The 144,179-nt window shown below is 38.4% G+C and overlaps 1 protein-coding gene across 3 annotated transcripts; it reads right to left on the reverse strand.

The window, feature by feature from the left end:
- Window positions 1–16,942: 16,942 nt before the first annotated feature.
- LOC145999702 (uncharacterized) lies at window positions 16,943–86,233 on the reverse strand. 3 transcript variants are annotated; one of them, XM_083136958.1, is made up of 4 exons: window positions 86,200–86,233; window positions 74,742–74,905; window positions 47,036–47,676; window positions 16,943–19,436 (listed from the first exon to the last, which is right to left on the reverse strand). In XM_083136958.1, exons 2-4 carry the CDS (start codon window positions 74,820–74,822, stop codon window positions 17,663–17,665), a joined length of 2,496 nt encoding a protein of 831 aa, XP_082993084.1. In that variant the 5' UTR covers window positions 74,823–74,905; window positions 86,200–86,233; the 3' UTR covers window positions 16,943–17,662. The 3 variants fall into 3 exon arrangements, with proteins under 3 accessions (XP_082993084.1, XP_082993085.1, XP_082993083.1); XM_083136959.1 differs by having other exon boundaries at window positions 47,036–47,673; window positions 86,175–86,230; XM_083136957.1 differs by having other exon boundaries at window positions 86,175–86,230.
- Window positions 86,234–144,179: the final 57,946 nt, after the last annotated feature.

Raw genomic sequence — 144,179 nt, forward strand, 5'->3', positions numbered from 1 at the left:
ACTATGGTTCTGGCATTGCTTGTGAAATCAGTTCTGCAAGAATGCTGATATTGTTGATATTTAGAGGCACATCTGGGAAAAAGTCAAATAACGAAAATTAAATTAATCAATTTTAAGTTCACGTTAAATGTTACAAGATTCATTTTTCTAAGTGAGAGCAACATCTTTTATGAGTTACATCAGTGGATTTTAAATATCATTTTAACATGGTGTATTATGTAATCTGCTGAAATATGATTATGTGTACATAGGTGACAATGTGCACAGCTCAGGCCAATAAAATCCCTATCCACAATGGTCACAATTTACAGGTGAAAGTGCCTGCAATGACTGCTTCTTTCTCTGTTTTGTATCTTGGATAAGGTATAGGCATAAGAAATGGTTCGTCTGTTAAAATTCAAACATCAGTATTATCTTTCACCTACTGGTGGCATGTTCGAAAGCATGATTGAGATCCCTGCGGGATATAGACACATTCCTCCTGATGTGCAGACAATTGATTCTGATAATGCAGATGTCAAGATCCTAAAGCATGTGAGATGTCCACAGAGTCAAGAGATTTCTATTTAGAAATACATTTAGAAACACTGACAGTATGATTTCTAAACATTCAAAACAAATCAATACTTTCAAGACGCAATACTTCCTTAATAACTTCTGTGTGGTGTGTATTCTCCTCATATGCATAATAACTTTATGTTTCCAGACAAAATATTTGATTCAAATTAAATGGTTAATAGATTACTGTTTGATGTGTGTGTCCCCATATGTACTCTGAAGTTATCTTTACAGGAAAATCTTGTCACTAATTCAGTTTCTCTTTGAGAATAAACATCCTCATATGTTTATTAAACTTATCTTTCCAGCTAAAACAACTGTGACAAATTGAATAATTGAAAGGTTTCTCTTTAGCATGAATGCACATATCCGAATTAAAATGTCTTTCACTCCGAAAACCTTTGTTATATATTTAAATATTACTCTGGACTGTCAAGCTTCAAAACATCTTAGCAAATTCAACAATGGAAAAGCTTCTATGTACTGTGAGTTCTCACATGCACATTAAGTCGATCCTCAGGAGCAAAACCTTTGTTGTAAATTGAACAATTAAAATGATAATCTTTTCGTGAACATTCATATGTATACAGTAAGATCTACTCCACATGCAAAATATTTATTGCAAATTGAAAAATTGGAAAAGATTCTCTTTAGTGTGAACCCCAACATGCTAATTATGATCAAACTTGCGGGCAAAATCTTTGTTCTAAATTGAATAATTGAAAGGATTCTCTTTTGGGTGAACATTCATATGAACATTAAGATCTCCTTTTTGGGAAAAATATTTACATTAAGATCTCCTTTTTGGGAAAAATATTTATTGCAAGTTTAACAATTGAAAGGCTTCTCTTCAGTGTGAACACTCACATGCACATTAAGACGAACTTTACGGGCAAAATCTTTGTTGCAAATTGTACAATTAAAAGGTTTCCCTTTAGTGTGAACAGTCATATGTATAATAAGATGATCTTTACAGGCAAAATCTTTGTTGCAAATTGAACAATTGAAAGACTTCTCATTTCAGTGAACATTCACATGTATACTAAAATCTCCTTTATGGGCAAAATATTTATTTCAAGTTTAACAACTGAAAGGTTTCTCTACACTATGACCCCTCACATGTGCCCTAAGATTAACTTTACGGGCAAAACCTTTGTTGCAAATTGAACAATTGAAAGGCTTCTCTCCAGTGTGATACCTCAAATGTTCATTAAGAGTAACTTTACGGGTAAAACCTTTGTTGCAAATTGAACAATTGAAAGGCTTCTCTCCAGTGTGACCTATTACATGCAGATTAAGATTAACCTTACGGGCAAAAACTTTGTTGCAAATTGAACAACTGAAAGGCTTCTCTCCAGTGTGATCTCTCACATGTTCATTAAGAATAACTTTACGGGTAAAACCTTTGTTGCAAATTGAACAATTGAAAGGCTTCTCTCCAGTGTGACCTATTACATGCAGATTAAGATTAACCTTACGGGCAAAAACTTTGTTGCAAATTGAACAACTGAAAGGCTTCTCTCCAGTGTGATCTCTCACATGTTCATTAAGAGTAACTTTACGGGTAAAACCTTTGTTGCAAATTGAACAATTGAAAGGCTTCTCTCCAGTGTGACCCCTCAAATGCTCATTAAGATGACACTTATATGCAAAATCTTTGTTGCAAATTGAACACTTGAATGGCTTCTCTCCAGTGTGAACCCTTACATGCTGATTAAGAGTATCTCTACGGGCAAAATCTTTCTTACAAATTGAACAATTGAAGGACTTCTCGTTTAAGTGAACATTCATATGTATACTAAGATCTCCCTTACGGGCAAAATATTTATTGCAAATTGAACAATTGAAAGGCTTCTCTCTAGTGTGAACCCTCACATGCGCATTAAGATTAAATTTACGGGAAAAATCTTTGTTGCAAATTGAACAATTAAAAAACTTCTCTTCAGTGTGACCCCTCACATGTGCATTAAGATGCTCTTTATGGGCAAAACCTTTTTTGCAAATTGAACAATTGAAAGGCTTCTTTTTTGAGTGAACATTCATATGTACATTAAGATCTCCTTTGCAGGCAAAATCCTTGTTGCACAATGAACAACTCAGAGGTTTCTGTGTTGTGGAAACACTCATTAGGGTATTATGCTCAGCTTCATGGACAAGAGTTTTCATTGGATCTGAATAATTAAAAAGCATATGTGGTTCATGGGTTATCAAGTCTAATTTGTCAGAGAAAGTTTTTTTGGAAATGGGGGCTATACATTGCTTTCTGCTGTTATTAGCCTTGAAACCATCAACATGCGTCTTCCTTGCAAGTGTTTGTGGTGCAGGTTCAACCTTTAATTTTTCCTCTCTACTAATACATTCTGTAATTTCTTTGGGCTTCTCTTGTTCTCTTAAGTTTCCTGCAGACACTGGCAAATGTGGAACTGATCTTGGGACATCTCGTACCTGTTCTTTCACATAGTTCTTGATCAAATAGCTGAAAAAAATATGATAGAAATGTAGTTTCACTTTCAGAGTAAATAATGAGAATGACTGACATTTGCAAATCATAGAAAAGAAAGGAGACTAGAATAAACTGTTGATGGTGACGTACTCATGAAAAGGTAAATACATGTATATTATTATGTAGAATGTTCAGCAAAAAATGCAGGCTCGACCAGGACTCGAACCCAGGTCTCTGGCATTCTATGCCATTGCTATACCATGGAGCTTTTGAGGCAGCCTGATTTTTCGCTTCCGCTGTTCACCTGTGTGGAATCCAGTCGAGCCTGTATTTTTCACTTAAAGTTCTGCATAGTACATCTTCTCTGTGTGCCTAATTTCATGTATATTATTCCTTCAAGAATGAATACATAATATCTTTCACCATTTAGTCAAGAAATATTCATATTTTTGCTGTAATTTTTATCAGGGTGGCCATAAGCTTGGTGCATATCAATAGTGTGACAATATGTTGCCATTCCCTCCCACATTTACATTCACTCATTCTTCTTTTTTTTTCTTCTTTCTGTTGCAGGGTAAACAAGACTTACTTCAACCATATCTACATGTGACCTGAGATGCCCATTTGACTAAAGGCTGCCACTGCACAGTGTCAAAGCTCAAGGTCAACCTCCAGCCTTCATGGCCTCAGCCTCTGAACTCCATTTAGGCCTCGTCTTCACTCTCAATGCTCAAGGTCGACTCCTGGTCTTACATGACGTCACACTCATAAGTCTCTTGCAGGTTGGGAACCAGTCTGGGGGTTGAACATTTGGAAGAGTAATTCATTCACAGTAGTCAGAAATGCCTCAAATAATTCAGAAAATAATTAAGGTGCTATATTTGCCTGACATTTTCAGCTTAAGGTGCTATATTTGCCTGACATTTTTAGCTACACTATCTCAACTCAAAAAAACTTATTAGGCAGAAATACATGTTTACGTTCACACTTCTCTTTAATTACAATGCTCTCAAGATTGTAATTCCTTGTAAAGACGAATGCCATATAAATTACAAATTGCTTCTATAAATAAACCTAAAGCATATCCTCATCCATCTAACCCATACCCAAGTAACAGTAGCAAACATTCCCTTATGTCATGACCTCGAAATAACTTCATGTGTAAATGATGCAATCAGAGCTGTAAATAAGGACAGGAAAAATGTGCAAACGTTTCAGAAACTCATCATTACTAAAGCTCGACACACTGCAGGGAAAAATGCACACAAGACATGGATTGCACTTCAACTCATGAACATGAGCTATGCAAACAGTAACCAAGTGCAAGAAATAATACCCCTAAAATGGACAGGAAAAGTCTCAAATGAGAAGTGTGTATATGGTGAAGATATTAAAAATATTGAAAATCATAATGAACTGATACATGATGAAAAAGGAAAAGAGGCGAACGAAGGAAGAGGTAGTGAAGTGGTGAGCGATGGAAAAAATAGTGATGTGGTGAAAGATGGAAAAGTTAGTGAAGTGGTGAATGATGAAAAAAGTAGTGAAGTGGTGAATGAAGGGAAATGTAGTGAAATAGAAAATAACGAAAAGGATAGTGATGGGAGAATTGAAAAAGGTAAGGAAGTGAAAAGTGGCCAAATTAAAGATAAACAAAACAAAATTTTTATACGAACATCAGATAGAATTAGGAATTTTCCAGACAAACTGAAAAATGATATTGTATGCTAAATGATAAAGATGCAAGTAAAATTAAAGCTGTAAGGGATAGTAATACACAATCTAAAACAATGGTAAACAATCAATCTAAACCAGTAAAAAACAGGGAACACAAAGATGTAAAAATAGTGTATGGGCAGGGAGAGATGGAATGGGAATGTCTCTGAATATTTTCCACCAAAACATCCAAGGTATAAACAATGACAAAAAACTGCAGATAGAATCACTGTTAACAAATAAACTAGAAGACATAGACATAGTCTGCTTCATAGAACATTGGCTAAAATCAGGAGAAATTTCCTTCATAAACTTTCCAGACTTTTACTTAGCTTCAAACTACTCAAGATGCAACATGGGGAGGGGGAAGCATGTATATTTATAAAGAAGAACATAGTGGCAAATGAATGCAAAATATTTGATCATCTCAATATTGAAAAACATTTCGAATCTTGCATAATTGAACTACCTCTCTTTAAAATAACAATAATATGCATTTACAGAATGCCAGATAGCGATTTAAATATATTTATCAATAATGTAGAAAACATTTTGAACCACTTCCAACAAACCAATAAAAAGTTAGCATTAATAGATGACTTAAATATTAATTTCCTGAAAAACAATGTACACCATAAACTCAGCATGATTTTAAACATCTCCAACTTGAAGGCTATGGTAAAAGAACTGACCAGAGTGACAAAAAACTCCAAAACTGCTCTGGATCAAATACTTTTAAACACACTACATTTTCAATGTTCAGAAGAGGTTTATGACACAGGTTTTTCTGATCACTTCGCACAATCTTTTAAAATTTCCATTTTTTTCTCTCACACAAGAAATGGAACTGAAGCCATAACTGAATACATAAAGAAAATAATTTTTAATGAGAATAATTATGTCTACTTCAACCACTTACTTAGTAAAGAAAACTGGAAAGATATATATGAGTGCAGCACAGTAAACCAGGCATTTGATAAATTCCATAATACTTTTTCCTACTATTATGATATACGTAGCTTTTCCAAAACAACGAGTTAAGAAACAAAAACAGAAAGACAAATCATGGATCACAACGGCAATAAAAACAGCAAGCCAAAAAATGAGGTTCCTTAACAAAGATAGAAAACCTATAAACATAACTAAAACCTTTGAAGAATATTTCAGTAAATATAAATCAGTATATAGAAAAGTGCTTCAAGCAGCAAAAAAAATGCACAATGACAAATTAATATCAATCAACTCTAACAAATCCAAAGCTATGAGGGATGTAGTAAACAAAGAATTAGGCAGAAAGAACAGAGTACAAAAGAACATCACACTGCAGCACAATGAGTTGACCATAAAAGACCCCCAGGCAGTGGCAAACATGTTCAACAAGTACCTCACTGAATTAGATATAAACAAACTGAAACCACATCAAACCTATTCACAAATAAAGGTAAAATCCTGTAGCACATCAATGTACCTAGAACCAGTCACTGAAAAGGAAATGGGAAACATCATTTCAAATATGAAAAGTAAATGGTCCACCAGGCTGGATGATATACCTTCAACAGTCATAAAGAAAAGTCTTACCATATCCTCCATCCATTGTGCTATCTAGTCAACCTATCCTTCTCCAAAAATTAAACCAATAACACTGTGTAACAAAGGTTTTCTTTCCTGGATGGTATGTAGTGACCATAATACCCCTTGGTACCCTGATGTAGGAGCACTAGTACATTTTTTTGTATCAGCCTCCATTTTCCAGCAAATGGCAAAAAAGGAATTTTTAAAATACGAAATTTCCCTCTTTCAAGGTGGCAACACTTCCCACTCATTACAGCGTGGAACAGGCCTAATAGCAGAAGGTACACATGGATAGTTGATTGACTTGTTTGTTTTTGCCGTTATTCCACGAATGTTTGTTAAACAAAAACAACAGTCTGTGGTGTGGTATTGTGGCTCTCGCCACACAATTTGCACGGCAAATGTCATTGCCTTCCCCTTATAGATTTGCAGAAGCCGGTGGTACGTTATTGAGAGAGTGTTTGTGTTGTTATTCATTGTTGTTCTGGATGTTTGTCTGTTCCGAGAACTCTTGTATGAGTTCACACAGTGTTAATGTACTGCTCAGAAGGTACTGGAAGCTGGACTTGCAGCACAAAGATTTCAGTTTGTTGCTACGTTTGACTGTTAGATATTCCTGTTTGGAAGTGACAAGTATCTCCGGTTCTGACATTATATGTGTTTGATGTATCTTTACTGTAAATCATGCCAACAAGTTGTGTAAATAACCCAAACAAGTTCTGTTACATATGTGGAAGAGTGACTGTTAAGTCCAATGTTACTCACCTGACACCTACTGAGAAAAAGGCTTATGAATTGTACTTTTCCTGCATAGTCGGGGAGCAGGATAAAAAATGGGCTCCGCACGTGTGTTGTAAATCCTGTGCTGTGAACCTTCGGGGATGGTTGAACGGAACACACAAGGCAATGACATTTGCCGTGCCAATGGTGTGGTGTGAGCCACAAGACCACACCACAGACTGTTATTTTTGTTTAACAAACATCATGGAATAACCGCAAAAACAAACAAGTCAATCAACTATCCATGTGTACCTTCTGCTATTACGCCTGTTCCACACTGTAATGAGTTACCTGTTCGTGTGCCACCAAATGCTTGGACATTGAGTGACTGTGATACTGAACGTGAATCCGAAAGTGAAGGAAGTGAAGATCCTGTGTATGTGGGGAATGCAAGGGAACTGCATATAAATGCCAAGCAGAACTAAATGATCTCGTGAGAGATATGCAATTGTCCAAATCACAGGCTGAACTATTAGCTTCCAGACTACAAGGTTGGAACCTTTTGGGAAAGGACACGAAGGTAACAATGTATCACTGTCGTGGAAGTAATTTAATGATTTTTTTTCAGCTGTCAGGAAGGTTTGGTGTACTGTACAGATGTGTGTGGACTTATGTCTGCATTAAACATTGAGTATGACATGAATCAATGGCGTTTATTTATTGATTCTTCGAAATTCAGTCTTAAAGCTGTGTTATTACACAATGGCAATATTCATCCACTATTCCAGTCGTGTATGCTGTAGGTATGAAGCTCTTGCTTGACAGAATGACGTATGCGGATCATCCTTGGCACATTTGTGTTGATTTTAAGGTTTGTGGTCTGCTTTTGGGAATGCAATCAGGATATACAAAACACTGTTGTTTTCTGTGTGAATGGGATAGCAGGGCGAAAGAGAAACACTATCGTGTGAAACACTGGCCCACAAGAAAGTCGATGGTTCCTGGACAGAAAGTGTTAGTTACACGCCTCTTGTTCATCCAAAAAAATTGTACTTACCACCATTACACATAAAATTAGGATTAATGAAGGTGTTTGTGAAGGCACTAGATAAAGAGGGTGGTGGTTTCGAGTACCTAAAGACAATATTTCCACATATCACAGATGCAAAGTTAAAGGAAGGAATCTTCGTCAGACAACAGATTAGAGAACTCATTAAACATTCGAAGAAATCCTACATGAAAACGAAAAAAGAGCGTGGGTTGCACTGAAGAATGTGATAATAAATTTCCTTGGAAACCGAAAATCTGAACATTATGCCGAACTTGTAGAAGAACTGCTACTGAGCTTTCATGCAATGTCCCTAAAGCTTCATTATCTACACAGTCACTTAGACTTCTTCCCAGAAAACTTAGCTGCAGTATCAGAAGAACATGGTGAACGATTTCATCAGACCATTCGTGTCTTGAAAGAAAGGTACAAGGAAAAGTGTGGGATTACTATGTTAGCTGACTATTGTTGGAGCTTGAAATGAGAAAACGAGGCACCGATAAGACTACCTTGAACATCTTTATACATGTTACTTTATGTATCATCCTTTCCATCCTTGGATGTATGTACATTACTTAAATTGATCTGCATTGTTACCTCTGATACCTATTGGTGTAATACATAACATATTTTGTTCATAATACGTAACATATTTTGTTCATAATACATAACATATTTTGTTCATAATATATATTTGTAGTTCTTGAATTGATGTTAATTTCATTTAGGCGTTTACGTAGGTACCTTTGGCTCAGGGTGGGATAAGGGAGCAGCTAGGGATGTGGGACAGTGGTCGGGCAGGGTATATATTTCGGTACCGGTACAGGTATTTATGCAGATCGGTAACATTATTGTCATGTAATCCTTGCTTCTTGTACTGTGTAATTTCAAAACTGAATTCCTTTTAGTTTCATTCTTTGTTACATCCCATGTCCTGCAGTGCTTCAAATAGCATAGCATTTACATTACATAATAAAATTTTCAACTATTATTTCTCGAAATCGGAGGCTGATACAGGAATTTCAGTTACACCACTGTAATAAGCGTGACAAGTTCTATCGGAAACAGTTGCATTCATTTCGGAAAGAGAAAAAAAGTTGTAAATTTGTTACACAGTGTAATTAAACAGGGGGATAAGTACAACATAAGTAACTACAGACCCATAGCATTACTCTCCCCCTTCTCTAAAATCATAGAAAATGCAATGAACAAACAATTGACAACCTTTTAAAAAAAATAACAACATAATCTCAAATTCACAACATGGCTTTTGGAAAGGTAAATCCATAAATACAACAATATTTGAATACATAGAACATGTCAGAACACTCTTAGACAATAGAGAACAATTCGTTGGACTATTTCTAGACTTAACAAAAGCTTTTGTTACAGTATTGCATGACCAACTCACAAATAAACTAAACCACTATGGTATAAGAGGGCTGGTAAACTCATGGTTCAAGTCCTACTTACAAAACCACAGTCAAATTGTGGAAATCTTACACACAAAAAACACTTCTGTATCTGCCTGCCTTTATAAACCTTGTAAAATATCATGTGGAGTCCCCCAAGGCTCGATCCTGGAACAATTCTGTTTATCATATACATAAATGACTTGTCATCAAACTTATAGAGCAACCAAAACAACTTTATATGCTGATGAATAGTGCTGACTGGCAAAAATGAGCAAACACTTAATTCTAACATCAAACACACAACAGACAGACTTTCAGAGTGGTTCAGCAGCAACAAACTAACAATAAATAAAAACAAAACAGTAGCAATAAAATTCCACCACCCAAGAAATAAAAGCCACAACATATCAACTGTAAACATAGAAAATGAAGACATTAAATTTGAAAATTCCACAAAAGTTCTGGGCATATGGATACAAAAAACTCTCAATTGGGACACCCATATTAACTATCTAGCAGGAAAATTAAGCAAAATCATATATGGCATAAGAATCATGAAAGATATTACAGAAAGGAGCACAAAAAAACAACATATATTTCAGTCTGTTCTAATCACAACTAATATATGGCATTATATTCTGGGGAAATGCAGCAAACAGCACAAAAGTATCTAATCTTCAGAAAAAAATATTGAGAATTATATGAGAAAGAAATGGAATGAACCATGTAGGGAAATCTTCAGAGAACTTGGCATTCTACCACTACCCTACTACCCTGCCTCTATATACTTAATTTATTATGGCATGTAAAAATGGATCTGTCAAAGTTCTCCAAATACAACAAGGAAGTACATCATTGCAACACGAGGAATAACTCCAATCTTGCAGTTCCAATGCATAACACATCACTATTTGAAAAAGGTCCAAAATCCACAGGCATCCACCTATAAAACAAGTTATCAGATAATATAAAAACTACTGAACCAGTAGCCAAATTAAAAAAAAAATTAACAAATCATCTGTTGTACCATTGTTTTTACTCAGTTAGTGAATTTTTGGACATCTAATCCATCAATTCAGTTTGGGTTGATGGAGTGGAGGTTCATAGATTCATCCAAAGAGTGTGCTGGATGCAATCTAAAATGCTGTACGTACCTGTTATACTTATCGCATGAGTGCAAATTTAGTATCATATTATAATGTTATTAGTCTTATATATGATCTCTCAATATTTAATGTTTTAATCCATTACAGAATATTATTTTTATATTGTAACTTTAACATGTCTTTCTGGTGTTACTTTTATGTGTATAGACAGTAAAACTAATACAAGTACACACCTCCAAGTATAAATCTGTAATAGGATAAGGTATCATTTCATTGCATGTATATTACATTATTATATTTCATTGTATTAGTATATTGTAATGTTTGACTGACATATCCAATATCACAGCATGAAAATGCAAATGTGATTCATGGACGAAATAAATCTAAATCTATCTGAGTAAAAAAAAAGCCAAAAGGTACAGTGCAACTCGGTATTGGAGAATAAAACAAATCCTGGTGGATATCTTGGTTCAAAAGTGTTAAAGAGGAACTCTACTAGATCAATATACAGGGTGGTTACTCTAGGAACATGATAAAATTCAATGTAATTCCCAGTTTTCAAGGCAAACTGTCAAAAAATTCAAGGGTACAAGCAGATGCTTCCTCTATTTCAACATTATGTGTTACAGACTTTCACCAGCCACACACAAACACACACACACAAATATTAACAAAATAATGGGTCTGTGTGATTTCTATGAATACAAAAATTCTAATTTATTTCAATGAAACTGTATGGTGTATATATAAAATTCAATGTATTCAATTTAACGTGTAGTTTACATTTGCCATTTCACATACTCAGGCTTCAAATAGATGCACAAACAAAAGCCATAAATGTTATGGAATATATCATTCTATGAAAAATTGTCAATTGTATAAGAATTTCAAACTCAATTTACACAATCAACTTCATGATATCTTGCAATAATCTGTCTGTCAGATAAATTGTTCTGCAAAGGCCACTAACAAAGTAAACGTATTGAGAGAGAATGCTGTTATATTTTTGATGCATCTTTTCTTTCCTTCCTAGATTCAAAAAAGCTAAACTGTGAAAAACTTACCTCGGGGCATTCATAAATGTATGAATTAATTTGGATTTACAAAAGTTGCATTTTTTTACATAAAATTCATCAGGTTGTAGCAAGCAAGCACCAACTGCTTCGATCAGTGACCTTCAATGCCGGAGTGACTCACAGAAGGCCTGTGCTCGTTCCAGTGTGCGTATTTTATTTCGTCCGTTCCAATCCACAGTTATAACATTCTAATATTTTCGTAAAATATGTAGTAAACAAGTTGTATACATTATGGTCTTCCAGAGTGTTGTTGCCTGCTATTTAAACGTGGGAGATGGGGGTGTTTTAAAACATTTCTGAACCAAAAGGTTAAGCACGAAGGAAAAGTTGTGTAAACATTGGAGGTAATAACAAGGTAATAGAAGTTGAAGGAAATGCTGGAATAAATTATATCAGAAATTGAGTAAAAACAGTTTTCATCACAAATAGGGCTATCAGATCACTCTTCAGCGGAAAGTAGGGCAAATTGTCTCAAAATGTTGGACACGAACGTATTTGCAGTAAATATAATAGGTTACTAGGACATCTTAGCATATAACGAGAATATGACACATCTTCAGTTCAAAAATTAATGTTGAAGTGAACGTTTGAGTTCAAGATTCCTCAACTGCTAAGGAATAGCATGGCCATATGTGATTTCAACTTGTGTATGCAAGACAGAACGTTTTTCGTCCAGACGGTGCCAGGAAGGGAAAACAATCCATGAATTCGGGAAGGAAAAAGTTCACAATTTCGTAAACAAAGTCCGGAAGGTCTTGTTTAATGAAATGTAAAAAACTAATATATACTGGGAAAAAACATAATTGTGTGCCTTATTTCTCCAATAAGGACTGCTTATGTAATTTCTGGAATGAAACTTGTTACTTCGAACAAATTACCAACACTTACAGTAGGATCGATAAAACTTCACAAAGTAAACATTTTTATACATATATCTGAACTTTTCCGGATCTAGAAAATCGGGAAGTAATTTCTGAGCTGGGATTGTAATTGTTTTTCCGAACATTCACTAGCAACCATGCACACTCTTTGATTTAATCATACTTCTCCAATGAACCATGTTATCTCAGACTCCCATCAGATTTTCTGTTTCTCAATCGAATTTAAAGTTACGTGATGCCAAAAATACGTATAAGACATTTCTGATTTGTTTAAAATACCTTCTGGAGGCCAGACACAACTCTAAAATCTAGGACACATCTGGAAATAAGAATGCTTCTTATAACCTCTTTCTATTTTATGTAGCGTCGTTCTTCTTTCACCTTTTGCAAATCGCGACAACGAGGATGAGTGACATGATGAAATTAATGAAGGAGCACTCACAAAGAACACCCATACGCACGATGGGATTCAAACCCAGGACATCAGACATCATAGCACACTGTGCTAACCACTCCATCATGGATGGAATTCTTACAGCCCTAATCGTTCCACAATCATTTTTCCTATCTTTAACTACACATGAAACATAAAGAACAATCTAAATAAACAGATGCCAGTTCACACTCTAACCGTAAAAAAACATACGCATTTGAAAATGCAAAATAATATTTATTTTTAGGTAGTTGTGATGTACAAGGTAACCAAAAAAGTTCTTGGCGTTTTTGACGTCCCATTAATCATGCGCTCACAGAGAGAAAACGAAATTACGCACGTGCCTGCCAAGCGATCGTGAGTTAATCTGACCTTTGACTGTCACCAATACAGGCACGTTTCACACACACAGCAGTAATAGCTCGCGCAGTGTCGAAGAGAAATGGAGGTATTGAAGCAGCTTGTTCGCGTGTGTTTGTTGTATGACTTTAAAGTGGTCCTGTCAGCTGCCGCATCAAGTCGCCGCATTTGCCAGGCATTTGGGGAGAATGCTGTGAATGAACACACTGCCAGGCAGGTATTGGTTCCAGAAATTTCTTTCGGGATATGTGAGCCTTTTGGATGAACCTTGCAGTGGACGACCACATGTGTTGGATGACGAGTTCCTGAAAGCAGCCATCCAGGAGGACAGTGATCTAACATGTGATGAACTTGCAGAAAGGTTCCATGTTTCCACTGAAACAGCCAGACTGCACCTGCATGGGATATGGAAGTCATACAAGTTAAGCAAGTGGGTACCCCACACATTGTTGGCAGCCAACAAGGAGCAACGAGTGACAGCCTGTTTGTCTTTGCTCACTCGGCACCTGAACACATATGACACTCCCAAGCGTACCAGACATTCGTTGCCGCCACGTGACCCTGTTACTCACACCTCAAGACCACCTCTGCACCCACGATAAGTTATGCTTTCTGTATGGTGGAATTGTTGGCAAGTGGTGCATTACGAGCTCCTTCCACCTGGTGGCCTCTACCCTCAGCAGTTGCAAAGGGTGCACCGTGCATTCCAGCAAAAGGAGCCGGCATTGGTGAATCGTAAGGGTGTGCTGTTCCTGCACGACAATGCCAAGCCACATGTGGCAAAGAGGACCCGGGAGACCCTTCAGCAACTTGGCTGGGAAACACTGTGCCATCCTCCATATTCACCGGACTTTCCACCAACAGATCACCACCTGTTTCATTCTCTCGACAACCACCTCCGTGGGAGATCCTTCGCAAATGAGGGAGACCTGCGGAACGCACTCACGGACTTCTTTGCGCCCAAGCCCGCCGAGTTTTATCACCAGGGTATTGTGCAGCTGCAGGAACGTTGGCAAAAGGTGTTGGACGCTGATGGAGATTACTTCGAAACCTAAAGGTACGTACCGTCCACTGTATTGCTCTTTGTTTATCACTGCTCTAGAAAGGCAAGAACTTTTTTGGTTACCTTGTATTATTGTATAATAAAGAAAAATATTAGTGATAAAATGACGGAAGTAGAGGAACAAGGTTCCGAGTTCGAGTTCCGACCAAAATGGGTTCATTATGTATGTTCATTCACGTCTTTAATGTAATCATAAATCGTCGTCATGAATAATTTAACTTCAGAGGAAGAAAACTGAGGTAATTACTAATGAAAACAATAACAAAACAAATTTGATATTAAAGCCCTGGCTTTGGGCTACAAATTCCATCACGGGGACTAGCAATTTACATAGGTGTAGAAACGCTTCATACAATTTGATGATATTGCAATTACATAATTGTTGTACAGCCACTTAACTGAACCCCCCAAAATTACTATTTTATTACTAAATTAGCATAATATCACATAGTTTACCTATTCATAATATGAGCCTCTTTGGTGCACTTTGTAGATTGTTTCATTGGTTGGTTGTCTTAATTAATGTTGCATTAATCAACATCAGGTTAATCGCAGCAGGCAAAGTGGAGGGAAAATGACAATGAAGCAGAATGAGGGGGGGCCCTTGGTTCCCGATTAATGAAACTTTGTCGACATGCAACTGAGTTGCTGCGTGAAATCGCTGAAAATGTAATTTATTAATTTATTAATTTTGCTTATTTTATATTGCTTTTCTAGCACTTGCGTCAACAAAGGCAATGAGGATGATTAATGAAGGTATGAAATGGATGATAGGACATGATGATCCATGCTTTACACAAAATTCTAAGTTGGGACTAATGAATATCGATTTGTCTTATCATTTGTCAAGTAGTTGTTTTTAACTCCAATCTTTTTCAAGGACTTCTGGGTGGACAGCATGTGTGTTGCACAATGATGATTTGATGAAAACCACCATTTCAGTGAACTTTCTTGACAATGACTCTAATATAAGTAAAGATAACATTTCCTTACGAGTAGCTGTTGTTAAGAATCCAATTCGTGAAACTTTTTCTGGTGGTCTCACAGCACCCAGCTGTTATTTGTTATGACTAGCGCTGGGCGTATGACTCACGCTGCTGTCAATACTCAATCGTTCCCGAGATGCCAGGTTCACCAGGCAAACCTAGGCGACAATTTTGTTATTTGGGTTGCACAGACAACAGGCTTTAAGATGTTACGATAGTGTAGGTCTCGTGGCCAAAAACTACTTTCTCTGACTGTACCAAGATGCCATTGATCAAAGAGCACATTGACTCTAGCTAACATTGTGGTGGACAGTGCAAGAAAAGTTGCAGATCTCTTCAACTACAGACTGAGAGGTGGTTGGCCAATTGTTCATAGCGCAGTGGTGAAACTCGTACTGGAATTGATGCAAAGGGAAAGTGTGTGTGGTCACTATGAAGCAGCAACCATTGGTGTAGGTAATGCTTGTGAAAAAAGTTCTGTATGAATGCTGATATTGTTGATATTTAGAAGCACATCTAAAAAAGTCAAATAACGAAAATTAAATTCATCAATTTTAAGCTCAATAAATGTTACAATATTTTTTTTTCCTCAGTGCATCAGAAGCTGGTGAGAGAAAGATATTTTTATGAAATACATCAGTGGTTTCTAAATATCATTTTAACATGTTGTATTGTGTAATCTGCTGAAATATAATCATGTGTACATAGCTGACAATGTGCACAGCTCAGGCCAATAAAATCCCTATCCACAATGGTCACAATTTACAGGTGAAAGTGCCTGCTATGACTGCTTCCTTCTCTGTTTTGTATCTTGGATAAGGTATAGGCATAAGAAATGAATCGTCTGTTAAAATTCAAACACCAATATTATCTTTCAACTACTGGTGGCATGTTTGAACGCATGGTTGAGATCCCTGTAGGATATAGAGATATTCCTCCTGAGGTGCAGACAATTAATTCACATTTCATATGGGTTCTGCGATGGTTTCTTCATACAATTAATTTGCATTCCAAACAATGTACCTTCGTTTTATTCTTCTTATATCCGCAAAATTCATGGCTGGAGTGCTATGATTTAAGATATGAAACATTCCCGCGCGAGGTACTGAGTGCTGCCTAAGGACGACCGGTCAATTCAGAGGCATGTAAACAATTGAAAGAACACTAGAAAAAAGGTGTGAGTATCTCTGTTTATATGGAAATAGTGTAGATAAGTTACCTAGTGCTTTCCACACCATTGTTTCATTGGTAAGGAAAATAATTCAAAATTTCAGAGTGGGTTAAGAAGGGTTAAGTTGGCCCATAGAAGCAAATCTCTTGTTGTAAAATGAACAATTAAAAGGCTTCTCTTTTGAGTGAATATTCATATATACACTAAGATGTATTTTACAGGCAAAATATTTATTGCAAACTGAACATTGAAAGGCTTCTCTCCTGTGTGACCACCCATATGCTCATTCAGATGATATTTACCTGGAAAATCTTCGTTGCGAATTGAGCAATTGAAAGGCTTCTCTCCAGTGTGAACCCTAACATACCTACTAAGATGAAATTTACAGGCAAAATCTTTGTTGCAAATTGAACAATTGAAAAGCTTCTGTTTTGAGTGAACATTCATATGTAAACTAAGATTTCCTTTACGGGCAAAATACTTATTGCAAGTTGAACAATTGAAAGGCTTCTCTTAGTGTGAACTCTCACATGCTCATTAAGATCTACTTTACGGACAAAATGTGTATTACAAATTGAACAATTGAAAGGCTTCTCTCCAGTGCGAACCCTCACATGCCTATTAAGATGAACTTCACAGGCAAAATCTTTGTTGCAAATTGAACAATTGAAAGGCTTCTCTCCAGTGTGACGTCTAACATGCTCATTAAGATGAAATTTACAGGCAAAACCTTTGTTTTAAATTGAACCATAAAAAGGTTTCTCTCCAGTGTGACACCTCACATGCTTATTAAGATCTCCTTTACAGGCAAAATATTTATTGCACATTGAACATTGAAAGGCTTCTCTCCTGTGTGACCACTCATATGCTCATTAAGATGATATTTACCTGGAAAATCTTTGTTGCAAATTGAACAATTGAAAGGCTTCTCTCCAGTGTGAACCCTCACATGCTTATTAAGATGAACTTTACAGGCAAAATCTTCGTTGCAAATTGAACAATTGAAAGACTTCTCTCCAGTGTGACGTCTAACATGCTCATTAAGATGAACTTTACGGGCAAAACCTTTGTTTCAAATTGAACCAAAAAAAGGTCACACCAGTGTGACACCTCACATGCTTATTAAGATCTCCTTTACAGGCAAAATATTTATTGCACATTGAACATTGAAAGGCTTCTCTCCTGTGTGACCACTCATATGCTCATTAAGATGACATTTACCTGGAAAATCTTTGTTGCAAATTGAACAATTGAAAGTCTTCTCTCCAGTGTGAACCCTCACATGCCTATTAAGATGAACTTTACAGGCAAAATCTTTGTTGCAAAATGAACAATTGAAAGGCTTCTCTCCAGTGTGAACCCTCACATGCCTATTAAGATGAACTTTACAGGAAAAATCTTTGTTGCAAATTGAACAATTGAAAGGCTTCTCTCCAGTGTGAATCCTCACATGCCTATTAAGATGAACTTTACAGGTAAAATCTTTGTTGCAAATTGAACAATTGAAAGGCTTCTGTTTTGAGTGAACATTCATATGAAAACTAAGATTTCCTTTACGGGCAAAATACTTATTGCAAGTTGAACAATTGAAAGGCTTTTCTTTAGTGTGAACTCTCACATGCTCATTAAGATCTCCTTTACGGACAAAATATTTATTGCAAATTGAACAATTGAAAGGCTTCTCTCCAGTGTGAACCCACAAATGCTCATTGAGTTGAACTTTACGAGCAAAATTTTTGTTGCAGATTGAACAACTGAAAGGCTTCTCTCCAGTGTGACCCATCAGATGCCTATTAAGATCTCCTTTACGGGCAAAATATTGATTGCAAATTGAACAATTGAAAGGCTTCTCTCCAGTGTGAACCCTCGCATGCTCATTAAGATCTCCTTTACGGGCAAAATATTTATTGCAAATCGAACAATTGAAAGGCTTCTCTCCTGTGTGACCCCTCACATGCTCATGAAGATTAACTTTACAGGCAAAATATCTATTGCAAATTGAACAATTGAAAGGCTTCTCCTTTGAGTGAACATTCATATGTACATTAAGATGTCCTTTACGGAGAAAATATTTATTGCAAATTGAACAATTGAAAGGCTTCATTTTAGTGTGTATCCTCATATGCTCATTAAGACAATCTTTACGGGCAAAATCTTTGTTGCAAATTGAACAATTGAAAGGCTTCTCTCCAGTGTGAACCCTCGCATGCTTATTAAGATCTCCTTTACGGACAAAATATTTATTGCAAATCGAACAATTGAAAGGCTTCTCTCCTGTGTGACTCCTCACATGCTCATTAAGATGAAATTTACGGGCAAAATATCTATTGCAAATTGAACAATTAAAAGGATTCTCTTTTGAGTGAAATTTCATATGTTTGCTAAGATCTCCCTTACGTGCATAATATTTATTGCAAATTGAACAAATGAAAGGCTTCTCTCCTGTGTGAACTCTCACATGCTCATTAAGACGAACTTTAAGGGCAAAATCCTTGTTGCAAATTGAACAACTAAAATGTCTCTCTTGTGCAGGAACACTCATAAATGTATTACGCTCAGCTTGATGGACAAACGTTTTCTTGGAAACTGAACAATTAAAAAGCATCTCTGGTTGATGGGTTATCAATACTCCTTTGTCAGAGAAGGTGTTGTTGGAGATGGGGGCTATACATTGATTTCTCCTGTTAATAGGCTTGGAACCAACATGTGCCTTGCTTGCAAGGGTTTTTGGTGCAGGTTCAGCCTCAAATTTTTCTTTACTGATACATTCAGTAATTTCTTTTGGCAGCTCTTGTTCTCTTAAGTTTCCTGCAGACACTGGCAAATGTGGAAATGGCCTTGGAACATCTTGTACCTGTTCATGCACATACTTCTTGATCAGGTAGCTGAAAAAAAAATGACACAAATATAGTTTCACTTTTTGAGTAAATAATGAGAATCACTGACATGTGCAAATCAATGAAAAGAAAGGAGGGTAGAATAGACTGTTGATGGGGACATACTCATGAAAAGGTAAATACATGTAGAGTGTGGCCAGAAAGTCCCTTTACACCCAAACTAAATGCATGTAACAATGTAAGATGGTAAGATATTTAAGGTTTTTACCTCCCATCCTGATCATTGATATGGCAACAGTGCTCCTCACATGAATTGCCACGTGCCTGCCACATAACTGCCCGTGGAAGGAGAATTAAAGTCTGTCTTTGGTCTGTGTGTTGACCAGTTCATTATCGCGCCTTTCCGTGTTTGGTGAACAACAATGGCAGATACCAGTGACTTCAATTTGGAGGAGCGCTTAGTGACAAGTGTGTGGGTCCATGAACGAAAGAACAACAACGAAAATATGCCGCAGGTGATGGATAGGTTTCGTGAACGGTTTGGTAAGGAGCCACCAAGTTGTCAGACTTTGATCACGTGAGAGAAGAAAGCTTTTCGCCTGGGAAGTGTTTTGGATGCCCCTCGTTCTGGTCGTCCATCAACTCAGTGTCAGTGATGCGTTCATCCTGCAAGTCGACCAGAAAGCGTTCTGCAGAACTTGGAAATGCAAGGAGCACAATGCAGATCCACACGAAAATGGACTTAGGCCTGCATGCATTCTGGCCAATGGCCATCAATGGGTATATCAAGCTCTCCAGGGATCATGGAGGTGCACATACAGATGTTTTGGACAACTAACTGTAAATATTATTCATGTAAGGATGAAATTAGTGGAGGTGTAAAGGGACTTTCTGGCCACCCTGTATATTATTATGTAGAATGTTCAGCGAAAAATGCAGGCTCGACCAGGACTAGAACCCAGGTCTCTGGCGTTCCATGCCTTTGCTTTACCACTGAGCTACCAAGCTGGCTTGACTTTGCCTGATTTTTCACTTTTGCTGTTCTATCTTTGTGGAATCCTGTGGAGGCTGCATTTTTCACTTAAAGTTCTACGTACTACATCTTCTATGTGTGTCTAATTTAATGTATATTATTCCTTCAATAATTAATACATAATATTATTTTACCACTTAGTCAAAAAATATTCATATTTTTGCTGTAATTTTCATTAGGTTGGCCATAAAGGTAGGTTCATATCAATAGTATGACAATATGTTGTCATTGATTCGCACAGTTACATTCATTCAATCTTCCTTTTCTTCTTCTTTCTGTTGCAGGGTAAACAAGAGTTACTACAACCATATCTACTTCTGACCAGATATGTCCATTTGACTTGTAGCGATTTATTGCAAGTGAATTCGCAAAATCCTACAACTTCCAACTTTACGTTGAAAAAAATGCTCTGCTCAAAAATACGCGATACATAATCGCTCATTATTTAATTCCCAAGATTTACGACAGATGGCTCCACTAATTATTTGCGAGTTATCAAGTCGTAAATCATGCCACCTGGATCACCCGAAGGAACAACGGAAGTGAAAGTGAGCAGACTTGTGTGTGTAGAGCAGTCAGTCGTGTATTGCGTTCGGTACCAGCAACAACTTTTTCTCTCGCGCTCCACGTTGCAAAATGCTTCGGTAAAATGAAGTTTGAACTTTGACGCCTTGACTTACAATTTGTAACGCGCGATGAATTGGCGAGTTTGTTCGCGGAATATAGACCAAGAGCCTTTGTTGTAAAATAGGCTACTACTATTTCTTAAATTTGGTATCAGTTGATAAGTGGACGCGTGGATTGGAAAAATGCCATTTGACAGTCAGCATTGGGGAGTAATATTGGGAATCGACAAAATGGACTACATGTGATTCCAACCAAGACGTGCACGCATTCACGGGGATTTGTTGCCAATCAGTGAAGGAAGTCGTATCCTTTCCCAGAACTAAGAAAGCGACCACGCACAAAAAAGGTAGGCAGAAGTGAATTTTTTTGTAGTATTTTTGTGGTGAATTAACAGTGAGACAAAAAAAAATACGAACCAGATATTTTTTTCTTACGCGACGACGGACTATGCAAGTTTCGTACTGAGTGTGTCAAGTTGCAGAAATAAGCCTTGTTAATCAATTTGTAAATGTTCGCGAAATTGCAAATCTTAAAAAAACATCGTCGTAAAACATTGGTTCACCACGAGGTTGTGATATTCGTCGCTCAATTTAAATGTGTGGACACAAAAAGAGTTTAAAAATTACAAATTTAAAAAATGTGCCTGCGTAAAAAAACTGCTTCTTGTTTAATGTGCTGCAACGTGTTTGCCTTTTTTGAAGAAAGTATTCGTTGACATTTTTGCTAAATACGTCGCAAAGTCATACTTGGAGTAATCGCGACGAAGACTTCGCCAACGTCATTTTTCCCCCCACCTCCTTTTTCATCATTCTGGGATTGGGTTAATTTGCTGGCAGAATTGTACGAGGCATAACAAATTATTTAATTTGAGAATGAGCATCTAGGGAGAGCCTCTCTTCTACGTTCGAAAAAGGTTCTTGGTAAATTCTTTGCACATTTCTTTAATATGAATCTATTGTCACAATAATCGAAGGTTTATTGTAAAGGTGTAAGAACCATTTTTTGATTAAGACAATATAATTAAAAGGTGATTAAAACTTGTGCAGAAACGTGAATTAAATATAAATTGTGGATTATTGGCATAAACTTAACGCAGTGTCCTTTTGATATCATTGTTGTTGAATAATTGAATAAGACTGTTATTTCTAAATTGCAAGCATTTTTTGATACACGTGATGAAAAATTATTGTTCAAATGTATTGTAATTAACATGAGTTAACAATCGCACAAGTCGTTGTTTTACGTAAAATTGCGAATATTGCCCTAATCAAATTAGGAGCTTGTTAATGACGCTATATACACAATCTTGTTGCTGTAACCGTAAAAAGGGGGTTACGTTCTAAATTGTTGTTGTTGATCTTTTGGAATGCATGAATAAATTATGTTATTAATTGTTAAACTTTGACTTTTGCCTATTTGACATAACTTGCGTTCATTACCTTCCTAATTCACCCATGATCTTCGACGACATGCATGCAATATAAATGGAAGTGTTGGTAGTTAGTGTTTTTTGTAATTTATGGTAAAGGAATAATTGACACTAAGTAGTAAGTTATTTGCTCTGATGCGTTACGCATTTTTTTGGAAAAATTCGTAGCGTTACAACTTACTTGTTTTTCAGGACTGAGTTTTTTGCAAACATCATCGTGTTTGCCTTGTCTCTCCCAACCTTTATTTGAATTGCTGACAAGGATTGTGAAGTTCTGAGTAACTTTGAGGTGTTACGAACAACGTAACATTAACCTCCACCCACGTGATTTTGTGACTTGTCCCAAGGTGCTTAAAATTTTAGATCCCGGCCTTTGAGGTAACGTTATAAGAATAACGCCCCAGTTTCACTAAAAAAAATAAAAACACCTTGCAAAATTGGACGTTACAGACTTAGGGCTGCCACTGCTTAGCGTCAAAGCTCAAGGTCAACCTCCATCCTCACATGCCCTCAGCCTCTGAACTCCCATCTTGGTCTCATACCTCTCTCAATGATCAAGGTAGACCCCTGGTCTTACATGAACTCACACTTGTAAGTCTCTTGCAGGCTGCGGACCAATCTCTGGAAGCTGAACATTTGCAAGAGTAATTCATTCACAGTAGTCAGAATTGGGGGATGCCTCAAGTAATTCAGAAAGTGATTTACATGTTGTATTCACCTGACATTTTCAGCCACACTATGTCCACTCCAATAAAATTTATTAGGCACAAGTACATGTTACCGTTCACCCTTCTCTTTCCTTTCATTTGGTGTTTTAAGTCCACTTTATGCACAGTAAGGCTAACTGGCACTGGACCTACAGTTTAAAGTGGGATCTGAACCACTATGTGCCTCCACGGACCCCTTGATTACAAGGAAACGACGCTACCACTATCAAGGAGGCCTACAATGCTTTCAAGATTGTAATTCCTTGTAAAGATGAATGACATAGAAATTACCAATCGCTTCCATAAATATTCTCTACATATTTATAGGTACAAGTTACCTGAGTAACTGTAAAAACTTTTCTCATGAGATTTCGGCCAGTGCATGGGACCATGGCGACCTTCCATCATGAGAAAATTGGGGAGCTATGAATGAGTACTATAACACAGCCATGGATTGATTGATTGATTTAAAATTTATGGGTTAGTCGGCACTTAAGACCATTTTGCACCCTTCTATGTATACGGGGAAATATCCCCTTATCTAAAATTCTGACTGAAAACTAAAAAAGGGGTGTAAATAGCCCCTTGGGCAAAACAAAGTGCAGGTTGTAAAAAGACCTGCACGAGATAAACACAACACATTAAAAAGTCAGAACAAACAAACTAAAAACCTCCTTACAGACAGTGGAAGAGTCCAGCTCTTTGCAAAAAACTAAAAACATTTGATAAAATACTGCTGTCATCACCCAAGAGGGATGACAAACAGCCAGAAAGATTAAAAGCCTGCCGGAGGTAAGCAAGATCGACACATTCAACGAGAATGTGTCGAATGCTTAAAATAACATTACAAACACGACACAACAGAGGGACCAGCCCTTGAAGCAAGTAACTATGCGTAAGACGGCTGTGTCCTAGATGCATGCGGGTAAGAATAACTTCTTCTCGCCGAGAGGGGCAGGACGAGGAACACCAAGCACCTATGGTGGGCTTAACAGCGTGAAGCTTGTTCCCCGTTTCCGTATCCCACTCGGCCTGCCAAGTGTCAAGAAGGCAACAACGGAACACATTCTGCAGGTCGCTAGCTGGTAAAAGGTGGACGAGAACGTCGCCATCTGCATCAGCAGACTTGGCAGCAGCATCAGCTGCTTCATTCCTCTGGATGCCCACATGGCTAGGAAACCAACAGAAGTGTACATCTGCACTGGCAGATAAGGACACAAGCTGTGTGAATATGCGTTGTGCTACCGGATGCCGGGAATACGGCGAATACAGAGTCTGCAACACGCTGGTCGAATCACTGCACACAAGGACTTTCTTCAGACCACTGACGTCTGCAAAGTCCAGTGCCTTTAGAATGGTGTACAACTCTGCCGTATAGATGGAACAGGCAGGATGTAGCGAGTAACTGGAACTTTAAGAGTCTAGGATGAAGGCGCAACCAACTGATTCGACTGTCTTGAACCCATCCGTGTAAAACACATTAAAATTGGGGTGCTTCGCACGAAGTTCTAAACACCGTTGCTGGTATACAAGCATTGGTGTTTCTGCTTTTGGAAGGGCAGTCAGAGAAAAATCGATAGAAGGTACAGGAAACTCCCAGGTAGGGAGAGGCGGAATGAGTGGAGAGACGCCAAGAAGATCACAGTCAACACCAAGTGCTGACAGGATCTCGTCTGCACGAACTCCAAATGGTCTAGTGACACTAGGGTGGAGCCGATACCTAGCCAGCCTACTCTCGTCTGAGACGGTGTGAAATGAAGGATGTGAAGGCATCGAGCGAAGATGGAGGAAGTAGTTCACTACCAGCCGCTGTCTTCACAGAGACAGTGACGGCTCAGATGCCTCTACGTACAAACTGGCGACTGGACTGGTCCGAAAGGCACCAGACCACACACGTATACCAGCATGGTGGACAGTGTCTAGGATGCGAAGTCTAGATGGGCGGGCAGAAGAATACACAACACATCCATAATCAAGCTTCGACCTGATGAGTGCACGGTACAGGCGAAGCAGTACCGTCCTATCAGCACCCCAGGAAGTATGAGATAAAAGACGTAGAAGGTTGAGAACTCGAAGACAAGAGAACTTTAACTGGCGAATGTGAGGTAGCCATGTTAATTTCTTATCGAAAATGAGGCCCAGGAAGTGGACCTCATTCACGAAGCACAGGGGACATTTCCCCATGTACAGGTCAGGATCGAAATGGCATGTACGCTGATGACAAAAGTGAACACACACAGATTTCTCGGATGAGAAGGTGAAACCTGTTTGGGAGGACCACTCAACCAATCGGTTTATAATCAGTTGGAGTTGACGAGAAGCTGACGCGAGATTCCGTGAGCGACAAAAGATCGTGAGGTCGTCTACATAGAGGAGACCATGTACAGAGGAAAGAATGTTTGCCATAACACTGTTCACTGCTATGGCAAACAGAGTCACACTTAATACGCTGCCCTGCGGGACACCGTTCTCTTGTTCGTGAAGATCCGAAAAGGAGTTCCCAACACGTACGCGGAAAAAGCGATGATAAAAAGTTTTGAATAAAGTATGCCATATGGCCACGGACGCCCCAAGAATGGAGCTGCTTTATGATGCCAAAGCGCCACGTTGTGTCATATGCTTTTTGGAGGTCAAAGAAAACTGCAACTAAATGTTCCTTGTTGAGGAATGCATCCTGAATATGTGTTTCCAGTTGTCCAGTGTGGAACAGTTGGAGCGAAAACCACATTGAAAATTACTTATCAATGAGTTTTCCTCCAAAAACCAGGTGAGACGCTTGTTGATCATGCGTTCCATCAACCTGCACACACAGTTAGTTAAGGCAATAGGCCTATAACTCTAGGCTGCTGTGCATTGTTTACCTGGTTTCAGGATGGGAACAATAATAGCTTCTTTCCAGGAAGTGGGGAAAGAGTCCTCCAACCAAATCCTGTTGAATACCGCCAAGAGGAAATTTCTTGCTCCAATGGGCAGATGATGAAGCATCTCATAGTGGATCTTGTCCACTCCAGGAGCTGTATTCTTAGAATCTCGAAGCACCTGATCAAACTCCCGTTCAATGAATGGAGAGTTGTATGGCTCGATGTTATGACTTCAAAAAACTAGACGGCGTCGTTCCTGACGGTCCTTCTCACAGCGGAAACGTGGTTCATAATTTTCAGAGCTAGATGCATCAGAAAACTGCATGGCCAAGATATTAGCTATGTCTCCGGAATCGGTGTACAACGTCCCATTGTGCTCCAGAGCGCTCAGAGGAGTAGATGCACCCCCTGGATGTGACGTACTTTGGTCCAAACGGCTTTCGACGAAGTCTGCTTCGTCAGAGAAGACACGTATTGGACCCAGCATGCCTTCTTACTGGCTCTAATGAGCCGACGGGCATGGGCACGCTTAATGCAGAACTGCTCGAGGTTTGTGGCAGTGTGGTTCCTATTGAATCGATCTAGGGCATGATTGCGGTCCTTGATGGCTGCACTGATATCCGCAGTCCACCAGGGGACTGGGCATCACCTCGCAGGTCCATTGGGATGTGGAATGGAGGTGCGTGCAGCATCATGCACTCGTGACACAAATATATCTAAGGCGTCGATGGCTGGCAAAGTCGACGCTAGATCGACTTCAAGGTCCACTGAACGCTCAAAGGCACCCCAGTGAGATGTCAGAGAGGGTGTTGTTCACGTGAGTGCTGAAGATGTTCAAAAGTTAGAAAGAGTGGGAAGTGATCACTCCCACAGAGATCAGGGTGAAGGCTCCAAGATGTGGTAGGAGCAAGGCTGGGGCTGCAGAAGGACAAGTCCAACGCAGAGTGTGTGCCTGAGGAAGGACTGAAATATGTGGGAGTCCCAACATTCAGCAACGTTAAACATGCCTCACGGAATTGATCTACAGTTTGACCCCGGGGCTATGTACGAACGGAGCCCCACAAACGATGGTAGGAATTAAAATCGCCCAAAAGAACTACAGGAGACGGAAGTTGTTCGAATATACAAAGGAGGTCCTCAAGAGAGAATCGCTCCTCCCTTGTGATGTAGACACAGCACACAGATATTGGCTGTGGTAGATGGACCTCCACGGCGACAGCTTGGAGGGGGGTGGTGAGAAAGATTGGTGTTGAGAACATGGTATCTCGAACAGCGATTGCAACATCACCGTGTACACCGACGACCCTCAGGAAGCTTGTCGGTGTGGTAAAGCGTGTATCCGTTCAGAAACACTGATTCATTTGGACGAAAATGTCTCTTGGAGACATATGATGGCAGGGTCAAATTCAGATATTAAGATTTGCAGTTCCTCGAGATGAGTACGGAAACCGTTAAGGTTCCATTGGAGACAATAAGCCATAGCTGGAGGTATTATAGTTACCTTTTGAGGCATACTCTATTTCTAGGCCCTGTCACCTTGATAAATTCTTCATCCGCGGCTTCGTCCTGTATCATGTCCTCGGATAAGGACACAGAGGGCGAAGGGGATGAAGAAGGGGGAGTGGTGGCAGGTGCTTTGAGCACCCGCCGGGCAGCTTTCAGCTGCACCTTAAGTTTCAGGGTGGTTGCTGCCACCCTGACTGGAGAGCTAGTAGACTTCAGAAAATATTCCTTCGTATGCACCTGCTTGATCTTCTTCTCTGTGGAGTGAGGAGTGGTTGCTGGTTTCCTCTGGTTACTATGGGAAGCGTTGTTGTTTGAGTGGACACGTCGCTGGTTTGTACACCTATACTGCGACGGGTAAGAGCAGCTGCAGAAACTGTAGCAAATGGCACAGGTAAAGTGGTGCGTATACTTTCACGGAGACGTTGTTTTGCTTCACCAGCGGAGATTTTCTCTGTGACGACCAACTCTGATTTTCTTCTCTTGTTGGAAAGAGGGTCAGTCACGATGCCAGACTGGGTGCTTGCCTTGGCAATTAATACATTTGGGACCAGAAGAACAAGGTTCAGTCCCATGATCAGGCTGACTACACTTACCACAAAGGGCGGTAGTGGCCTTGCAGGAAGGCTGAGTGTGGCCAAAGTGCTGGCATTTGAAACACCGCATCGGGTTAGGGATGAACGGCCGGACTTTCAGTCTCAAATATCCAGCCCATACCCTATCTGGGAGAGTGGTCATTTGAAACGTCAGTATAAGTGAAGCAGTTGGCACAAGTTCTCCGGACTTTCGCATCTTTATTCGCTGCACTGCGGTGACATGTTGGTCTGAGAGTGCTTCAAGAATCTCTTCCTCCTCAGTATTTAGCAGATCCCAATGGCGAATCACACCTTTACTACTGTTAAGTTGACGATGGGGTTCAACATTAACAGGTAAGTCGGCCAAAGATCTTAGCTTTAAAAGGTTGTTGGTCTAGCGATCTGTGCTGGTCTGGATAAGAAGACTCCCGTTTCTCAGCTTTTTATTTCTGGTACATCTGAACAAGCGGCGTAGTCTAGCTGTTTCTTGATAACAAACGGTGATAAGTCCTTCAATGTAGCAGCTCCATGTTTCTTGGTTGTTGCAGATTCATCGTCGGTCTTCTGAATAATACTAATTACAAGATAACGTGGAACGTTATTACTTGTCTTTTCCACCAATTGAAGCGGGCTCAAAGGCCGTGCTCATTTTGGGGGTTTTCACCCATTTGAGTTGTTTTTTGTACCCATATACAAATTATTTATTTATAGGAAGGTCCATAAATTGTCGCCTCGATATGCCCTCTATGCCGAGGAAGGCCTACCCCCAAAAATGGAGGCTACTCGAGGACCAAACCGAAATCCCCGAGGCCACATTCGCGACTGCACCTACCCCTGCAGCCAACACTGTCCCATCGGCACGTGCAACTCACACCTTGGGATAGGTTTTTTTTATCGAGGTTGTCTCCTCTAGCAGGACCCTTAGTTATAGGGAGATCAAAGATATGGAGATGAATGACATGATGGAATGGTGAAAACATGAGATATGGATGTGAAGAATGAGTGAAATGATGAGATGAAAATGGCCTCCCTACTAAGCCCCCTTGCCCCGTCAAAGCAGTCCTACATGGAGGTGGAACACAGCCATGGAGACCTACAACAACAACTGGGGGTTTGTTGTGCTGACCACACAACATATCATAGCTGGTTGGATGATCGGCCACCTCTGCTGAGGCATGTCGGAGTGAGGCAGGCAGTCATTAGGTAGGCCCTGAACTTTATGGGCTGTTGCACCACAAGTTGGGGAAAAAAAAAAACTGCATTCAATGCAATTTTTTTTGTATAAAATGTCCAAAATTCAATCATTTTTGAAGATATTATCAATGTACATTAATATATTTCGATTTGATGTCTGTTGCCATTGAGAGTCGCATGTTAATAATAACGGAACCTATTATCCAGTAAGCACAAGTGCTAAGCGATTATTTTGAATATCCATATGCTTGGTTTATTTCTTACGCAGAGGTAGTAAAGCGGCAATTATCACATACAACAAAGTGTATTTTTGGTAAACGTAGATGTAGCTGTAGCAAAGCTACATTTTTGGAAGATTAGCTGTAGCTGTAGAAGAGCTACTTTTAAAGTGTAGCCTTCTGATTACTGCTAATATATTTGCTCAATAGTGGTGCAGTATCAATGCAAAAATAGTGACAGGATAAAATTAAATGCTGTCTACTTTAACTTTTATATTAATGAGATACAAATAAATTAAGTATACAAAACTTCATAAAAATGAAAAGTGTGCTGTATTTGATGAAAGCATGAACCTAGATTTATAGCCCAATGTAGGTGCGAAACCATGGAGCTTTGGGTCCGACAGTCAAAATTCGACAGACTTATTACTGGATGTGTATGCTAAAACTAAAAAGCCTCGGAATCTTGGTACCTCTTGGTGCGGGGAAACTCATCTTTGGGCTAGGAAAAAGTAATGGAGTCGCTTGGTGGGGTTTATTGCCTCAGTATATTGTTCTTAATATGCTGAACAGTAACATATAGTAAATTGCTCAGGAAAAGCAGAGAAAGAAATGATTACAAATATAAACTTCGAAATGTTTATCAAACAGCAATTTGATGTGAATAAGTCTTTATTGCTTAAGTCAAGAAACAAAAGATACAGAAAACAAAATTATCTTTAGTATGCTTCAAACAGGCAAGTACGGATCACCATCAGAATATGCATCTGTAATCAAGTGTTCAACACCTCTCAGAGGAAACTCCACTGCAACAAGTGTTCACATTTGGTTCATGCCCTCAATCAAATAACTAGTGTATCTATGAAATCACACTCCTTGGTTGGCAGGCTGTCAGTCAGTGATTGAAAACATGCTGAATCTTTGAACACTCTGCTTTGGAATGTCAAAAACACAACTCCTTCCCCCTCCCCCATTCCAATAGCTCTTTCCTTCTTTGAAAGGGAAACTCACGGCATTTGTCTGCATACAAGAACATATTGCTTTACCTTTGCAAAATTCATGTTTAGGCTACAGAATTGAAGAACACAAGAAAATGCATTAAAGAAAATAGTATGCATCTAATCCTCCCTTCACAATATAGGTAGAATGAAATTACTATTCATTAATATTAATGATTTGCTTCATAGCTCATGTAGCGATAAGAACATTTATCTATGAACAATATCTGAGTAAAAGTAAATTCCAAAAGGTACAGTGCAGCTGGGTACTGGCCAGAAAAATCTGCCAGTATTAAAAGAGAAAGTGGAATTCTACTAGATTGATATAGTACAGTTACAAAAGAAAACAAGTATTTCAATATTTATAAATATTCTGAATGAGTATAATTATTACTGTGCTGTACTCTTAAGATAAATGGAAGCAGGGCAGTAAGGTTGTTGGAAGCAGTTTCAACTTTGTCCTAATTATGATATTCAATAAATCAGAGGTTCAAAGCAATGAATACTACAGGAAGATAAATTTCATCATTTTGGTATGATGCTGTCCTTTTTTTCTTGTAATAGGTCACACTTTTTTTCTCTTGAAGTGTCCTTTGTTATAAATTCTCAAATCCATATTAAATTTCATCATAAGTAAAATCTATGTTTCAAGTTAAACAATTAAGAGGCTTCTCATTGATGTGAAATCTCCTCACAAAAAAATTGCAATATTGTTTTATTAGCCTCAAGTTTGGAATATTGTTATATTTGGAAGTGGCATATGTTGGTGAAAAAACAAGAACGTCCAGCAAACACAGATACCATGTGTTGTTGCAGTTGAAGCCTGTACCAATCACCTAATGTAAATACCGTATAACAATATTCCACACTTTTTGTTAGGTGTGTATATGGAACTTTTAATGTGGGCATTTGAAAGGGTTTTCATTGTGATGAATACTTAGGTGTGCATTTCAACACCAATCTTCCAAAGTATTCATAATAAAATAAATAATACAGATATATATGGTGTTTTATTATAAAAAGGCAGTTATTACATACGGAGTGCAAAAAAGAAGAAAAAAAAGCATACTTTGAAGGTTCTGCCAGTTCACATTAACCAGCAAATTTAAATGCTGATTTCTCAAGAATTGAAATGTTCGAAATGTATTGTATTTTGTTACTTACATAATTCTACATAATTCTTCAACATGTATAAACCAATATATTCTGATACACAAGGCGTACCTCTACAACAAACCCAAATTTAAATACAAAATACATGGTGAGTCAAAAGTGTGGAACCACCCATATAATTTCTGCAGACATCAATGAACATATGCAATATGTAAGAGACCAATTGCTTCATCCCTGATGCATGTTACACACCCAATGCAACATCTTGCACATGGAAATAGGAGCAAGTGACACTTTAACCTGCCTTTACTCACGGGTGAGTGCTGCGCTTACTTTTGGTTTGAAATGCTTGTAATTCAAGCTCCATGGAAGTGTGAGAGCCAAACTCTCATCAACCTTCCTTTCCGAGTATCCCCATGCAATAAAATACCACAACATAAAATATGAGTCATCGCTAATGCTTTCTGAGCCATCTCTGTTTTTCATATGTGTCAGAGGCGAGAAAAGAAAGGAGCACAAAGCTCACTTGCGACTAACTGTATTTACATGTGGCAAATGAGTTACAATTGATTTTATTTAATTCTGAAATAAAGTAAGTGAATCATTAAAAAATGTATTATTCATAAACAAAATATACATATATAACATAAACTTCCTCATCTGACTCTAATTTAGCAACCAAAATCATTACAAATACGAAACTACTTGGGTTGAGTGCCATTATCAGCCGCGAATAATAGCATGGCAGATCTGATCACAAGTAGTGCCAGGTTAAAATCAAGTGAAATCTTCTGCCAAATAGAATAGTGAAATTCATTTTACAATCAGTTTCAAGTTATTCAATGTTAATAATAAAGACTGCCATTATTACTTGCATGCCATTCACAATTGTTAGTTCCTTGTTATGTAGTGAAACTAGTTGTCATTGATCAATGTAGAGAACATTAACATTAGCTTACATTGTGGTGGTCAAAGTGAAAGGATAGTTACAGTAAGGATGTCGAATCGACCCTTGAAATAGAAATATGTATCATACATCGTTGGAAAAGGTAGGAATCAAGGATTCCAGAAATGTATGATTTAAGGTGAGGAAACAATTGGAAATGTAAAAATTTCATAAAAATTGCCCTCCAATTCCGGGCTCTGCCCCTGGGGTAATTGACCTACCACCCCCTAACACTACCGTGGTCCCGCCTCCGCTATGCTCCGGCTGCCTGCCTTTTTCTAAAAAGAGACCCTTTAAAGGCATGTTAGAACCTGCGCAAAACACTATTATTCAACAAATATAAATAAAAAATACGAATGAAGACAAGATTTAAAAAAAGTTCAATCCTAGTGGAAATTCGTATATATATATTGAATTGAATTGATTTTATTGCTGGGCAAGGTTCAGCTGTTGCTGGTCTACCACCTAACCCCAAAAAGTACAGATTAAAATAAAAATAAAATAAAATTCAAGATTACAAAGAAAATGAACAAGAAAGTACAATAAAATACAAATGGAATAAAATCTCATACAATAGAACAGATAAAAACTAAAAATTAAAATGAAATTCAGATTACAAAGAAATTGATCAAGAAAGTACAATAAAATACAATAGGAATAAAATCATATACATTGGAACAATATTAGCAGTGAATTAGATAATAAAGTAACTGAAGTCGAGAAAGTTGATAGTAAGAAAAAAAAATTCTGGCAACTCACAGTATTTATCATTATTCATAAGTTCATTTACCCTGCTTCTGATCGTTGATCAGTGATTCACGGAGCATATCGCGAAAACGTCTGAAGTTTTGATTTTTGGGTTAGATTTGGTAGTGCATTCCAGGCTTTGGGTGCTGCGTAACTGAAAGAGGCCTGATAAGCTGAAGTTCTGCAACGAGGTAAGCTGAAACTGGCAGCGTTTCTGGTTGAATGCGAGTGAATTTTGCTTCTGAAGTTTAATTTCGAAAAGAGGTAGTTTGGGCTCCTGCTATTAATTATGTTGTGCAGTGTACAAAACAAGTGCAGTTTTCTCTGTCATGCCATGGAAAGGATTCCGTGCTCATTAAGCACAGGGAGAATATGTTCACACTTTTTTGTTCTATATACATATTTAATGCATGCATTTTGAACTTTTTGTATTTTTATTGCAATCTTTTGTTATTCTTAGCCTGAAAACAACATCACAATAGTCAAACAGGGGGAAGATAAGAGACTGCACTAGGTTTAATTTTATCTTAGGAGAGAGAAAGTCTACCAGAAGATAGAGGCTTTTGAATATTGAATACGCCTTGTCACATTGTTGTACCACGTGCTCAGACCAATCAAGCTGCTGGTTCATGATCAGTCCTAGGTTTTTTACTGTTTCAGAAAATTTAATACGCTGTGTGTGAAGAATTATTTCGCATTCATTGATGTCAATATGTTTCAAGAGACTGCCTGTTCCGATAATTGTAAATATTGATTTGTTTGAATTTATTACTAACCCATTTGAAGTGCACCAATCGCTTATGTTCTTCAAATCTTGGTTTAAAAGTGCGACCGCATCCTGCGAGTGGATATATACAATTGAGTGACGTCAGCATAACAGTGAACATTGCATATTTTCACAGACTTGACTAAATCAGCGGCCGAGAGCGTGAATAGGAGCGTGAATAGCAGCGGACCAAGGATCGAGCCCTGAGGCACCCCAGCTCGTACGTGAAGTGGAAAAGATAGCTCCCCTGTCTTAACCCACTTTTTTCTCCCACTAAGATAAGTTTCGAACCATTTAAGTGCAGTCGGCGAGAATTTATAATAATGAAGCTTGGCCAGAAGGAGCTTATGCGGTATAGTGTCAAAGGCCTTGCTAATGTCGAGCAACACCAGTAGCGTTACGTTAGATTGATCCATCGATTTAAAAATGTCGTCGGTTACTTTTAAGAGCGTCGTCTGTGTGCTATGGTGAGGGCGAAAACCGGATTGATGCCAGGGAAGGATATGAAGTTTGTCAATATGCTTTCGAATTTGATCATTTGCAATTTTTTCAATGATTTTTGAAAGCACCGGCAGAATGCTGATGGGCCGCAAGTCATTCACAGAAACCGGGTTCTGTTTTTTAGGGATGGGAATTACCGTTGCCTCCTTCCAAGAATCAGGGAAACTGCCAGTGGAGAGTGAGTAGTTGATTATGTGAGTGAGCGCTGGGAGAATATGATGAAGTGAGAGCTTTAACATTTTTATTGATATGTCATCGGATCCAGATGCATTTGATTGGATTTCGTATATCGCTTTCCTTACACGAGAACCATCCACCTCGCAGAAACTGAACGCCTCTGCACTGTGGTCGAAACTGCTGGCGTAACATTTATCACATTGCTGCGAGACTAGCTCTTCACTAATTTCCATTTTGGAGGATACGTTGACGAAATGGTTGTTCAATGCGTTTGCTTCATTTAGTGCGGGTGGAAGGCTCTCCATTTTGTTTTTCCTGCCATATCCCAAGCTTCGCAGGTGTTGCCAAATGTGTTTCGAATCGTTGGATGAATTAATGATGTATTCAAAATATGCCTTTTTTTCTTGTCTTACGACTGAAGTAGCAAAGCTACGCAATCTCTTATATTCATTCCAATGGTCAGGATTATTTGTTCGTTTACATTTTAACAGCACGTTGTCGCGTAACCTCATAATTAATTTAACATTATCTGTAATCCAGGGTACTTTTCATTTTGTTGCACGAACTGTTTTCAGAGGGGCATGTTTACCAAACACTTTAATCAATTTCTCCGTAAAGAAATGCACCTTGTCGTCAATGTTTTCGTAGTGCATCAAAGGATTCCAGTCGATGCTCTCTAGATCTTCCTTCAGAGCATGCATATTATATATATATACCCACCTTGAAAACCAAAGTTCTACCTGGAAAATACTGTGTGTTTAAAACAGGGATTAGGTAAACAGCTATGGTGAGTAATGTAGTAGTAATTTTTTTTTATTTCGTAGAAGTGTAACTTAAAATTGAGAAATGAACAGTGGCAATTCGAAGTGTGAAATATATACTATTAGCGAACATTTTTTTTAAACTTCAAACGGTAAAACACAAGGGTCGATTGTGCAGTCTAGCCATAGTTACAGACCTCAACTGCAGACAACCTGAAAAATGGCCGGCCAATTGTTCATAGTGCAGTCAGGCCCCTTGCACCGGCGGCAAAAAGCTGAACAAGGTAAATTTCAGAATTCATTTGTCTGTGCATGAATGAAGTCGCCATCGATGCTAAACCTTAAATTTCTCATTAAAAATTTAGTTTAAGTCTATATTAATCAATAATGATCAATTGGATGTGATTTTATATTTTATTCCTCGCCTTTCGCTTCTTAAACATGTATACGAAAAATCGTATTTTGTAGTCACTGTTTATTTATACATGACGTCACGTAACATCGTTCCATCACGGACGTCACATATGAATGTGATGTCGATTGATAAATAGACAAACTTGAAATAAAAAGCTTCAAGAATTACTTGAAATAAAATGTACAACTAAAATATGCTATATTGTGCACCGTTCTAATCCAAGAAGGGGAAATCTTGAAAGGTTAGTTAGTTATGAATTGTGCTCACTCTTATGTTGGACCTGTGTATTTAGTGTAAAAATGATTTTATTTCTAGGAAAAAGTTGGCAAAGAAAATAATTCGGTTTTAGTATTGTTCCATTTAAGTAGAATGACATATGGGATGAATGACATATGGGATCATAACATATGTTGATTAATATATGTGAACGTGGGTAATTGTGCAGATTGTGTAATGTAATGATATTTACAAGTTTCACAGGAGATGGAAGGCATCGTGAATACTGGAAATCACCATTGAAATAATTTTAAAGTTCAGAAAAACCAATTTGTCCGTGTTAAAGATGCAGAAAATTGTAATGTGTGAGTACTAATGGTGTATTGAAACGTATGTTGTGCGATTACTCGTGCTCCTAATAGCTGCTTCGATTTTTTGTTTTCACATTGAAAACATTATAAACTTTAACAGATCATGGAAAGTTTGTAAATATTTAGGTGATGAAACCTACCAATATTTAGACGATGAAACCTATCACACTTAAAACGTATGGATTGTTACTACATAATCACATAGGAGCATAATTATAATGCTAAAATCCCTCAAACCTACACCTAACATAAACATATGCATTAGAGTGATGGAAATACAATTATCTACATAAAAGTTCATCAATATGTACTTATATACCTACATGAATAGAATTCGATTCAGCTTTAGTCCAAATGTACAGGTCCCTTATTTCCTTCAGATTCATGTTGCATCTTACTATATTTAACTCTTTGGTGTAGAACCCAAGTTACGTTCATTTGATTAGTTAGCATGCACCACGTGATCATACACCACATGCTACACTGCTCCAGAACATAATGCAAATGCTACAGACACCAAATGTACTACTTGACACCAAATCGACGAAGTACACGAGTTGGAGTTGCACCATATAACCAACTAGACAGTTTAGTGGAAAGAGAGCGAAAAGTGCAGCGAACTAGACGGAGCTATTGTAAGCCAAACTTGTTTCTTTTTTGGCACAAGTTAGGTTAGGTAGTAAGGTTCAGTGGGACATAACTGCTGAGTAGGTTCGGAAATTTAGTTCAATGGACCTCTTCTACAATAACAGTAATTTTGTATTTTCATTGTCCCACACTTTATGGTTCCAAGCTAAGAATGTAACTTACAATGAGAAATAATGTAAAAATTGAGAAAATATGAAGAAATTGAACATATTACATTAAAAAAGATTTACAAGCAGGTAACATTCTCCCCCCATATAATGGACCTTCTTTCATTTTATACATGGCTATTCTTGTAAGGTCTCAATTCAACAGAAACTAACAATGATCCAGTCAATGGATGTTCCTTTAAGTATATTTTCTTTGTGATGGCAAACTTTTTCCTTAGATCACAAATGACTATGCACCATGGAAAATATCTTATTTGAATGACAAAAAAAAATGGAAAATATGTAAATCTTGTTCCATTATGTTGTATAATTACATGTTTCTAAAATAATTTATTTTCTCTTACAGCTCTGATATGGATGGAAAGAAATATGGAAACAACATGTTATTCACAAAACTTAAAGAATAAAGAGTATGTGGAGTGCAAGAAACAAGTTCGTGCATGATGCATTCCCAGATATAGAACCAATTAAGTACATTGCATTGTGGATTGTGGAGCGTCAATGCTGCCTTCACTTTGCTCCCCAGTGGGAGCTAGCATATACTGTTTTCTTCTAAATTCTCAAAAGAGGTAGTGATATGATCTAAATCATTCAATCTTACAATTTTAAAGGTTATTTTCATGCTTTTCATGTATGGAAAAATTTGTAGAAAAATTTAAATGGTAAGCTGCAAGTTACTTTAAGATTATTTAAAATATGATTTTAAACTTTTACTGTTCTGTTTAAAGTCTTATATTTTTATAAAGAAGTCTGAAGGACTTCAATGCATTGTCATAAGTTATGTTAAGAAAAGTATATTAATTGCCAATGTTTCAATAAATACATGTACCTGTATAACAATGTGTTTCTTTATTATCTCTTTCATTTGTTATTAGCAATAGTATATAATGTTTTACTTTTCTACAGAATCATTAATAACTCGTAAAGTGTAGTGCATTTACTGTGAAATTATTATTTTCTTCGGGAATGTTTCTGAGAATTCCACGAGAAATAGAACATGTCACCATAGTGATTTGTAAATGGTTCATTTGATGGACTTTCATAATTTACATTTGGAATAGCAAGTAAGACGTTTGAAACAAATGGATGAATGAACGAGATAAAATTTTAGGGTGCATCGGAATGTATGACCAATTTGAACCCTTCAAAGTATACGAGGAAGAATCCTCTTTGTCTCAAACCCTTGCCTTAAAGTTAATATAGGGATGTAAAGAGTCCCTTGAGAAAGTTTACAAATGCAAGCTTCTAAAGGGACCATCAGGGAATTTGCGCAGTATGTTAGAAAGTTAAGAAGACATTAAAACTTCTACATACAGAGTGGCATATGTCACCTCTTCGTTTATTTGTCATCAGCTTGAAATTTGGGCATTTCTTCCTTGTCAGTTAACTCTTTCAACTCTAAAATTCATTCATGCAATATTTATGCTGAATATATGAATTGCATCATTATCAATACTGTTTTAAATATATGTGGCTTCCCCCATGGCACAGTGGTTGCGTCATTGCCTTGTAATCAAGGGTCCCGGGTTTGATAGCCAGTGGAGGCACAAGTGGTTCGGATCCCACTTTAAAATGTAGGTCCAGTCCCGATTAGCCTTACTGTGCATAAAGTGGACTTAAAACAGCAACTCAAGTCTGTATTAAATATATGCATGTGCAGGATAAGTAATAGGATCTTTCAGTGGTGTATATATAATTAATTTCATTCAGTATGATTCTTGATCCTGTATACTCCATGACTGCATTGGTTTTATATTCTAAGACATTTGTATTTCGAGTCCAGATTTTTGTGTAACTATGAAATATGTAATGCCATATGATGAAATCGTAGTCATTATGAAGAGTGGTTCCAATAAGTAACTTCGAACAAAACTCCCTTGTATGACATATTCCTACTCCCATTCTAGATTACAAATTAGGGATGTTTGACAAATACTACATGAATAAGCATGCAGTGATTAGTTAATAATACATCTGACAAACACCCATACGTTTTTAGAAATGGGTTGAAATTACTCCCATGGAAACCAGAAAATTGAAATTTTATACAACTTTGTTTTGGTTGGTTGGTTAGGTGTTTTAAGTCCACTTTATGCACAGTAAGGCTAATCGAGACTGGACCTACAGTTTAAAGTGGGATCCAAACTACTATGTGCCTCCATCAGGTATTGAACCCGGGACCTCTTGATTACAAGGCGACGACGCTACCACTGCACCATCGGGGAGGACCTACAACTTCGAGATGAGGTAGTTGCTACATAGGCATTCTAGGTTAGCTTGTGTAAGACGTGGCCTTTTCTTACTCTATTTTCCCATAACTATTCATTATCATCATCATAGTAGATTTTACAGAGAAATAGACTGATGGAATTAAAAACAATTACAACTTAATTCCAGAAATTAAATTCTGTTTGATAACTTCCTCAATGACCTGTATCACTCATAGCTATTATTTTATTCATTTCTCTCAGTGCAGATGGCACTGAACTACTTTCGATGTCGTATTTTCCAAAATATTATTTCATCTACAGAACACTGAATGTAAGTTATGATAGAATTAACTGTAGTGTAAAATATTCCAAAATATTTACTTTTATGTACAGCATAACATAACCCATGGTTCTACAGCATCGTTTCTCAACCTGTAGGGAGCGATCCACTCCTGGGTTCTGAGGGGACATTTGGTGGGTTGGGAAGTTGGGCTCGAAACTTTGTTAACTGGGTCTTAAAAACCTATTACATTCAATTACTTAGATATATTGTTTTAACAATTTAAATTCAGGCCGTGTTGTTGTAAAAGAGGACTTCGATATTAGCAAATATATGATTATAAACTGGGTGCACACCCCTACAAAGTAATTCCGCTGGTGCCCATCTTATGGATCCCATGAAGTGTAATATCCCTCAAGGTGGGTCCCCGACTGAAGAAGGTTGAGATTCACTGCTCTACAGCACTCGAAGGGCCTTGGCCTATCTTCTGACTGCCTGTCAGCCTCCTACAACCCTACCTAGAGGTGTGGAGATCTTCAACCAGTAATGGGATGACGTGGGGTTAGCACATCGAACCCTCAGCTGTTATAGGAGATTTCCCAGACTTGGTTACACTACTCACTCGTAGGCCCCAGCCGATTTGTAATGGTTTCATTAGATGAATAGCTCTAATGTTCCGTCAGTAGTTTTAAATAATACGTTTTATGTTTTATTCTTATTTCCTGAGACAAAACCTTCCAATTCTGTCTTTTGTTTCCCTGGCATTTTCAGCATCAAATGGGTACTTCACTGATATCAATTGCAGAGAAAGTGAAAGTTTTATGAGTCCATAGACAGATAAATGGACTTTTCTACATTGGTAAATCTCAAGTGGCTACATCTTGCGATTGAATATGGTACACAAGGGAGAAAATTACAGCCGACCCCCCTCATTCAGTGACAGCACCAGAAAGAGTTGCTGATATTAAGTTTGCTGTAACCTGCAGATTGCCACCCACGTGGCAGCAATTGTTATGAAGAGAAAGAGACAATTTGGGAAATGTTGCAAGATGGCTCGAACGCCCTTTAGAACACTTTGAGTAGTGCAATGATCCGCTTACCCCACCCTTCCATTCCTGCTTTTATTTTCTGCTAATAATTCGGACATATCTCGTAAGGTCATATTATTTATTTTATTTAAGTACATAAAAATTCTCTACAAGGATAAATACCATTGTTCAGTTAATGCAGGCATCCTGGGTTCGAACCCCGGTTAGAGCTTTCATTGTGTCATCAATTTTTCATGCCATCGTCGCAATTAGCCTAAAAGTGAAAAAGTGAGGGAGGGGGTAAAACGCATTGATCTACATCGCTGTAGAGTTTACACAAAATACAATCGCAATTTGCCCAAAATGTCAGAAAAGCAATGCATAATAGGGAGAATACAAAATAAAAATACTTATTACCACAGATAATACACGGACCATTTTTCATGCACAACGGAATGATTTACGTGCAGGAATTTCAGGAATTTGTAATTATTTTCCTATGTTGTGCTTCTGGGCTATTAATTCTGTATATCTTGTAACTTAGATGCAGAAATCATTCAAACGTAAAATAAAAGCAGGAATGGAAGGTTGGGGTGAGCGGATCATTGCACTGAGACGCATTCAACTGTCACTGCCAAGAGTAAGACGTGATTGATGGAGAGGTTGCTATGACAACGCTTTAAGTTTCGAAGGCGCCGTAGGGTGGCTCCACATGCCCTTTTTGCTATACGCACAGATTACAAAGAAGAGATAGGGAGTAAACAATCTTGTTAATCTGTGGCGCAGTAGTGAAACTCGTTTAGAAATTGAAGCAAAGGGAAAGTGTGTGTGGTTACTACACTGCAGCAACCACGTTAGAGTAATGCATTGGACCACTTTTGCTCGCTCTAACTCGATCGAATCTCCCACGCTCAAGAATGATTCGCTTGAATATATAGAACATGAAATATCATTTCAATGTGACAATAATCCTACAAATATATGTGTAAAATTCGTGTTGGTAGTTTCAGCCCATGATCATCTATTCATTTTCATATATTGCTATGTATTGGTAAGATAGACTAAATTACACTTTAACTTGACTACGTTCATTTTTAGTTTCAATTTCACTGCATCTTTCACTTCACAAAGCCTATTTGAATGCCCACCACTACAGACAAATTATGGTTGTCCGTGAACTACTGGGCTTCAAGCTTATCGCTTGACCGAAGAAACAGTCGATTCCGTAAGCCATCTAGCGTCATCTGTCCGAACTATGAGACAATCAAATAAAAAAGCCTTAATGCAGCACACTACACCATGGTTTTGGAAGTGCCTGTGAAAAAAACTAATAATGATCACTTGACACTTGGCACAATAAGGTGACCCCAGATAAATCTCCATGTCTATCACAACGCAAATGGCATCATCATAAACTGCCAATGATACATGCGTATGAATAAGGATGATCCAGAACACAGCCAACTTCTTTTGGATGGGGAGGACAATCCCTACAACACAAGCAACTGGATCAACATCAATCAACATTGGACTAAATTAGAAATGATTCAAGACGTACCAAAAGTCACAGTGTGGTGCGGAATATGGCATACACAGTGGTCAAGAACTTGACAATGGTATACACAGCGGTCAAGAACTTGACAATGGTAACTTGCTGATTCCAGATATCTCCTCATACTGAACATGCCAACAAATTTAAAGCTTGTGCGAGATTTGGCACCATTGTGCTGGGGTTGGCATTGCTGGTAAACAGAGTTCACGTGACAGTGACACAAATTGCCCACAAGCAGGGGAAGCTCCTTGTTCCATTGATGTCAGAAAAGAAGAGGAAAATGCTAGAGTACATTCTTTAGCAAGGCGATCTTGGCATTGGTGGCATTCTAACAAATAATGTAGTTCAAGACCAGACATGACAAACACCAATAAGGAAATTATCAGATCAGGGAAAGCAACCCCTTCCCCTTCTCATTTCAAGAACTGTACATATATAGTCAAAATTCTTACCCAAATAATAGCAGATGACTTTCTGTCTGTTGGAACTGCAGCATCTGTGTGGGGACGGAGGTTTGAGCCAAAAAAGACTTGAAAGTCAAGTCAGTCCATTCCTTTTGGTTTGAGCCAGTGTTGTTTCTTGAAGGATCTTTTCCAGAAACAGGGAATATTGAAGCCGAAAAATTACAAAAAGGGGAAAAAGATGAAACATATAAAAGTGAGCAAGTAACGGGAAAATCAGAAATACTAATTATTGTTAGATATAACAATACTATTAGTTATAATAATATTAATGTGCTAAACTTTTGTGTAAGTGGTGTAAGGGTAAATTTAGTGAAAACAAAAAAAAAGTGAACAATTGTAAAAAAAAAATCTAGGAAGCTGTTTTGAAAAAAAAAAATAGGAGATATGGGATTGAAAGTATGGGGATAAATCACTGACCATGCCTGTCCAAAAATCCAGAAATCAACAACAGGCAAAATGCTACAGTTTCGTGTGAATGAATTGGAACAAGATACTTTTATACATAATAGAGTCTCAAACTTGACTATAGTTTCATGATGATCAAGCTATGACAAATCGTGTAATACAAATTATATAACAGAAAGAAGAACATATTAGCTATTAAGAAATATTAGGAATATGTAATATATTGTTTCTGATTAGTGTAATTGATGAATTAGGGTATAAGTACAAAAAAAATACATAAAGTGTGTAGTTATTGTCGTATTTCAATTAATTCGCATGGGACTGTACGTGTGTGTGAATTCGCCCACTAATAAATGTATGAACGTTGAGAAAATATTTCAAATAAAGTAGGCCAATCGGAAATGAGGTCTCCAGTCCCGTGCGAATTAATTGAAATACGACAATAACTACACATGTTATGTATTTCTTTGTACTTATACCTTAATTCATCAATTACACTATTCAGAAACAATAAATTACATATTTGTAATATTTCTTAATAGCTAATATGTTCTTCTTTCTATTATATAAATTGTATTACACGATTTGTCATAGATTCATCATCATAAAACCATAGTCATGTTTGAGACTCTATCATGTATAAAAATATCATGTTCCAATTATTTCGCACAGGACTGTAGGCAGAGGCTTATCCAAAATTTTCCATCTGATGGAGTAAAAGTTAGAATTTAGGGGGGGGGGTGTAATGGTAAATTTAGAGCCAAAATGACCGTAAATTAGCCTCAGTAAAAAATGTTAAGGAAGGTGTGGATAAATCACTGATGCTAGGCTTACAATGTTGGAAAGGTGGCACTCCACCATTGGACTTAGTGTTTTGTTAAAAAATCTAATTTTACTGCACTACGTTAGAGCAAACTATGAATATGGACACTATTTGAAAACAAGGAACAAGTATCTACATCAGCTTATTAAATTTTATCAACATTAAAAATTGTAAAAACAACCTATTGGAATATTTCTGTGCATGAACATTTATAATGTCACAAGAAAATTTCCCAAGCATCAGTGTGTGAAACCAAGAATACAAACTAAAAATTATGATTTGTATCTCTCGCAACATAAATTATCTACAAAGTTCTATAGCAATGCTGATTTTCTTGATATTTATAGGCACACTTGAGGAAAAAGTCAAAAGACGAAATTTAAGATTATCAATTCTAAATTCAAATTAAATTATATAATATTAATTTATCTCGGTGCATCAGTAGAGGAAGGAGTACAGCTTGAGTTCTTTGTGGTGAGAGAAATATCAGTGGTTTTCAAAACACCATTTTAACATGCTGTATTATGTAATCAGCTCTACGAATCATGTGTCACATAAGAACTACGAACATGTGTACATAAAGAGACATTACATGCAGCTCAGGGCCATAACATCCTTGACCACAACAGCCAATATGTACAGGTGAGAGTGCCTGCTGTGGCAGCGTCATTGTTTGTTTGGTATCTTGGTTAAAGAATAGGCACTCAAAATGGCTTGCAACTACTGGTCACCTCTGTGAAAGTACAAGTGAGATCACTGCTGGATAATAAAGTACTTATGTACTACGCACATAATGCCACAATGTCGTATCTCATCTCAAGTGTGCACAGTTTATGTTGTTTGGCATGGCGATATGCATGCTGCGTCAAACTTAATTTTTTAACTATTTTAAAGGTAACGGTTTCGACTGTTTTATGATTTTTTTAAAAAATTCTCCTAGCAGAAAGACTAATTATCGTAAAATTTTGGAAATCATTATCACATGAAATTTGAAACTTTCTTAAGAAGCACTGCTTGGATTCTAAAAAAAGTTATTTATGTTGACCGATTGATTGAATTGTTGTTTTAAGTCCACTTTATGCACAGTAAGCTAATCGGGACTGGACCTAAAATTTAAAGTGGGATCCGAACCATTATGTGCCTCCACCGGGTATCAAACCCAGGAAACCTTGATCACAAGGCGACGACGTTACCACTACACCATCGGGGAGGCGGGGTGTAAGGGGTGATTTTGCACGTAGTACACCCAACTGTCAACCTCACTTCCACATTAGTACACCCTGGACTGCGTTTTGCAGACGAACGAGGCTCTGGCGACTGGCACTCTGGCCAGTATAATTTTGTGTGTGTTGTCCTGTTTTTTTGTCCTTGTGTGCTGAGGGCCCTTTACAGCCTCAGCTTTTAATGGAAGTCAGAACATTTTAAGTTTTTAAGATTTTACTTATGCAACGTTCGAGTTGTTCTTTGTAAAGATAAGGGGCTGGACCCCGTATAATGTGACAGGTGCAAAATAGCCTAAGTGCTGACGCACCCAAAATTTTAACATCAAATCAAATCAAACCTTTATTTATGTTGAAAAATAAAACTTAAAAATTACCTTACACAAGCACGCGTGCTTCCCATGGACAAGGTATTCTTCGTTGACAAGCGACAGTTAGTATGGTAGACTAGTGGGAATGAATGTAGAAGCAAATCAGAACCTTAGTAGAATGAATTTGGGGACTTAATTTTAATGACAAGAAAACCAAACCTAACCTGCCTAACCTAAATACGAAAGCATATGTTTAACAAAATCTTAAGTAATCGCTAAAACTCCCCAGCATGTGTTAACAAACATAAATCGAAAACGAGCCATGTAAATATTGCATTCGTAGCATGATGAAATTGCAATAAAACCTGGGCCCAAAATATTTACATGCTGTGTAACCACAAGGGGATGGGGAAAGGCACGGGACATAAAGGGGATGGACAAAAATATAGAAACCCCTGCGAAGAAAAGTCGGAATGCTGTAGATAATAAGGTGCAGGACCGTCTCTATCTTCCAAAATGGCCTGCAGTCTCCGAGGAATGGACAAATACAAGTCCTGGATGGTGATAATGGGATCTTGCACCATTCTTCACGCAAAACATGTTCAATCCTTCTCAGTGTCCGTCTGTCTCTGTCACGCAGTGTACATTTTCGTCCACGCAGGTCTGTTTATCTGATGATGTCTTTCCAGACACACTATAATGTCATCATGATCTTGGATAGTCCCTCTCGATACGCCAAATAACATGGCTACTTCGGTAACAGAGGCGGGCACGAACAATTGGCCCTCTTCGAAACAGTCAGCTCCTACCAGGTCAAGAGTGTCCTATCTCACGGCGCAAAACACAAAATGTCGCACCGTGTCTGATTTCAAGTGGAAAAATTGTGTCGATATCACCTGTTCCGATGTCGTGGTGTTTCCATATTTTTGTCCATCCCCTGTAACTCCTCATTGGCCATGTATTCTTAAAAAAAATTAAGGTGGGAAAAGATGACAAAATGAGGGCTCACTATCAAAAAAGTATATATAACCCCCCTCCCCCTTCCAAAAATCCTGGATACACCACTCTACACATGGCTTGATCCCATAAAAAAAAAGGCATCAAATGGCAGGAAATTTCAGAGGACTGTAAATTCCAAACTACAGTTGATGGGTTCTTATATATGTCTAAGGATATCATGAAACAAATTTTATCCCAATCTGATATGGTGGGGTGGGACACTCCTGGACAATCTTGTATTGAATGACCAGTAACCCTGCAGCACTGGTGGCCCAATACAGAAATTACATGAATCATAATCTACAAGCAATAAAGTTCAATTTTGAACCTTAGTACTGCCATGCTCATTTTCAATCATAGTACTAAAATTTTCTTCACCTACCTTTGTGCAGGACCTGCCACTTCGCCTTCCACCTCATCAGGATTCTCTACAGAATATTTCATGTCTTTATCTTCACTTAAAATTAATTCACCATTGTCACTGTCCTCAGCTGGCATTTTTGTAACAAGTTGTCCATGATAACATGGATAAAATCCTTCACTTTCATGAACATTTTGCACACTAGGAACTTCCTGATTTCTGCCTTCAAATTGAATCCAACTATCACCACTCACATTTTCCACTTTACAAACTGAAGTTTCTTTCATGTACTCACTCGATAGTTTGCTGTCAACAGAAGCATCCTCTATGCACTCATTAGATGGTTTGATATCGACAGAAGCATCCTGTATGCACTGCTTAGATTGTTTCATATCGACAGAAGCATCCTGTATGCACTGATTAGATGGTTTGATGTCAAGAGAGATATCAACATCAGGAGGTTCCTTGAATGATTCAGTTTCAGTCTTGACACATGACTCATCCAGAAGCCACACATTCTCCAGAGATGTTTGTTCACAAACTAATGGATCGGCACTTTCTGATTCAGACTTTATGAACACTTCCACAGGAGACAAACCTGTGTCAGACACTTGAAGAGCCAAATTTTCTTCACAATCATCAGACCAGGATGCAGAAGCCTTCTGAAAGACAATAAGAAGCAGTGTGGATTAAAAATTATGATCTTCAATTTAAATGTCTTTTTTACTTCTTACATAAAAAAAACATTTTTTTATTTATGAGGCTCAGTCAATAAATAACAAGGCAGAGGATATTTCATAGTACTTACATTATGTCCCTCAGAAGTATTGTCTGCCACTGTTAGCCATTTATCGCATTGTGACACCAGTCACAAAATGGCATGCTCGTAGAACTCCTTTGGCTTCTGTTGAAACCAACTGGACACGTATTCCTTGACGTCATCGTCCAATTGAAACTGTTGTCTCCGCAGTGCTTTTTGAAGTCATCGAAGATGTGGAAGTCACACGGGGACAGATCTAGACTATAGGTGGGGGGGGCCTCAGGACTTCCCACTTGAATTTCTTCAGACATTGCTTTGTGGTGTTGGCTGTGTGTGGTTTAGCATTGTCATGCAATAGGCAGGGTTGGCATTTTGCCCAGGTTTCTTCGAAAAAAAAACCCAACCCAGGTGGGTTTTTCATTATTATTATTTTCAGATAAAACCTGATACAACCCAGGCAAAACTGTATTTTATTGGGTTTTTAAGGTTATATTTAAAAATATATATCTTAAGAATGAAATACATTATTCCCCTAGTAGTAATGTATCATAACATTCAATTTGTAGTGCTTTATACCCTGTCCCAACTCTCTCTAGAGCAAGCGAACAAAAACAAGTCTCTGCGCAAGTAGTAACGCGAGATGGCTCCACCAATGAACACGAGAGACAGAAATGGATTGCCTGGGGAGGAGTAAGCGACTGCAGTTACCAACCTTCACAGCAGCATGTACTGCTTTGTTCTGCCCACTCTATTTCCTTCCCTTTTCTCATGTTATGCACACCCTTGCTCCAGAGACAATTGTCACAAGGAATAGTTAATTAACATTTCTGTTCTAAAATATTTGTTCAAAACTTGACTCAACTCTTCCTGGATGGTGTAATAGTTAATGCTGTTGCTTTGTGATCAGTTTTCAGGTTTGCATTCCCTGAGGAGGCACATACTTTGGTGTATCCAAGAATCAAATTAATGGGTGGGAGTACAAAATATGGCATGATGGTATTCTTTTAAGCAAATCAATCGATCAACCAGTAAATAACTTTTTACAGACTTTTAATTTTCTTAATTAGGTTTGCTACCTTCTTCCTCCATAATGATACTCAAATTTAGACGTTATATCACATATTTTTCAAGATTATGCACATTTTCAGTTAATACTATTAGTAAATATTTAATTCTGAACTTCGCCGGTCCCTGTGGTGGAGTAGTTAGCACATCACGCTATGATGCCAAGGGCCCTGGGTTCGAATCTCAGTCTGGGCATGGATGTGTGTGAGTGTCCATTCATCAATTTCATCACATCATCACTGATCCGCATCTTCGCAAATTAGTCAAAAGTTGCACAAAAGCACAGTAAAATAAAGCAAATCAATCAATCAAATCCATTCGGAACTTCAGTTTATGAATCAAATTATTTTGCGAATGCAGTGTTGTACATATGTTGGAATGAATTATGCTACAAACACATTTTTTTCTAATTTATTTAATAAGCATAGACAATTAAATAATCCAAAAATACTATGTACACGGTAACCAAAAAAGTTCTTGCCGTTATAGAACAGTGATAAACAAAGAGCAATACAGGGGACAGTACGTACCTTTAGGTTTCGAAGTAATCTCCATCAGCATCCAACACCTTTTGCCAACATTCCTGCAGCTGCACAATATCTTGGTGATAAAACTCGGCAGGCTTGGATGCAAAGAAGTCCGTGAGTGTGTTCCGCAGGGGTCTCCATCATTTGCGAAGGATCTACCATGGAAGTGGTTGTTGAGGGAATGAAACAGGTGGTAATCTGTTGGTGCAAGGTCCGGTGTATATGGTGGATGGCACAGTGTCTCCCAGCCAAGTTGCTGAAGGGTCTCCCGGGTCCTCTTTGCCACATGTGGCTTGGCATTGTCGTGCAGGAACAGCACACCCTTGCGATTCACCAATGCCGGCTCCTTCTGCTGCAATGCCCGGTGCACCCTTTGCAACTGCTGAGAGTAGAGGTCAGCAGTGATGGTCTGACCAGGTGGAAGGAGCTCGTAATGCACCACTTGCCAACAATTCCACCATACAGAAAGCATAACCTTTCGTGGGTGCAGAGGTGGTCTTGAGGTCTGAGGAACAGGATCATGTGGCGACAACCAATGTCTGGTACACTTGGGAGTGAGCAAGTGATCAGATATGGGTGTATTCAGGTGCCGAGTGAGCAAGGACGAACAGGCTGTCACTCGTTGTTCCTTGTTGGCTGCCGACAATGTGTGGGGTGCCCATTTGCTTAACTTGTATGACTTCCCTATCCCATGCAGGTGCAGTCTGACTGTTTCAGCGGAAACATGGAACTGTTCACACGTTAGACCACTGTCCTCCTCAATGGCTGCTTTCAGGGCCTCGTCATCCAACACATGTGGTCGTCCGCTGCAAGGTTCATCCGAAAGGCTCCCATCTCCCGAACGGAATTTCTGGAACCAATGCCTGGCAGTGCGTTCGTTCACAGCATTCTCCCCAAATGCCTGGCAATGTGGCAACTTTATGCGGTAGCTGACAGGCCCACTTTAAAGTCATACAACAAACACATGCGAACAAGCTGCTTCGATACCTCCATTTCTCTTCGACACTGGAGGAGCTATGACTGCTGTGTGTGTCCAACGTGCCTGTATTACTGACAGTCGATGGTCAGACTAACTCCCGATCGCTTGGCAGGCACGTCCGTTATTTCGTTTCCTCTCTGTGAGCGCATGGTTAATGGGATGTCAAAAACAGCAAGAACATTTTTGGTTACCTTGTAACACAATGTTTTAAATCTGCTTCAATACAGTTTGTTCACAGTTTATCACAGTTGTGTTTTCCCATTATTTTTCTGGACTTTTAAAGCATAAATACCTCCCCCATGTATTAACCATGCCAAATTATAAGTTTGTCATTTTTTAATTGTCTGGCCGACTTCATCCAAATGGAATGAATACCTTATACATCTTCCAAAATATCTGGCTAGCATTAATGCTGAATCAGAAACGGAACAAGTAATTACTCCTGCTTGATCGAGAAAACTTGCAAATGCAATCGTACCAAATCGCGAACACCTTCCGTAAGCTGGCTTTATTCCAACTACTCCACAATAAGCTTTCAAATGCTATGAGTATGACAATTCTCATGGTCAAAACTTTGGTGACTTCCAATTTGGTCCACAACGATCCCAAAACATGCACTATATTTCAAAACAATTATTGTCAAATTATAGCTTAAGAATTCTTAAGACTCTTAATATGCAAAAAAGTAGTTTATGCAGAGACTTGAAAGTGTCATCAGAATTTGGAATCTACCTCAGCATAAGAAAAATCAATTTTTTATCTACACTCTAGAAATGTTTTGAACAAATGCAAGTGCAAAACAGAGCCATTCCCTAGGTATATCTAGATGGACTAATTCCATCTAAAAACCTCTAAATTTGCTGCAGTTGTGGTCTCAAAATTGGTGACTTACCCCCAACCTTCCTAAAACACACACACTACATTACACAGTTTTTATTAAAAACTTAAAACTCAAGTGATGCTGTAACATTCCTGAGACTTGTATTTCTTAATGTACAAAAATATAACATAGTCAAATATGAGCATAATTTAAAGATCTCGCAAGACATGTTAAACCAGTCTGTCATCTACTATCTTTAACATGGTGACCAATTTTTCTCAGATACAATGTGAGACCAATTCTTTAAGTTATATTGCAACTATAAAAAGTGCAACTCAAAAGCTTTGCATTTAAGGCGGTTATCAAAAATAGAATGTGTTTGATCTTACCTATTACCACCATTCCTCTCCTAAGCTAAGAAATATTATTTTAAAAGTTTTACTGCAAAATTGCAGACCAATGAAATCTCTAAAATTACTCAGTTTAATTTCTTAAAGGTTCATTCCATGTCAAATCAACCAATTTTAAAATATTTGGTTGAATGATCATTTTAGAAAAATTTCATTTTTAGTGCATAGGTTTGTACATGTTTCTAGATATCAAAACCAATGTTCAAAAAAAAATTATTGTCTTTAGTTCTCCTGGAGCAGCCATTTTTCCAACATGTAGCAGTATACAGAAACCTTAATATCTCAAAAACCATTAAAGCTAAAGACCTGAAACAAAATTTATTTTGTAGCTAATGAAGTATACTTCCTATGATATTCAGGTATGTTTTGCTTGAAATTGCATCGTAAGTACGAAAATTATGGTGTAAAATGGGGTAACAATAGTTAAAAAATTGCATTTTTAAGCCCAATTTTTTTAATGAAGGGGATTAGTCCAAGGCTTGATTTTTTCATGTGTAGACCTACCTGCAGGGTGTCTGTAAATAAAATATCAGTGCTTAGAAATGCACCCCTTTTTTACAGCATGGGCTCAAACATGGCCGTTCATTGAATTTTGACAGTTTTCGGGGTTAAATATCTCAGATGGGTCCCCTTTAAAAATTCTAAAATTTGGCACATAGGAAGCCCTTCATGAACCTAACTCACAGTAAAAATCTCAACTTTTAGATTCAACTCGTTTTGGTCAATATGAGGTAACGTATGTCACGTAATTTCTGACGTTGCAAAGTAAGGTTAAACTACATTCCATACTTAGAATAATGAGTCTTTTCTTCTTCTTTTTTAAATTTGGGTTAAATAAAGGCTCAGAAAATATAGTAAGATAAGGTTTTAATACTTGACTTACAATAAATTTAAATTACAAGGTATGACAATTGAAAATCTGCGAAATTGCATTGCAAAAGGTTTGATTTATTAGGTACCCATGACCAGTTGGTATTGTCAGCTCCAAAACTGAGTTTCCGCCATATTTTTATCAATGTAGCAGTACATGCAGCTTAAGATAGGCAGTGGCATGCCCAGGAATTTCGAAAGGGAGGGGAGGGGGTTACATATACTTTTTAAGTATACAGCCCTGTTTTTGCCACATTATCCTGCCTTTGACGTAATTGTTTATGGAATACTAGGCCAAAGGTATTGGGTTATGACCCCCCACAAACCCCTCCTTGGGCACTCCACTGAAAGTAGGCTATTTATTTTGGAGTGTCAAAGCTGGTAGAATATATTATATTTTGTTTTCTTTATTTTCTTCCAAGAAAAGACATTGTTGAAACAGATGTGAGTCATGCACAGCAGAAGATTCAGAGACATGTTTTGATAGGATGTGAGGCAAGCCTGGAATTGATCTGTGCATGTACAATCTCTGCTGTCATTCTTCCTTTGCCTAATGTGCCAAGAGTAGCAACTTGTGAATGTTCGTTATCTGTGACAGGAAATGGAGTGTTCTGCAATATTTTTAACTGGAGAGGACTGTCATAAATACCCTTTTGGTAAGGTTCTCAAAGACCTAACTAATTTTAACAAAGTCAGTGAAAATGATAACACTTCTTAGGTCATGACTACAGGTGTATGGCTTAGAGACAATATGCAAATAATATTAAATATAGCTTTTTGTATGGTAAAGTATGTTGTGATCTTCAGAAGTACCACTTAAAGAAAAGGTTAAGTAAGGTAAGGTAAAAAAGTGTCAAGAAAGCCTTATACCAGTTAAATCAATATGCCTGATATGTTGGAGTAAAAGTTTCATATGTGGAGAAAGTGACTCACTTAAATGCCAGAATTGAAATCATGTCTTTGTGCCAAGCCAAGGAAAACTAAAGGCAATGCATGAAGTTTGTTCAGTTTTTTATGCATCTCCTGTTTCAAAACTGAGGAGGCTGATTGCAGAAAAACAATAAAGTGATCTTGCTCGAAAAACTATACACATCCTACAAGGAGTGCCAAGGAAACTGGAAAGTTGGTTTTCGCTAAGTATTAAAATTGAAGAAAAGGAAAGCAAGTGTGACAATCCTTTGCGTGGCCAGTACAATCATATAATTCAAATTATAGAAAAAATGTTTGATTGCTACCAATTGGTCAAGAAAAAATTAGTGATGAACTGAAGGTTTCAGATAATTTACATAGAAACTTAGTGAAAGAACAAAGAATCCTGCCTGATTTAACAAAGAGAATGAATAGATAGGAAACTGGAGCTGTTAACACCAACCTTTTGCAATGAAATTTCACAGATTTTCAATTGTCATACCTTGTAATTTCAACTTATGGTAAGTCAAGTATTAAAACCTTATCTTACTATATTTTCTGAGCCTTTATTTAACCCAAATTTAAAAAAGAAGAAGAAAAGACTCATTATTCTAAGTATGGAATGTAGTTTAACCTTACTTTGCAACGTCAGAAATTACGTGACATACGTTACCTCATATTGACCAAAACGAGTTGAATCTAAAAGTTGAGATTTTTACTGTGAGTTAGGTTCATGAAGGGCTTCCTATGTGCCAAATTTTAGAATTTTTAAAGGGGACCCATCTGAGATATTTAACCCCGAAAACTGTCAAAATTCAATGAACGGCCATGTTTGAGCCCATGCTGTAAAAAAGGGGTGCATTTCTAAGCACTGATATTTTATTTACAGACACCCTGCAGGTAGGTATACACATTAAAAAAAAAATTAAGCCTTAGACTAAACCCCTTCATTAAAAAAATTGGGCTTAAAAATGCACCATAATTTTCATACTTACGATGCAATTTCTAGCAAAACATACCTGAATATCATAGGAAGTATACTTCATTAGTTACAATATACATTTTGTTTCACGTCCCTAGCTTTAATGGTTTTTGAGATATTAAGGTTTCTGTATACTGCTACATGTTGGAAAAATGGCTGCTCCACGAGAACTAAAGACAATAATTTTTTTTGAACATTAGTTTCGATATCTAGAAACATGTACAAACCTATGTACTAAAAATGATTTTTTTTTTCTAAAATGGTCATGCAACCACCATTGGATGGTTTGGCACTCTAAAAATGTATTCTAGACCATTTTGAAGAAAAAACATTGTAGAGCATTGCATAGCAACATGCAGAAAATAAGTTTTTCATCCACCATCTTGAAACAAATTGTTCAATTTGGTTCACAAGTTTTCTAGCTGCAGAAATAATTTTACCTAAATTATTCTAAATAATAGTTTCCTTGTAAGTACGCATTGCTTGCATTGTAGAATTGTTATTTTCCTATAGTTTGCGGTTATTACAAGCATAAGAAAACAGTTTTTCGTTGTGACGTTTCAATAATCTCCAATTGATTGATGAGATAGGTGCGGATATTATACTCTACATCAGATATGTAGATGATGTGCTAATTATTGCTAAAAATGAGAACACCATCATGGACATATTTAAGTTGTTAAATGAATCACATCGTCGCATAAAATTCACTTGTGAACCCATGAATAACAATGTAATTTCTTTCCTTGATCTGCAAATTAAGACAACTGACTCAACAATTCAAACATCAGTCCGCAGGAAAAAAATACATCCATGCCAATTCAGAATATTTGCGTATAACAATGGATAATATATATTTTTATTTTTTTTTCCTGAGAGCACAAAGACTATGTTTTAATAATAAGAATATCGAAAATGAAGAAGAAAGGCTTTTTATATAGCAAAAGAAAATGACTTTCACACTAACAGAATAAACCAAATCAAAAAACAAGTTGCAAGAAAACTAAAGGAAAAGAGAAATACAGACAAAGATGAAAAATCTGTTGAAAAGAAATTTGTGTGTATTGCATTCCACATTCACATAAAATTGCCAACATTTTTAGAAGTTTTAATTTCAAAATTGTTTTTAGATCACCAAGAAGTTTGGAATGTACATTTAATGAATTCAAAATGAGAAACTCTCTACCAGATGTGGAAACCACAGGAATGTATAATATAAGTTGTTCATGTTCAAAGGATTATGTAGGACAACCAGCAAGGAAAAAGGCAATAATATGGCACGAACACGATTTAGACATTATAAATCTAAACCCAAGAACAAGTTTGTCAGCTCACATCATCGAAGAGAAGCATTTGATTAAAAAGAGAAGGGTTTTAAAAAGATTGACGGGAAACATAGAGTTGAATGTCTGGGAAGCTTCATTCATTGCAGAAGAACACTGGAATAAATTAAATAATGAAAATGGTAACATACATCCAGTGTGATCAAAAAAAAAAAAAAAAATCTTACATAAAAATAAAACAGACTGCTTCTTTTCACAGTTAAGTTGCTATATTACAACAATGTAACATTGACAACATCCATTATATAAGGGATTCTTTTTGTTTAAAAAATTGCTAACCATTGTTATAACTGTATCTTTAGTCAAAATGAAAATAAATGTCTGATGAAGGGAGTGTGTGTTCTACTGAAACATCACAACGAAAAACTGTTTTCTTATGCTTGTAATAACCGTAAACTATAGGAAAATAATTATTCTAAATATACAGCAGTTATCATGGTCATTAAATACATGACTTATCCCTCTCTGCCCATTCACCCTAACTCGTGCTCCTCCTAAATCATGCACCATATTTTGATAATTTTATTGTTAAATTATGGTGCAAGTGCATAATACTCCTTAAGTTTCATGCACAAAGCTGATATTGTGGTAATTATGAAGATGCACGACTTACATGGGTATAAAGCTCCTAACCAGACATAAATAACATTTTACTGCATAGGCAAGCAACCCATTAGGATGAGAAATGACAAAAATAATTTAAAGTGTGTTCCAATTTAATTATGCCACAATTAACGACATTTCAATAAAATGTACTCAATTCTGCCTTGTAATGTATAAACATGCAAAAATTTATTGTATCGTTTCCCCTCACATAAGGAAGTAACTGATAACCAAAGTGCTCCAACACTTCAAAATTATAGGCTTTGTTCAAGTACGCTGCATCAATAAATGAAAAAGATTATATCTAAAAAATTTCTGATACTTTTTCTATTTTGTTTCTTAGATATATAATATTTTTATTTGTGTTAAAAGTCCATTTCTAGCATGACTTGAGGATAATAGCTTGAAAAACCCACTGTGACATGTACTACAGTACTACATTCATTATTTTTAGTATTTAAAGCTCTGCTAAGCCTTTTCTTTAAAAGTTTTACAAAAAATTTTGACAATCGTAGAACCTCACAAGTATTTAAAGCAATAATTTGCAACATTTTCTGAAAAAAACCACCCACTTTTGTTTGGGTTTATCCGAGGTGGGTTTTTCTAAATAAAAAAAAAATGGGGAAAACTGGGATGGGCTGCAAAAGTGTAAAGCGAACACTTTACGGAACATAAACATGTCCTTGATGATTGTGTGGGCAGTACCATGACTAAGCCCCACTGATGACGAAATGTCATCCACTGATACACGACGGTCTGTCATGATGAGCTCATCCACCTGCATAACATGCTGATCTGTGAGACACTTTAGTGCCCCAATCCACGTGTCCTTCGCAATAGCGTTTGTTCCACTCCTGCACTCTTGTCCGGGACATACAGTGCACCCCATATACCCATATATCCTTTCCATTCATCGATGGATTTCACGACCCCCTACACCGTCTGCTGTCAAGAAGCGCACAGCACCCCGCTGCTCATCTTTGGACGCCTCCATTACGCGTCACAGTCAAACACGGAATGACTGGACATGGCCCCTGCTCAGTTAGCAGCCTTTGCACATACCTTGCCAGACTCGTAACACCATCTAGCTAGAAAACATGTGCGAATCAGTTTTTTCACACCTGCACCTCGATTTCAGGCCCATCGACCCATTTCTAACTACCATAGTTTTGGTGTAATATCCTCTGCCTCATTATTTATTGACTGAGCCTAAAAGATCACAGGTTGTTAAAAAAAAACTAAAAAAACACAGAAACTTCTGCACACTGCATGCCTTAAGACTTTCTAAAACAAAGGGGGTGTGAGGTTTGATACACCCTAGTGGATACAGGGGCAAAGAAAATTGGCTATACCCAGATGTAGCACCTCTTTTCAATATCAATTGTGGCGTGCACTATAGTAAAGTCCCCCATGCATATTGCACTGTGCCATTAAGGCACATTTAGGGGAAGGGGATGTAGGGGATAGAGCTACACACATTCTCAATCTTGGTTCACTATGGAGGTGGTGATCAGCACCATTCTCCAGCTGCCCTTTACCCCCGGGTACCTATTTATTTGAGGCTGGGTGAACGTCAGAGGTGCTTATACAGATGGACAAGGGTAGATACATTCTGACCTCAGATCACCCACTTGGGCTTGAAACATGCTCCATGGTTTCTGTAAAAAGACAGATGGACAGAGACTTGAATAGACAGGCAGAATACTTGAAATAATACAGAAGACAGTCAGCATGTTCCAATGGAGCAATCTAATATAACAGTGGTAAATAATTATTTGGTCCATTTTGTCCATGCTGTATCTGAATAATGCTCCAAGTAAGAAAATGCATAACAAGCATTACATACACTTACAGCGTAACTTAGAATAAATATTCCTCAGGGGGTAGTAGCTAAAAAGGTAAACTAAAATTGGGGAAAAAAATAAAAACTTAAAATTTGAGTTCCAGTGTATGTATGATCAGATTTTGTTATGTAAAATATACAATAGCTATGAAATACCTTATAGGACTGGTTATTAAAAGATAAAATGCAGTGTTTTGATCTTCTAATCAAAGGTTTCCATCAGGAATGTTTATATAAAAAACCTACATTTGTCCTACAAATTAGCCTTTCAACCTCCTCATTTTACAAAGTTTCTGATAAACACTCATGTTATAAGATTGAAAATATGAATGTGGTGTTTATTATTACCCACTCTAGGTACAGCATTCATTACTAGTATTTTATTATGATGAGTGCATTAACATAGACATTTATCAAGAATGTATGGTAAAATATAATGAACACATGCAACTCTTGCACATTACGTAACTCAATTGAATTTTAAATATATTTTTAAACATGGCAATATCTTGTTCTGTAGATATATTCCATTCCTCATGTATTTTAAAATACTTTTACAATGAGGTCCATGCCACACACAAAATTGATTTGCTGTGCCAAACAGGAGAGAATAGTGTAATATGAAACACAATTTTATTCACAAGAATCCTGATACTTACATATCCCTTTCACAGTGGTTCTTCAAGAAAGTATACATGATTACATTATTAGTAACAGCAGGTGTAAAAATAATACTTTTCATTTCTTAGAAATACATAAATTTAGCCTCAATGTCTGAAGTGGGTCGCGCTTGCGCTGACTCAGCAGTAGCCAGATTGTTACTCTGCAGTAAAATCTGCTGCTGTTGCGAAAGTGCTGATGGATTATGCAAAGGAGAGAATAAACTCTCTCTTTGATCTTCGTACCTTAATTCCTTCAGCTTGCGCTGTCTCATCAAAAATTGGAGTTTCTCAAAGGATTTTAAATCTTTAAGCAACCCATGCACGGACTCATACTCTTTGTGGTGGATATCTTTCATGTAATCCACCTGTAAACCCAATATGATCTGTTTGATCTGTTGTTGAATACTCATTTTAGGGTCTGCCTTGAGTAGAAGTAGTTGTTTGTCCCGAACATAATTCGTAACTGGCTCAGTTTCTTTGTGTAATCTATAACGAATTTGCTCCTCGATCTGGAGTTGATCCAAGGACCCTGTAAATTCGTCTTTAAATTTCTTCTGTATCTCCTCGTAAGTAACTTCCTGATCTTCCGTACCATCTCTCCAGGTCTGGTACCATCGTAATGCTGGCCCGGCCAGAAGGGCTGGAAATAATTCCAGTTTACGGGCATTATTCCATCCATTTAATATGGCAAGGCTATCCACTTTATCTAAAAATTTTGAAACGTCCTCCCCGGCTATCCCTTGAAATGGGATACCCTCTAAAATAGTTGGGGGAACAAACTGCGACTGAGCCATTGTTGCGAATTGTGTTTGGTTTAAATTTCTAAAATCCTGATCCTGTTGCTCTAATTGTGGTTCACATCTCTGTTTTTCCAATAATTCTCGCTGAAGGCGTCTAGTTAAAATTGGACTACGTTTAAATTTGGGGGTGGAACTTGCAGCTGGACTGCTGACATCTAAATTAAAACTTGTAGTCCCTCGTGCTATATCTAACAATTGATCTAATGTTTCGTCGAGTTCATCAGCAAGGTGAAAGCTCGACATCTATCATGGCACCAATAACTTCCTCTCTCTCCATAAATGCAAAAGCTTTAAGTCCTATGTATTTTCAAAATAAAATATGGCAAGGACATACTAACGAAACTAAATAAATGAGCAAAATTTTAGGGTGGGTTTGAATTTAAAACCATGTAATAAAATTTGGGGTGGGTTATGAACTAGCACTCCATTACGTGTCAAAATTTAGGGTGGGGAATAATTCTAAACTGGTTAACATTAACTGAAATTCTTTTCATTTCCACAAAAGAAAATAAAAAGACCCGCAAATCTCCACCACGTGTCATTCTATAGAATGAAGGGATCTGAACCAGTTTACTGATGGGGTGATGTAAACTACTCATCATTCATCCTCTTGATGAGACCACTCGTCATTGACATGACGAGTTATTGCTTGGCATGCGAAAGGTACAAATTACACAAAGGAAATAAACTACTGAAAAGACAATGGCAACTCGTTGGATTTTGTGAACCGTTGAACCTGTATCATGGCTGGGTGTAGGATAATTACCTGTCTAACTGAAGTCTCTGAGCTGAATCGAAAATAGCGAAGTCCTCTGTGAGCTTCTCTCTAAGTGTTGACCAAAGCGAGCTTCCACTATCGACCTCCTGTCTTGCTGACCTCCTCTCTCTACCAACTCAATTCCCAAAGTCCAGCCACTTCCCAGCTTGTCTCACCTCTATATTCCCTGGCCATCGAGCTCTTCCTCGATGCCGAATCGCCGAATCGTGTTTATTATCATAATTGCTACCATGCAAACCGCTGACACCAAACCCAGAAGTGTTACCTATTTCCTGAATGCTCAGGAGGTTTGCATGGCACAACACAATGCATTGTAAACATGCCTAAGAGGCTTGAGACAGCTGAGAGAAAAACAAGTGAATGCCCTGGTCAACATGAAGCGTTCAGAGAGACTTAATAAAATAAACATACAATCCTATGGATTGATACGTTCGCGCCTCTTAGGAAAAATTTTCTCCTTTGAAAATTTAAAAGTCAAATCGCAAAGCTTGACATGACTCAGGTTCGCCAATTCCATATATTTTCTTAAAAAACCAAATATACAAAAGAAAATCCACCATAACTATCTGTTGTTTGCCGTATCCCGAAAGAAAGAAAATTTTTATTCCCTAAACTCTAAAATGAATAATACCCTTAATACTAACAAATTCGTATGTTTATACGATGTAAAAAAAACAATAATATATACTATTATAGGACTAGAAATCACAAAAGTCGTGTCGTTAACTGATAAAACTCTTAATGTAGCACATGTGCGTGCACGTAATGTATATTATGTATAATTGCTCATCAACCTGCTCCTAGTCAAGAGTCTGTGATGTCTCGCCACGCGGTAACGACTCTGTGTGTTCCGCGAAGCAAGCGGTTGGAGCGTCGTGCAAGATGGAACGGAATTCACAATGTTTATGTATATTTCCACTTGATATAGACTCTTCAAACACATAGAAAAACCTTAAAAAGGTGCACAAGTAAGTACACGTAAGTAAGCATGTAAAACATTGTCACATCTCACTGTTTTGTCCGTGTGAAAACCTGATCATATCAAAGTGCGTATGTTTTACGAACTACGAAGCACTGCACTCCTAACCTCACCAAATATAAAAACTTGCATGGCTGTGTTGCACATTCCAATGTAGTATTATACACTATTCAATGTATATAATGAGTTACACTGAAAACTGTCGCTGGTAAAACTTAATTATAGCGTTCCATTTTCTTTTCTACGTTAATCTGTACACTGTATACATATATATGGCTTGGTGAATACCTTTGTATGTCTGCACACACATAAAAAAAATAATCTTGCAGTATTTTATCAACTGTCTACTCTGATTGAAAATATCAGAAAATGTTCAATGTGCAATTGTATTTTTAATTATGTACCATATTGGTGAAACACAATTAACTATTTGGAAAAAACATTTGCATAAAACTAAAGCATACTGTCTGCAATGTTTGAAAGTACTGTAGCTATGCTTGTTATAGCTTGTATGTGCAATTGGATATCCATTATAAAAAGCTTCTTCTTAAAACCAAAATATGCACTAACTGATGCACTGGTCAATTGACATCACTGATGCTTGTAGCTTCCTTGCAGTGTAATGTAAACTTAAATGCATATAAAACTAGTTCTTATGCATGACACAAAACTGAAAATGTATATAAGGACTATGGAAAAGTACTGTTTCCCATAATGCATGTTAAATGACCAAATAAATACACATGATAGGAGCTCACATGTGTATGTGTAGAAACACTGTAGCACAATTCTGTAATTATTATTTGTGACCAGAACTGCTGGTTGTAGAATGTATGTTTTCTCTGCTTCCTCTTCTTTCTGGATTGCTTGTCGTCTTGACTGCATTGGGGCAATGTAAAAATGTAGTAAATTACCCGTAGAACTTGGGAGATGGGGAAAAGTTGTTGTTTTAACTGCAAAACAGTGTGGAGGGAAATTTTATCTAGCTCCATCACTAGGTGTTGTTGATAATGTATAGTCCGCTATACTGGGAAATGTATGGTTGACTACATCCTTCCTGTAAAAGGTAGTCTCCGTGCAGTAATAAGTAGAAATGTCTGCATGTCTCCCTCAAATTGGTGGTGACGAATCTCTTCTTGAAATAGTACTTAAAATGTCTGCATGTCTCCCTCGTAGAATGATACTCAGTCTTTCTGCCTGGTAATAATAGACTGCCTGCGGATGTCCGTCATGAAAAATGCCCATGGATGGTGTAGGCATTGCTTGTCCATGGTGCTCCGTATAGACAGGTTAGGTTAAATAAAGGGAAAATTATGACAAAGAAAGGAAATTGCAATAGGATGGGTATATATAATTCAAGTATGCATGTACACAAAACCAACTAATTTCCACTGCCTTTTCTTTACAATTAAATTAAATTGTCTCATCAAAATAAAATAAATTAAATAAATAAATAAAATAATTGCCATAACTCTTTGAAAATAAATAAGGAAAAATTTAAATAAAATATCCAACTGTAATTAAAAATATTAATGTCCATGATTAATGTTTTGCCTTAACCTATTAATTATTACTGCGCTGCTCTGAATTAATCTGTTTTGCAAGCTGATGATGCTTATAAAAATAATATCCTAGGGTTGCGGTTAATAACACATTCCAAATAACAAAAACTAATATCGACATGGGCAAAGGGTTTAAAACTAATTCTTTAAATGAAATGTTCTTACTAATTGATTGATTAAGTTGTTTTAAAGCAAGTTCAAGCGAAGTCCATTGGGGAATAGTGAAATCAGATAAATTCTTGGGGATATTAGGTAATAACTCAATTTCCTGCATTCTGACTTGTTCGAAAGCTAACACTCTTGTGTGTAAAATGTGTTGATCCACAATAATTTGCGAAAAATCCTGATAATTAAAAAATAAAGATTCCCCTTCGTTAAGCTGAATTGATCTGTGCGTATTCAAATTATTATTCAAATTCTGAATGACAATAAACTGACCTGAACCTGATATTAAAATACCATTGCGTGTTCTGATAAACTGAAATAATTTATGGTCAGTAATAGATTTCACTTCAAAATTACAAGAAACCGAACTGTTGTGTAGAAGTAAATCCTCTAAACACTGTACATCTCTATCGATGGTAACTTCACTATGCGAACAGAGATAAAAAAAGTTTTTAAGCTCGCATGCACTCTCAACAATTTGCACTAATCGTGGACTTCCCTTATGTTGCATACTGTAAGTTAACTCTGGGATTCTAATGCGAGACCATGAATTGTTATGCAAAATGCCTAAGTTAACTGCTCTAAAAATAGGAGCGATGTCATTCATCTGTACTAAAGGTGTCTCTAAAAGTAAATGAAATGATCTACTACTGGGTTCATAATTAATCAAATATACTTTGGTCAATGAATAAAATAATCCTATATCTGTTTTATAAAGTGAATCTTTAAAATCGGGATGATGCTGAATAAATGTACGAAGCCAATTAGGAGTTAAAATGTGATAAGATAATTTTCCCGAAGCTATTTCCATAATTATAAAATCTAAACGCTCAATCATCTCAGAGGCGTGCAATAAGGCAACTATATGTCTCTCTTCATTATAATCATAACAAAATTTTGCTAATAATTCTTCCTTTAAATGCAAAACTGATTGCTTTAAAACTACCAAAATCCCATTAACAATGTTCACCATTTTAACTTGATTCTGTTTCATATTCTGTACTTCCTGAATAATATGATGCTGATTAGCTGCTAAAGTTTTAACTGATTGAGATAAATGATGAACCGACATGGTGTTGAAAACAGAAAGTCCTGCACTGAACAAATTTATTAAATTAAGAAAAATCTGCCTCTTTTCCCTGTTATGAATATTAGTAACATTCTGATATAAATTTTGGCAATTAGGCCTTACGTCTCCTACTGTAAATTTACATGGGAAATACTGAGAAATTTCGGTAAGATAATCATTAATTTTGGTGCTGGTATCATTATGAATGACTTTCCATTGCGCACATGCGGAATCATTGTCAGCCTGAATATGTGCATCGATGAATATATTCACAGTTGTAAAATTATTCTTACTACTATGAATGGTTAACCCTTGTCTCTCATAATATAAGCCTAATGATTTAAAAAATATGTCTTGCGACTGTTCATTGTTGGGTAAGGATCCAATAAAATGAATCAGGGATAGGAGTAGGATTAAAATCAAAAATAGGAAAGTAATTCTGCTAGTAGCCATGCTTCTGTAAATAAAAAAAATTCCTGCATCAGTACAGCTTGACGTTGGGATATATACCTTAGTAAGGCTAAAATTATGCTGATGTAATAACTAAGTATGGGATCAGATAAGTAACTAGATCGATGTTAGGGAAGGGGTGGGAAAGAACACATCAGCAATATCATGCGAAAGATGTTAGAGAGATACCGTAACTCGTCAGTTAGTGCAAATCATGGGTCACATAATCAGTGATCCAACCGATCTGTGGCTTAATGAGCTGATTAGAATACCAAACGTATCTGAAGATATAGTGAACTATATCCCATTAGCTGCTGAAAGTGTTACGTGGGTGGAAAGAATACGCCACCTGGTGACTTACTCCATTAGGGATAGGTTCTGTAAAGAAGTCAACACCTTGTCCCAAATAAAAGACTTAGTGCGCGAGTACTGGAGACAATTACAAACATTAAAAGAGCTAATATCGACCTGTCCCAAAACCCTGGAGAGAAGATTGGGCGCCCTCCAGGTCGAACTGGAATCGGTAGAGGAGGATTTCCTGTGGTTAGGGAACCTATTCCTAACCTGCAGGGAATGGTACCTGTTCGTGGAAATCGTGGAATAGGGTGAGAAAACAAAATTTCCTAATAATAACTAATAATAATAATTTCTCGAATTATAACATCTGTGGTAAACCATACTGTTTAAATTTGGAAAGGCTAACGATGCCGTGGCGACTTTCGCTGCACGTGCCTGTGCCAATCACCGAGGCTGAGCCTGGCATGTTGCTAATAATCTTGATTACTCTAAGTGCATAAAGTGCTAAAAATTGCCCTTTTGTAAAATTTCCCTGATTTTATGAAAATGTCGTTTATCTTTATCCTGATTTTAACCAACTGTACGTCGATTTCCCAAAAAACTTACTTACTATAAATATCTCTTATGAAAAACGGGAAAATTTTTCGAGAAAAACGCAAAAAAAATTCGTCTTGTTGTTCCTTTGTAAAATTATTGGTCGTGATTAGTCTGAAGTGCATAAATGCGACATTTTATGGCAAAAATTATCTATATAGAACAAAATATCCCTAACATTGTTTACATGAACTTCTATCGTAAAAATCAAATTCTGATGGCTATATGCGTAACTAAACTGATTCCCTAAAATTTTAATGGACGACCGCCCCTGGCTGATGTAATCTCAATGCTAAGTGTTTTCTAAGCTTCTAGCGTGTTCAAAGTACTCGGGAGCTTCCGTGCGGAGAAAGGAATTCGCTGATACAAGACATTCTAAATTGTGCAAAGTTGCATTTGTGGTCGCTGGACGTAACTGAAAATTTCTCTATGGCGACAACGAGAGCTCTGCAAGTTCGCTGCCGTGATCGGCGACTTCGGGGAAGTTCGGGTTCCGTTCGGGAGGTGGAAGGGAAAAGGTCGCTGCTTCGAGCAGCAAGCAAAGGAACGGAGAGAGAAAATGCAAGGCGATGGTTCGCTGATACATTGAATGACGCGTAACTGTTTACAAAACTTTAACTTACTACGAACAAAGTCTAGTAAGCGCTGCGGGAGTTCGAAATAACGTCAAGGTCTTTGAAATGACGTAATAAATGGGATGGAAAGAGAGAAAACTTCGTTGTGCTTGCGACAGCGTGTTACTAGAACACTTCCGCGCTCGTAATAACAACAGTTGGGAAGCTGTTAGCAAACTAAATGACTAATAAACCCTGCATAAAGTACAACTAAACGTAAAAAATGAATAATACTTAAAATTTAAATTGTAATGAATATAAAATTCTAGGCGAATGTGAAGTCGTAGAAAATATGGTCTGTAAAAGATACAACAGGTTCGGGAACCTGAAAATTTGGCTTACTTTCTGCTTTTAAAATAACACTTGAAACTTTCTCAACTTTTACTGGTGACTGATTCGCAAATAACTCTTTAATATTTACAACTGGCTGAACACAGGGTGAAATAGGCAATTCACTTTCCATTTTGCGACTGTTTTGAACAAAATTAGGATCCTTGCTTACGGCAAATTTCTGAACTCTATCTTTAATGGATAAAATATTCTTCGGCAAATCTATACTGTCGTCTTTAGTGACTAAACTATTTCTGGATACATCTTGAACTTCTTGTTGTACCCTAGGTTGAATAATAATGGACTGAGGCAATGGAGGTGGCAGTGGCGGATGACTCGTTTTTAATGGTACCACTTCAACAATCGGTGCAATATCGTCGTAAATCTGCTCAATGGGCGGTGAATCATTAAATTTGCTTAACGGTAATTCGTTGGTACACTCATGGTCATAAGTAATAGATTTCTTGCGGTGACATTGAAAATAACAGATTATGAAAATTATAAAAATACTAATAATAAATGTTGTTAATAATAAAATTGTAATTATATTATAAGGATAGTCAAAGGACTTGTTCAACAGATAAATAAAATTAGAAGCTTTTACGTGTGGAAGTAATCCGTTTAAAATAACTAAAATCGCAATGATTTTCATGTTGCTTAGGCAATCAAAACAAACAGTTCTTCAAAACTAATACGTACTTTAAGCCTGCCTAGTCTAATTAGTAGATAGTTTAACTCCACTTTTAATTATTTCTGACTCTAGGCTCAATTTATCTGCGTAATTTATTTACTTAATATATATTTCTTTATTCTCTAAATTTATTAGCACTGTTTGACTTATCTTATTTTTCAGGTGTTAACTTTATGTTTAAATACTTTGAAATCAATCGAACCGTACTGAGGTACAAGGTAAGAAAAAAATTGAGACTGATTTACTCCTGACTACCTGAAATAAAATATTATTTATTATTTATGCGATCTTTAAATGCATTAAAATACTAACATCACTAAAACTTGAAGAATCTTTAATTCTCTCTACTCATTCTAAAATATGCTTAGCATATTATTGTGGCAAAGCTTTAAACTAAAACCGTTGTGGTTTACTCATAATCATTCTGCGATGGCAGAATGGATTTCCAGGATTTTGGTCTAGATCCAATATCCGAAGGAAAATACTTGTAACTGGAGCGCAAAAAAAATCTTGACGTCGACGTCTACATATTCATATAATATAAATATTCTCATAATTGGCGCTTAAAATAAACTTTGCTAATATAATCATATACCTTCTTCTGAAGAGTAACTATAAAATTCCAGTGATGTATTCGCTGAGCTAGTATTATTACATACTGCAAAAACTTTTGTGCCTAAAGCACATTATTAAATAATAAGTCTGCTTTTAATTGTTAATATTATTAGTGCTATTTTATTATAAATTATTATTATGTCACGCGAGTGAAATTAAAATGTTAAATCTGTTACTTATATAAATTTTCAATTTTAGTGACCATTGTCCGCGCGTGAGTCCGCGTTGTCCTCTTGCTGATCTTCATCTTCACCTGTCAAATTTTCTTCGCCTTCACCGTCATCTGGCGCATAATATTTTTTTGAGTCTCTGGACGGCAATAGAGTCCACTACTGTCTTTCCGCGCTTGTTTTGGAATTCCACCAGGTATGTATTGGGATTCTCTTCTTGAATAACTGTGGCTGGGCCTTTATAAATACCTGAAAAGCACCGTGCGGTTCCAATTTTCTGGGTGCTGTCAAAAATTAATACTTGATCGCCTGGTTGAAACTTGATCTGTTTCCTCTTCTGATCATAATATTTCTTCACTTCAACATGTCGTTTTGCTAAGTTATCCGTAGCATTGGTTCTTGCTTTCTCCAAAACTCGGAACCGTACATCATTCTCCACATTTTCACAGCTTGGTGTGTGTAATGCAAGCTCCCAGGGCAAAGTAGGTTGGAATCCATGTACTAAAAAGAATGGGCTATACCGCAAATTCTGATTCCTGGTAGTATTGTAACTAAATACACTTGGCTGTAAATATTGGACCCAATCTGTATGTTTTGAGTTGACATAACACTTCATTATACTCTGTAAGACCCCGTGGTTACGTTCCGAAAGACCTATAGAGTTATGAAGACCTACTGGTGAAAACTTGATGGTTATTCCCAATTTATTGCCAAGTTCCTGGAAAAGCTTAGATTTAAATGCAGATCCCCGATCCGTGTAGATATCCTTTGGGGCTCCGTAGCGTAACACAATCTCTTCATACACAAATTCTGCTGCTGTACTGGCCGTGCAATCCGCAACTGGTTTGGCTATTAAATAGCGCGTCCCAAAATCTGTTGCAGCGATTATGTATCGATGACGAAGATTGGATGAAGGAGGATATGGACCTGAAAAATCTAGACAAATCCTCTGGAATGGCTTCTGTGCGGGAAAGGTGCACAGTTCCCCTGCTGGTAGACCTGGACGGCGTTTATTCTGCTGGCATGTTATACATTCCCTAATTTTCCTCTGTATAAATAACTTCATATTAGGAAAATAAATTCTTGGTAAGGCCACATTGTAACACTTGGTAAATCCAAGATGAGAACCTCCTATGGGTGAAGCGTGGAGTGTCTCAATCACAGAATCACGTAACGTCATGGGAATGCATAATAATTTCTTGGTAGTAGCACCTAATTTCTGCTGTCTATACAATAATCCATCTTCCAACACATGATGATAGACCTGCCTCTGAATGTGTAAAGGTAATGTTCCATCGTCCCTGTCTGGGTCCTCCAAAACTTTAATAATTGGGCCAAAAAATGAATCCTGTCTCTGATGTTCTGCGACATCTGTGCTTGCATCAAATAAAGTAAGTGTCCTGGGTTCGGGAATGTCCTCTTCAGTGTTGCCATCCTCTACATTTTCTCCACATTCTCTGCTGAGGGGATCGGCGATATTCTCCGTAGTTTTAACATGGATTGGTGTAAATGAAAAATCCTCCAAAAGGTTGCTCCATCGAAGAAGCTTTGAGCTCAAATTACGGGATGTCCTAATGTACGTAATTGCTTTGTTGTCTGTGTATAAATCAAAATGGCGCCCAACAAGATAAAATCTAAATGATTTGAAAGCATATAAAATTGCTGTTAATTCTTGCTCAATAACACTCAATCTTTTTTCAGTGTCGGTCAACGTTCTACTACAGTACGCACATGGCAAGTACTCTCCTTCTGCATTGGGCTGCATTAATACGCCACTGACCGCATGAGATGAAGCATCGGTGAAAACCTTGGTGTTCTTCGCTGGATCGTACGGTAACAAAACAGGTGCAGTAATTAGAGCTTCCTTTAATTTCTCAAACGCCGATTGTTGTTCAGGACCCCATGTAAATTTCTTGCCTTTGCGAATTAAACCCTGTAATGGTGATGCAATATCAGAAAAATTCTTGACATATTTCCTCACGTAGCTGCAAAGACCTAAAAACATTTTAACCTTCTTCGTGGTGGTGGGAACCTTATAATTCTTAATGGATGACAGTATTCTATCACTTATACGATAGCCATATTTGCCCACATTGTGGCCCAAGGCAATTGTCTCATAATATCCAAATGAACATTTAGGTACAGCCAATTTCAATCCGGCAGATCGTAAACATTGAAACATTTTCTCTAAATTGACCAACATATCCTTAAATGTATTGGCAAAAACAAACATGTCATCGATATAAAAGGCGAAATTATTGTCGTTCATCCCCGCTGTAGCGAGCTGAACACATCGGGTCATTGCCGCAGGAGAAGTCACATGTCCCATGGGTGTAAAGTTCATCGCAAATTGTCCCCTGGCTGGTATAGTAAAGGCAGTGTACTTTTTCGATTGTTCTTCTAATGGTATTTGAAAAAATCCTTGTTTCAAGTCAGCACTACAGTAGTAGCTCTTACCGGCCATATTGTGCAAAATCTCTGAGATGTTTCCTATAGAAACTGCATCGAAAACGGACCTGGCATTCAGCAATCGAAAATCTTGCACCATGCGATAAGCTCCTGATTTCTTCTTGACAAGAAAAACTGGTGAATTGTATGGTGATGTTGTAGGACTGATAACCCCTGCTTCTAGCAAGTTGTCAATTTGCTGGTTAATTTCCTTACGCAGGTGAACTGGTATAGGGTAAGCTGGGACGTGAAATTCCGAATCGTCCTTTAACTTTATACGATGCGTATAGTTAGTGGCACAACCAATGTCTTGCTCAGACCAAGAAAATACATCTACATATTGCTCTAATAATTGTCTAAGTTGCAATTTCTGAGCGGGTTCTAATGCTGGATTTATGTCAAATTTAGTAATGTCGTGCACTGGTTTTGTCACGGTGCCAGTCTCCTTGGTCACCATAACGTTAGGTCCTTCGTCGTCTGCAATATGACGTGAAGCTGGTACTGGATTTTGCCATGCCTCTGCGGTACCTAAGTGTGCCCCTTTCCTAATTTTAACTTTGTAAGAATTTGGATTAGTAATCCAAATTAAAAATGACTCCGGATTTACAATGGCTCGAGGCACCATTAAGCCTGTGTCCATTTGAAACTGTAAATCTGGTTCCAAATAAGTTAAGTGTTGATTACTAGAATTTGTCAATTTGACAGGAATACACAAATGAGATCTAGGCTTGATTCTAATTTGTCTGGAAGTTACAAATTCCGGCACATATAAATCCCTGATCAGACTAGCAACTTTTATGGAAACGTCAAAGGTCTTTCGGTGTTCCGTCCTTAACTGGTTTCGCGGAGGAGTACCAAATCTCCTCAATGTGAGTCGATTTTGATCAAAATCCAAATTTGCTTTATGAGCTCTTAAGAAATCGTTTCCCAGGATTGTCCCATGTTCAAAATTTGGAATCATCCGAAAAGGATGGGTAAAATTGCGGCCGTTTATTGCAAAAGTTAATAGGACAATCTCTTTAATTTCAATTTGTTCTTTGGCAACTCCCCTTATGGCCGTATGAATTTTGAAACGTTTGGCGGTTGTAGGAATGCCTCGATCACTGGTGACGGATACTTGGCTTCCGGAATCCACGAGAAACCTCTGACGTTGTCCCCCTAATACTGTGTTAATATAAATTAATTCCTCATAGGGGAAAGTAGAGACTGATATCTGTTTGCCAACGAAATCTGCGCATACGTCTCTTCTATGGGCAGTCATTGTTCGTTTAAAGCCTCCGTGTTCTGAAAACAAGTGGCTGCTGTGTGATTAGGGTAATTACAAATTGAGCAGCGTGGTCTCCCCCGTTGCTCTTCCCTGTTTTCCTGGTCTCGCCCTGCTGACGACGAGGAACCCCGCGAGTTCTGTCCGCGGAAGTTCCCACGTCCTCGCCATTGTTGGGTATTACCATATCGCCTATTGCGATCTGAGTTGTTACCATTATTATTACGTCCATTCCTGTACCCCCTATTGAATTGGCGTCTATTATTACTACCCCGATAGGAGCCTCTATAATTATTACTTGACCGATAATTATCCTTATTATAATATTCTCTAATTTGTTTTGGAGTAGATGAGTCGGTGCCAGGGTTCTGGTTTTGGTCCTCCAAACCATCCAATCTCAAAGTGAGACTGGCTAATCTCGCTTCCAGACCAGTTTCCTGAGCCTGGACTTGAGCTTTGGTATTGTGAGGATTGTTAAATAACTTTAGTTGCTCAACCTCCTTTTGCAACGCTTTAAATTTAGCCTCAATGTCTGAAGTGGGTCGCGCTTGCGCTGACTCAGCAGTAGCCAGATTGTTACTCTGCAGTAAAATCTGCTGCTGTTGCGAAAGTGCTGATGGATTATGCAAAGGAGAGAATAAACTCTCTCTTTGATCTTCGTACCTTAATTCCTTCAGCTTGCGCTGTCTCATCAAAAATTGGAGTTTCTCAAAGGATTTTAAATCTTTAAGCAACCCATGCACGGACTCATACTCTTTGTGGTGGATATCTTTCATGTAATCCACCTGTAAACCCAATATGATCTGTTTGATCTGTTGTTGAATACTCATTTTAGGGTCTGCCTTGAGTAGAAGTAGTTGTTTGTCCCGAACATAATTCGTAACTGGCTCAGTTTCTTTGTGTAATCTATAACGAATTTGCTCCTCGATCTGGAGTTGATCCAAGGACCCTGTAAATTCGTCTTTAAATTTCTTCTGTATCTCCTCGTAAGTAACTTCCTGATCTTCCGTACCATCTCTCCAGGTCTGGTACCATCGTAATGCTGGCCCGGCCAGAAGGGCTGGAAATAATTCCAGTTTACGGGCATTATTCCATCCATTTAATATGGCAAGGCTATCCACTTTATCTAAAAATTTTGAAACGTCCTCCCCGGCTATCCCTTGAAATGGGATACCCTCTAAAATAGTTGGGGGAACAAACTGCGACTGAGCCATTGTTGCGAATTGTGTTTGGTTTAAATTTCTAAAATCCTGATCCTGTTGCTCTAATTGTGGTTCACATCTCTGTTTTTCCAATAATTCTCGCTGAAGGCGTCTAGTTAAAATTGGACTACGTTTAAATTTGGGGGTGGAACTTGCAGCTGGACTGCTGACATCTAAATTAAAACTTGTAGTCCCTCGTGCTATATCTAACAATTGATCTAATGTTTCGTCGAGTTCATCAGCAAGGTGAAAGCTCGACATCTATCATGGCACCAATAACTTCCTCTCTCTCCATAAATGCAAAAGCTTTAAGTCCTATGTATTTTCAAAATAAAATATGGCAAGGACATACTAACGAAACTAAATAAATGAGCAAAATTTTAGGGTGGGTTTGAATTTAAAACCATGTAATAAAATTTGGGGTGGGTTATGAACTAGCACTCCATTACGTGTCAAAATTTAGGGTGGGGAATAATTCTAAACTGGTTAACATTAACTGAAATTCTTTTCATTTCCACAAAAGAAAATAAAAAGACCCGCAAATCTCCACCACGTGTCATTCTATAGAATGAAGGGATCTGAACCAGTTTACTGATGGGGTGATGTAAACTACTCATCATTCATCCTCTTGATGAGACCACTCGTCATTGACATGACGAGTTATTGCTTGGCATGCGAAAGGTACAAATTACACAAAGGAAATAAACTACTGAAAAGACAATGGCAACTCGTTGGATTTTGTGAACCGTTGAACCTGTATCATGGCTGGGTGTAGGATAATTACCTGTCTAACTGAAGTCTCTGAGCTGAATCGAAAATAGCGAAGTCCTCTGTGAGCTTCTCTCTAAGTGTTGACCAAAGCGAGCTTCCACTATCGACCTCCTGTCTTGCTGACCTCCTCTCTCTACCAACTCAATTCCCAAAGTCCAGCCACTTCCCAGCTTGTCTCACCTCTATATTCCCTGGCCATCGAGCTCTTCCTCGATGCCGAATCGCCGAATCGTGTTTATTATCATAATTGCTACCATGCAAACCGCTGACACCAAACCCAGAAGTGTTACCTATTTCCTGAATGCTCAGGAGGTTTGCATGGCACAACACAATGCATTGTAAACATGCCTAAGAGGCTTGAGACAGCTGAGAGAAAAACAAGTGAATGCCCTGGTCAACATGAAGCGTTCAGAGAGACTTAATAAAATAAACATACAATCCTATGGATTGATACGATAGCTATGAAATACCTTATAGGACTGGTTATTAAAAGATAAAATGCAGTGTTTTGATCTTCTAATCAAAGGTTTCCATCAGGAATGTTTATATAAAAAACCTACATTTGTCCTACAAATTAGCCTTTCAACCTCCTCATTTTACAAAGTTTCTGATAAACACTCATGTTATAAGATTGAAAATATGAATGTGGTGTTTATTATTACCCACTCTAGGTACAGCATTCATTACTAGTATTTTATTATGATGAGTGCATTAACATAGACATTTATCAAGAATGTATGGTAAAATATAATGAACACATGCAACTCTTGCACATTACGTAACTCAATTGAATTTTAAATATATTTTTAAACATGGCAATATCTTGTTCTGTAGATATATTCCATTCCTCATGTATTTTAAAATACTTTTACAATGAGGTCCATGCCACACACAAAATTGATTTGCTGTGCCAAACAGGAGAGAATAGTGTAATATGAAACACAATTTTATTCACAAGAATCCTGATACTTACATATCCCTTTCACAGTGGTTCTTCAAGAAAGTATACATGATTACATTATTAGTAACAGCAGGTGTAAAAATAATACTTTTCATTTCTTAGAAATACATCTATTACCACCCCAAGAGCAAATAATGGTTGACTGTATTTTTTAGTACATCACAACTCCTTCAAGTAAAAAATAGTAACTTTACCTCAAAGCCCATCTCCCTTCTCTGCTTCTCTTCTGCAGATGATGGGTTTTCATTCAGAAGGTTTTCCGATTCAGAAGACATGTTATGGAAGTCCTGCAAGATTGTCTGGCTTGTCTATGCACAGATAGCACACAAACTTTGGAAAAACTGTCATCCTCTGAAACCTAGAATGAAGAAAACTGAAGTCATAAGTAGGGTAGGGTTGGGACATGGGTATTTAAACACTGGATAGCTAAATAAAATTTGGGTAAATACAGGGTATTTATGAAAATTATAGTCATCTACCAAGAACGGCCATAGCTCAGTTCGTAGAGCATCTGGCTATCACTCAGAAGACCTAAGCCCATCCCGGGGCAGGTGATCTGCACAAGGAAAAAATTTCCCTGTTTCTGCATGGCTCTGAGGTTCACCCAGACTCGTATAAATCACTACCTGGAGGGTAAAGGCAGTCAGGCAGGATGCTAATCACCATCACAACTATGGCTATGATCAAGAATATGTGGAGCTCTATACCTTCACTCACCCCCTGTGCCTTCACAGCATGTGTTATCTACCTCAAAAGTAGATATTTATTACAAATTAAATGTTCCCTTTATATTTTGTCTTGAGACAAAAATATAAACATCCCTCTTTGCAATTATTAAAGTTGAACATCTGGATTCCCTACCAAACTTGTAAAATTCATTGTAAACTGCATTTTTAAATTATACAAAGCTTTGTATATTTCTATACCTTTTATATTTTGATCATTCCAGTTATATATTGCATGTCCTCACTTTCCTAGCTACATTCACATCTCTTACTCAGTATGGCCACTATTGGACCATGATAAAATACAAGCATAATTCCTGGTTTAAGGCAAACTTTCCAACAATTCAAGGGTATAAACAGATGTTTTCTCTATCTCAACTTTACATATCACCACCTCTCACCCTCCCACAAATATAATTAACAATCTAAAGGGTCTGTGTGATTAAAGGCTGACACACTCATCTCTGCTGCGGTGCAGATCTCAATTTTCATTTCATCTCCCTGCCTCTTAGCATCACATGTTCTACCCTGCTCGCCAACCTTCACCATTGTTGCCAATTGTCATTCTATTTCTGGACACACTCGCCCAAACATAATTGAAAACAATTGAATAGTGCTCCAGCTCACGACTCACACCGTTCAACAGGAACATTAAAGTGGCAATATAGCATGAAGTAATGGTTGCTTCTTTTATGCAGTGCATTTTCATTGGCTAGTTAGAAACTAGTGTGGCCAATTGTATTAATGAAGCACTTTTCTATCACGGAAGGACAAAGACAGAGTGAGTGTGAGTTTTGTTGGATTGGAAGCACCAAAATATTATTTTAAGTACTTGACGTTGTCTGTGTGTATTGCGTGTGTATGTTAGTGAACATTGCATTCCATAATGCCTCCAGTACTATTGTGCATACTTCTTCACTTTAGAATTGCTCAAAAGAAAGAAATTATGTGGATGCATGAGCATTTCTGTGTTTCAACTCTCGGCTCCGTCACATGTTCTTGCAGGAATTGCACGAAGGGAGGGAGCTGGTATTTTTGCTGCTTAATGTGATGCATATTGTTTTCCTTGTTAAAATTGGCATGATTTAATGGCAAGTTCATAACAAAACAGAAATCCATGCGGCTTATCGTCTGGTGGCAATATATGTACTTGTTATTGTTTTCTTCTTATTCTTGTTATTGTTGCGGAAGACAGCTTCGTTTGTAAATGTACAGCAAAGGCAGCTGACTGTCCCCCATCATAGAGAGGCAATAATACTGCTTAAGGAGACGAGGTTTAACACGTTCGTAGCACAGGTTATTAGTTCTCCAACCAGTGGTAGTGTCAGTCGTGTATCACACGTTGTTGCAGTTCCAGTACCAGTGTGGGCTTATTGGGAGTCAACAGTTAAAATGCCACCAGGCCAATTAATGCAATGGAAAAATAATACATTGTTTACTTTATTTGAAATCACACAAATAATGAATCACTATGAAGAAGTCTTCTTTGCATCAGTTTTGGGTAATTTTACGCATGTGTCAGTCCAAATTTAGCGAAGTTTTAGTCCATATGTATGTACATATAAAACCACTTGTTAGCACATATTAATCCCAGCCCTCGTTATAATGCATGGTGTTTAAAACTCAATGTTTAGATAGAGCTGAGTTCTCTAATTTCCTTGTTCTACGAACAGATGTGCCTTGGTGCACTGCAGCGATTTTTCTATAGAACAGATTAGCAACACTGGTCCTCGCATTGTGTTGCACCGATCACGGCAGAGATATGTGTGTCGGCCAATACAATGTATCCACAAAATACTAATTCAATTAAATAACATACGTACACACTCACACATATATATATTTATACATATATAATATTTAATTTCAGGTGCAGAGTAGTTTACATTTGCCATTTCACTTGTTCATGCTCGAAATACATACATCTACAAACACAAGTCACAAATGTTAAGGAATATATAACAAAAAAAAAGAAATGTTAATGGTGTAAGAATTTCAAATTCAAATTTTAATTTTTTGAAATTAATTTGTTGCACTTCCAGTGGTACTCTAAAAGTTGGTAGAGTGTGCTGCAGGGCAATATTTTAAATATTATTAAAATGACACTTTAATAAATTGTGGGTGTGGCATGCACCCATGACCGATCGCAGGTTCATATAAGCAAAATATTATGGGTGTGTTCCGAAAGTCTTAACGAAACAAACACATTCAATGAAAATAACTGGGCTCGTGAATCTGGTGAAACCAGTTATTTTGCAGACTTATGGGTTACTCAGGTGAAAGCGCAGGCATGGCTTTTTGTTTAGAGAACGTTTCCACATGACATCCAGTGGAAGGAATGTTCTTAATGGAAAAAATAAACACTACTGCGGACACTGATACTCATTTTAATCACATTCTAAGAACAGTTGAGGCACATTCATCTTGTGCATGTTGCTTCATGTTGCTATCTGTTAAAATTATAATACATTTTCGAACTAGTTCAGTTTGAATCCATCAAGCACAGACGTTGTCTGCAAGCAGCAGACAATTCTCACCGAACAAACCAGCCTCCTGGCCCGTGCATTTGGTGAATCTCATTCTTGCACGAAACATATGGAATGAGACTTTTGGGACAGCATAATGAATCTCACGAAACGCACGGAAGCACTTATGCGGCAGCCAGTTACCATAACTTGTTTAACATGTTAAACTCGTGCAACTTTTGGAACGGGTCCTATACTCTTGAAAAAGAAAAGACGAAGCATTTGCAAGCAATGTGGGAGCATTCTTCTTATGTGATCAAATGTATCAATAACCTAGTAATTGGAATGAACACTGTATGATAGAACAGGGGTTCCCAAACTGTTTCGTTTCATGACACCCTTAGTGTTTCAAGATACTTCTGCAGCGCCTAAGTCAGAATGTAAGCCTAATTAGCACTTGCAAGGCTCAGTTAGTGTAGTTTGGTTGCTTGCCTTAAGTTGAAAAAATAAACACATATTTCAAATTCAGAAACATTTTACATGTAAAAAGTACTAAATAAGCACATATTTGGAAATGTCATTTCAGTGAAAATATTGGAACATTTCGCGACACCCCTGCAAGCCACTTTGATAGAATATTTTGGAAGGGATTTTTTTTTGTACATATATGAGTAGTCAATTTGCAACCATGTGAGTAGTGAAACTTTTAGTTTGGTTTTGTTTACATGGTTAATACGGGTTACATTTCTGCATCAGAAGTATGAAATGTACACTACATAATTACAAGCAAAATTGCACTAAATGTAGACAGGAATGGTATTTTTGGGAGTCATACCAGCTACACCCCTGTTTTGGATGTAATACAGAATTGTGAAATAGTAAGATGGAATGTAGTCTCTCTTTCCCCCTGCTGAACTCTTGTCAATTATTTGCAGATTATCATGTGAGGCTCGCAGGAAGTTTTATGCTCAAGGCCAGATCAAGATGTGATCAGGTGTTTAAAGGGGCATTATCTACTGCTAGGAGACCTAAAGGTGACGTAAAAATGCAGTGGCCATGAAAGAATTGGCATTAAACAATAGGCATTTGGACAGGCAGATGCTGATAATGATGAAAGAAAGATCTTGCTGCAGCTGAAATTCAGTTGCTGGTGCTGAAAATAATTCTACCTTTTTTCATTGTCAAGTTACACATGTTGGTTTAATTCTGTCAGAATTTTGACAATTTCTTGGTTGTATCACTCTTGATTTTCTGCCACTCTTTACTAATATGATGATGAGGGTGAGTGATGATCAGATGTAATTGATAAAGGTACAGACAAAGTTTCGAACCTGAAAATTTTGTTGATGGGATTAAAAGCCAACCAATTGATATGTTTTGGCCACAGAGTTAGCAAAATTGACCTTCGATACAAATTGGAAACATGCTTGTCATGAGGATGCTGATATATTCAGGAATATCATTGAGCATATTGTTGCGATATACCATATAGGCCCCTATATGGCTGCGTTTGTAGTTCATACGTGATCCATGTGCATTTACACAATTGCGAACACATTCTTGAAATTTGCATATTTTTGCATTTCTTAGCATTTACACATGGTTCTACACATTTTGAATGGCATGCAACTGGTTCAGACACATAAAAATTGTGGAAGTATTTCACGATAGAAGTATGTTGGCCACATATCATGACTAAATACATCAGATATTCGAGATTCTGCATTGTGAACAAATTTTATGTTATGTAAAACATGAACATATATTAATTGAAAAAAAATTCAACATAAATTTAGAGGGGTATATTTGGTCACCAGCCCTACATGGGTAACGGTTTCGTATGTTGAATGATTTTCTCTTTCAATGTTTTTACACGTTGTACAATGTGTATGTATAATATGGGATGTAGTTTCATTATTTATGAAATGGGAACTTATTATGTGCAGACAAAAATGATATGCTTTCTTTTCTTTAAATGTGGAATATATAATGATTAAATAACAAATATTTGCTCACGCTCTCTCTCTCTCTCTCACTCTCATATTAGTAGTGTTTTATTTAAATATAGTTTCTCTTGGCCTCCAATGAAAACAATTGAGTAAGCATGTATTTATTTCGGCAAGAGAACGAGTGTTCTTATTTTTGTTAGTGATTAGGTTTATTTTACTTTGCTTTTCTGCCACACTTGGTTATCGAGAAAATGAGGATGAGAGTGATATATGATGGAAATGATGAAGGCCGGGATTGGAACATGTGACGAGCGCGCATTCTTGTTCCTGTGTGTTGTACTCTGCTACAAAATGTGTGTATTGTTACCTGTTTATCCCCTTAAATATATTGCACCTCCCATCACTTTTTCTAGCTGTATAAATTTAATAGCGATAAGTACCTAACAAACTTAAGTCATGAGGGCAATTATAAACAGAGGACTCTGGACTACTGATTTCACAGTGCCCTACTGATGCACTTGGAGAAAATTATTTGTATTTGTATTTTCTTATTGTTAGCATTGCTCTGCCATCACTTTACCTAACTTCTGTCATGACGATAAATGTTGATTAAATTAAATGGGTGAAGGGTGGATACAAAGAGATGCTCATGCACAGGCCAGGGCTTGAACTCAGATCCTTTAGTAACGAGATCGTGAGATGGAGAAATAAGGGAAATCAAGCAATGCAAAATTTGTGAAAAAACGTTAATCATACACAAAGATGGTGTTTCAAAAAGCAATTGAAAATTATCACTGGGGGAAAAGAGGAAAATGCAGTTTGCTTTACCGAAACCCACGTATCCAAATGGTTAGCCCTTTCCTCTAGGAAATGCAAGCCAGTGGATTTTTTATTAGCTTTATTTTACTTTGCTTCTTGTGCCACTTTTGACTAATTTGTGAAGATGGGGATGAGTGATGACATGATGAAATTGATGAATGGACACTCATAAACATCATGCCCATGCCGGGATATGAATCTGGTGCCCTTGGTGTCTTAGCGCGATGTGCTACGAGGACCCGTGGTACCCAGTGGAGGCACATAGTGGATTAGTTCCCACTTTAAACTGTAGGGCCAGTCCCGATTAGACTTTCATTACATAAAGTGGGCTTAATATACCAAATCAACCAACCGTGGGGGAGTGGAGTGGTTATCACAGTGCGCTATGACACCAGGAGTTCCGGGTTCGAACCCCCACCTGGGGATGGGTTTTTCTTTGTGTTTGTCCCTTCCTTAATTTATCGTATCATCTTCGCGATTAACCAAATGTGACAAAAAATCGACGCTAAGTAACAAAAATCAAATCAAATCATTGATTCATTGTTAGATTTGGTTTATTTTACTTCGCTTTCCTGTCACTTTTGGCTAATCGCGAAGATGATAAATTGATGAAGGGACACACACACAAAGAACACCCATGGCAAGCCTGGATCTCTGGCTCAGTAGATAAATAAAATCGTTTTCTATTTTCGAAAGGTGGTGGGAGTTACGTGTACTTTCTTTAGAAATACTGGGTGCTAAAGTGTTTGTGCGCGTGTGTGTGTGTGTATGGGGGGGGGGGGGTTATCACCACACCAACCACCCTTCGGCACCCCTCGGATTGCTACGCAACGTGTCACTGATGTTAACAGACGTAAATCGCAATTGATCCTAACCATGTAAATATTGCTGGTATGAATGAAGAATACAGAGAATGTCTCCAATTTTGTTAATATTTGGTATACTAACAACATTTGGCCTTCTAATCACCAATTTGTTGTTGAAATGCCGCGGTCACATGTAAAAATTGTTTTCTTACGCCTATATATGTTGCAAAATTACATTCTTCATTACCGCATTCATTCTCCATACGTAAACATAACAGCCATCTTTGATGATAACAGTTGAGTTGGTTGGTTTGAGTTGGTGTTTTAAGTCCACTGTATGCACAGTAAGGCTAATCGGGACTGGACCTACAGTTTAAAGTGGGATCCGAACCACTTGTGCCTCCACTGGGTATCGAACCCGGGACCCCTTGATTACAAGGCACTGACGCTACGCATGGGGGAGGCCCTTGATGATAAGAAAATGTGACGTTCAACATTCGTTGCACTGTGTACAGCATTGCCACACTGTTCCTCCGTTACTTGCAGAGCATTAGTTGTTGTGTTGCACTTGAAGAACATTATTCGTTGAAGCATGGCGGAGTAGAGGGGTGATCAAATTGTTAATGTGCAAGATTTACTTAGGTGGAGTGCGGAGAAGGACGGACGTGGGCTAATTACGAAATTGATGGATTTCGGTGTTTTACCCAATGAGGGGGTTTACATAGGTTTGGCAATGGTGTTCGAGCGTTCTTCTAGAAAAATGGCGTTTTGCGCAGAGAGGAAGCAGTGCTATGCAACTTATATCTCCACGAAGCTTAGAGTAAATAAATATCTTGAATTTCGTTAATATTTGGTATATTAACTACTTTTTGCCTTCTGATCAATACATTATGCACGGGTAGCCCAAAGAACTATGCACAGTTAGCCCAACAAACTATTGACGGATAGCCCCAAAAACCATTGATGAAAAGCCCCACGAACCATTTCCGGCAAGGTTAGGTTAGGCAAGCATAGTTATAATTTAGTTCGTAAAACAATGCGTTACAGAATTAAAAAGAAAAAAATCAAATTAAATCCGCTTTTTTCACGATTTCCAGACGTGACAGCGGCATTTCAACAACAGATTCTTGATTAGAAGGCAAAATTTAGTTACTCTACCAAATATTAATGAAATTGGAGACATTCTCCATATTCGGTAAGACTGCAGAATATGGGCTGCTTAGAAGGAATGCGGTTCCTAATTTTTTGGTAAGGTATTGAAGTAAGTATTCGAGTAAAGTAAGTTGGAAAGTGCGGAAAAAAATTTTTATTTGAAAAACAAAATGGAAAATACATGTCCAGGCTAGATGCTTTCCGAAGCGGTGAAACGATCGAGAAAGCGACATTGTTTCGCACGTTCCTGCATGGAAATAAATAAAATGGTAAGGAAATCAATAACGTAATTTAACAGAACATAGGAAAAAGTAAAAAAAGTAAGGCTATCTGTGCAGTTTCACGCGATGCCGTTGAACTTTATCCTTACTGCGGATAAACGTATCTCACTGCATTTAAAAGTTTCGAAAACCTGTCGCTTATCGCACAACACTTGAGCACACGGGAAAAAGCTCGTTAATTTAATGCCGGATGGCTACTTTGTCACGTTAGACTATCTTGGTTTTGTATTTATGCTAATGAAACCTAACCTAACCTTGTAGGCATTCCTCGTGAAAAGAAATGAAAGGAACTGTTTGTAAAGAATATGACGTCGGAACACAAGACAAATGCTTATCGCACAACAATTGAGCACATGGGTAAAAGGTTGTTAATTTAATGCATTTTGTATTTATGCTAATGAAACCTAACCTTATAGGCATTCCTCGTGAAAATAAATGAAAGCAACTGTTTTTAAAGAATATGACGTCGGAACACAAGACAAATGCTTATCGCACAACAATTGAGCACATGGGAAAAAGGTTGCTAATTTAATGCGTTTTGTATTTATGCTAATGAAACCTAACCTAACAGACCTAACCTTATAGGCATTCCTCGTGAAAATAAATGAAAGCAACTGTTTTTAAAGAATATGACGTCGGAACACAAGACAAATGCTTATCGCACAACAATTGCGCACATGGGGAAAAGGTTGTTAATTTAATGCATTTTGTATTTATGCTAATGAAACCTAACCTAACAGACCTAACCTTATAGGCATTCCTCGTGAAAATAAATGAAAGCAACTGTTTTTAAAGAATATGACGTCGGAACACAAGACAAATGCTTATCGCACAACAATTGAGCACATGGGTAAAAGGTTGTTAATTTAATGCGTTTTGTATTTATGCTAATGAAACCTAACCTAACAGACCTAACCTAACCTTATAGGCATTCCTCGTGAAAATAAATGAAAGCAACTGTTTTAAAGAATATGACGTCGGAACACAAGACAAATGCTTATCGCACAACAATTGAGCACATGGGAAAAACGTTGTTAATTTAATGCCCGATGCCTACGTTATCACGTTAGACTATCTTTGTTTTGTATTTATGCTAATGAAACCTAACCTAACAGACCTAACCTAACCTTGTAGGCATTCCTCGTGAAAAGAAATGAAAGGAACTGTTTGTAAAGAATATGACGTCGGAACACAAGACAAATGCTTATCGCACAACAATTGAGCACATGGGTAAAAGGTTGTTAATTTAATGCATTATGTATTTATGCTAATGAAACCTAACCTTATAGGCATTCCTCGTGAAAATAAATGAAAGCAACTGTTTTTAAAGAATATGACGTCGGAACACAAGACAAATGCTTATCGCACAACAATTGAGCACATGGGAAAAAGGTTGCTAATTTAATGCGTTTTGTATTTATGCTAATGAAACCTAACCTAACCTTATAGGCATTCCTCGTGAAAATAAATGAAAGCAACTGTTTTTAAAGAATATGACGTCGGAACACAAGACAAATGCTTATCGCACAACAATTGCGCACATGGGGAAAAGGTTGTTAATTTAATGCGTTTTGTATTTATGCTAATGAAACCTAACCTAACAGACCTAACCTTACAGGCATTCCTCGTGAAAATAAATGAAAGCAACTGTTTTTAAAGAATATGACGTCGGAACACAAGACAAATGCTTATCGCACAACAATTGAGCACATGGGTAAAAGGTTGTTAATTTAATGTGTTTTGTATTTATGCTAATGAAACCTAACCTAACAGACCTAACCTAACCTTATAGGCATTCCTCGTGAAAATAAATGAAAGCAACTGTTTTAAAGAATATGACGTCGGAACACAAGACAAATGCTTATCGCACAACAATTGAGCACATGGGAAAAAGGTTGTTAATTTAATGCCCGATGCCTACGTTATCACGTTAGACTATCTTTGTTTTGTATTTATGCTAATGAAACCTAACCTAACAGACCTAACCTAACCTTGTAGGCATTCCTCGTGAAAAGAAATGAAAGGAACTGTTTGTAAAGAATATGACGTCGGAACACAAGACAAATGCTTATCGCACAACAATTGAGCACATGGGTAAAAGGTTGTTAATTTAATGCATTTTGTATTTATGCTAATGAAACCTAACCTTATAGGCATTCCTCGTGAAAATAAATGAAAGCAACTGTTTTTAAAGAATATGACGTCGGAACACAAGACAAATGCTTATCGCACAACAATTGAGCACATGGGAAAAAGGTTGCTAATTTAATGCGTTTTGTATTTATGCTAATGAAACCTAACCTAACAGACCTAACCTTATAGGCATTCCTCGTGAAAATAAATGAAAGCAACTGTTTTTAAAGAATATGACGTCGGAACACAAGACAAATGCTTATCGCACAACAATTGCGCACATGGGGAAAAGGTTGTTAATTTAATGCATTTTGTATTTATGCTAATGAAACCTAACCTAACAGACCTAACCTTATAGGCATTCCTCGTGAAAATAAATGAAAGCAACTGTTTTTAAAGAATATGACGTCGGAACACAAGACAAATGCTTATCGCACAACAATTGAGCACATGGGTAAAAGGTTGTTAATTTAATGCGTTTTGTATTTATGCTAATGAAACCTAACCTAACAGACCTAACCTAACCTTATAGGCATTCCTCGTGAAAATAAATGAAAGCAACTGTTTTAAAGAATATGACGTCGGAACACAAGACAAATGCTTATCGCACAACAATTGAGCACATGGGAAAAACGTTGTTAATTTAATGCCCGATGCCTACGTTATCACGTTAGACTATCTTTGTTTTGTATTTATGCTAATGAAACCTAACCTAACAGACCTAACCTAACCTTGTAGGCATTCCTCGTGAAAAGAAATGAAAGGAACTGTTTGTAAAGAATATGACGTCGGAACACAAGGTGGCCAAACTGTTGTGCCGAGAGGAAAACCCCGAAACAAATAAAAGCAACTGTTCGTAAAGAATATGGACGCGAACGAATTGACAAATGCATTGCTTTTAGTACCAGGAAAAACATTTTTACGCGTAATAATATAATAGTAATCGTAAAAGGAACACCGGAAAATGGATGTAGAAGGTACGTACTTTCAGGGGATAAAAATTTTGTTCGTCTATTTAGAGGAAAACAGCAGCCCATGTTCTGCAGTGAGACCCCATATTCTTCATTCGCTCCAAATTGCATTCGTAGCAATTAAATCGGAATAAAACAAAAGGAACTTGAGCCCCTTTGGCTTTAGGCACCGCTCTCTTCCAGCTTGAATTCAATGTTAATTTCACCCCTCAAAAGAATGCACATAGATGAAAAATTCTGCATAAACCCCTGGCACTGATACGCAGTGGAATTACATTACACCTTACACCCAAAGTATATACCACTGAAGGTACTAATTTTCTTACTCGGGAACAAAATAACCAGCCTTACACAACTCCATGTGTTCGAGGTAAACATAAACAAGAGATGAATGAAAAAAACAAAACAGTAACCAATACGCCAAAATTCCTGCAGAGTTGCCAGATCAAAATTAGAAATGTCCTTCCTTCTGGATATGACGTCCGGTCGAAAGTAGAATGGGCAAATCCGGAATCTACCGGAGAATCCGGATTTGGAATTCCTAATGGCTGGTTTATCAATGTCCAATTATTCTTTCTGTTAACTATCTGCCAGTTCGAGAGGGGTGTGCGGGACAGAATATTTTTGGTCGGGACGGGAATTTTCTTTAATCCCGACAACAGGGTTGGCATGATTAAAACAAAAGTGTTTAAAACACTTTGTTTTAAACGTTTAAAACACACGGCTTTATTTTTTTTTACAAATGTTTTAAACGTTTAAAACAATGTGTTTTAAACATGTTTTTTTAGAAGTGTTTAAAACACATTTTGGTACTTGGTATTTTATAGTCTGTGATAATTTTTTGTTTGGCAACCCTGTCTTTTCATTGAATCTGTCAATTATTCCGTGTTTACCAAGACCCAACAATCCGGAAATACAAGAAAAAAGGAGCGAAAAGAACAAAACAAATCAGCCTTTCCACGTTTCTTTCCGTATGGGGTAAAGACTCAGCTGGATTTTGTCCGCCCAATGACGTCACACCCGCGGCAGTCGCGAAAAGAGGCGTGTCTGACCCCAGCCTTTCCTTCTAGTAGTCTTGGTGTTTTACGGGTATCACTTATCGCAAAACACTTGAGCACCCTTATGTTCTGACGTCACGGGAAAAACCTTTTTAATTTTAGGCAAAATGCCTACGTTGTTAGGTTAAGTAGTCTAGTTATGTATGCACAAGGTAGCAAAACTGTTGTGCAACAAGAAACACGCGTGCTTTACTGTAGAAATCGAAACTTCCCAGTTCATTGTTTCGTATCGTCCTGTAAGTTTGAGACTGTTGACTCATCCGGTGGACGACGCATTACGTCATCTGGTGAGCAAATGTCGCAGCCAGCGGGTAGAAAACACACAGCAGGGGTTCATTTTCATTGAATGAAGTCTTCCGGGGAAGTTTTAAAACCTTATTTACTGCTTAAAAGGACCGGTATTTCTTTGTGCACAAAATCAGTAAAAGTAGGAATGAATAGAGCGTAGGGGAGGAGCATACGGAAGAAAACCTGTAGCTAATTTAGTCGCTTTTTCCTCTATACCTCAAATTAACACATGTTGCATTGATCTTTGTAAGTGTTAATATTTTCGTATTTTCACCATGGCTGTTGCTTTTTTCTTCTATATTTCGCAAAGGCAAGTAACAGAAATGCTTTACCCGGTATTCGAACTTTCGTAACTTGCTAGACACTACTTGCGTTTACTAAAGTATATATTGTCTGACGATACGTAAATTTAAAATGAAGCCTACATATTTAAATTCCTAAAATGTAACGTGCTAAAACACATTCTAAGATCCTTCAGTGTCATTGTACTCGTACTAATTTCAGTTAGTTTAAAATACCCATATCAGTGTTTATGAAAAGTAGTAAAAAAATAAGTTCAATATAGTACATAGAGAGGTAGTCACGGTAGTCATCCAAGATACAGTTCGTCGGGTGAAAAATGTATGAATGTAAAGTAAAAAGTAAAGTTTTCCCCTGTGCATAGCACCACGCCATGAAGGCGTGTAGGGGGTGTGGGCGTAACGCCCCACACTTTCTTGATCCGGTCGTGAGTGGGGGTGATGTGATCAGCATCACGCCCCTGACCGCCTTTACCCCCCAGGGTTTCCCCCAGGTACCCATGTTATTCGACGCTGGGTAGGCGCCGGGGCCGCTTCCACCGTTAGAAAAGTTCCCGGATTTGAACCGGCCGGGGATCGAACCCGGGACCTTGAGCATGGTAGCCAGACGCGTTACCGACTGAGCCACCGCGGCCACCGAAAATGTATGAATGAAACAACAAAAATCTAAATTGAATATACAGATACAAGATGCTACTGTTAAAAGAACCTAGTATTTTCTAATTTCTCAATGCAAAAAGTGTAAATTGTAAGCATTATTTTTTTTAGTCTACCACAGGAATTCAAACCGTTGTAAACTTATTCTACATGTACTACATTGTGCTTGCTACTAGTTAGTTCATTGATCTGTGTTTGGAAATCTTTTTAAGGAGATGAAAATTATTTAAAATGTGTGTTGATCGATGGAATGAGCTAAAGTTTACTTTCAGAAAATCACGCTGCAGACGAATTCCCTACGTATAAGGTGGTACATGTTTTGTAAACAAGTGATCGTGTCGATTGGAAGATATAAATCTGATCCGAAGAGTATATGACTGACCTCCTTTCATTTTGAATTTTTCAAATGGAATTTTCCAAAACGAAATACCTCATTCCTGCCTCGTCTTGTTTTCGAGACGCGACACGAGAGATCAATTTCGGGGTACAATATACCTCACCGATTATTTTTATAACTTTGTCAGAGGGTGTTCGGACACCTGTACTTAAACCTACATATATTAAGAGATTTTTTGAAAATAGAGATGGTACTGAGACAAGAAAATTATCAAATTTGGAGACGAGACTGAAATAAATCTCTGAAAAATCAAAACGAGACGATACTTGATGTCTGAGACGATCTCGTTCGAAACTTTGGTATCACGCTTGAAGAATTTACTTAAAATAAATTTAAATTAGTGTCTCTTATTCAGACATACAAAGAGTATATCTTGTTCATATTCGAAATAAGTCAGACCTCCCCGATGGCGCAGTGGTAGCGTCGTCACCTTGTAATCAAGGGGTCCCAGGTTCGATACCCGCTGGAGGCACATCATGGTTCGGATCCAATTTTAAATTGTAGGTCCAGTCCCGATTAGCCTTTCTGTTCATAAAGTGGACTTTAAACAACATATCAATCAATTGCGAACCTGTGTTGCCTGGTTTCATCAATTCAGGATAAAATGGTTCGCAGCGACGAACAAAATGTAAAGCAGAAAAACGTTATTAAGAAAAGTTTTTGCTTTAATGACATATATACGTTGTGAAAGTTTGAGTGGTGATAAATTTATCTAATCTCGATACCATTCCTAGTTGAAATGGATCAGCGATATTTCCTAGACATTAAAACAGGGTGCGAGTTGTGACTTTATCAGAAGGGGAGGATTTAACTATGAAATAGATATGCTTAAAATTGGTAATAAATTGCTTAAAATCTAATTTTGATATTGAATGCAACACAAACACAACACCATTTCAAGTTAAATTCTAAAGTCAAACTGTAAGAAAATTACATTATTCAATTGAATGCATGAAATTAATGAAACTCTGCAGGTTCGATGATTTGCCAGTTGGCTTGTCAAGGACACTGTAATTCTTATGACTTGATTCATTTTGTTGAAAATTTTTCTGCATTACCACAATGCACTGCGAGTCTACAAGTATTGAAAGAAAAAGCAGGTTTAAAATTTCTAAATGATTTCTCTAATCAGTTAAGGTAAAGTTCATGGCACTGTCACAGCTTTCACACTCAGCTGTAGATATTGGTACAATTTGGATTTGATTCACAAAGGTCTTCGAGTGAGGTGGGAATGTGTATTGAATTTTCTTTGTAGATGCGAAAATCTTGCTTTTGCTTGCATTAAAGTTCACTTTTTGATATAAACGAGGAATTAACATGTCACCAGAAAACACACGTATGTATCTGTATGTATACGACTATATCCGAAAAGAAACCTAGCTTTTCAAACCGGTTCTTCATATGGTCCACCAACAATTGAAAAAAAAATAATTCCTAGTGCATGCTTGCTTGCTCTGAGATATGAAGGATTTCGATTTCTTCAGCTACATGAGAGATAGTCTGTGGTGAAATATTAGCTAGTTGCGTAATATATAGTTACAGACAAATTCAAGCTTAAATTGTGGATTTAATCATTGTTTTTATAGTAAAAGCGTTCTGTGTCATTACAAGACAGTACATTTATTGAAACGTAAGTTAATATTAAATAATCTTGTGATTTAGAAGATAAATCAGTGTTAAATCTAGATAGCATGGAAGGCTCTGGGCCATCCAGATAAAGTTTCCTGCTTGTAAGAAATTCAACAAATTTCATTCAAGTGAGGGAAAATGTCTAGCGAGGAAATTATTAATCAAAACCGAGATGACGTCCAAATGGAGATGAATGAAGTAGTGAAAGTAAAAAAGGACACGTCTTCAAATAAAGACGGAGAAAATATGGATGTTGAATTGGTTGCTAAGCAACCAAAAAGTCAGAACACAAAACGAAATCGAGCAAAAGTTAGTGAAAAGGAAGAATCTATAAATGCTCCAAAAATTTTCAAAGCAAACGTATTAGAGCGTACAATGCAATCAAAGGACAATGTGAATAAAAATGACTTATTCTATCCTGGGCACGATGGCCCATATATTGTCCTTGTTGAAGGAGCGGAACACAACGTTGGTAGCTTTAGTGCTATTATGTTAGGTAGTCACTTAAGAGAAGCTAGAATTAAGGTGAATTATGTTAAGGCATCGGGTCCTAATCGTGCAAAGGTTTACTTTTTAACATCCAATGATGCAAATGACTTTTACTTGAACAAAGAGTTTCAGAAGAAGTATAAAGTAAATGTCAAGATCCCGAAGAGTCTTTTACACAGAATGGGACTAGTATATGGGTTACCGTTACATATAAATTTAGAAGAAGTACAAGATGAAGCAGAGGCTGAGAGAAATATTCCAATAATCAAAATGGAAAGAATGAAGAAGAAGATTTATCAAGAAAGTGGGGAATTTGTGTTCAAACCGACCAAATTGATCAGCGTAACGTTTCAATCACAAAGGTTGCCGTCGCATGTAAAGCTACTCAGTAACATATTTCATGTACAACCTAAAATAAAATCTGTTATGCAGTGCAGGAATTGTTTCCGTTTATCTCACACAAAGGATGTTTGTAAGTCCAAAGCGATATGTCCAAGGTGCGGTGAATATGAACATGATGATATATGTGCTGCAGTACCTAAATGCATAAATTGCTCAGGAAATCATCTTGCAACTGAGAGGTCGTGCAGTAAGTGGGAAGAGGAAAGAGAAATTCAGAAGGTGATAGCATATGAGGGCTGTTCATATCAAGAAGCAAAGAGAAAAGTTAGTTCTAGTAGTTCATTTATGACCGAAAGAGACGATTATTCTTATGCAAACATACTACAAGATTTCCCAGAGTTAAAAACAACTAAAGCAGAGTCTACCTTTGTACAAGCTCCAAGTTCAGCAATTACAACAGGTAACAGATATGAGGTGCCACTCTAAGAGATGAGGAATCAGGGACATCACGAAACTTATATTCGTGGAAATCTTCTCAACCTCATCTTCACAACATGAACAATAGTTATGCTGATCGAAGACTTGGGAAGATATTTAAAAGTAAAGACGTTATGAAAAATAAAGGTATGCAAAATCTAAAGTCGTGTGACAATCCTCAAACCCAAAACGAACAAGAAAGACCAGATTATGTATTACTAAATTCCCAAAGCAGTCCAACGTCAGTGACAACAACGGAAAAACGAAAATTAAGAACTAGCATCCCACAATATGACTCTCAAAAGCAAATAATGATTAGTTTGTTACAAGTTATGGCAAAACTAACGTCGAACATAACTGTGGATGATAATCTTCAGAGAATTAAAAATATTCTAGTCGATTGTGGAAATATTGCTTCACAGTTATTGAAACTTATTGAAGAGCTCGAATCATATGAAGATGCTCAACATTAAATATAATAATCAGTTAGTTATTACATGCAAAATATGTTTTTGTTTGTGCAATGGAATTTATGCTCGTTTCCTTCAAGAAAACTTGAACTCATGAAACTGATAGAAGAGCATCATCCTCTCATTATATGTGTATGTGAAGTATGGGGGGATGGAAGAGTTTCAATTGAAATAAAAAATTATCACGCAGTAATTAATCAAAAAGGCGGAAAAGAAGTGGGTATATTTGTACATGAAAGTCTGGCATTCCAACCCATATCATTTAATCCCAATTTAGTGATTATTCGAGAATATCGGGTGGAAGTAGTGGGAATACAAGTGCAAATTTTGAATAAAATATTTACCGTTATCTCGATCTATATACCATCTTTCTATACATCGCAAAAAATTGCAGTGAAACATTTAAGGTCTATGATTAGTTCATTCAAGACTCCATTAATCATAACTGGAGATTTCAATTGCCACCACCCATTGTGGGGTCGACAGGCAGCAGATAAGTTGGGTCGAACTCTTGTTGAATGGATCGAGGCGGAACAGTTAACTATAATAAATGATGGTTCACCTACTCATATGCCTAGAAATGGAAGTAATCCGTCATCTATAGACTTAACATTAATTTCAGAAAAGTATTGTGCAGACTTTACATGGGAGGCCGATGTGGACTTGAGAACAAGCGATCATTATCCATGTTATTTTTATCTGGCGTATTGCCATGCAACAAATGAAAGAATATTAACTATTCGCAAATGGAAAGTATTCAAAGCTAATTGGTCTAATTATACTAAACTTTTAAATATTTATTTCTCAGAGGATGATGGATTAAAACCTGATAATATTACATACGAGGAGTTTGTAAAAATCATTTCGGCTGCGATGGACTTGAGCTGTCCCAGGGTGATAAAAAGTAGTCAGCAACACTTCCCAAAGATATACTGGTGGACAGAAGAGTGTGCTGAAGCAAAACTACATAGAGTCGAATTAGCAAGAATATACTCACGTCAACCAAATCCGGAGAACTGGATAGCATTCAGACGCTCTGTGGCCAATTCAAAGAGATTATGCATAAAAGCAAAAAGAAAATCATGGAAATTATTTTGTGAAAATTTACACCCAAGCATGAAATTAGGATATGTGTGGAATAAGTTTAGGTCGCTCAAAAATCCTCGTACAGCAAATGTGGTCCCTTTGAAATCAAATTGGAAGACTGAATTTATTCAGAAACTCATACCTACAGTGTCAGACGGAGTAATTGAAACACCAAATGAATTATGTAGTTACACATCAAAACTGCGATCGGCGAAAGGTTTTGCAACTCCAATTTCAAAAGAGGAAATCTATGAAATCATCGGCAACAGTAAAGAATCTGCTCCAGGGATGGATGGAATTACTTATTCTATGATTAATCACCTTCCAGATGTAGCGTTAACGGCGATGTGCACAATTTTTAATAAATTCTTAAATAATGGAAAAGTACCAGAAGATTGGTCCAAACAGTTGATTATTCCAATTTTAAAAACAGGCAAGGACCCTCAAGTAGGTAAATCATATAGACCTATAGCTTTGACGTCAGTTATAGGAAAGATATTTGAGAAACTGATACAAAAGAGAATAGAATGGTTTTTAGAAAGCCAAAATATATTTCAGTTCGAACAAATAGGATTTCGAAAGGGATTAGGATGCCAAGACGGATTAATCACTCTTTCCTCGTATATTTTCGACTCACTGAAAAGAAACAGAATTGTATTAGCTGCATTCTTAGATGTAAGCGCAGCTTATGATAATGTAGACATTAATATCCTAATCCAAACAATACAACAGCTAAAAATACCTCACAACTATGTTTTGATATTATGGAAGTTACTCAGTAAAAGATCTGTATATTTCCACTTTTTCAGTGAAAGTAGAGGACCGTATTCAGCCTGCAAAGGGTTACCTCAAGGAAGTCCTTTAAGTCCTTTGTTATTCAACATATATATGATCGGGATGAAAAGGAAATTAATTCCAACAGTCAATTATCTTCAATATGCAGATGATATCTGTATTTATATGTCCACGACACAAATTCATACTGATTTTCCTGTTTTAGAGGAACAAATATTGGAAGTGCAAAAGTGGCTTGAAAGTAAAAAACTCTCCATTTCAATGGAAAAATCTAATATTACAATTTTTAGTAAAAAGGGAACACCTCCAATAGTTCACTCAATGTCGCGAAAAACAAGAATTCCCATTACATCCAGAGTAAAATATTTAGGTGTCATCTTGGATGAAAAACTAACTTGGAAGGACCAAATTAAAGCATACAAGTCAAATCAGAAAAAGTGTTTAATTTGTTCAAAGCAATAGCAAATACTCAGTGGGGATGTCATCCTAGAGTTATGCTTTTATTTTACAAAAATTATTTTCGGCCTATGATAGATTATTCTCTATTGGCAATGTGTAACTTGACAGAAGGAAAATTGAATTCCATTGATGTCATACAGAGGAAATTCTTGAGAAGATGTTTAGGAGTTATGAACAGCACTCCAAACGCAGTAGTATACATGGAAGCGGGTGAATGTTCCATTTCATGTAGACAGAAGATGTTAGCAGCAAATATGCTCTTCAAAGTGAAATCATATCATGAGCATCCTTTCAACAATGTGCTAACAAATATGATACACTTACATGAAACAGGAAAAATAAACAGAAAATCTGCTATGTGGATAGAATTGTATAATTCGTTTTGTCAAGAATATCAGGATGTTCTACAGATGCGTTCACGGCCTGTTTTTTCATTAGATTATCCTCAACAGTCTCTGGATAATATTCATTTCCCTCGTTATTCGCACATATCGGAATATTTTACTCAATGGCCAAGTTTTTATTTCATATACACAGATGGATCTAAAAGTGAGTCAGGAGTTGGATGTGCAGTGTACGATCCACAACATAAAACAAACCTATTATTTCGGCTTCCACAAGACTGTTCAATATTTACAGCAGAATCTTACGCAATTTACCAAGCTTTAATATATGTCCAAAAATTAAATTTACGAAAGTTCTTAATACTTACTGACTCGCAAAGTGTATTACAGGCTCTTAAATCTTCTTACAAGAGTCTTCACAAATTATCCCCTTATATTATAAATTGCATACAATTAGTTCAAACAATACAAAAATCTTGAAAAACCATTGAGTTTTCTTGGGTTAAAGCTCATAGCAATATTACAGGTAATTCTCATGTAGATGAATGTGCAAAGAAAGCAGTGCGCCTCCCAAATATTACGAACCTATCATTATACTATACGGTTCTTCTCCCTAGAGTAAAGAAGAAAATTCTGAATGAATGGTTTGATTGGTGTCGAAATGAACAACCGTTGGAGAATCATACAGACCATTTGCTGAATTCAAAACACAAAAACCATGGTTTCATCATGTAAGTGCTACAAGAAATGTAATTGTATTAATTAATAGACTGAGAACGGGCCATTTGTGTACTAGGCAACATTTATCCAAAATTGGAATAACGAACAATAAGAAATGTGAATGTGGCTGGGAAAGTGCAGATGCACAACATATAATACTGGAATGCTCAAAATATAATAGAGAGAGAAATATCTTGTATAAAACTTTAAATAATCTAAAGGTTCAGTTTCCAACAAATTTGTTAAGTTTAATTGTTAATCCAGATGTGAGAATTGGTTATAGTTTGTTATCATTTTTAAGGAAGTGTAACATACAATTGTAAAAGGCAAAATGTTCTTTAAAAAAAATTGTAATATCTGTAAAATAGGGGGGTTGGACTGATAATTTAATTGTAAAACAATTGTGTGTGTATTGTTATGGACAAAAAACGGCATAAAAGCTGTTAGGTTCCAAATAAAGGAATGAATGAAATGAATGAATATGAAGGATTTCGGTTTAGCATAGGCAATGATAGTACTTTCAGCGTTTGAAGAGCATCACAATATACAGCTAATTACATTACAAATAATTACTATGTCAAATGTTTTACAAATACTTCAAAGTTAGATCTTTTGCGAGTTGATCGGGAATCATCAGCATTTTTTTTTTAAAAAAAGGCAACACAACGATATAGCTTTCAACAAGCGTTCAAAAAGTGCTGTTAACATACGTCAAAGTTTTCGTATTTGATAGAAAAGTACTTGTAAAACACCTTCTAGAAGTCTGACTAAAGGGCACTGCATACGGTACATATCTGTCATAAATTAGTTTAATATTTTATATATAGCTATGGGGCTCTAAAATGAACTCAACTGAAGTGGAATTCTGTAAGTACGATATATTTAAAAATATGATTTTCATATTCAGTGGGTAAGAAATGATTATTCCTGATTTGGAATGAATCAAGTTAGAGGAGAGGGAATGCTCCTAACCTCCTTTAAATAGCAATACATTAAAATGAATACATGTAGCTTTGCTCGCAATTTTCATATTACAAACTAATGGTTTTCCATCCCATTAAATTCAAAATGAGCTCAGAATAAACTCCAGAACTTTATATGTTTTGGAATTGTTATCTGGTCTTGAAACCTGTTTTGAAATAGTCATAAATTGTGAAAAGTATATAGTAATAAATAAATAAAAATTATTTAGGCAAATTTTGCATTAAAAACTTGATATTCGCGTCTAAAATGGAATTCCCCATACTCCACATTTCACCTAGGTATACATGTATGTGTGAAGTACACACGCTCCTACAAAGCGAAATCCACTGTTTTCGTACATTTTCATCTCTCGGAAATCTAAAATACTTAACAGTTCGTCCTTTAATCTTACGATTGTAGTTATTGCATCCGAACACAGCACAAGCCATTTTGAAGAAAACTCTCAGTAAAGAAAGAAACGTCTATTTGTTAGCGAGAGACAAAGATTCACTGCCAGATGTAGTGGGCGAAATCTCGAGTTGCTCAATAGTTGACGTCACAGCGGCCCCGGGGAACCCCCGGCGATGCGTATGAGCCTACCATGTCTCTTAGTATCATGATATAGAAGATTACCCTACATTTAAACCCCGCTGCGCTTGGAAATTGCAGTTCCGTCGGTGGCCAATAGATGGCGCGGCCATACAAGAAACACTATTTGTCCCGTTTTTTAAAAGTCTAGGAATTAGCTTGAAAACCAAGTCTAAATTTGAGAGATTCTTAAAAAGAATTAATTTGTGTATCTTGGCGGAAATTCAAATGTCAAATCCCGCGTTTTGTGTTAGATATTAATATGTGATGCAACTTTTTCGGGGAGCTTTATTAACGGTTAGTAAAGAATAAAGTTGTTCTCAAGAAGATTGGTTCTTCTGCAAAATACTTCTGGCACTCGTAAACTTCAGCGTAGGACCAACATCAAAGGTTGATCAGAAGCCAGAAACACTATGTAGTCATACCGAGATTATAAAAATTAATAGCGCTTGACAACGAGAGATCATATTTTACATATATATTGTTCATGATGTATCATTTATGTGATCCATACTATAATAAATAATAAAAAAGGTAAAGTGCTCCCCTGTGCTTTGCACCACGCCATGAAGGCGTATCTCGGCCGAAGCTTGGAGTGATGTGATCGGCACCACGTCCCTGGCCGCACTTACCTCCCAGAGTTTCCTCCAGGTATCCACTTAATACAACGCTGGGTGAGCGCCGGAGCCGCATAAAAAGGTGGAAAAAGTCCCGGTTCTCTCCGCCGGGATCGAACCCGGGCCTCTCGCATGCTAGTCAGACGCCATACCTACTTTTTTATATATAAAATAAAGAAATACCCCTATTCGGTGGTATCCCCTGTCATTCACACACATTTTCTCAACATTTGTTGAGTTGGTGTTTTAAGTCCACTTTATGCACAGTAAGGCTAATCGGGACTGGACCTACAGTTTAAAGTGGGATCCGAACCACTTGTGCCTCCACCGGGTATCGAACCCGGGACCCCTCGATTACAAGGTAAGGACGCTACCACTGCGCCATGGGGGAGGCCCCTCTCAACATTTGTACATATCAGTTTTCTCTATATTCTCGGTTTTCTAAATTTACGGACAACACAAACATCCAAATCCTAGCCGGGATTCGAACCCGGGACCACTATGCTAACCACTCCGCCACGGAGGCCGACCACCGACTGAGCTACAGCGGTTACTATAAATAATAATAATAATACGTTAATGACAATAATTTTCTGGCTAATTAGGCCTAACCAATTTTTCAGGAGGGAGTAAAGTGACCTTTGGGTCAAAATATTATTTGGGTCAAAATATTATGGTCACAGTGGAGTTACAGTGGTTCGAAACTGCTTAACCCATTTTAAGATTGTTTTGCGTGTTGGAACTGCTCCATGCCGCCTTATGTGGAAGTGCCGGCGGAATAACCTCTGAGCTGCAACCACTGAGTCACCGTTTCTCACATAGGCACCATACGTGAAAACGCAATGTTCCACCGACCACGACTCCATGGTAACTGCAATAAATAAATGTAAAATAAATGGCAATAGATCATATATTATACAACAAAAATAATACAGTTTGGTGTACAATTAACTGTGTAATGTTCATTCAAAAATGAGTACACTTGCCCGTGTCACCCTGTACATGGAACACTTTGAACAAACAGTCCTCACCATAAGCACCAGGTTGCCAAAGACTTGTGTTAGGTATATAGATGATACATTTGTAGAGACGACACACTACCAGATTTCCTCCAGAATCTTAAGAGCATACATACATCAATCAGGTTTACAAATGGAAAAGGAGCAAAACAAAAGCATGCCATTCCAAGATGTTCTAGCAGATAGATCCGAAAATCAAATATCAACAGCTGCTTGTCAAAAGCTACACTACAAGTCTAGCCACCCCAAGAGTACAAGGAACGCCATAATCCACTAAGCTCAAGGGCCAGAAGAATTTGCTGAAATCCAGCAACACTCTGCCAAGAACAAGAACGCATCATAGATAGAATGAAACTCAATGGATATCTACCAACCAGAACCAAAAGAGCCATCCACAACCAAGCAGACAGGGAGCTAGCTAAAAAGACTGACTCAAAAGGTCCAGTACGCATGCTATACATCCCTAGGTTATGATTATGAATTATTCAAGATTCTAACTTAGGACATCATTCAGCAGTAAGAAAACACTGAGAAGCATACTATAAAATACCAAAACAGGGAACCCCATACAAGCTAGCATATATATAACAGGTGGCACACAAAATGATCCTGCATTTTGTTCTTGGATAAAAACTATAGGGTCAATCCATACGAAATGGTACAACATGGTTGCTTGACCATTTTTTTAAAAATTATATTTTTTGTGTGGTGTGAGCCTCATATGTTGACAGTTCAGAACCACTGTTACCAGGTGAGCCGGTTAATAATTCTTAATTGATCCGAAAGAAAACAAATGTATCTGGGGAGAAAGGTAACAAATGCTTTATTCAAAGTATGCTCCATCACTAGCTATACATTGTGCCCATCTGTCCGTCAAATTGTGGATGCCCTTCCAGAAAAATCGTTCACATTTTGAGGTGGTCCAGTCAGCAAGCCTTTGTTCGACATCTTCGTAATTGTTGAAGTGTTGCTGGGAAAGTGCGTGAGACATCGATGAAAACAAGTGGTAGTCCGAAGGGGCTAAGTCTGGTCAGTATGGCTGGTGGGGCAAGAATTCCCAGCCAAGTGCAGAAATTGTGTCTCTGACACCTTTCGCTGTGTGTGATGAGGCATTGTCGTGCTGCAAAATCACTGTTCCCTGTCTTGTCACCCAATCTGGGCATTTTTCGATAAATGCATGGCTCAAATTGATGAGTTGTTGACGGTAGCGAACGGTATTTACTGTTTCACCTGGTTTCAGAAGCTCATGGTACACCTCACCCTTCTGATCTCACCAAATGCACAGCATTGTCTTCCTTCTGAAGCGATTCTGTTTTGCGGTCGATGTTGAAGGTTGTCCTTGGTCAACCCATGACTTTTTGCGTTTTGGGTTCTCGAATTAAATCCATTTTTCGTCCCCAGTCACTATCCGATGTAAGAAAGACTTTCTTTCATGCCGAGTAAGTAACACTTCACACACCGTTTTTCGCTTTTCCATTTGTCTGTCGTTCAGATGATGTGGGACCCATTTTCCTGCCTTCTGGATCTTTCCCATGGCATGAAGACGATCAGATATGGTTTGGCGACCAACATTTAACTTCTCTGCCAGTTGTTGCGTTTGCGTATCGTCTTCGTCCAACAGTGCTTGCAATTCGGCTTCTTGGAATTTTTTTGCCTGGCCCGGGCGATCTTTGTCTTTGAAGTCGAAATCACCAGTTTTGAATCGTGGAAACCAAAGCACACACGCATCTTGCGTTAGGACATTGTTACCGTACGTTTCCACAATGATATGATGGCTTTCATTCGCGTTTTTCTCTTGATTGAACAAGAGAAGCAGCACGTGCCGCACATGCTCCTTATTTGGTTTGAAGGTCAACATGTTTCCCACACAAACCCAATATCACGATCACTCGCACTCGGTTGCACATCCACGGCATTTTGACAGGTACTGTCCTGGCAACACACTGACAGTTGAGACTGTGCACCAACCCTTGCTTCTAGCACCATCCAGTGACGAAATTAAGAATTATTAACCGGTACACCTGGTATTTAATTTTTACTATCACATATAACGGTCAAATATTGAGTGACAAGTAATTAATCTAATTGCCCGTTAGTAGGAATTAATTGCAATTGGTAATATTAATATCCGTCGGGAATACAGGTGTCTAGCGAACTGCCTTAGCCAACACTAGATTGCTCAACCACCGTTTTTCGCCCGAATTCGGATTTACATGCATTCTTATGGGAATAACAAGAAAAATGCAACTTCTAAACCAATGGACCGAATTGGATGAGATTTTAACCAGCGGAAGACCACATCATGAAAGTACTGATTCCAAGATTTGAGCCTAATCAGAACAGAACTACGGGAGTTATGAATTATTAAAGATTCAACGCTGAATTGAAAGGGAGAAGCTACCCTACTGAGATGTCCTTGCTTTTCGTGACTGACTACAATGGAGAAAGAGTTAGCCTAATCTCTGCGCGAGGGGCTGCTACCAAAGGTTAAGGACCGGAGTGAGCATTGACCAGGATAGGAGGACAACGGTCAAAGCACCAGAAACAATAAACAAGCACCTGATCATAGAGGGTAGCGCGTCACTACGTTCAAATCTGGAATAAAAGGGATGATTTGAAACAGTTTTGCACAGTTTGCCTACAATCGCCACCGGAGTGTGAGCTACGCGCGACCGAGCTGCGAGTTGCAAGCAGACTCGAGGTCTGGATTTGTTTTTCCTCGAGTGAGTGTTTCAGAGCCATGGAGTAGAGCAGAATAGAACCAGGGGGTCGTTACTCCCCCTTGCCGTCAACGCATCCGTGCACATACGTGTGGTTATGTGAGAATAACGCCAGACACGTCCACCCGTGTCAATCGTCCGAAACAACGTCCTAAGTAGTGAAAGTTAATAACATTTGATATCCATGTGAAACCGCGAATGGCTCATCGCGTATGTTCGTCTCATCGCCCAAGTCACGTATCTGTACTTACGAGTGACCGCGAAGAACTGACCTATTATTGCGCAAGTTGTCGTATGGAGTCGACAGTGAACGAGTGAAGCCAGGATCCGATGAGGCCAGATGGAGCTGCCGACTGATCCACTTTCGCCAACCAGGATAACCGCGAGGTGCAACAATGGAGCGTGGAGGCCTTCCAAAACTGTAGGACCACTTTCACCCAACCCAGGTCAGAGGGAATGCAGCGAAGGTAAGATCCAACCATGTGCGTGTGTGAGAAAGATGACGACTATCTACCGCGAATCTGCGTGAATCAAATCATTGCTTAACTTAAATCAGTGCTATGGCATCCCTAGGCATCTGTTTTCCGGCGGAGTAATCAAATGTTAAAGATGAGAGTTAATGTTAGCCGCAAACGACAGTTCATGAAATATATTTATACCTTCAGAAAAGATAGAAGGGGTTCGCACAAGGAACAATTATTCACTTTATGCTTAAAATCCTAAACGATAAATTGTAAAAGGCAATGTAGCCAGACATAACAAGAGTATGGTCAAAGTAGTAATTAATCTAACCTTTGTAATTGTCGTATTGTCGCCATATGCCATGGAATGAGAGTATGAATGTGAGATCGAGTGAAAGAGGGCAAGATGTACTGTGTTTTTATCTGTGCTTTAATATATGTGTATATTCAGAAACACCGTAGTATTATGTAACGTCATTTCAGGTATTTAAAATCAAATCCTCCTAGGTTTATTCTCGGTAACTCCGACTGTTAGGCACTTATCCTGACCGTATTATATTTCATGTAATGTTTAATTCGCCCAGCAGGTGAGGCGAGAGATTCTGCGTTGTTGCGTTGCTAAGCTCAGCTCAGTTGAGTTAGTTGAGTTAATTAGTTTATTTATTAAATTAGCAGCCAGTGACAAAATATGGCGCCCGAACATTCGACGAGTAGGCAAAAAAGTAGGCAAGTAAAAATGTTGCCCGAACATTCGACGAGTAGGCAAGAAAGTAGGCAAGTAAAAAAGTACGCCGAATAATCGACGAGTATGTGAATAGACATTTAGGGGTGTAAAGAGTAGGCCCAAATAATCGACGAATAGGCAAATAGAAGAGTAGGCAAATAGGAAGCAAATAGGAATTAGGCTCGTAGAACGATGTTACAGGCAGGCTAGTAAGGAACCTGGAGGTCACGAGTATTCTAATTAGTTGCTTATCTACTCAATGTGAATTTTTATGAAGTTTGATTGTAATGGTTAACAATCAGTTATGTCTATTACCCAAGGGGATTTAATACTTGTTGTTAAAGAGAGTTTTCAGCCTACGAATGTCTACGACAGGGTACCAGAATTTAACGCTAAGGGGGAACTAAGATTTTTTTGTTGTAAATTAAATAATTGCAACCTGTAACTGAAAATCATGATAAGAATCTATCAAGACGTTTTCATTTAAAGTAAGAATGTGTAATTTGTACGGTGATTTTAATTAACTGAATATGCAATCGATGTGTAGCTAGAACTATTTTGTGTGTTTTTTATGGTGTAATAGTGAAATACTTTGTCGCGACTATAGCATTTTTCCATAGCAGAATTATTAGAGGATTTTATTATTTTATTAACAATGGGCGTTATTAACTTCGGACGATAAAGGACAAAAGGACACGCGTTATGACACGGAAGCAGGTGAGGGGTGCGATCCCCGGGATCTGAAACCAGAAACCAGGAAAAGAATTTTGATATCTTTTTCCTTCGGCGATAGCCAGCCACGAGAAGAAGAAGAAGAAGATTGGCATGCAAAGAACTACTCGTCTCCGCCAGAGATTAACGAACAATACCATGGACCGCCCAGGGGCTGAGAATTCTACAGATGCAGGCGTTTCGTCAGCCGGCAACGTTGATAAGGATCTAGGGAAAGATCAGTCGGTAACAGGGTTGCCAGTTCCAGAGAAGATGGACGTGCAGGCCATGTTCTCTCAGCTAATCAGCTATATCCAAGCCAGAGATGAAGAAAGAGAACAGAAGAGGAAGAGAGAAGAAGAAGAAAGGCGGAAGATAGAGGCTGCCGAAAGGAGAGAGCTGGAAGAAAGGAAGGAAGAACGCCGAAAACAGAAGGAAGAAATGGAAGAAAGAAGAAGAAAAGAGTGGGAAGAAAGATGGGACCGCCGTTTCCAAGTACTGCTATCCGAAAATGACCGAATGAAGGAGAAAGTACTTCAGTCAGAGAATGAATGCGAAAGGAGACATGAAGAGACAAACATTAATGTAGTCACAATGGAGAAAGATCTGCGTGTAGAGTTACGTCAGGTTCAAGAAACTATTGGAACGCTGGACGCAAGAACGACCGAGAATCAGACGGGCATAACCAGCCGATTAGAACGACTGGAAGCGGAGACACGTGAATTGAAGGATTTCCAAATCACGCAACGGAGAAGAAACGAGGACGAAGAGATTCGCCGATTGGAGGCAACGTCCAGGGATGCGAACCCAACTCCTTTGCTCGTCGCAGCAGACGTGACCAACCAGCTGACCTGTCAATCAGCACCAACTTCCTTAGATTGCCAAGCAGCGCGTGACGTCATCGTCCGGAGCGGGAGCTCGCCGAGCTTGAACACTTTCGTCCAGCAGGAGACACTCTGTTTCCAACCCGGAGTCGAATACTCGAGGAATATTCTCAAAGGTCAGCCTAGATCATTTTCAAACGTACAACCCCGATCACGACGAGACTTTACCGTCAATGTTCATAAGGGACTTCAAGAGAGATTGTTTGTTGTACGATGTCGATAGCCCAGACTGCTTGAGGCTAATGCGAAAATTACCCAAAGGGAATGCAAGGATCTTTCTCGAGCAGCGGAATCCACCATTCGATATATTTGAAGAGTTTGAACAGGCATATGAAGTTCTTTCCAACCCTGAAAAACGGAAGCTCTATGACCGAGGACCACAGTTTTTGAGCAACGAGTGGAAAAGCACATTGCAGGACTACGGAGTGAAAGAAATGCTAACCGCCCCTTATCCCCAGCGAGGCCAGTACAGCAATCACCGTCCACAACAACAACACTTCAGAGATGATAGAGATGGAGAAAACACGAGATGGCAACACTGCAGGGGTCAAAACAACCCGAGTCAAGTTGAGAGGAATCGTGCTGTGAATGCGGTTAGAACAGTCGTGTCCCCACAGACTGATGCTAATTTACTCGATTGGAATAGACCGTCTACTAGCCGTAACTTGGACTCACTCTCCCCGGATTACCAACCCGGACGAAGTAGACTGAGGCAAGAACAGCGATGTCTGGAGCAGACAACCGATATTCAAGGCCCGACGGGAGACTAGAAGACTCCTTTGTCAGTCCGGCTCATGTCAAAGGAGGCACTGAAGAAAATATCGCACTAGAGCCACCCCGATTGTAAAGTAAACAATAGGAAAATTAGAGATTATTTTTTATATATTAAAAGGCAAAAAATGTAGACCTTTCTTATAGTTAATGCAAGAAGTATGCAAACATATGTGTGAGAGGGAACAAATTGCAAAGCAAATATTTACTTATATCTTATCTAGCTTATTATTCAGTATTCACTTATTATGTATAAAACTACAGGGTGTACCCAAAGTTAGTATGTATGTGGTAATATACGTTGAGATTCTGATGTTGAAATATACTTTATATTGTATTCTTGTATACTTTATCATATTCGTTTATATTTTCATAATTATAGTACAATTGCAGAAAGTATAACTTCATTCTAATGTTGAGTTAAAAGTTATACAGTCCAGGGTTCGAGTCCCTATTCAGACGCCTAAGTGTGCGATCGCTAACAAATATCATTAATATGTGGTATGAATTTTTTCCTGTCACTCGCAAGTTCGCTCTGAAAAAAATTCATAATTAAAAGGAGGGGAATGTTATAACGGTCAAATATTGAGTGACAAGTAATTAATCTAATTGCCCGTTAGTAGGAATTAATTGCAATTGGTAATATTAATATCCGTCGGGAATACAGGTGTCTAGCGAACTGCCTTAGCCAACACTAGATTGCTCAACCACCGTTTTTCGCCCGAATTCGGATTTACATGCATTCTTATGGGAATAACAAGAAAAATGCAACTTCTAAACCAATGGACCGAATTGGATGAGATTTTAACCAGCGGAAGACCACATCATGAAAGTACTGATTCCAAGATTTGAGCCTAATCAGAACAGAACTACGGGAGTTATGAATTATTAAAGATTCAACGCTGAATTGAAAGGGAGAAGCTACCCTACTGAGATGTCCTTGCTTTTCGTGACTGACTACAATGGAGAAAGAGTTAGCCTAATCTCTGCGCGAGGGGCTGCTACCAAAGGTTAAGGACCGGAGTGAGCATTGACCAGGATAGGAGGACAACGGTCAAAGCACCAGAAACAATAAACAAGCACCTGATCATAGAGGGTAGCGCGTCACTACGTTCAAATCTGGAATAAAAGGGATGATTTGAAACAGTTTTGTACAGTTTGCCTACAATCGCCACCGGAGTGTGAGCTACGCGCGACCGAGCTGCGAGTTGCAAGCAGACTCGAGGTCTGGATTTGTTTTTCCTCGAGTGAGTGTTTCAGAGCCATGGAGTAGAGCAGAATAGAACCAGGGGGTCGTTACTCCCCCTTGCCGTCAACGCATCCGTGCACATACGTGTGGTTATGTGAGAATAACGCCAGACACGTCCACCCGTGTCAATCGTCCGAAACAACGTCCTAAGTAGTGAAAGTTAATAACATTTGATATCCATGTGAAACCGCGAATGGCTCATCGCGTATGTTCGTCTCATCGCCCAAGTCACGTATCTGTACTTACGAGTGACCGCGAAGAACTGACCTATTATTGCGCAAGTTGTCGTATGGAGTCGACAGTGAACGAGTGAAGCCAGGATCCGATGAGGCCAGATGGAGCTGCCGACTGATCCACTTTCGCCAACCAGGATAACCGCGAGGTGCAACAATGGAGCGTGGAGGCCTTCCAAAACTGTAGGACCACTTTCACCCAACCCAGGTCAGAGGGAATGCAGCGAAGGTAAGATCCAACCATGTGCGTGTGTGAGAAAGATGACGACTATCTACCGCGAATCTGCGTGAATCAAATCATTGCTTAACTTAAATCAGTGCTATGGCATCCCTAGGCATCTGTTTTCCGGCGGAGTAATCAAATGTTAAAGATGAGAGTTAATGTTAGCCGCAAACGACAGTTCATGAAATATATTTATACCTTCAGAAAAGATAGAAGGGGTTCGCACAAGGAACAATTATTCACTTTATGCTTAAAATCCTAAACGATAAATTGTAAAAGGCAATGTAGCCAGACATAACAAGAGTATGGTCAAAGTAGTAATTAATCTAACCTTTGTAATTGTCGTATTGTCGCCATATGCCATGGAATGAGAGTATGAATGTGAGATCGAGTGAAAGAGGGCAAGATGTACTGTGTTTTTATCTGTGCTTTAATATATGTGTATATTCAGAAACACCGTAGTATTATGTAACGTCATTTCAGGTACTTAAAATCAAATCCTCCTAGGTTTATTCTCGGTAACTCCGACTGTTAGGCACTTATCCTGTCCGTATTATATTTCATGTAATGTTTAATTCGCCCAGCAGGTGAGGCGAGAGATTCTGCGTTGTTGCGTTGCTAAGCTCAGCTCAGTTGAGTTAGTTGAGTTAATTAGTTTATTTATTAAATTAGCAGCCAGTGACACATAGATTTGAAGATTGCGGGCATTTTTTTTTTATCATGGCGTGCGTCATTTTCTCCATTTGTAAGCATCAGCGGCAACTTTTTTATCTCGGCTCTGACAAATGAGACAAAATCTGTGATGTTAAGCACATTATAGGCTACAATTATATTTGGGTATAATATCCTCAATATTATTCCTTCATGATACATTTCAAGGTCAAAATTGTGTATCCAAATCGATCAAAATGTCATTTTTGGACATTTTTTTAGGGGGAAGGCAGTTTGTTTAACACTTGAAAAGTAAAGCTTACTATGTTTTTTTGCTATCTTTAAACTTATTTTGTATTTTGAGCAACCATACATTGCACTTCTAAGACTTTCCCGCTTCTCCATTGAAGGTTTCAAACTTCTATCACCAGGGGGTGCTGAACTATAATGAGGAAAATGGCACATGTAACTATGCAATGTCGATGGAGCAGCTAAAGTAGCGTGCCGTGATCAAGTTTCTAACCACAGAAAATGTGCTACAAATTGACATTCATCTGAGACTGAAGACATTTTATGGGGATGAATGTGTAGACATCAGTACTGTGCGATATTGGGCTGTTCCAGCATGGGATTTTTCCCAGCAAAGGGAAATTTTAAAACGAAACTACAATTACAGGAATGGGAAACTGGTGGCATGTGACAGAGAAATTGTCCTCTGGGCCAAGAACAATACTGTCCTATTGAATACATGCAGAAGCAAGAGGCCGCAGCTGACCTTTTCAACCAACCACACGTTAAAATGGTGACAAACTTTGAACCCCTAGGTTGCTTTATTTATGGGGGAGACTGGCTGACTGAGGATGACAAAGGCCAGCCTAGTTTGCAAGTGAGAAATCGCGCTGAAGGAAATTTAAGAAAGTTACAATTCCTACTGTGCGTATCTTATTTAGTGTATTGAGTGAGTGAATTACATATAGTTTGATTGATCTATGCTGTGTCATGTAGTGAATGAATGACTTTTGTATGAGGATAAGTTTCAAATCGTGAAGATATACAGGCCTCTGGCATCCCAAAGAGAAGAATGGATTTGATTTAGTTTTGTTATTTAGCGTCGCTTTTCTGTCACTATAGCTCATCACTATGATGAGGCTGAGTGATGATATGAAATTGATGAAGGGGCATTCACAAAGAATACCCATGCCCAGGTCTGGATTTGAACCTGGGAATCCTGGCATCATAGTATGCTGTGCTAATAACCATTTTCCCACAGAGGCCAGCAAGAGAAGAATGAATTTCCTGTTCAATTTAAATATTCGAGGTAAAAAGTTTATTCTATATCTTATTATCGCACGTAGGCCTACATAAATATTTCACAATGTGGGCCTCTATATAAATAACCATGAAATACTTTCCTTACTATTTCTATATTAATGAAACTGACATAATTATTTGTAAATTGTAAGGTATATGTTTTAATCACAATGTCACATTACTTCAAAATCCAAGAAATTGAACGAAAAAGAGCCTCCCGTTCGAACATTATGACATGAAAGAGATAGCCCAGGTTTAGAACCCAGCATACACCACATATAACCATCATGTATATTTAATGAATACTCTCTGACAAGAAAGTTCGGTGAATGAAGGCGCTGCGCTCGACTTGGCAACACTGGTGGAACGAGCCGCCGCTCACAAGTAGCGACAGGTGTCGACGGTGAGAGGCCGGAGTTGTTTAGTTGTGAGTCAACAGTGTTCCTTGTGGCACGTGTTTTGCCAGCTGCATGTTAGTGATCAAGTCAGCGATCGCAGTAAAATGAACAAACAAAAGATCAATTTACACTTTTGTTTTAAGCTGGGAAAGACAGCCAAAGAAACCCATGCTATGCTGGCACAAGTGTTTGGAGATGAAGCCGTGTCATTGAAGTGTGTTTACGAGTGGTTCAGCCGTTTTCGAGAAGGGAGGGAGGGCGTTTCTGATGTCCACAATGACGAGAACATTGACAAGGTGAGGACACTTATCACCAACGATCGTCGTTCAACGGTGCGAATGATAGATGAGGTGTGAATCTGTGAGACTCATCCTCACCCAGGACTTAGGTAAAAGATAAACGTGTTGTCGTCTAGTGCCACATCACTTGACAGAGGAGCAAAAACAGGCACGTGTTGATGCTTCACAGGATTATGTCATCGATATGGCGGATGCAGATCCAAATTTCTTGCAATGCATTGTTGCAGAGGATGAGAGCTGGTGTGTGAGGTACGACCTTGAAACGAAACGCCAAAGCATGGGATGGTTTTCTTCTGCATCACCCCTTCGAAAGAAGGTCAAAGCTGAAAAGTCACGCATCAAGATGATGCTCATCACTTTCTTTGACAGTGATGGCATGATCCACAAGGAATTCCTAATGGAGGGAACACCAATGAATGCAACTAGGTATGTTGAAATTCTGGGGCATTTCATGAAACGGCTACGACGGGTACGAGCCCAGTACTCAAAACAACGTTCATGGTTTCTCGTACACGACAATGCTCGCCCCCACAAAGCCACTATCGTCTGGCAGTTTCTGTCTAAGAAGGGGGTGGTGCAAATTGACCATCCACCAAACTCGCCAGATATGAATCTCCCAGATTTCTTTCTCTTCCCACGCCTCAAAATCGCTTTGAAAGCTCAGAGATTTGAGGATATTCCGGACATCCAACAGAACGGGACGAGGGTCTTGAACACCATCCCGAAAGAAGAATTTACTAAACGTTTCTCAATGGTGCATAGCCATGGAAGGGGACTACTTCGAAGAACAGTAAGGTAGGTTTCATTAAGAATTCGTCTACTTTTTATATTCAGGATCATTCACCGAACTTTATTGTCAGAGGTTGCATATGTTTAATATGTAATGGTTTACAGTTTTTGACATGATGTTTCTTTAACCCATTAATGTCCATTGCTCCAGGGGTGCCTACAAAGGGGACATTATGGTGCAGGCTGCGCCATCGAGATTTGGGGGGGATTTCCCCCTTCAAATAATATAAAATTCAACATTTATATATTTTTCCAAAATATATGTCATAATTTTACACTTTAATGCACCATATATGATCCATTAGATGAAGAAAAAAAGTTTAAGGGTATTATCAAAAAGGGGCGGGGGATATCAAACTCTTACAGACCTTAATTGCCATGTGGGTTCCTGAGGGGATTATGAATTAAACGTTGGGGAACAGTATCCAACTTTAGGTCTCAGATTATGGCGGGTATTTTAGTATGGGGGGGATTAAGCTTTAAATTGAGGGGGTATACAATTCTTGTGTATAATTATTGTCTTTGTAACGTTTTTCATATTCATATATCACAAACGCTACATATTGGGAAAATTTCACGTAAAATATTAGTTTAATTTTCCGCCATCAGAGGCCGTTCGTCCTCGATGGCTCAGTGACCAGTGCTGCCTCTTGCGGCAGACTTGGTACAAGCGCTGAGGACGTAAAACACCTCTGCAGTTGCTTCAACGACTTCTGAATCGACGGGAACGCGAAGGTCAAACTCCTTTTGCACAACTTAGCCAGCGAGAGACGTGCCCAGCGTGCTGCACCTACGGACGGAAGTTCTCCTAGTTTGCCTTTTGAGGAATGGTCGATATCAAAGAGGACAAGGACTTAAATAGGGCAGCGGCCTTACGAGGACTCTGAGGCCGAAGTTTGTTTGGCGTAGGTACGTAAATTCTCTCTGCTGTGATAATGAACTTAACATCTTTGTGCCGAAGTTCCACGTCGTATTTCTCTTTAACCACGCGTAAGCATTGCGCATAAAACTTTTATTGCATTCTGGTTGTCCTCACCCTTTCTCACCTTTTTTGTTGCGCGTCGCCTTTTTGGACGTCTTGAACGCTTTAAGTGAATTAATGAAAGATAATTATACGTCAAAATCAGTGGGAACGGAACAGATTGATTCTTACTTGATAGTAGGCTGGTAGTCACAAAGGGGCGTCGAGTTGAAGTCCTCGTCGCTAACGCTAAATTACGGACCTTCGTTTTGCTCCCCCCCCCCTTTATTAATTGATTCGGGACGTTTGTTCCAATTGCACTTTTGCACCCTTTTCCACGGTAGCATTAAGAATCAGGAGAATTGGGGGTAATGTTGTTAAAATGCAAAAACTTGTTAATGTAAAAGTAAAAACAGTGTGATGCAAAAGGATAACTTGCTTGTAGTGAACGTACGGGCTATGATGTATTGTAATTGTTAAATCTTTAATGTTTGAATGGGCCGAGGGAAAGGTCACTATACTAAATACGTGTTGTTAATGAAGTGAATGGTTGAAGTCAATTAAATCTATACACGCAGGACGTGTTTTTTGGAATTTCGACGTGGACGCACGTCTTTTGTGAAACTAGTATTGGGCTTATGTTGACCCTGTTGATATTGGGCAATTTTTACCTGTTTGATTGTTGTTTTTTGAAATACATGATATTTGTGCAATGCAATACGTTGTCGATGATTGAATGTAGCAAATAGCAAATTTTGTCTTACCACAAAAACTATCGTGCGGCAACGGATATAAACGCACACGAGATACGCATCACGAGGCAACGATAGATCTGTACCAAGGGTACTATTGAGTAATATTGTATTTACATGAGGGCAAGACCAAAAGATAAGATTGGATGATATATAGTAATTGAGATTGTGAATGAATTCAACGGAGAAGGCACAGAGTGCTATTCGTTGACGGACCCTCTAAATTCTTGTGTGCATTATATACATATATATATAGGGTGTACATTTATTACAGGGCTTTGTCTCGCGCTTCTCGTCGACGCTGCTTGTAGACTCCTGCGTTGTCGTGCGAGAAGGGCGACACAAAAAGGTATTTGTGATATATAGTGTGTTTTTTTTTGTCCTATCCTTGAAGTTGCGATCGTTGCACAGCCGCTTCCTCTTAAACATCTCGCACGGTCGTGGCTTAACCCCACTATACCATTACAAAATTTGGTAGCAGACCATCGTTTCATTTGATCCCTTATTGCAACATTACTATTGTTATCATACAACCTCCCAAAATTTTTTCCCCCAATTATCCCCCCCCCTAACCTTGAGTAAATTGCCTTTTTCTTTACTACTCACCCTTATACGTGATATATTAAATAGTGGTTTATAGTGCAACACAATTTCTACCGGGCTCTTGGGGCATTTTGATCTGCTGCTTGAACATTACTTTTACTGGAGTTTATTTATTCTCGAGACAGCAAAATTTTTTTTCCCCTTTTGTTGGTAATCCCTTTTCATTTACGAACCCTCCTTTTCATCAATTGGTTTTTTTTTCCCGTTTAATATTCTTTTGGGTATCCGCATAATGGCTCCCCCTGAGGACAGTAAAGTTCTTGACGCTGGTTGCCAGACGGCGTTGTCCTTCCCTGTCGTGCCACCTTCGGGGGGTACTATCCCTTCTGTACCGTCGGCTCCACCGGTTCCGCCCTTGCAAGTTCATCCCTTTCCCCAACCCTTTTACAGATTACCCGAGTTGCCAACTCGTCCTTCATTTGTTTTGGCACACCGACCATTATTGACATCATTCCACCCCCCATGGCATCTTCACCTTCCCCTTCCTTCCCTGTTCCGCAGCCTTCCTGTTCCTTTGTGCCTTCCCAATCTCCTCTAGATAATATAAAAATAAAAAACCTTAACAGAGCAATTGATGCTCTGCCGATTTGTGACGGCATGGACCCGCCGAACCTGTTTCTTTTTATGGCCGCCTTACAGCGTCTCGTTGGTTACGGACATTTTCCCCTTGAGTGGGTATTATATAACGCCCTTCGTCGAACCACCGGTTTTCTAGAAAATACTTGGTTGGAAGCCTTATCTCAATCTATGTCGTGGGAAACTCTTAAGTCTACAATTTGGAATTGTCTTGTCCCCACTCATCAGTACCTTTTACTGGTTAATCAGTATGTCACCCGCTATCAGCGGTTTGATGAAAAATTACATCCTTTCGTTTGCGATATAATCACCTCGGCTTCCGCCTTAGCGCTGTCTTGGGATGAAAATACCTTGTTACAGACAATCCTTCTCCACCTTAATCATGTTTCATTGGGGTGTCTCCTTTTTCGAGGCCACCCTCAGTCCCTTGCAGAACTTACTCAGCATGCAAAGGAATTTTTTTCACTTGAAATTAGTAAAATGGATCATTGGAACTCGTCAGTTAACTTAACGGCACACTTTTCCCGTACCCCACAGGGCTCTATTTCTCGGGATACCCCCCCCCCCCTTCTGCACGTATTGTCGTCGGAGGGGTCATCAGATTTCTACATGTCGTCGTCGCCCCAATTCTTCATATTCTGGGGGTCACGATCAGCACGCGCGTTCCTCATAGTTACCCCACTATCAAAACTATTTGCCCTTTCGGTTAATTTCTGTTGCTCGGCAACTCAGTCCTCTTATGCTTACTCTATTGTCTTATTTTTGTACCTTCCTTATAAGGGTTACTGGATACAGGTGTATCTATATATATGTGTATATAATCTTTGGTTAATAATATTGTGGCCCTATATATATCTCTACGTGTCTTATATAACCTTTGATATTGAATTAATTGGATTGATTTGTTGTTTTAAGTCCACTTTATGCACAGTAAGGCTAATCGGGACTGGACCTACAGTTTAAAGTGAGATCCGAACCACTATGTGCCTCCACCGGGTATCGAACCCGGGACCCATTGATTACAAGGCGGCGACACTACCACTGCGCCATCGGGGATGCCGATATTGAATTAAGTGTGTTGATGTTATTTTGGTGTGTTTTCTATGTACGAGAGAAGTCATGCTCTCTCGAATGAAATTTGTTACTTGTTATGACCTTTGGTAACTCCTAATTGCCCGTACTGTTGTAATAATGCTATCTCCTTGTTCCTTCCAGTAGTGACCTCCTCCTCAACTTTCCTATTTCTTCCTTCTTCTTTCCTTCTTTATCTCGATTTTGATTGCGTTCCTTTTTTTTTCTTTCTATGTTTTTACTCTACGAGGATATGTGTGTGCTACCTGAAACTTAATGGAACCGCCAACCTTCTACAGCGTTATGGTTACGAGTTTTTTCCTTCCATCTTCATGTGTACGGATTACCTTGGTTACGGCAAAAGAGGCAATGTGTGCTGTTACTCTACAGTTTTGTCGTGCAGAGTGTTACATCTAGGTGTTCGACCGGGAGGCGAACACGGTGTAAGGTGCTTTTGTCGTCGACATGCGTCTTATCATGTTTCATATGCTTATATGCATCATTATGAACCTTTCAGTGACTATTTTTCAAAATTGGTAACCTAAAAGTTTTAGGCCTGTGAATTTTGAGTGTGGATCAATTATGGGGGACTAGATCCTTCCTGAAAGAACTTGGTATTAATTGCAACAATGTTTTTATATATTGTTTAGGTTATTCAGTGTATTTTGTTTTGTTTCCTTTTGGATTTTGGGGTGTGCATTTTTTTTTGGGAGTCTGGGGGAATTTGTAACGTTTTTATATTCATATATCACAAACGCTACATATTGGGAAAATTTCACGTAAAATATTAGTTTAATTTTCCGCCATCAGAGGCCGTTCGTCCTCGATGGCTCAGTGACCAGTGCTGCCTCTTGCGGCAGACTTGGTACAAGCGCTGAGGACGTAAAACACCTCTGCAGTTGCTTCAACGACTTCTGAATCGACAGGAACGCGAAGGTCAAACTCCTTTTGCACAACTTAGCCAGCGAGAGACGTGCCCAGCGTGCTGCACCTACGGACGGATGTTCTCCTAGTTTGCCTTTTGAGGAATGGTCGATATCAAAGAGGACAAGGACTTAAATAGGGCAGCGGCCTTACGAGGACTCTGAGGCCGAAGTTTGTTTGGCGTAGGTACGTAAATTCTCTCTGCTGTGATAATGAACTTAACATCTTTGTGCCGAAGTTCCACGTCGTATTTCTCTCTAACCACGCGTAAGCATTGCGCATAAAACTTTTATTGCATTCTGGTTGTCCTCACCCTTTCTCACCTTTTTTGTTGCGCGTCGCCTTTTTGGACGTCTTGAACGCTTTAAGTGAATTAATGAAAGATAATTATACGTCAAAATCAGTGGGAACGGAACAGATTGATTCTTACTTGATAGTAGGCTGGTAGTCACAAAGGGGCGTCGAGTTGAAGTCCTCGTCGCTAACGCTAAATTACGGACCTTCGTTTTGCTCCCCCCCCTTTATTAATTGATTCGGGACGTTTGTTCCAATTGCACTTTTGCACCCTTTTCCACGGTAGCATTAAGAATCAGGAGAATTGGGGGTAATGTTGTTAAAATGCAAAAACTTGTTAATGTAAAAGTAAAAACAGTGTGATGCAAAAGGATAACTTGCTTGTAGTGAACGTACGGGCTATGATGTATTGTAATTGTTAAATCTTTAATGTTTGAATGGGCCGAGGGAAAGGTCACTATACTAAATACGTGTTGTTAATGAAGTGAATGGTTGAAGTCAATTAAATCTATACACGCAGGACGTGTTTTTTGGAATTTCGACGTGGACGCACGTCTTTTGTGAAACTAGTATTGGGCTTATGTTGACCCTGTTGATATTGGGCAATTTTTACCTGTTTGATTGTTGTTTTTTGAAATACATGATATTTGTGCAATGCAATACGTTGTCGATGATTGAATGTAGCAAATAGCAAATTTTGTCTTACCACAAAAACTATCGTGCGGCAACGGATATAAACGCACACGAGATACGCATCACGAGGCAACGATAGATCTGTACCAAGGGTACTATTGAGTAATATTGTATTTACATGAGGGCAAGACCAAAAGATAAGATTGGATGATATATAGTAATTGAGATTGTGAATGAATTCAACGGAGAAGGCACAGAGTGCTATTCGTTGACGGACCCTCTAAATTCGTGTGTGCATTATATACATATATATATATAGGGTGTACATTTATTACAGGGCTTTGTCTCGCGCTTCTCGTCGACGCTGCTTGTAGACTCCTGCGTTGTCGTGCGAGAAGGGCGACACAAAAAGATATTTGTGATATATAGTGTGTTTTTTTTTGTCCTATCCTTGAAGTTGCGATCGTTGCACAGCCGCTTCCTCTTAAACATCTCGCGCGGTCGTGGCTTAACCCCACTATACCATTACATCTTAGACTTGCGGAAATTCTGGTGTGGAGACAAATATTTTTTTGAAGGAGGCAATATCAACAGTGAGTCTAAAATTGGCATGGAAATTTTGGTGGTAAGATTGATTAGCTATTGAATTTGAAGGGGGATAAGAAGCTCTTGATGAAATGTTAAATCTTAGATTGTCAAGGGATTTCTGTAGTGGAGAGAGAGTTCGAACATTAAAATTTTGAGACTGTATTTAGCGATATGGTATCCACACGTTTTCGACCCTGAATGTGCCAAAAGAGAAGCTGGTAAAGATCTCTAGATCCAAAGAAATGGATGTAACAATTTTCTTGCTCGCTTCGCTCGCAGTGTTGCAAGAATGCGTGTTTGGCGCTTTACTTAGGTGAATGTGAAGTTCTATACTATATCTGCATTACAAGACATAAGCGCTCTTCATGAAAAACATCACTTCTTAAAATATAATACTTAATTTAAAGCAGGTGCATAGAGGATGAAGCAAGAAAGAAATGGTGCAATTTACGAGACCAATTTGTGAAAGAGTTTAAAAAAATTCCCAAATCCAAATCGGGCTGCTCCCAAGAATGTGCGGCAACGTATCGTGGAAAGTGGCAGTATTTTACGAATCTACTTTCTCTAAAGGATACAGTAGTCCCCAGAGAAACGGAAGGAAATGTTTCATTACAGGCATCAGAAGATAGGCAGGTGTCTGGAATGGCGAGTGACTGTCATGAAGGTGATGAATTGGAAGAAGATGCGAGTGTCGACGAAAACACAAATACTGAACTTTCTCAGGTGAGTTTCAATGAAACACAAGCACCATCTGCTCCTCCACAACGAACAACACAATCTTCCCCATCCAAAGCAGGTACGTCTCGTCTAAGGAGGAAGAAACCACACGAAGAGACAATTGATTTAGAACGAAAACTGCTGGATATTAAGTCCAAAAAACTTGCTCTACTTCAAACACCCGAAGATGAGAGTTTACTGTTTATGAGGTCATTATTACCATTTGTCTGCGACAAAATTCCATCTGTCGTCGCGAGAATTTGATTACCGCCGTGATAAATTATAGCCCGATAATTGCATAACATCTGAGAAACGCCGCCCGAACTTTTAAAGCTAACCGCCGCATTCGTAACCCTGTGAACTCTGATTTCAATGTGTGAGAGATCGTGAACTGTTGAGATGCTGAACCATTGTTGAGATGCCAATCCATTGTTGTGCGAACAGAAGATCCTGGCTTCATTGAACATTACTCCAGAGAAAGTAAGAAGGAAAGGAATACGGGTTGACAATCGTACGTTAAGTTCTGGAAGCGAAAGTGATTCCGTTAATCGAGTGTCCATCTGAGATGTCATCCCAGGTAGCAATGACCCAAGTCCAGCCGTAAGGTAAGATAGCATTTTTATGAACATCGGAGAGTGATCCAGAATATCGGCACGTGATTCTAAATATTGGATTACACAATATTCCGTAGCCAAATTGACATAAACATTATCTACTTCGCATACTAACATTTCGCCGTAATTATTCCTTTATGAACTGAGAAAGTAATTTTATAATTAATCCAAACCCTAAATAAGTAATATTCTAATCATTTGAGTATAATTATCAGTCTTAAAATCACATCGCGTTGAGTAAGAAAAGTTGCTAACCGCCGTATTTAACTGAAAGCTAGACAATGCTATTTTCCAGGAAAATAACAGTATTTGTACTAGGATTAGTATTGTGTTATCTGCCGATGAATGTGTGAGTGAGTGTCTGGTTTGTGCGTAAGAGGGCAGCTTGTATTATGTGAATTGATTTATTTAATTATATAGATTTCAAACCTATTTTGTTGTGTTACGTAATTTACAGGATTGAATAATGTAACTGTATAAACAAAGTTACCTCGCTTTAAAGGTCCAACTGCATAAACACGATCCCTGAGACCATATTTATTATGATATTATTATATTCCTTATGGCTTGAGAGCAGTTATACTTGACATTATTGAACTAATTAATTAGTGTGCATTTTACTTTAATTGATTACCACTGAACCCGTCGCTTTTTACAAGCTGTCGCAAACTCAATCAGATAGTTTCCAGTCTCCTCTTTCAAATTATTCTTTTATGAGTTCAACTACTGCTGCATCGTCTGTTCATTCTAATTTTCCACACATTTCTACACCTGTTTCTCCTGCCAGTTTAGCTTACCCCAATACTTCGCCGTCATATTCCTCTGCAAGCCTCCCTTCACCTCATGCTACAAATATATATTTTCCAGAAAACAATTAACTTAGCAGCATTCACCAAATGTGTATTCCCAAAATGTATTCCAGCAATAGTGTAATAAAAGTTTCATATTACTAATAATTGAAATCTTAGTCACTTACCTCAAGGTTAGCAGCAACCTCTCTTCTACAGAAATTGGTCTTTGAAAATTTGTGGTATAATGATAACAAGCACCATCCAATCTTTTCACAATATAGTCAAAGGTGTTTATTGTCATTCTTGTGTACTGATGAAATGCATTTTCATCTGCTCGTAGCTGCGGATACAGATGATGAAATTCTTCATACTACAACCTATTCCTGAAAATTGTGTGCGTCCTTTGTCTGTGACGTCTCTTGCGTTCCTTCAATATTTTCATTTTAATTACACTACTCTACATTAATAGCACGGAGCGCACCGAACTGGAAGCCATGTTCATCGCAACTGCTGAACACAATCGTACGCAGTAACGTTGGACACTCCCGGCGTTCACGCACATATCTGCGGTGAGGCGTTCGCATTGTACCGCATGCACCGCGGTGCCAGTATCCACGTTGGACATTTCAACGTGGCCGCAAATCAGCGCCAAATAAAACGACGGAGGGCACCATTGTACCGCAACATGTCAATACTTCGCACGTTGCTGAAAAATGATCGCCGATGGACATGTAAAGAATTTGAAGTTGCATTGAACATTTCACCATCAGGTGTGTACCATATATAACAAATGACAGGGGCATCAAAGGAATTGGGTGACACAAGCCTTACCGAAGTGCAGAAGTGGCACAGGTGAGAATGTCTACGGATTCACCTGGAACGTTATGCATTGCAATGGACGAAAAGCAGCCTAGACCCTACGAACTTGAATTGAAAAGGTAATCAAATGAATGGGTCTAGGACATTTTAGTGCCAGACATATTGATGACAGAACTGTCTTCCTTGTTGCCTAGGCATTTTGGTGCTAAGCATTTTGTGTCTTTCTCTTTTACACACCTTTTCAACTCTAACCTCTGGTATTCGCTTTTACTTTTCAGTGGCTATAAATACTAAATGTAAGTTGTTTCCTTATGAAATAGAAAAGAGTTTCGTTAATGAATAACCTAATTCATTATGGATTTTCGTACTTAAAGAACAGGCCAGCAATGATAAAGTGTACTGGCAGTGCTCTCTTAAGTAGCGCAAACCCACGTCAACACTGATAGTGATGAAATTCGTGAACGAGCATGCTCACGCAGCAGACGGATTTTGGAATCGTTACGGAGCTATCCTAAATGGAGATAGCACTCAATGAAACTCGATATGGCCAGCCCACGTCGTGTTCTAAATTAAATACTTCTGGCTGCTAAGAGAGACATTGTTCGCTGCTTATGAGGTGTTTTCCATAACTTTTCAATGTAACATTGTTTTGTATGTGACAAACATAATAAAGAGCAATTAAAAAATGTAGTTTGTTTCTATACACAAATATACATATTGCTGCACCAAAATGCAAACGAACCAAAACTACCTAGCACCAAAAAGTCATAGCTCCAAAATGTCTGCACCAAGATATCTGGCAATAAAATGTCTCACTACCCAAATGAATGGCGTCATCCGTCTTGACCACGTCCAAGAAATTGAAACCAGAATCTGTAAATGTGAAAGTGATAATGGTACTGGCATATGACTAACATTGAGTTGCGCCGACAGATTCACAAGACAACGGCTAATGCTGCTTACTACAGGGTGACAATTAATGAACTATATGAAATAAAACGGAAATTAGTGACAAACCACGTATTACACAAACTATATTGCACATGTAAACGGCACTACAGACATCCGGATTTAGGTTATGACATGTTCGATATGTCTGCCATCTCTGGCAATGATGTGGGGCAGACGAACAGCAAAATTCTACATGACCAGCTGAAGTGTCGAAACATCGATGCTGTCGATGACCTCCTGAATGGCAGTTTTCAGCTCGGCAATGGTTTTGGGGTTATTTCTGTACACCTTGTCCTTAACATAGCCCCACAAAAATGTACCCCAGAGCCAGAATGCGGTCCCCAAAATACTCCTGACCGTGACATTTTCACTTGCAAATGGCCGACATGAACACGTGGTTGCGTGCGCATACGCATACGAATTCCCATCATGCCCTGTGGCCAGCCACGCAGTTTGGACGTCATCACGCGAACCGTTCAGAAATTATGACGGTTTTATTTCATATGGTTCATTAATTGTCACCCTGTATGTTCATTAACTGGAATAACATCTGCGACTTGCTGTTATGTGAAAGAGATCAGATCTTCTGCACTCACGAAAATCGTTACCCATTTTTCTCCACGACAACGCCAGACACGACACATCACGTGACGTCAAGAACTTGCTGCAGAGAAGGGTTTGAGAAGTAAGAGAAGACGCCCATTAATTGCCAGACATAAATCCGTGTGATTACGATTTGTTTTTAAAAATGAAAGAACTTCTACGAGGGAAACGCTTCCGTGGCATTCCCAGCATCACAAAAATGATGTACCCAACGTTGTGTTTGCCTGATGTTTGGAATCATGTTCTCACAGCAGCAGGAGAATACATCGAAGGGTTATAGTCGCTTCCAGGTCATATACTTTCGCATTTTTATGCGAAATATTTATTTATTTATTTTTATATATGTTAGTCTTCTTAAACATACACTCATTGACATACCTAGAAGAAGTGGGGGAAATTAAATGAAACTGCACGTGTTGACAGGTTATGGGACTGTATTGCAATGATTTCGAAATCAGATCAAAGGGACAACAGAGTATGCAGTGCGAGTGTACTGCTGACACCATGTCAGTAGGATGTGGCATCGCCTTGGGTCTCGATACATGCGCCGATTAGGTTTGGAATGGAGTGAAGCCAGTCCTCAGGCAAGCCAGCTCACAGCTGTTTTAACTGGCCATTGATATCCTGCAGATCGGCACTGGGTCGGAGTTGACGTCCGAGCTGATCCCACTCATGTTCCATTGGGAACAGATCAGGGGATCTTGCTGGCCACGGGAGTACCTCAACATGATGCATTCAGTTAGTAGATGCATGTGCCGGGTGTGGACGAGCGTTGTCTTGTTGGAAGACTGTACCAGGATGCTGTCTCATAAGGTGTAACACACGAGGACGCAGGATCTCCGTGCCGTACCGCTTTGCCGCTAGAGTCCCCCGAATCACTACCAGAGATGATCTGAATTCATGCCCTATGGCTCCTCACAACATGATTGCAGGTGTAATGCCGGCGTGTCTCTCCAGAACATTGGCAGCTCGTGTCCTCGCTCCTCGGTGCCGCCATACTCGCAAACAGTCGTCACCCGCGGTAATGCAGAACCGATGCGATCCCACTCGTCACTGACGTCAGTAGTCCATGTTTCCCGGTTACGACACCACTCCAAATGCAGCCGTTTGTGATCTGGTGTTAACGGTAGCCTCCGCATGGGACAGAGAACTCGTAGTCCGGCTGCTGCCTGTCTACGACCAATCATGCGGGATAACACGTGGCGTTGCATGGAGTACTGTACCTGCGTCCGGATAGCAGATGCAGATGTGATGGAGCTGCCTAATGCTTGGCTCAAAATCCTTCCTTGGTGTGGTCAGTCTTTGTCGACCAACCCTTCACGACGTGTGTAGGTGCCCTCACGTATCCTATTGTGCCAACATAGGGCCACTGTGACATCTGAATGCCAGAGATGTCTGGCAAATGCACGATTCGACCAACCGGCTTCATGCAGGCTCACAATGCAACCCCTTTCAAACTTCGTCAAGTGCTTGTAATGCCGCCTGATGCATTTACGAGGCATTCTCTGTGTTGATGAACTGCCCTCACGGTGTTGACTGACTGTCTGAGGCTCCGCACACGCCTTATGAACACTATCAGGCCTGATAACACTATCACGTGGTGGCACAACTAATGCACTCTGGTGGCCTTCTAGACGTTACATATCATTGCAAATCTAATTATTTACATACTCATCGAACGTACACACGTGTAAGAAAGGACGTCCAAATTGGACGTTACCTTCTCGGTGCTTAACTTTTTTTTGTCAATGAGTGTATTTTCTCATTCTAAACTCCGGTTAAAAGTAACGTCAATTATGTGTAGGACCTTAAAAAATGTCCCCAGGTATTCAATGAAACAGGTTGCCCTTGTCTTAGATAGCAGACAATATGCGGAAGCGGCATTGAGAATTACATGCAACCAAGCGCAAGCTCGTTCACTGCGACGGAATCGGTGGAAAATTCTAAGGCTCGAGAATGCTTGGACTTCTGGAGGCGACAAGTTCAATTCTCCCTCTCTTCAATAGGTGTGGGGTTACGGAAATAAGCTGAGGATTTGTACAGTGGGATACATGAGTATTACCGTGCAAATTGTCCATGACTATTATAATTACATTTTCTCTTGCATCCTATATGTTTTTAAGCGATGGATTTTTATGCTGGTGCAGAAGTTGTCAACAGCTTGTTTTGAGTTTTCTTTTATTTCTTGAAGCTCTTATCATAAAAACATAAAGTGCACGAACATGGTGATGGACAATTTGCTCATTTGACAAATACTCATGGATCCCACTATACCTCGGCCCTCCAGTCACTTTTGATGTGTCTTCTGGAGGTCTCGGCACTAAGGCCGTGTGTTGTGTTGAAGTGAGTCTCAGCCAGAATAGGAAAGCAACAACTTGCTCCGTCTATAGTTTCTAACGAGGAGTTGAGAAGGTAAGCTGATCAAATGCAACTTATTCTTTGTTTGTTGTTTGAATTGTTGTTTTAACTCCAGTTTATGAAGAGAAAGGCTAATCGCAACTGGGCGAGCTTGATTACACGTTCGGCGAGTTTTCCACTCCGCTCCGGACCCAGTGGAAGTTAGTGAAGGACGATATCTTTCAATATATATGTAGGTGAAAAACTAGGAAAAAAGATTAGGAAGGAAAACAGAACAACTTACGGGATGATGATGATGATGAGGGGAAACGCTTAAAATCAAACAAATATCACCCTTTTAAAATCATCATGGCTTAGCTGCATGACTGGGAAGAGACCTGCGCTTGATGGCCAGCTCTGAAGAAAGTGAGCGGAAAAATCCATCGCGACACTTTAGGCTGTTCATACTGAATTAGGCTTGGTGACGGTTCCTCTCTCGAACCTTTAGGCCACTCTCTGTCGTCAGCGTCCTCGAGCATAAATCGCCTTCGAAAAATTATACAAGCGGAGCTACAACATAAAAAAAAATAATCACGAAGACAAAGTGTCCATCCTCATCTTTACCTTCCTATTTCCTTCGATCACCTTTCATATTCAATTTCATCTGCTTCTTCACCTCGGTTGAACTCAGTGGGCTAATAGGATGATCTGACCCCTCTCAGGTACGGGTATAGTAAGAGAAATACATGTGGTATGAGGCTTCAACTGTTATGTACTAAATCATTTTGACAAAGGCTATGGATATGGGGAACTAGATAAATGAACAACATCTGTTTCTGAAGAAAGGTCTGCGTCTTCAGTAAACTTCTTTAAGGACAAATCCTTTTCTACAGATGGTTCATTTTAAGGTTATTTCAGAAAATTTTACATGGGTTCTTTACAGGTTTCCAAAGATCAATGCAGAACAATTATTCTATGCAACTCTTGCAGTTTACATTACGTTTACTGAACATGGATTAGGTTGACAAATTCGTTATAAAGACGACTAGGCGCTTGCTTGGGACTTTCTGAACGCTCCCTGACATAATGAAGTATAACTTTGACATGACTGGCGAGCCTACACATACGATAGGATAACAATACGTTCCGAGATTTGAGTCTAAATTTAACATTCCTATACGATGATTTCATTTAAAATATCAGAAAACTTCAATGTACAATTAAAGTAAACTTATTCCTTCGTATGGTAACATGTTAGCATATCTACAGGGTGAACCTACCCATACGACAGAATAACAATGTATCTAAGTCAATTTGAGAACGAAGACTTAAGTTCGTGAACCCTCCCATAAAGGGAGCTGAGTATTTAAGATGTTAACCCATCGGAGTAGGTGATGAAAATGCCCAACAATTAGGTTTCGAGGCTGTATTTATACCCCCGCATGTCAAGCAGAGCGCCTCCCGTGACATAAAAGGTAAACATACAGCTGTGATAGAGAACTAATTTGTGTATAATGGCAATATTTTAAAGATTAAACAGAGTGTTCCATAAGGTTGATTTTTCTATGTCTAAAACAACAATTATGACCCTTTACGTTTCTATGATATTCTCTATTATAAACTTGTCACATTTGTAAAGAATTGCTTTTGAATGTCCATAAGGGTTATGTTACTAATAGCTTCAACTGAATTTTAACTCTCATGGTGTTCATAATAGTTTAATTCTAAAACTGAGAGTAACATATTTTTAACTAATTGTCAACAATGAAAGATTTTGCTTTGATAAAGCTTACAAATAACAAACACGAAACTTTTCAGAGACAAAATTATGTAATTAGGTCGACCATTAAATATCATAGTTTTCATAATGTTTATTGTGAATATAAAAAGCAAAATTTATAAAGAATAACATTAAATATGGCCGAATCTTTGATAGGATTCGGGAGGATTCGGGAAGATCATTACACAGCAAATTGTGCTTGGAGACGTACTTCATACGCTACGTTCTCACATGAAGCAATTTAATGTTCATCTGTGACTATAAAATATCATCTGTACAAATAATGATGGAGTAATAGGGAAATGATCTGATTTTTGTAATTTAGTGTCGCTTTTCAGTCACTGTTCGTTAATCGCGACGATGAAGATGAGTGATAACATGATGAAATGATTATAAGGAGCACTCACAAAGAACAGCCACTCCCACGTCGGGATTCTAATCCGGGATCCCTGGCGTCTTTGTCCATAGGAACAATACATGGAAAATCCAAATGTCAGATACTCGGATAGAAATATACCAAGATATATAGATATGGAGAAATGTAGGAACTTCCCAGAGAGACTATAGTGAATGCATAATTCAGGAAAAAGTAATTCATTTTTATCCGTTTGTACCAACGTTGTACAAACTCACGAGTTTGAAAACCTACAGGTCGGTAATTCTCGAGTTTGGATTATCTTCTATGGCACCAATCTGAAAGACATGGCAGTCAATTCAAGTCAAGTCTCTGGATAATAGGTAGCCTGCAAGCAGCCTCCTAAATTGCATTCAAATGGAAGTACGTGATTAGCTTAGCTGTGTTAATAAGGGGCGGTCCTCTACTTGTGGTTATTTGAATGTTAGAAAGAAAAAAAGGATTGTTTCCTGTAACATTTTTGTTAAAAAGATATAATTTCATGCTTTGATTTGGAAGCGACTGACCTTCCCATCGAGAGAAGGGTGAATTGTCATAATGTAAGCCAATCAAATGTCAGTAGAGCTGCAACAGTGCTATTACAATACGTAACAATCATTCGAAAACTACCTGTTACCGTGGAAAACGATAAAAATCAGACCATTGGTCTTTAAATTTTTAGAACGCACGCGAATTCATTAAGCTGAAGAAAAAAAATTATAAAAAAAGCGAAAGTCTTAAAAAGGAAGCGAAATAATAGGAAGAATGGATTCTAAAGGTAAGTGGCTTAGATTACAAGGAATATTAAGCAATATTAAGCTACATTAATAGTATAAATTATGAAGTGGATACTTCAGCTTACGTGCGAGTACTCACTATTTCATTGCATGTCCAGAAATATTCGTAAGGGGAGGGGAGAGGTCAGGCCATGGATAAAACTCGAATGGTAAAAAATCATAATAATAATAATAATGGTTGTGAATATCGTTACACAATAATAAGCATTATACATTTAATAATAATAATCTAATTTTTTCCCAAATTTATTATTATATTCTTGGTAAGGCTTTGCTATTCGATACATCAGGTGAGTGAAAATGCAACACAACTGCTTCCCATTATCTTTTTGCATTCCATGCAGTTTGTGTGCAAGCGGCGTGACTCATGAGTAGACCTCGGATTTCTAGGTTCTAAAAAGTGTGCGTTTAGGTTCCTAAAATAGGCTCTAAAATCCGAAAATAGGTTCTAAAAACCTTAAATTAGGCTCGAAAAATCCTGAAATAGGTTGCAAAAAGACTTAATTTGGTACAAAATTCCTGAAAAATACTGATTAGATACAATCGTTAAAAACAAAATTTCACAAGAACCGTAATAACCAAATGTTACGTAATTTTCTAAACAAATTTTCATTCCTTTATATCATTTTCAAAATTATCTTCAAATTATTATAATACTGCACTCATGCTGTTAGAAAAAGTTACATGTTGATATGAAAAATGAATTACGTATGTATAATTTTCTGCAGAATATCAGGCTGGCTTACTAACTTGGAATCAAGGAATTACACGTGAATTCTTGGCTCCGGAAATTATTAGTGAATTATTGTCTCTGGCAATTATTTATGAATTTTGGCAAAACATGAAAAAAGGTACAAGCGGATGTTTTCTCTATTCCATTTTTTCTTCGTAGACGTGAAAATTTGCAACTTTTATTAATCCAAATCCCACTAAATGTTTACATGTTTATAAATTCCCTGAGGCAAGTTTCTCTCAGTTTAGCTTTTTTAGGGAGAAAAATAAATCTACATGGAAAATAAAACACAATTTTCTCATTCCGTCTACTTTGTTAGCGTCTTTTGCAGAACAATCTATCTGACAGACGAAAGATGACTGACTGCCTCTGTAATTTATTTTGAAGTTGATTAAGTAAATTTTTTGGTACATTGGAATCATACAAACTCTTTATATTGTTCATATTTTTGCGTGTGGTAGGGAGGGTGAGAGTCGGTAATACGTAAGGTTGGAATAGAGAAAACATGTGCTTGTATCCTTGAATTTTTGGAAAGTTCGCCTTGAAAACCAGGAATTATACTTGAATTTTATCATGGTCCTATTGACCACCATGAATCTTTTTGCGTTATCCACACTCAAACTCCGCCTTTTGTCTGCGAGGATCATTTCATGTGCTGAAAATTATCTTTCAACAGAAACATAGTCGGGAGTACAAATTTGAATGCTGAAATATTCCTTCGCAAGGCGTGGACGTCAAAAAGGACCAAACTGACACGAGAGTGAGCAAGGCCGCACAGATCAGAAGCTTGCACTTGGGACTGTGCAGGAAGTAGAGACGACTAAGTGCCAAAACTGAGAATGGGGAGGAGGGGGAGGCAAGGACAGTTTACTTTATCTTAGTAGGCAAGGCTTAGCATTAAGAGTCTATAGTGCAGGGGTAAAAAGTAGGGGAGAACAGTCCCTTTTCGCCGCCACTGTCTGCAGGTAACAGTGACGTCAGACATTTCTTGTTTTGTTTAAAGCTTTGATAAACATCATTTACTTGGAGGGAGAAAAATCGACAGAAAACATGTTCCCAACACGCGAGTCATTGAAATATTTCGCCACCAAACCTAGTAAATACCTCTGTGAGATATAAATATCCTGTAAAACGTAAATTAAATATAAAAACCTAAAAAAAGGCACATAAACCTAGAATAGGTTCTAACAAGCAAAATAGGTTATTTTAGGCACTATAAAACTTCGTCAGTTGTTTCGTCTTTTAATGATTTTGATTTGATTTAGTTTATTTTACTTCGCGTTCTGTGCCTCTTGGCTAATTTGCGAAGATGGGGATGAGTGATGAAATGATGAATGGACCTTCACAAACAACCAAGCCCGACCGGGATTCGAACCCCGGACCCTTGGCGTCGCAGCGCGATGTGCTAACCACTCGGCCACAGGGTCGGGCCGTCTTTTAATGAAACGCTGATATAACTTGTTTCTTATTTACCTGCAAAGGAAAAAATAGGTTAATAACCTAAAATCATGAGTTACGTAAGGTACACAGTGCGTACCCATGAACGTTCGGAATAGGAGTCAAGGGGGGTGGGGACGTCACTCCCCTTGGAAAATTAATGTCCACCTAAAAATTATATATTTCAAACATAATTTTATTTCAGTCACAGTAATTTATGTTAATTATTTAAAGTGCATTGAAGGAACACTATTGTAAGGTTCCCTGGAAAAAATGTCCTTGCTTGCCCCTCTCTGGAAAAATCTTGCAGACGTCCATGTGTACCCACAACAATAAACAGTGGTCCAGATGAATGGAAAGCCTGGCAAGAATCCCAAAACTTATAAGTTATGAAAATAGATTCGCCACTTGTGATTGTACGGCAAGGGGTGCATTCTATTGGAAACTGCCAGATAAGTGTTGCCTTCAGTCGGCTAGTAATGCTTGAAGTGTAGGAGTTTGTAATACGATAAGTCAGTTAATATGTCACAACTGATGTGGGATGGCTGAAAATGGTACTGAACAATTTCGAAAGGTGGCAGCACAAGCCAGCTTGATGATATTCAGCTAGATAGCAGACGCACAAACGGACAGTTCAGTTTAAATATGGCGACCTTACTGGAGAACTTTACGTGGAGATGGTACTGGTAGAGGAGATGATTCGAGCTTACAGGCGAGTGACGATATACAGCATAGCAACTGCAATAGGGTGTTCTCATGGTTTAGCCTACAGCATAATACACGATTGTTTTCATTTCCCAAAAGTGTGCGCAGAGTAACTGGAAACGTTTCGCGAATGATGAAGATGAACGTGAGGTGTGACTGGGGCTGGGAAAGCAGTCCAAATACTTTTATGCAGCAGGTTTTTGTGGGATAAATGTATCAATGTTGGTGGAGATTATGTTGAAAAATGGATTTGAAGTGATTTTCACTCTTCTTGAGCAGCTACATAAAATCCTAGTCTTATTTTGTGAGCAGAACGAGAGCTATCAAATGTTATAATACAAATCATTGCACCCCCAATAATTCCCAAGATAATGTAGCAAAACCCGCGAGAGAAAACACAATCTTCAATGAAACCTATTCGGTAGAACCACAGTTCTCTATGCGGTCCGCATTTTATCGGCACTTTTTTAAAACATTTTGAGAAGCTTTTTTTAAATTTCCCGACCATAATTTTGCACCTTAAGATCCTTTCTCTAGGAAAAACGAATGAAAGTGCTGAAGTCATCCATGAAATAACCAATGAGCGGTATCAGCAAAAACCAACCACTGATTGTTAAAGATAATCTCTTTCTCTCTCTGTTTTAGGTGCAAAGGAAGCTGGTCTATCCGCCGAGGCTTCAAAGGAGCTCCGGAGACGACGGAAGATGCAACTTGCAATCGCAGCCACTAATGCTAGCTCCTCGTCATCATCCAAGTCATTCGCTGCAGAGCAAGGTAATTGATCTCTTATGGTCGGACATTTTAGTCGGGGACGAGTCTTTCTTCTAGTTATTATCCAGAAAAGGTTTGCCCAGCATTTTTGTAATAAAGGGATGGATATAAGCACATTTAGAGGTGTTGATAATATACAGTATGTACCACAAAAATAGTCAAAAATTATGTTCTTCGAAACTTTATGGAGTATGGGAAAAATCCCTGGTGGCAGTATTTCTGTCATGTCTCGGTGAGGATAGAGGACATACCTCTGCTCGCTCATGCCGGCGGTAGAATGTAGAGCTTCATTGTACAGTCACAAACATCTTTGAGTTGTAACTTACCAATTGAAAGGAAACAAGTTTGATGTAACCCAGAAGTGTCACGTGCCCTTGACTGTACTAAATCTTCTTCTTGGAAAGCCACTAAGAAGGAGCTAATTCAATAATACAAGTCTGCAGGTTTCAGGGGTTTGAGAAATAATGGTGGTATTTTACTAAACCCGTCGTCCTGAACCCGAAAATGACACCCGTTTTATTCCTTCACCCATAGTTCTTGCTCTACATCTCTCCACGTCATTAATATGTAGTATACGTATGTTCACTTTGTCTTGTGACCTTACCGTTTAATACAGTTCCATGTTTTGTTGTTGTAAGCATGTACGTGTAGCAACAATGTTTTCCTGATGCTATGCCGGGAATTTCCGAAGCAGGGGGACATCATTGGCGGTGACCTGGTGAATATTTCCAGCACCTCTGTAAGAAATTTCACACAGCATCGTACGGCAAGGTGAAAGAAGTTATAGTTTAGGCACAGATATAAGAATGTTAATGAAGGATTTTTCCAAAACGCTTTACTGAAGTGTACTGCTGACTTGCAAAGTACCTGACAAGTGAACTGTGATTTTTGTATACCCTATCTTATGGAGGCACATAGTAGTTCGGATCCTAATTTAAACTGTAGGTCCAGCGTCGATGAGCCTATCTGTGCATAAAGTGAACTTAAAAATACTCACTCACTTCATCACATTTCATTAACATAATGCCAAATGAAATATGGTGTTGTATAGTTTGTAATGTATTCAGTAACATAATGTCATTATTTGTAATGTGGTGTATAGTTTGTAATGTATTGTCTATATGCTTTTTATGATACTTTTTGATGTTATTTGCTGTAAGAGAAGTAAACATAATTTAAAAGCAACTCTCCAGCTTCTTAAACTGTGTGCCTTTCCGTGAAAGAAACTTTTCACTTCAACTGATCACTTGTACAAATGTTATTATGTGAACACTTCCTAATATGAAAGAGAACAGGTACCAGTAATGATGATGATGATGACTGTAACTGTTGTAATGGCCCTTCATGGGATTGTGACAACTAAATGTAACTTCAGTGTACGTTTGTTGCTGTTTCAGAGTGAATAACATTTAGTTATCAGCATTGACAGTAACGCTATATTTCATTTCATGATGATGATGATGATGATTGTAAAGAAACCTTACGTGATGGAGAGAAAAGATGTCAATTTTTTAAATCAGTATTGTCGAATTAGTAAATATCACCTATAATTTTCCAAACCCCAGACATGAAGTTTAAAAATGCAGGGCCTTGTAATCACAACACATTCTATTTCCGAACAAAAAATACACTTTCTTACAGGCCCAGGTTTAAGGGGAGGGCGGTGAGGGTCCGGGGGGGGGGGTGTACAGATCCGGGAGTAAATCTAGGCAGTTCATTAGTTGAAACATTGGTCTTGTATATTATTTAAACTAATAATAACATGCAGGCTTTGCTTTTACTTTGCGAACTTAGTTTTCACATGAATTATTACAATAATATTTTACTTAAAGTATATGGAAAGTAGTATTATCAGAAAAGAAATACAAGTTCCCCATCTACTGAACGTGTAACTTGTCAGGGGGTAGTAGCTTGGACAGTAAGCAATAAAGTATTAGCCGTGACTGAAACATGAATTGACGCCCAGAGATGGAATTATTTTCGTTATTGAAATAAATAGCATAACTCACCTCTGACTACTTAAGAATCAACTTTCTAAGTTGTGTTTCGTATACATAGCTAATGTGCATACGAGATGGCGTAGTGGTAACGTAACGTCTTCGCCTTGCAAACAAGGAGTCTTTCTGTTCGATACCCGGTGGAAGCACATAGTGGTTCAGGTTACACTCTAAACTGTAGATCCAGTCCCGATAAGCCATTCTGTGCATAAAGTGGATTTAAAAATTAAATTCCAAAATAAGTAAACACAGTAAGAGTTAAATTGAGTCCTGTGATTACACTTTCAATTTATCCACAGTGGAGAGCTCCTTCGTCGAATATGAAATCCTTGATTTTATTGTTTTAAATCCACTTGATGCATAGATAGGCCCATCCTCACCGGACCTACAGTTTAAAGTGGGATCCGAACCACTTTGTAATCTGCCTTCACCTGATATCAACCCGAGGCTCCTTGATTACGAGGTGACGGCGTTACTACAACGCATTGAAGAGGCCTTGTAAGTAGTTTGAATTTCCCTTCCTCGCCTCTGCCTACTAAACGCACCACTTCCAGTTGGCGATCAACTTGAACTAGACTAAAATTAGTGTAAAATGCGAATACTATATATATCTCCTAAAGAGAGTAGAAGTTTGGTGTGAAAAGAATGTGATCATCCTCTGTACTTTCTTATGTTATGTGTGTGTGTGTCGGTGTGTCCTAAAAAACCGTTACTCCCCACTATCTGTAAACAATTATTCAAATAATTATAATTCTTGTAATTTACCGTATTTGCCGGCGTATAAGATGCACTTTATTTTTCTTTAAAATTTTGTCTGAAAAACAGGATGCGTCTTACACTCCGATACTGTTTTCGATTACCAGTACCTTCAATTCTGATTTACGAGTAGATGAGGTTTCAAGTAACACTTTACATAGCTCTGGAAACGAATATGTTGGTTTAACGAAGAAGATTAAAAATTGTCTTCCTTAGTTAGATTAAAGATGTTAATAGGTTGGAAGTAGATCTACATATTAATTTGTACATCAAATACCGTAAGTTAATTTTAATCTACAGTGAAAAAGCTTTTTCATCAAAATTGCGTCATACGTCGGCAAATAAGGTAATTTAAAGAAAACTGATTTCATTTTTTAAAAAAAAGTTGTAGCAAGTTTTCGAACTGATTGCCATTCTTTTTCAGGTACTGCTAGGCAATAATGTAATTTCTTTGAAGGAAGTTATTTGCTTATTATATATTTCAATGTCTGCTTAACCAAATCATTACCCGCAGGCCCGTACCCAGCATTTTTTTGAGGGGGAAGCCCATATACAGGGTGGCTCAATAAGTCCCCTAACATCCCAGATACATCGTGGAAATGATCACGACCAATCGTTGCCAGACCAAGAGGGAACCAAATTTGTATCGGATACATCCTCGAAGAGCTGCGAGTTACGAATGTTGTCTAGAACAATTACAGTGTTGAACAATTACAGCTACTTCCGCTGAATGAAAAGTCCTCCACAGTGACAATGCTAATGTTTATGTTCATGGTGAAGTTAATAAACAGAATATGCGACGCTTGTCATCTCATAACTAACGTTGGACAGAAACTGTCTCATAACGTTCGCATAGTGTTCTGGTGTTCCGCCCTACTGAAAAAGAAACTGTAAAAAGACCTTCTTCCGTAAGCAAGGATGCAAAATCCTGTTCATTTAACAAAACCGAGTAGCCCTAAGCATTTAAAGTTCCGTCGATGGAAAATGGATTAACCAATCGTGTTCCACACAGCATGCCACACCATTATTTTGCCTGCCCTAACTATTCGGCTGTGATCTGCCCAGAATAGGTTTTCAGATAAAAAGCAGCGAATGTTCTGTTCATGGACTTGATTTTAAAATTAAAATGTAGCCTCGTCACTGTGAAGGACTTTTCGTTCAATGGAAGCGTGACACTTTAATTGTTCGAGACAACCATTCGCAATGCGCAGCACTTCGAGGATGTATCCGATTAAAATCGTGTGCAATGGCATGCGAACTTCTCTTCCTATACGTCACTTTGATCTCGATGCGTTACTGACGCGCTAAAGACATTTTAATGTTAATTTCTGACACCTCGAAAAGGAGCAAATTCTAACAAGAATTCAGTCATAACGTTTTACTGGTTGAACGTAAATCGGAAACACCTTCACCATCGCATTTCTTGTGAAATTCTAGCCTGATTTGATATATCACATCACCCCCTTCCCATTTAAAATTCTGAACTTGAATTCAAGATGGCGAACGTCAAGATGGCCGCCGACCGCGCGGATGGTGTCAATATGATTCCCCCTTGGCCTGGCAACGATTGGTCGTCACCATTTCCACGTTACGTGCTTCAGTGGCCTTGTACCGGGGATGTTAAGGGACTTATTGAGCTACCCTGTGTGTGTGTGTGTGTGTGTGTGTGTGTGTGTGTGTGTGTGTGTAGAGTAAGGTGGGGTAAGACTGCGCGGCGGGTAAGACTGCGCACCGGTTTTTCGAGGTGAAAATCACACACAGTTGGCACCACTGCGCCACCGTTACTTCGTCCAAGATGGTAGCTAGCTGTGGACAGTGGTGAAGATACGTTTGAAATTCGTTGTGCTGAGAGAGGTAAGTGAAAAGATTTTGAGGGTGTTTGCTATTTATTTTGGTACTTCGTGTTTTGAGTACTACGTCACTGTGAATATATACAATATTACGATTTTCATGGATAGAAGAAGCTGTGTTAATGCCGAGCCCACCTGTGTATTAGTTTCCATTGCTTTGTGCAATGGCTGGGCAGCATCACGTGATTTGTTCAGGAAAGCAGCACGGGGCAAGACTGCGCACGTGCACAATTTTACCCCACAAGTGTGTGGCTTGCAGGTGCAAGTGTGTGGCTTGCAGGTGCAAGTGTGTGGCTTGCAAGGCCCAGCCATTAGATCATTTTTTGGTCCACTGAAGTCGTTTCATTCATCTGAGTGTGATAAGTGGATGAGTAACCATCCGGGTCGCCCAATCACAGTTTTCCAAGTGGCATCCATTTTTACAAAGGAATATGGGAAGGCAGCTACAGTTGGGAATGCCATGAAGGGCTTTGAAGTGACTGAATTATGCCCATTCAATCAAGACATCTTCACTGAGGACGAGTTTCTTCCCTCTACTGTGACAAATGTATCAGCTCCAACTCCATTTGAGCAGCCTTCAACAAGTGGGGTTAACAATACTGGATCATACGGGTACATTTCCGTTAACCAGATATCACCACTTCCACGTGCAGAGCATATTCAGCACAGCCGACGAAAGGGAAGGCAGTCTCAGGTGTTAACTGGATCTCCATTCAAAGTCAACTTGGAAGCCTCCTTGGCTGAGAAGAGTAAGAAGAAAGTTCAGGAAAAACAGAAACGGAACATCATTGTTGAAGCAATGTAGCAAGCAGAAAACGCCAGAAGAAAGAGTACAATTGCCCAGGTTGTAATGAGAAGTACAGCGATCCTCCAGTAGAGGATTGGATCCAGTGTTCCACATGTGACGAGTGGTGGCATGAAAATTGCACCTCGTATGAAACAGGAACCTTTATTTGTGGTTTGTGTTAGCGATTCCTTCCCCAAGTGAAGGACGGAATTCACTGTGCCTACTGTGAGAATGCCACGAGAAATGTATCCCATATGATAGAAGAACTTTTTTAGGTGATTTGTGTTTCTCTTTATACAAATGTGACTCTGTGTAGAAAGTGCGCATTTTTACCCCAACTTGATCGCAGAATTACCCCGCGGTGCGGGTAAGACTGCGCATTTGCATGGTCACGGTTTTGTAATTGTTTCATGCAGAAATATTGTTCATTCAGCTTTCGGAAATTTACTGTGAGTCAGCAAAGGATAGTGCAATGTGTATTGCATTTTTCATGTGTGTCTGTAGTTTCATAGCTTGAATATAAAATTATGAACTCAAACTGCGCAGTCTTGCCCCACCTTACTCTATATATATATGTTATTGTCATTAAATCGTTAAATATATAAATAAATGATTTTGGTACATTTATAAAGAAGTAAATCTTTGTCTTTCACAACTGGTTCAAAATATCGAGATATTAGAAGTTAGGTGAAATATATTTAATAAGTGTTACGTAGATATTATTTAATGATTGCTTTTTATTAAAATGATCAATAAAATTTCCTACTTTTATTGTGTTATATTTCTTTAATGGTGTAAATCTGTTAATAGTCTCTCAATAAGGAATATTTCCTTATCAGAACCGTAGCTAGAGATTTCAGCGCCCAGAACTAGAATAGATTTTCGCATCCCCTACATCGAATTTATAGTCCCTGCCTAAATGTAGCAGGAATATTAGACACTGAAGAAATATTATTTACCTTCTCTTTTCCCGTTGAATCCGACGAAAAGAAAACTTAGCATTCAAGAAATGTGGCTGTTAAAAGGACTGTCATTTGTGCACCTCACATTATCTTTATTCAGGCAGTATTTTATGTAACTAGGTGAAGTGGCAATAAATAAGAGATTTTTAGTTTCATATTAAATTAGCATATAAGTGCTATGTTTTATTTGTATTCTTTGCGGTAGTCGACGAAACGAGGTGAGAAATGGAGAAGAAATAACAGGTCGATCTAATTTCTCTATTCCAGGGATAGTTGAATTAAATTTACTTATATATTGGTCTGTTTGTCTATGTAGCCACAACCAGTGAGCAGAATTTTTATATCCCTTGTAGAAAATGTCCCTGTTTCATACTAATTTTCCGTACATTTAAGAAAAAATAAAATTGTGACCACGAAACTTAATCAATTATTATTACATTTTCCTTGCACAACTGAAATAACACATTGGCAAAATTACTGTTATTAATTGAATTTATGAAATTAGTAGGAAAGGACAAAAATTAATTACATCAAATTGCACACTACGAAAAATATACGACAATGTCCACGATAAAAGGCAACTTCATGTCAACACTAGCTGTTTTATAAGGATAATTCTAAAAGATAAGGGAAATATGATTATCTCCGTAACAAGTCTAAAAAATAATCATAGTATATTTTGGCTTATTATATTACCTGAAGAAAAAAAGAAAATTTTATTTCAGAATCAAAGAATTTGAATCCAACATATTGGTCGAATATCTTCAAAAACCCTTGTGATTTTGATATTGTCACACAATTTCTCATTTTTTTTGTTCACCTCTAATTTTACCTCATTGTTCCCTAATGTGGCAACACTGCACATAACTCTCTCGCCACATCTTTCCAAGTATCCCATAACGCTACATAAATGCTGCTCTGTATGCTGGCAAGAGTATATAATAATATATGTGGGTTATAAAGTATTGAGCACATTTCGAGGATGAATAAAAGAGGAACTAAGTATTTAGTTTGTTGACTTTAATGAACAGTTGAACGTGGTGAACAGTTTTATTCATAACACGTGCGACTAATCGATTTTGTGTATCTTACTCGATTCACAACGTCTTCGGAGAGCCGTGGTCTGCCAGCACATTTTTATATTCTACACTTTCTGTATTCTCGCCAATGTTCAATGGTAATCGATACTGAGGCTACGTATAGTTGCAAGTGCAATCCAAACAACTGTGTCATGTGCCTCCATTGAATATCGAACTCGCACGAGCGGTCGATGTCGATTCAAACTCTTATTGCTTCTCTATAATTTGCAACAAACGAGAGGTTGCTTCCAATGTGTGCTGTTCTTTCAAATACATTTATGAAATGAGCTCAGTAATTTATCACCCGTCTGTATTGTTTTATTAACAAATATTGTTATCAATATGTAACCGTGTTTCAAAGGTAAGTTCACAATACAGCTCTTTATGTCTTACTTGTTCTCGAACAGATGAGAGGACAACGAACCGCAAGTCCCCTCTGGAAGCTAGCAGTTCTGTGAGAAAGAAGAATCAAATACAATTACTCCCTGACCGTAAGACCTTCTCGAACACGGTTTTCAGCACGCAGCTTCAATCATCGGCACCAGGTAAGAAGCCTTTCTCCTCGGACCAAGGCTGTCCTGCAGTCCTCCATGCAGAAAACACGAGGCGCCGGCACAGGATGCTGACCAATGAAGGGCCGGTTGGAACACTTCTTTCTCACGAGCAGAGGCACTTGGCTGCTGGTGACGGAATCAACTCCGGATCCAGCAGTTCGTTATTCACCAAAAGGCATCCGAAAGGACACACTGCACCCCGTCTATTTATCAACGACGTTTCCAATGAGTCGAAGCATTACGTGATACTCCCAGATGGTGAACAAAGCTGCCAAGACCAGGGCAGTACTTCAAGTTCACTCGAATCTTCTCCTCCAATCCACGCAGAAGGCGAGGATAATATCTCAAAGATTAACCAGCGAGAACCTGAATCAAGTCTCTCAGCTGAGGCCTTTTCAAGGCCTTCCACTACTGGGTACAAGCATTTGGCTGCTAGCGAAGAAAGCAGCTCCCGAATCAGCAGTACCCTATTCCTTCCAAAGCGACTAGAAGGAAACACCTCACACCGTCTATTGGTCAACGAGGCTTCCAATCTGTCGAAGCATTACATGATACTCTCAGATGGTGAACAAATCTGCCAAGACCAGGGCAGTTATTCAAGTTCACTCGAATCTTCTCCTCCAATCCACGGAGAAGGCGAAAATAAGATATCAAAGTTTAAGCACCGAGAACCTCAACCAAGTCTCTCAGCTGAGGCATTTACCAGACTTTCTACTACCAGGCACAAGCATTTGGCTGCCAGCGAAGAAAGCAGCTCCGGAACCAGCAGTCGCATCTTCGTCCCGAAGCGACCACCAGACTGTCCATTGAACAAGGTAGTTCCTAATAAGTTGCAGCACCCAATAAACCTACCATTTCCAGAGGAGAGCTACCAGGAAGACAGCGAAGAATCAATTTCTCTCCAGTCATTTCCTCGACCGTGTGGAGAAACAGAAAATAGTGTAGCGAAGACTGAACAGGTAGAAATTCAAAGTTTCTTTCATTTGATTGTTTCTAAGAAACGCCGTGTAAGAAGAGGACATTATCCTTGTTTTGTACATAAAAAACCTCTCAATACCCGAGTATCAAGATTAAGAGATGCTGCAAGTGCACCAGAATTATACTATCAACCAGAAGCAATTTACCTGGTGCAAGATAGCGATGATGACTCTACAGAAATGAACGAGATCCAAGTTAAGAGAAGCTTAAAGCGAGAAGATTTGACAAAGGCCGACAATAACTTAAGCACGTCGGACTCTGTTTGTGACGTGTGTACGGCAAAGAACCAGAGTCTCTTACCACATGGCTCAAATGAACGATTCGGTGACGTATTGTCACCTTCATTCAATGAAGATACCAGTGTTGCTTCTCATGGTGAAGAAAATACTGAAAACAATGAGATACAGAGTGAAATAGAAGTCAGCCAACGAAATAGTTTGGTTGCTATGAATTCCGATTTGGAGCATTTAAGTATTATCGTTGATCAAGAGAAGAGCACAACACCAAAGTCAGAATTTGACTACGGTAATAAAGCAGAAAAGTTTTCACTGACGATCAGCTCCAAGAGCATGCAGGGATCGTGGAGTGAAATAAAAAAAGACAATCATTACAGCGAAATCTCAGAAAATGGTTCAAATGAACGATCGGGTGACACACTCTCATCTTCGTGGAAAATAGATTCCAGTGGTGCATCTGATGGTGAAGAAAGAGCTGAATATGATTATGTACAGAGTCATATAGAAGAAATCCAAAGAGATAGTATGATTATTATGAATTCGGATTTGGAGCATTTAAGTACTATTGTCGATAAACAAGAGAGCACAACATCAAAGCAACAATTTGACAACAGCAATAAATCAGAAAAGCTTTCACTGACGAGTAGCTCCAAAAGCATTCAGGAATCGTCGAGTGAAATAGAAAAGTACAATGAATGCAACGAAATGTCAGAAAATGTTTCAAATGAACGATTGGGTGACGCATGCTTGCCTTCATTCAACGATGATACCAGTGTTGCTTCTCATGGTGAAGAAGTAGCCGAATACAATGAAGCACAGAGTGATATACAAGTATGCCAAACAGATAGTTTGGTTAATATGAATTCCGACTTGGAGCATTTAAGTGCTATTGTCGATAAACAGGAGAGCACAACATCAAAATCAGAATTTGACGACGGTAATAAAGCAGAAAAGCTTTCACTGACGAGTACCTCCAAAAGCACGCAGGAATCGTGGAGTGAAACAATAAATGATAATCAATGCAACGAAATTTCAGAAAATGGTTCAAATGAAAGATTGAGTGACACATTCTTGCCTTCATGCAACGAATATACTAGTGTTGCATCTCATGGTGAAGCTGAAGAAAGAGCTGAATACAGTGAGATACAGAGTGATATAGAAGTAAGCCAGAGAAATAATGTGGTTAATATGAATTCCGATTTGGAGCATGTAAGTACTATTGTTGATCAAAAGGAGAGCACAACATCAAAGTCACAATGTGACAACGGCAATAAAGCAGAAGATATTTTACTGACGAGTAGCTTCAATAGCATGCTGGAATCGTGGACTGAAATAAAACATGACAATAAATGCAATAAAATGACAGAAACATCAACAATTTCAAATATCTTGAACGTTGTAGATATGCTGAGCAAGAAAGAGACTGGCACACCACCAGAGTTAATCTCCTCTCTACGCGAACTGGTGGAACTTGGTCGAACACTACAGGATGCTGTCGCAGAAAACACACGGAAAATTAAACAATTCGAAAAACTTATTTTGTCTTGTACGAAGAACATTTCAAAAAGAATGACAAGGAAAAAGTCAAGGTTGTCTCGTTTAAAAAAGTGTCTCACATCCCACAAGCCAGTCACATCCTCAACGCCAGCAGTGCTGCAAAGGGGGCTTAGTTGCAGTACAATGATCAATGAGAAGAATGAACAATGGGAGGCGATAGATAGTGACGAGACAGAGAATGATCTTGGAAGTTCAGCGACAAATCACCAAGTGTTGGAATGTAACGGTCATGAGCTGCCGACAGGAAGTTTTCGAGGAAGTCTGGATTCAGACAAATTCATGTTTACCGGATTAGGAAACGCAATTCATAGCAAATCTTATCACACTAACGTTGAAGTGGCAGAAACAACACATAAGAAAGGAAGTTCTAGAGAGAACAAAACGCGTAAAGATAATGTACACGATTCATCTAACAGGAAGAACTCAGACTTCGAAGACGATCACGCACAAGGTAGAATAACTTCAGGTAAAAACTGCCTTGATCAGCAAAGTTACACGTCATCAGGGGCAATTTCAGACGTTGAACTTTCCGTTGCTGAAAAACCTGTGCGTCTGGAGCCAAAGATATATGATAACAACAAATATCAAACGCAACTCCATTCTTTGGAAAATACCGTCCTAACTACTGTTGATGATGATGTTGATGTCATCGTGGGCAAATCCAGTAGCAGACAGATGAGTGTGACCAGGCGAGGTCTCCACAGAAACAGTTCATCGCAGGAATTGCTGGCTTCGCAAACTTCAGATTTAGTTCAGACGAAGAGTAGTGAATCTTTGGTTGGGAATGAGATTAGATCCGTTAATAGCACAGGGATGAAAGAGCATCGAGTGACATTAGGGGGTGTCCATTCGCTGCAAAGTTCATCGACAGGTACTGAGTACTTAGAAGACGACCGTTCTCATCTACCGAAGGAAAATATACGAAGTCTAGATGCAGAGAAAAAATCCATGGCCGGTTTACGAAAATACAATAGTCTTGAACCCTATCACAACGTCGACGAGGAAGTAATGAAAAAAACAGTACAATCAAAAAAGAAAAGAGATTACAGCAAAGGTGAAGTGAGTAACGAAATAGATCAAGATGCATTTAATAATAGGAGCAAGTCAGACGACGATAAGGAGAACGTACAATGTAGAATAACATCAGGTAGAAACTGCCTTTATCAGCAAAAGTTCAAGTCATCAGGGGCAAAATCAGACTTCGAACTTTCAGTTGCTGAAACACCTGTGCGTATGAAGTCAACAGAAACTGGACTCGAATCAAATATCCATGGGGTGAATCATAATAAAACATATCAGCGTAAAAGTCCTACTGAGGAAAACTACGTCACCATTATTACCGATGATGATATTGCTGATGTTACTGTTGACATATCCAGTGGAAAGCAGACGAACGTGACAAATCGAGGAGTCCGCATAAACAGTTTATCGCATGAATTGCTGCCTTCGAAAACTATACATTTAGTACACAAGAACAAAAGTGAAACAGTGTATGAGAATAAAACTAGATCCGTTAGACGAAAAGGGATGAATGAGTACCGAAAGGCATTAGGGGGTGTCGATTCGTTGCAACGTTCATCGACAAGTCATGAGTATTTGGAAATCGACCGTTCTCATCTACACAGAGGAAGTTTACGAAGTCTAGACGCATATAAAACCACAAATACCGTATTACGAAACGATAACAGTCTTGCACCTTATCACACTAATTCCGTCACCACTACTGATGATGATGTTGCTGATCACTCTGTTGACAAATCCAGTAGAACTTATATAAACGTGACAAAGAGAGGAGTTCAGAGAAACGTTTTATCGCAAGATTTACTGTCTACACAAAGAAAAGATTTTGTTCAGAAAAACAGAAGTGAGACTTCGGATGAGAATTCAAATAGATCCTTTAAACGCACAGGGATGAAAGAACATCGAATGGCATTAGGGGGTGTCCATTCTTTGCAAAGTTCATCGACAAGTCATGAGAATTTGGAAGACGGACGTTCTCATCAATCGAAAGAAAATTTACGAAGTCTAGGTGCAGATAAACCTAGTCCTCGTATAAATACTGAAGAAACGATAGGAGGAAGAATTCCATTAGATGCTCTGCATACATTACCTCGTACTGACAGTGCTGTCCAGACTGGAGAACACACGTGTATCAATACTCTCCGACAGCAAGGGCATCATATGTCTCGTCTCAGAAAGAACTTGTATAAAGAAAACAGTGTCCAGCTTGGGTGTAAAGTTCTTCTCGAACCACTGAAAAACCCTAAACTTGAAACCAAGCGTACTGTGAAAAGAATAGACGATGATTCCAAAATAAGACAAAACATACAAAAGGGTAAAGTTCTTCTCGAACCACTGAAAAACCCTAAACTTGAAACCAAGCGTACTGTGAAAAGAATAGACGATGATTCCAAAATAACACAAAACATACGAAAGTGTAAAGTTCTTCTCGAACCACTGAAAAACCCTCAACTTGAAACCAAGCGTACTGTGGAAGGAATAGGCGATGATTCCAAAATAACACAAAACATACGAAAGTGTAAAGTTCTTCTCGAACCACTGAAAAACCCTAAACTTGAAACCAAGCGTACTGTCAAAGGAATAGACGATGATTCCAAAAGAACACAAAACATACAAAAGTCGTTCGTGACTGTTCATCCTTTGCCACCTATCGTAATGTCCGACAGAAGATTTCATTCCGTAATAACGGAATTTAATAAAGAATAAGAATTGAATGTATCTCACACACTAAAAGACGATGATTAGATTCACCAAGATGCTCGACATCACCCATCACAAGCATACGCAGGTCGGATAGGCAATATGCACGACGACATAGGTGAAGTACGAAACAGATCTTTGAAACTTTGCCCTAATGAAGGCACAAAATCTAGCTGCCCTGGACCATTTTCCATTACACCCATGATGAATCCTGAAAGTCAAGCCGGGAAGAAAATTTTTCCGAAATACAATGTTTTCGGGCACGAATCGAGCAGAAATGTACTTTCATCCGTCATCCTGGAAAGTGAAGATGATGGTGACAGTAATCGTGTGCAAAGAGAAAGATCAAGCGAAGACATTCATGGTGTGGAAGATTCATTATCTCCGCCAGCAGAAGATGAGGACAGAATATTTCATCTCGTCCAACAAAATCGAGACAAATTCAGCGCAAATGCTGATAGAAAGAGAAATGCAGAAAAATGAGAGACGTTCAAATGCAACTTTCGCTGTTGAATTCGACATACCAGGACTGGTGCCTCTTGCTACGGGCACTGATAATGCTCCAATAATACCCCGAATGTTTTACCTTAACCAATCTTCACACTGGAGCCAAATGTGATGAACCTTATTCACCCGCTGCTAATACCCTATAAGGTATGTTAGTGCATCGAGGCCAATAAGGAACGAGGAATGTGGTGCTACTAAGAGAGATTCAAAGCAACTCCATATACCGCAACCATCAACGAGAGAAAACCACAAGGAGGACAAGGAAGCTGCAACAGGAGTTAAGAGACTAATACCGCCAACAAACGAGAAGCACGCTAAGGAGTATCTTGTGTCCAGTCCGGAATGGCTTCGAAGAACAAATTCGCTTCATATATA

The sequence above is a fragment of the Lepisma saccharinum genome, chromosome 15 (assembly GCF_977018435.1).
Source record: "Lepisma saccharinum chromosome 15, izLepSacc3.1, whole genome shotgun sequence".
In the NCBI taxonomy this organism is placed as follows: Eukaryota; Metazoa; Arthropoda; class Insecta; order Zygentoma; family Lepismatidae; genus Lepisma; species Lepisma saccharinum.

Excerpts from the sequence above, each read along its gene's own strand:
- LOC145999702 (XM_083136958.1), bottom strand. The coding sequence starts at position 74,822 with ATGTCTTCTGAATCGGAAAACCTTCTGAATGAAAACCCATCATCTGCA. Across the intron at positions 47,677-74,741 it reads GAAGGGAGATGGGCTTTGAG|AAGGCTTCTGCATCCTGGTC; the intron begins GTAAAGTTACTA and ends ATTGTCTTTCAG. Across the intron at positions 19,437-47,035 it reads GTGGCAGGTCCTGCACAAAG|CTACCTGATCAAGAAGTATG; the intron begins GTAGGTGAAGAA and ends TTTTTTTTTCAG.